At 48.0% G+C, this 144,179-nt stretch overlaps 2 protein-coding genes and 1 long non-coding RNA gene across 4 annotated transcripts in view; 1 reads left to right on the top strand and 2 right to left on the bottom strand.

Moving 5' to 3' along the window:
• Nucleotides 1–21,217: 21,217 nt before the first annotated feature.
• Nucleotides 21,218–25,856, bottom strand: LOC140389664 (uncharacterized). The gene is made up of 2 exons (XR_011934443.1): nucleotides 25,755–25,856; nucleotides 21,218–22,096 (listed from the first exon to the last, which is right to left on the bottom strand). It is a non-coding gene; the product is annotated as an uncharacterized lncRNA (long non-coding RNA).
• A 51,432-nt stretch (nucleotides 25,857–77,288) lies between these two features.
• LOC140389287 (EEF1A lysine methyltransferase 3-like) lies at nucleotides 77,289–119,136 on the top strand. 2 transcript variants are annotated; one of them, XM_072473465.1, is made up of 5 exons: nucleotides 77,289–77,353; nucleotides 78,038–78,293; nucleotides 82,623–82,734; nucleotides 101,373–101,800; nucleotides 118,263–119,136. In XM_072473465.1, exons 2-4 carry the CDS (start codon nucleotides 78,153–78,155, stop codon nucleotides 101,777–101,779), a joined length of 660 nt encoding a protein of 219 aa, XP_072329566.1. In that variant the 5' UTR covers nucleotides 77,289–77,353; nucleotides 78,038–78,152; the 3' UTR covers nucleotides 101,780–101,800; nucleotides 118,263–119,136. The 2 variants fall into 2 exon arrangements, with proteins under 2 accessions (XP_072329566.1, XP_072329565.1); XM_072473464.1 differs by lacking the exon at nucleotides 118,263–119,136 and adding an exon at nucleotides 109,065–109,335.
• Nucleotides 119,137–144,048: 24,912 nt separating this feature from the next.
• The window catches only part of LOC140389663 (actin-like), a 1,395-nt gene continuing 1,264 nt past the window's right edge, over nucleotides 144,049–144,179 (bottom strand). Inside the window, exon 1 of the mRNA XM_072474002.1 lies at nucleotides 144,049–144,179. This exon is cut by the window's right edge and continues 1,264 nt beyond it. Coding sequence (XP_072330103.1) covers nucleotides 144,174–144,179 — 6 coding nt within the window. The 3' untranslated portion in view covers nucleotides 144,049–144,173.

Below are 144,179 nucleotides of genomic sequence, written 5' to 3'. Positions count from 1 at the left end.
GGGGGGCATTGTTAATTAGAGATAGTATAACAGCTGCAGAAAGGCAGTTCGAGGAGTATCAGCCTACTGAGGTAGTATGGGTTGAAGTCAGAAATAGGAAAGGAGCAGTCACCTTGTTGGGAGTTTTCTGTAGGCCCCCCTATAGTAGCAGAGATGTGGAGGAACAGATTGGGAAACAGATTTTGGAAAGGTGCAGAAGTCACAGGGTAGTAGTCATGGGTGACTTTAACTTCCCAAATATTGAGTGGAAACTCTTTAGATCAAATAGTTTGGATGGGGTGGTGTTTGTGCAGTGTGTCCAGGAAGCTTTTCCAACACAGTATGTAGATTGTCCGACCAGAGGAGGGGCAATATTGGATTTAGTGCTTGGTAATGAACCAGGGCAAGTGATAGATTTGTTAGTGGGGGAGCATTTTGGAGATAGTGACCACAGTTCTGTGACTTGCACTTTAGTAATGGAGAGGGATAGGTGTGTGCAACACAGCAAGGTTTACAATTGGGGGAAGGGTAAATACGATGTTGTCAGACAAGTGCATAAGTTGGGAACATAGGCTGTCAGGGAAGGACACAAGTGAAATGTGGAACTTGTTCAAGGAACAGGTATTACGTGTTCTTGATATGTATGTCCCTGTCAGGCAGGGAAGAGATGGTCGAGTGAGGGAACCATGGTTGACAAGAGAGGTTGAATGGCTTGTTAAGAGGAAAAAGGAGACTTATGTAAGGCTGAGGAAAGAAGGTTCAGACAGGGCGTTGGAGGGATACAAGATAGCCAGGAGGGAACTGAAGAAAGGGATTAGGAGATCTAAGAGAGGGCATGAACAATCTTTGGCGGGTAGGATCAAGGAAAACCCCAAGGCCTTTTACACATATGTGAGAAATATGAGAATGACTAGAGCGAGGGTAGGTCCGATCAAGGACAGTAGCGGGAGATTGTGTATTGAGTCTGAAGAGATAGGAGAGGTCTTGAACGAGTACTTTTCTTCTGTATTTACAAATGGGAGGGGCCATATTGTTGGAGAGGACAGTGTGAAACAGACTGGTGAGCTCGAGGAAATGCTTGTTAGGAAGGAAGATGTGTTGAGCATTTTGAAAAACTTGAGGATAGACAAGTCCCCTGGGCCTGACGGGATATATCCAAGGATTCTATGGGAAGCAAGAGATGAAATTGCAGAGCCGTTGGCAATGATCTTTTCGTCCTCACTGTCAACAGGGGTGGTACCAGGGGATTGGAGAGTGGCGAATGTCGTGCCCCTGTTCAAAAAAGGGACTAGGGATAACCCTGGGAATTACAGGCCAGTTAGTCTTACTTCGGTGGTAGGCAAAGTAATGGAAAGGGTGCTGAAGGATAGGATTTCTGAGCATCTGGAAAGACACTGCTTGATTAAGGATAGTCAGCACGGATTTGTGAGGGGTAGGTCTTGCCTTACAAGTCTTATTGAATTCTTTGAGGAGGTGACCAAGCATGTGGATGAAGGTAAAGCAGTGGATGTAGTGTACATGGATTTTAGTAAGGCATTTGATAAGGTTCCCCATGGTAGGCTTCTGCAGAAAGTAAGGAGGCATGGGATAGTGGGAAATTTGGCCAGTTGGATAACGAACTGGCTAACCGATAGAAGTCAGAGAGTGGTGGTGGATGGCAAATATTCAGCCTGGATCCCAGTTACCAGTGGCGTACCGCAGGGATCAGTTCTGGGTCCTCTGCTGTTTGTGATTTTCATTAATGACTTGGATGAGGGATTGAAGGGTGGGTCAGTAAATTTGCAGACGATCCGAAGATTGGTGGAGTTGTGGATAGTGAGGAGGGCTGTTATTGGCTGCAAAGAGACATAGATAGGATGCAGAGCTGGGCTGAGAAGTGGCAGATGGAGTTTAACCCTGAAAAGTGTGAGGTTGTCCATTTTGGAAGGACAAATATGAATGCGGAATACAGGGTTAATGGTAGAGTTCTTGGCAATGTAGAGGAGCAGAGAGATCTTGGGGTCTATGTTCATACATCTTTGAAAGTTGCCACTCAAGTGGATAGAGCTGTGAAGAAGGCCTGTGGTGTGCTTGCGTTCATTAACAGAGGGATTGAATTTAAGAGCCGTGAGGTGATGATGCAGTGGTACAAAACTTTGGTAAGGCCACATTTAGAGTACTGTGTGCAGTTCTGGTCGCCTCATTTTAGGAAGGATGTGGAAGCTTTGGAAAAGGTGCAAAGGAGATTTACCAGGATGTTGCCTGGAATGGAGAGTAGGTCTTACGAGGAAAGGTTGAGGGTGCTAGGCCTTTTCTCATTAGAACGGAGAAGGATGAGGGGCGACTTGATAGAGGTTTATAAGATGATCAGGGGAATAGATAGAGTCAGAGACTTTTTCCCCGGGTGGAACAAACCATTACAAGGGGACATAAATTTAAGGTGAATGGTGGAAGATACAGGGGGGATGTCAGAGGTAGGTTCTTTACCCAGAGAGTCGTGGGGGCATGGAATGCACTGCCTGTGGAAGTAGTTGAGTCAGAAACATTAGGGACCTTCAAGCAGCTATTGGATAGGTACATGGATTACGGTAAAATGATATAGTGTAGATTTATTTGTTCTTAAGGGCAGCACGGTAGCACTGTGGATAGCACAATTGCTTCACAGCTCCAGGGTCGCAGGTTCGATTCCGGCTTGGGTCACTGTCTGTGCGGAGTCTGCACATCCTCCCCGTGTCTGCGTGGGTTTCCTCCGGGTGCTCCGGTTTCCTCCCACAGTCCAAAGATGTGCAGGTTAGGTGGATTGGTCATGATAAATTGCCCTTCGTGTCCAAAATTGCCCTTAGTGTTGGGTGGAGGTGTTGACTTTGGGTAGGGTGCTCTTTCCAAGAGCCGGTGCAGACTCAATGGGCCGAATGGCCTCCTTCTGCACTGTACATTCAATGATAATCTATGATTAATCTAGGACAAAGGTTCGGCACAACATTGTGGGCCGAAGGGCCTGTTCTGTGCTGTATTTTTCTATGTTCTATGTTCCATGGATCAACTGATGCATTGTGTCTGGTTACAGCAGAGTCTGCACTGTAAACCTGCTGAACTAGCTCAATTGCTTCACATGCTTCCACTCCCAGTAGAGATTCATGTTCAGCCTCTAAATGGAAAATGTTACTGTGTGAACTTTTGTCCTTCACATTTCCATCGAGCTCACTTGCTCCTAGCATCGTAATTTGGTTTCCGTTGTAGTCTTTCAGTAGTCCTGCTTTATTTCACACTTGCAGTTTAATTGTCAGCTCATTTAAATCTGACAAACTGATAAGGTTGGCTCTCACTCCCTTGTCGAATTTGAAGTTAATTAATGTGTCATTAATCATTAAATGGAACTGTCCATTTGTCTTTTGGAGTTTTTGTATTTACATCACTGTTGCTGCAAATAGTCATTGAAACATTGTCATTTTGCATATCTTGACTATCCTTGTCCTCACTAGAAATCATGTCAATGAAGAACATGCCTCAGAGGCATAGATTGATTTTGTTTGTCCCGCTTTTTTTAACTGGTAAAGCATTGCTTAGCAAAATGTTTTTACATTCGGAGCATATCTTTCCAAATGCTGGACATTGCCATGGCAAATGTCGATTGCCGCATCATTTGCATGAAAATGGAGGTTTCGGTCGGTTGCTCAAAATGGCCACCAGTGCTGGGACCTTTGAACCCGAGTGCATCGCTACACTAATGATGTCGGCTGCCTTGCCTATCTTTGCTGCAAAATGTTTTGAGATTCAACGTGCTAACCTGCTGTGCAGCTAGCTCGCTGGCATGACAAATTTTGAGAAGCATCATCAAGCTGAAATTCATTTTCACTCACGTACCTTGTTGTACAAATCCAGAACACGATCTGATCATATCATCATTGCTTGTAAGGTAGCAAAATCACACAACTGCGCCTTCAATCGCAAATAGGTCAGAAAACTATCAAATGAATCATCTGCCTTCTCGGTGAGTGTGCAAAATATGTAGCCCTCAAATGTCTCTTTTTTTGGAGTGCAATGCCGATCAAATTGCTCTATAACTTCTTTGAAGTTCTTGCTATCCGTTATCAAAAATGTATTAAATATTTCTATCGCTTGTGGACCTGCTAGTGAGCAGCAACGCAATGTGTCTCTCACCAAGCTGTGCCTGCAGACCAAGAGCTGCAACATAGAGAGTGAATTGCTGTTTAAAAACGTGCCAATTCTCATCTACATTACCAGTGACTCAAAGCTGGTGTGGTGCCTTCAAACCTTCTATCCTGGACTTCAAAGTCTTTCAGTGCGTTTGAGTACAGGTTGGCAGTAGATCACAACGTTAGGAAAAGATTTTTTATTTTTTCTTCTTTCCGAGTTATCATTAGATGTTCGGATCTTCAAAGAATCTTGTTTTCTTAGTATATCTTCAGTCCTGGTACCATGATACATTCAGGTCTTGGCCGGTAGGAATGATGCACGGAAGAAAGTCTAGTTCTTAACTAGTTGATGTGTTTGATTATAAAATAATTGCGTGGTAAAGATAACTAAGAAATATATTACAAACTACTAATCCTGAAATTACCCTAGAACTACTGCAAGTATGACTATTCACTAACACACGACTAATTCCCAACTCCCCTAGGTATGGAGTCACGTGGTATATTTACTGTCACATTCTGGTCAGAGGTCGTTTACATAATTATATACATTATATGATTGCTTATGCATATTATCACACATGCGAGTCAGGGTATATTCCCTCTGGCACAATAACTAGGCCAATAGCGCAAATTGGACAATTGAGGCACTTCAGGCGATCAGCACAGCAGAATTGTACGCAACCAATAGCTCAAATTGGACATTTGAGGCACTTCAGGCAATCAGCACAGCAGAATCGTATGCAACCAGAGTGTCACCTCACAGCTATCTTCCATTCATTGCCATCAATGAAGGTGCAGGGGGGCATGCAAGGAGCAGAATTCCTAAAAATGAGACAACCTGGGGAAGCTACAACACAGGACTACTTGCAAGACAAATAGCATAAGCATCAAGTGATAGCTAAGCAATCCCACAATCAACGGATTAGATTTAGATTTATTGTCACATGTACCGAGGTACAGTGAAAAGTATTATTTTGCGTACAGTCCGGACAGAATGTTCCATACATGAGAAACATTGGACATACGATAAATATACAATGTAAATACACAGACATCGGGTGAAGCATAAAGAGTGTAGTGCTACACAGTAGCAGTGGCGTAGTGGTAATCACTGGACCAGCAAACCAGAAACCCAGGGTAATGCTCTGGGGACCTGGGTTTGAATCCCGCCACTGCAGATGGTTAAATTTGAATTCAATAAAATAATCTGGAACCATGAAATCATTGCTGATTTGTCATAAAAATCAATCTGGTTCACTAATGCCCTTTATGGAAGGAAATCTGTCAGTGGAGATTCACTAGGTTAATCCAAGAGTAGAGGGGGTTGGATTACAAGGAGAGGTTGAGTAGATTGTGACTGTACTCGTTGGAATTTAGAAGGATGAGGGGGATCTTATAGAAACATATAAAATTATGAAGGGAATAGATAGGATAGATGTGGGCAGGTTGTTTCCACTGGCAGGTGAAAGCATAACTAGGGGGCATAGCCTCAAAATAAGGGGAAGTAGATTTAGGACTGAGCTTCAGGGGAATGTCTTCACCCCACGGTTTGTGAATCTATGGAACTCCCTGCCCAGTGAAGCAGTTGAGGCTCCTTCATTGAATGCTTTCAAGATTAAAAAAGAGATAGTTTTTTGAAACATAAAAGGTTATGGTGTTCGGGCGGGAAAGTGGAGCGGAGTCCACAAAAGATCAGCCATGATCTCATTGAATGGCGGAACAGGCTCGAAGGGCCAGATGGCCTACTCCTGCTCCTAGTCCTTATGTTCTTATGTTCTCATCCTTATCTGGTCTGGCCTGCATGTGACTCCAGACCCAAAGCAATGTGGCTGACTCTTAACTGCCCCCTCAAGGGCAATTATGGATGGGCAATAAATGCTGGCACAGCCAGCGACGTCCACATACAATGAACAAATAGAAAAAAAAAGAGAAGTGTGAAGAGATCAGTTCTGTCCATAAGAGGGTAATTCAAGAGTCTGGTAACAGCAGGGAAGGAGCTGTTTTTGAATGTATTAGTGCGTATTCTCAGATTTTTGTATCTTCTGCCCGATGGAAGAGGTTGGAAGAGAGAATAACACAGGTGGGAGGAGTCTTCGATTATGCTGCCCAATGGCGGGAGGTGTAAACAGCGTCAATAAAGGGCAAGCGGGATAGACTGGGTTGTGTTCAAAACTCTCTTTCTTAGTCTTGGGCCGAGCAGTTGCCAGACCAGGCTGTGATGCAGCCAGATAGGATGCTTTCTATGGTGCATCTGTAAAAATTGGTAAGAGTCAATGTGGACATGCTGAATTTCCTTCATTTCCTGAGGAAGTATAGGCGCTGTTGTGCTTTCTTGGTGGTAGCGTCAACGTGGGTGGACCAGGACAGATTGTTGGTGATGTGCACACCTAGAAATTTGAAGCTGTCAACCATCTCCACCTCGGCCCCGTTGATGCAGGCAGAGCTGTGCACAATACTTTGCTTCCTGAAATCAGTGACCAGCTCCTTAGTTTTGCTGACATTGAGGGAGAAAATTGTTGTGATTACGCCATGCCACCAGGTTCTCTATCTCCCTCCTATACTCTGACTCATCGTCGTTGGAGATCGACCCATTGCGGTCGTATCAGCAAACTTCACAATCATGTGTGTACAGGAAGCATAGTTGGGGGCTAAGTAAGTAGCTTTGTGGGGCTCCTGTATTGAGGATTATACTGGAGGTGTTGTTGTTTATCTTTAGTGATTGTGGTCTATAGGTCAGGAAGTCGAGGATCCAGTTGCAGAGGAAGGAGCGAAGTCCTAGGTTTTGGAGCTTTGATGTGAGCTTGGCTGGGATTATGGTGTTGAAGGCGGTGCAGCAGTCATTGAATAGGAGTCTGACGTAGCAGTCCTTGTCAAAATGCTCTAGGGATGAATATAAGGCCAGGGAGATAGCGTCTGCTGTGGACCAGTTCTGGCAATATGCAAATTGCAGTGGCTCAAGGCATTCTGGGAGTATGGAGTTGACGTCTCTCATGACCAACCACTCGAAGCATTTAATAAATGATCGATGTCAAGACCACCGGACAGTAGTCATAGAGGCACATTGCCTGGTTCCTCTTTGGCACCGGTATGATGGTGGTCTTCTTGAAACAGGTGGGAACCTCAGGCCGGAGTAGGGAGAGGTTGAAGATGTCCCACCAGTTGGTTCACGTAGGATCCAAGTGCACGACCAGGGACTCCATCAGGTCAGTTGCTTTCCGAGGGTTCACTTTCAAGAAGATTACATCCAAACTCTGCAGCCCTGCCATACTCCGATGTGATGCACAATTAAACAACGAACAGGAGGAGCAGGTTTCACAAGTATCCCCAACCTGAATGAGAAGGGAGCTCAGCACATCTGTGCAAAAGATAAGGTAGATGCATTTGTCACCTTCTTCAGCCAGAAATGGCAGTTCGGTCTCCTCCAGAGGACCCCAGCATCACTTTTCAAAAAAATGTATTTACAGGATGTGGGTGTCGCTGGCTAGGCCAGTGTTTATTGCCCATCCCTAGTTATCCTTTAGGTCGTGGTGAGTTGCCTTCTTGAACCGCTTGAACCCACTGCACTGTTAGGGAGCGAGTTCCAAGATGATGCCTGAGCGAGGGAGTTCCAGGATGCTGCCTGAGCGACAGTGAAGGAACGGCAATATAGTTCCAAGTCAGGGTGGTGAGTGACTTGGAGGGGAACCTTCAGGTGGTAGGGTTCCCAGGTATCTGCTGCTCTTGTCCTCCTAGATGGTAATGGTCGTGGGAAGGCTGATGTGTCAGCTAATTCAATTCACCATACATATCAAACTGAAATGAAAATGAAATGAAAATCACTTATTGTCACAAGTAGGCTTCAAATGAAGTTACTGTGAAAAGCCCCTAGACGCCACATTCCGGCGCCTGTTCGGGGAGGCTGGTACGTGAACTGTTCCAGTACAGCTACAACACTGGCATCCCTGATTCCAGCGGTGGAACTTGGGAGCAGTTCAGGCAGCATTTCAAGCTCTGCTGCTTGTATTCACTAGGCCCCATCTGCAACAACCACCTTTTCCTGCCAGCGGATTTGGACTCAACATTTAAGTCATGCGAGGAGAAGGGTTTGGAGATCTGCCTGTGGTGGGGAGGTGGCAAGATCCAACTGCCTGGTTCCAGTCTTTTAAGGTATTTTCAGATTTGCAATTTTTTGCACAAAGCTTTCCCCTCCTTTCCCTTGGCACCTCCCTCTTCCGTGTTGAAGACGGGTCTGATGGCTGGTCCATTTCGGGCATACATGGCCATATTCCTCTCAGCAGAGTCAGCTCCAATGAGTGAAGGGAGGACAAAATGAGAGGGTGAATTGGGTTCCATTCTGGATGGTGAAGTGTGGACTGAGGCCCTTTACAGGGTCAATCGCTCGTCTTTGTGTTCGGCCAAGTTTGACTCAATTCAAGGTGGTACATAGGGGGCATCTAACTAAAAAGTGAGGACGAGTGGATATTTCTCTGGGGTGTAGGAAAAGCTGAGCACTCTCTCGGGGGCCGGCTAACCACATGCCTATGTTCTGGTCTTGTCCCAAGTCGGTAAGTTTCTAGGCCTCTTTCTACACCATGTCGGAGATACTCAATGTTGCTTTGGATCCATGTCCATTGGTGATCTTATTTGGGGTGTCGGACTCGCCACTGCTTCAGCTGGGGCGGAGGGTGGATGTCGATAGCCCAGAGAAGAGTTCTGCTTGGAGGTCTTCTAATCAGCCTAGTTCCTTGGCCTGGCTGGCTAACCTCATGTCTTTTCTACATTTGTAGAAGGTGTATACCATCAGAAGATTGGGTACAAGGGTTTACCCAAGATGACAGCCATTCATTTCCTTTTGAAGGAGCTAGTCACCATTAGCTATTAGGGGATTTAGTTTAGTTTTTTGGGTTAATGTGTTTTTGCTTGTTTGTTTGTCTCTTTCTTCTATTGTGTAATTTTGATTAATTGTTTTGGTTGGTTTTGTTTAATGTGGAAAACTAATTTGTAAAAAAAAATGATTACCGCTTTACCCAAGTGTGCTTTTGTGTTTTAAACTCTTAATCAGCAGAAACAATTTCTTAGCATTCACTCCATCAAGCCCCGTCAGACTTTTGTACACCTTTTATTCGTCTTAACCCCAGAAAACTAAAACATAAGCCCAATTTAATCAGCCTCTCATCAAAGGGCACCACCTTCATCCTGGGGCCCCCATTGTTATTCAGCTCTACTGACTCCTCCAGCCCTGCAAATTGAGTTTATGAACCCAATACTTGCTTCAAACCCCTGCCAAAGACTTGCTCAACACAACTTGGCATTCTCCTCCAATCGATCATCCCCAGATGTATCTCCACTCCTAGGTTCTACTCAATCCTTGCATTAACAGGAGTCGTCATTTCAACAATTATTCTTCTGTCTTCTGGTGCGTATTCTGGGAACCTCAGCTTGCCATTTCACTCATTTCCAAAATTTTACTGAAAACCAACCTTAGCTAAAAAACAAATGGTGCTTTGAATCTCACTGCACAGCATTCGTCCTTCTCACCCTGTAAAACTAAGTTCTTGCAGTAACCTTGCAAGTGCTCAAATATTTCAACAGTTTTGCTCATGACTGGTTTGCATCCCTCCCCGAATGTGCTTTCTGACTAAGTGTTCATACAGAAGCCTCTGGATTCGCTGACAAATAGGTCAGCGGCATGATTGTGGGCTGCCCTGTACCTCCGCCAATAAACGGTAACCATTTCAGATCATCCGCCTACAACCACGAGCTGCACCTCTGGCTTACACAAGAATGGTGGAAGGCAGGCAGCCACCTTTCTCAAATGTTCACTTTGAGTCTGTGATTATATGTTCGGTGACAGCAAAAGTCACAAACGACATCCAATGTGACTGTGAAAAAGACAAACCAGATCTGGCAGCAGCCTTTGACACTTGATGATATCAGCTTCCATTAAAAGGCCCTTGGGTGAGATTGCACTCACCCAAAGCTTTATATATTTTCAATCAGCTTCTATTTCAATCTATCACCGGCTCCCTCGTATTTGCCATCTCCATTCTGCCCCTCTTTATAAGTATCTGTTTTCAGTGTATGTCAACTACCAGGCTGTCTCAAAATTCTCAGACTACTTGTCTGGGTGAGCAGGAACTGTCCTCCAATTAAATCCAGGGAAGCTGTCTTCTGTCTCCACTTAAAGTAAAGTGTATGCGCACTCCATTATGTCCTTGAGGTGTGCGTTTGTGCAATAGCTGGGGTCGTGGTCCCTCGGCCACTGTGGCCGCCTCGAGAATGTATGGAAAGGTCATATTTTTCCTGAAGGCCGAATGGATGGTCCAGCTCACCCTGGAGAAGGGGCTCATGGTGGATGGGACCTACATGGTGGTGGAACCTCTTGAAGCCACTGACGAAGAGGATGATCTTCCCCAATGTCCTGCCCGATCTTTCCACTAATGCTCCTCCCCATCTCCATGGTCTGGGGTATTGTCACTCCCGCTCGGCCTGGAGTATGCCACCTTCTGACATATCTATTTCTTCCGGTGCCAGGTGCCCTGAGGAGGTGGTAATGGAAGGAGATTTTGACATCCCATTTGAAGGGGAAAAGTATGGTATCTTTTGGTCCACGGACAGTGCCATGCCTGCAAGGAGGTGGGGCATGTCCAGAAAGAATTGTCCCCACCTCCAAGGCTGCCACGACCAGAGCAGACCCGGCTGGCACAGCCGGTCCCCCCCCCCCCCCCCCACCCCTCCGAGAGGGCAGGCCACGCCGTCACCTTCCAACAACTCGACAGCCAGCATAGAGGGGGAGGAGCAGTCATGTGACTGAAAGGCGTGGAAGGTGACTGGCCGTCAGTCCCAGGCTCCCTTGCACCTGATGGCCTCATTGACCCCGTGCCCCTGCACACCGCGTCCGGTCGGGGTCTCCAGCATCACCTAAGCCTACTGACACCCCGCAATGTCCTGGGCCCATTGGTGCCAGGTTTTGGGCCCGCCGCCCTGCATCACCTCCGCGTGGGCTAACAAGAGGGCAGGAATGTGCCATCAGCCATACCCCTGTGGCTGAGGACTTGGGCCCAGACAGCAACTTCCCGGGAGGATGGAAATGCACTGAACAGAGAGGTTTCCTGTATGGGTAGCTGCTGCACTCCTTCCACCTCCTCGCCCTGCCCGGACAAGCCTTGTTTTGTTTTGGTAGGGCAAGCCTGGTTTTTTTTTGGTTGTTGAATGTTTAAGAGTTTTTCCATATTATACAGAGCAAAGATAGGTGTGAATATACATCAAAACACACATTTTCATTATTTAGATTGGTTGTCTTTCGTTATTTATTTTGATTTGATTTAATATTGTCACATGTATTAGTATACAGTGAAAAATATTCTTTCTTGCATGCTATACAGGCAACGCATGCCGTACATAGGGAAGGAAGGAGAGACTGCAGAATGTAATGTTACAGTCATAGCTAGGGTGTAGTGAAAAGATAAGCGAGGTAGGTCCATTCAAAAGTCTGATGGCAGCAGGGAAGAAGCTGTTCTTGAGTCGGTTGGTACGTGACCTCAAACTTTTGTATCTTTCTCTTGACGGAAGAAGGTGGAAGAGAGCATGTCCGGGATCAATGGGGTCCTTAATTATGCTGGTTGCCTTTCTGAGGCAGTGGGAATTATCGGCAGAGTCGATGGATGGGAGGCTGGTTTGCAGTGATGGATTGGGCTACATTCACAACCTTTTGTAGTTTCCTGCGGTCTTGGGCAGAGCAGGATCCATACCAAGCTGTGACACCAGAAAGAATGCTTAAAAGTTGGTGAGAGTCGTAGCTGACATGTCAAATTTCCTTAGTTTCTGAGAAAACGAGGCAATGCAATCCCGAGCAGACCTTCAAGTTGGTAAAATGAGTGAATGAAGTCTCTTTGGGTGCTCTTTTCACCACTGTCCCTGCTGCCGTTCTCCGGGATGCCGGCGCTTGGCCAGGTCAGCCCCAATGAACTGGTAGATCCTGATCTGATGACCTTCCCAGTTGTACTTTCCCTACTGTCTTGCCCAGTGCAGGATTCTTTCCCGGTCCTAATACCAGTGCGTTTTAGCGATTTATCGCCCTCGGCTGCTCTCCAGCCTCTGGTCTTGGACAGAGCGACTGGTGGGCTCTATTTCTGGCAGGTTGGGGAAGCTACCCCTTGCCACATTTGGCAGGCCTACTATCTTTAGGTTTTGGCGCTATCACCTGTTCACCTACTGTCTTTCCCCACAGACTCCCTTGTGTCACGACCAACCTTGTTTTTTCCTGGTCAGCGATCCAGTCTGTTGAGGCCTTTTCAAGTTCCTTTATGGTGTTCTCCTGGGCCTCCAACTGCTTCTCTGCTTTGTCTATGGCCACCTGCATGGTCACCAGAGTCGCCGCGACCATCACCCTGACTGCAGCCTGCATATCATTCTTCATCTCCTCATTCTGTTCTCTCAGTGTGAGGGACATCCTCCATGCACCCTCTGGTGAGGGCGGTGGGGCTTTGCATGCAATGGGCCGTTCCTTCTCGTTCTGGCCTGGCCGGAGCTTTGTGTGATCGCCGGCTCTGCTACTTGATTCTCCAGCGTTGTCTCTGTGGCCTCTGGAGTTGCTGTTGCTCGGCCTCTCTGTTCATGTTGTTGTTGGTTAGGTTGCTATGTTGTTATATTAGCGGGCTATTTCGGGTTCGTACGAGGAGAGCCACCTGATGTGCGACTACTCAGCACATCCAAAAGGCCCCCGGGCATGCTTGATTGCCATAGGTCCCCACACAGTGGAGTCCTCTGCCCCCCTCAATCTTGAGGACCTGAGGTGAAGGGTGTTGCATGCAGCAGTACCATGTAATTCCCGAGTGTACCATTCACGGACTCCCCAATGCCTGCCTCTTTTGCGGCCTTGTGGAGTCAGGGACTATGTTTTTGTTGAGTGTTGGAGGCTTTTGGTATTGTTTGCACCTACAGTCCATGCTCCTGATCTACAGGCACCCGGTGTGGAGTGGGGCAGGGAAGGACAAGGACCGTCTCATGAATCTGCCCCTGGCGAAATGTGCCATCAGCAGGTCCAGGCAGCGGGTGATGAGGGTGTCATGCAGCCCGGCTGTCTGCCCCTCTTCAGTGGCTGGATGGCGAGGCAGTGACATAGTGGTATTGGCACTGGACCCAGATTTCAAAACCCACCACTGCAGATGATGAAATTTGAATTCAATAAAAAAAATCTGGAATTAAAATGTAATAATGACCGTGAAACCATTGTCGATTGTTGTTAAAAATGTAATTTAGGAAAGGAAATATGCTGTCTTTGCCTGATCTGGCCTACATGTGACTCCAGACCCAGGGTTCTGTCCTACATGTGACCACAGCAATGTGGTTAACTCTTAACTGTTCCCTCAAGGGAATTTAGGGATGGGCAATAATTGCTGGCCCAGCCCTCAACACCCACATCCCTTGGGATGAATGTTTTTAAAAAAAGTCCCTGGAGGGAGTATGCGGTGTCCACTGGCACCATTGCAGCCTTCCATTCCCAGTGGGCACTGCAGAGTCTGGGGTGCTTTATCGACCCTTGGAACCATGTATTGATTTGAGGTTTTTTAAGCTTTTGATGGTCTTTGTAGTAGTTTGGGCACTGCCCTCATCAGGGGCGGCACATTTTTGTTTTATCCCCACTTGGTTTCTTCATTTTTGTCACTTGGCTGTGCTGGCTGTTCTTTTGCAGGTGGTTGTGGTCTTCTCACCTACCCGTTCCTGCTGGAGGCTGTGTGCCAGGGCGCTGTCGCCTCTCCTGCTTGTGGGGGAAGGGGGGAGGGGAAGGATCCAGTGGATGGGAGCCAACCTGCTGCCAGCACTGAAGGCGGACCAGCTCGACTATGCAGTTTGGCGGTGGAATTGGCAGAATTGTTACCTGGAGGTCGTGGGCTTTTTCTGTGGCCTGGAATGAGGGTGCAGTGGATGGGGTGCCTTCTTGCTCCTATGGCGTATTTTGCATCGGTGTGACTTCCCACTGATGGGACTTTGTTGCTGGAAACTGCTGGAGGGGAAAAAAAACTGAGGCAGTTTCACCCAAAGCAGGTATTATAGGCATGCTCGTGCAGACTGCTGCTGACCTGTGTGCAGTTACATGGTTGATGTTTGACTTGTACTTCAGAGTTTTCATGGTGTTGGATACAGTTGTCGTTTGTCTGTTGTCTTGCAAGTCTTCTGTAGCGCACTGGTGCTGGACTGTCATGTTCAAATGAGGTGTGAATGGCTACATAAAAACCTATTTGAATACAACATGAAGGGACAAAGAAACAAGACCAACCCAGCCACACACAAAAAAAAGCATATAAGATAAAGGCAGAATGTTGTTGAACCCGATGTGGAGTCCACAAGGCTCATTAATTCTGAGGATGTGGGCAATGCTACCAAGCTCACATTTATTTTTGACCCTTTCATTCGGAGGTCCCGGAAGTGTATTTCATCCTGAACCATTTTAGTTCTTGTGGCAATGATGCTTCCACAATCTGGGAATTTAATCCAGCAACAAGAAAACAAACCAAAATTCATTGAAGTCAGGATGGTAGATGACTTGGGTGGCAAAGTTATGGAGGCCAAGACGACTTTATTAATTTCATCCTTAAACATCAACAGGATTGAACGTGCTGTCAAGGTAAGCATGGTGAGCTGCTGCAGCAAGTCTTGTAGCTAGTACATATTGTAGTCGGTGCAGAACTTAAAGTCAAAAGTAGCAAAAAAGGACGTTTTGCAAGGCAAGGAAACAGACAAGTTACAAAGCATAGTGAACAATTCTCCAATCTTAATCATGAACCACCCTTAAATGTGATGGGGGTATGTCCTGATGTTCTAGTGCCGACTTGCATTCATGTAGGAATTGTTATGGGTCCAAGAACGAGAAGCCCTATGGGATTCTGGATGAGAACTCAACTTTTTACTTGTAAAATTGAGGAAATGTTACTGCACCACAAGATTGATGACATTGACCAGCAGACAGTTTTTAAAACTTTAATTTAAAAATAGCAAAAGGACTAGCTTACATATAACCGTTACAACTTTTCTAACCCTCTTATATAGATATTCCAATTAATCAAACCCCATATATTAAAATATCACTCGTGAATATTAACATGGGTTTCCACTTGCTTATATTTGTACAAAGCCTTTTGAGAGATTCCATTAAGGAGTCACCGGACAAACCTGGGCCCTCCAATTAATTATGCCACATGCAATGCAAAAGCCTACCATAGTGTCAGAAAATGTTACATCGCGGCAGTGGTTAGCACTGTTGCCTCAATGCCAGGTATCAGGGCTCAATTCCAGCCTTGGGTGCCTGTGTGGAATTTGTACGTTCTTCCCGTATCTGCGTGGGTTTCCTCCCAGTCCAAAGATGTGCAGGTTAGGTGGATTGGCTATGCTAAATTGCCCTTTGGGGGTCCAGGGAGGTACAGGTTATGTTATGGGGTATAGGGCGGCGTGGATCAGTGTAAACTCATGGGCCCCACCACCTTTTCTGTATTGTTGTGCATCAAGCTGTTCATGACTAGGACAGACCAGTGTACCATCATTTGTAAAACTGACGCCAGGAATATTGTCTTCAGTCCTCCAATGTCCATTCTGAGTAGTGAAACAGCAATATCTTCTGGACATCAAGTATCATCAGCTAGTTTGAACCCAGTTCTGACAAGTTTTTAAGTGTGTGGTGTAATACCAGTTGTAAACCGGCTATGTATGGGGCACTTCACACAATTTTCCAATATTCAATGGCAGTGGGCAAGGTACCTTGACTCCATTCAAATTTAGCTTTTGAGCTTCAGATTACTCTTGTATCTCAAATTTGTAGAATGCAGTCGAAAAGAATACTTCTGCAGCTATTGGTGGCAGAGTGTGATTTTCCTTTGCTTCTGAAGCTAGATGATAGACCTTGTTCCAAGCTTCAGGTGCAAAATAAAAGCAAACAGCATATTTCTGATCAGTTGAGTTACAAAAATGGTGGGCGGGATTGTCCGCCCTCGGGATTTTCCGTTCTGCGGGGGTTGCCCCACAATGGGAAACCCCATTGACCAGCCGGCGTAATGGAGAATCCCACCGGCCGGTCGAAGCAGAAATGTGGCGCGGCAGAGAATCCCGCCCAGAGTCAGTGGCAGCACAGGGACATTGGTTAGCACTGCTGTCTCAGCACCAGGGATCCAGATTCAATTCTGGCTTTGGGTGACTGCGTGGAATTTGCACATTGTGTTTGCGTGTGTTCCCTCCCATTGTCCAAAGATGTGGTTAGGTGGATTGACTATGCTAAATTGCCGCTTAGTGTCCAAAGGTTAGGTGGGGTTACAGGGATCGGGTCTATGCAACATGCTCTTTCAGACTTTCTGCACTGTAGGGATCCTATGTATGAAACACTGACAATAGTGAATGTTCATATAGTTTCGTCATCATTATAGTCCATTTTCATTTCATTTGTGTGCAGTTGCCTGGATTAATAAATGTCAACTACATAATTACTTCTCCAGGAGTGGCGAGGTGGTGCAGTGGCTAGCACTGCTGCCTACAGCACCAAGGACCTGGGTTAGATGCCAGCCTAGCGTGGAGTTTGCACATTCCCCTCGTGTCTATGGGTTTCACCCCAACAACCCAAATGTATTTTTTTTTAAAAATTAAATATTTCTTTATTCTTTTTCCATTTCTCCCAAATTTACACCCGCCAAAGATAAACAATGATCAGTAACAAATATGTCAATCCCAATTTCAATAACGATCCCATCCTCCCACCAAACCCCAAATAGTAGCCCACATAAACAAATAACAAAAAGGAATCACCCATGGTCACCATCAACGCACCCCACCCCCCCCACCAACTAATGTTCGATGTTATCCAGTTCTTGAAGTGCATGATGAATCATGCCCATGAATTGTAGAACCCCTCCACCCTTCCCCTCAGTTCAAACTTAACCTTCTCAGAGTCAAGAATTCCAACAAGTCCCCCCCGCCACGCCAGAACACAGGGTGGAGAGGCTGCTCTCCATCCCATCAGGATCTGCCTTCGGGCGATCAACGAGGCAAAGGCTACATCTGCCTCCGCACCAGTTTCCAACCCTGGCTGGTCCGACACCCCGAATATGGCCACCCGGGGGCCCGGGTCCAGTTTCACGTGCACCACTTTAGAAATTACCCTAAAAACCTCCTTCCAGTAATCCTCTCGCTTTGGACAGGACCAAAACATATGAACGTGATTAGCAGCAACGTAACCTCCCCCTCGTTCACACACATCTTGTACTCCTTCAAAGAATCGGCTCATCCTCGCTCTCGTGAGGTGTGCTTTGCATACCACCTTCAGCTGTATCAGCCCCAACCTTGCACACGAGGTGGAGGCATTCACTCTTCAGTGCATCTCACACCAAAACCCCTCCTCCATATCCTCTCCCAATTTTTCCTCTCGCTTTGATCCCTTCCAGTGGTGCCTTCGCCTCTTCCAAAATAGCTCCGTAAACAGCTGACACTACCCAGTTCTCCAGTCCCCGTCGTTAGCACCTCCTCCAGCAATGTGGAGGCCGGCTCCACCGGAAAGTTCTGTATCTCCTTTCTGGCAAAATCTCAAACCTGCATGTATCTAAACATTTCCTCCTGCTCCAGCCCATAATTCGCTTCCAGCTCCTTCAATCCTGCAAACCGACCCCCAAGAAACAAATGTTTCAGTGTCTTAATCCCCTTCTCCTCCCATTTCTGAAAATTTCCATCCCACCTCCCTGGCTCAAATCTGTGGTTCCCCCGAATCGGCTTTTCCCTCGACTCTGCCCTGTATAAGCCAGGTGTTTCTAATACAGCTAACATATGCTTAAAACAGCTATGTTTTACCTAAATATTAAGCCCCAGTTTTAAATTCACTTATAAGCTCAGGTCATCTCTGAACATAGAGACACAAAAACAGCATAATTTCATCATAGATTAAAACAGCACAGTTGCAAGACAGATTGACACTCTACTTGTGCTGTTTGATCAAGGCAACGCCACAGTAATATGAAGGCACCATTGTTCTCAATGCAGATAACAGCTAAGTCAGCAGAAGACCAGTTTTTGCTGGTAAAGATAAAGCAGAATATCACATTCCATAACATGCACAAATATTCAGACATGAAACAAATAATGTTGCACATTGAAGATGGACGGCTTGCTGTCAAATCAAATGTGTTTGAGTCTAACCCAAACTAATTAGGATTATATTGGGGTGTATTAAATGACTTAAGACAGATATGAAAGGGTATAACTGAAGAAGTTTCGGGCCACCATTTTCTGTGTTTGTGTTTTTGATTTTAGTTTGTTAGTTTTTGTTTTGTAGGTTTGAAGCTGAAGATTAGCTCTCTCTCTCATGTTTCATTTTCAGACTTTGACTTTTAAAAGTTGTTGTTGAGCTGTTTGCCTAAGCAAGAAGATAATGTCTGTGATTCTCTGAAAGCTTCAAATTGTCTACGAATTGCCTTTTAAATGGCTTTCAAATTGTAATCAATAGAAGGCAAATAAAACAATTCTTATTGGCACCCGAGAAGTTCTGCTGAGTTCCAGTAATCGCAAAGTGCTGCTGGTAACCAAATGGTAGGAACACTATAAATTCCTCCAACTTGGCGTAGTCGAATACTATAAATCTTTCAACTTGGCGTAGTCGGCAGGATAGGGGGAGTACTGATACGACCTTCGGAGGAGGCCCAGGCGATGACGGAAAGCTTAGAAGATAATCAGAGGAGGCCCGGAACCTTCGGAGATAACCGGAGGAGGCCCGGAAGACAGCAGGAACCCACGGCTAGACTAGGGCAAGAAATATCTTTTTCACCCATTAAAAGTCTTAAAGCCGCATCCACCAGTGCTTCGACCCATGAAAAGAACATTTTTATAGACTGTGTTAAAACTTCTCAGGTGCCAATAAGAATTGTTTTGTCTTCTATTGATTACAATTTGAAAGTCATTTAAAAGGCAATTCGTAGACAATTTGAAGCTTAGAGAATCACAGACATTATCTTCTTGCTTAGGCAAAAAGCTCAACAACTTTTAAAAGTCAAAGTCTGAAAATGAAACATGATTGAGCTAATCTTCAGCTTCAAATCAACAAAACAAAAACTAACAAACTAAATCCCAAAACACAAAAAATGGCAGGCCAAAACTTCTTCAGTTATACCCTTTCATATCTGTCTTAAGTCATCTAATCACACCAATATAATCCTAATTGGTTTGGGTTAGACTCAAACACATTTGATTTGACGGCAAGCCGTCCAACTTCAATGTGCAACATTAGTTTTAATTGATTCATGTCTGAATACTTGTGCATGTTATGGAATGCGATATTCTGCTTTATCTTTACCAGCAAAAACTGGTCTTCTGCTGACTTAGCGGTTATCTGCATTGAGAACAATGGTGCCTTCATATCACTGTGGCGTTGCCTTCATCAAACAGCACAAGTAGTGTCAATCTGTCTTGCAACTGTGCTGTTTTAATCTATGATGGAATTATGCTGTTTGTGTCTCTATGTTCAGAAATGACCTGAGTTTTATGCGTGAACTTAAAATGGGTATTTAAAACTGGGGCTTAATATTTATGCTTGAAACAGCTATCTTTTACCTATATTAGTTGTATTAGAAATACCTGGCTTCTACATGCCCCCAACCCTAAGTGTTGGCGAAACTGCCTCAAAATTCTCAATGAAGTTCTTATTACCGGACTCCCTGAGTACTTCCCCGGAGTTAGAGAGCGGCGCTGTTGCTCGTGCTTTCAATCCAGACACCCTGCACAAACTCTTCTCCATTTTGACCCACTGTGAATAAACCTCTCTGACCCAGCTCTGCACCTTTTCCACACATTCGTCGCCCTGTAGTAATACATCAGCTTCCAAAGACCCAAACCTTTCCCTCTGTAGTAGCACCTTTCTAACTATGGCCATCTTCCCTCCCCATATGAACGACATAATCCTTCCCTCAATATCTCTGAAAAAAGCCTTTGGCAGGAAAATCGGCAGGCATTGAAAAATAAACAGAAATCGTGGCAACACGTTCATTTTAACCGCCTATACCCAACCTGTCAGTGACAGAGAGAGACTGTCCCACCTAGCCAGGTCAGCTTTCACTCTCCCCACCAAACGAGAAATGTTGTACCTGCACCCCCCAGGTACCTAAAGTGAGTCCATGCCCTATGGAATGGCAGCCCACCCCCCCCAAAATACTCACTCGGCGAGATTTAGTTTGTATCCCGAGAAAGACCCTAACACTCGAAGCCGCTCCAATATTCCCCCTATTGACACATTCGGTTCCGACACGTATAACAGCAAGTCATCGGCCTACAAGGACACACTATGCTCTATTGCCCCCACACTATTCCTTTCCATACCCCCGAACTTCTTAATGCGATGGCCACGGCTTAATCGTGAGTGCAAACAGCAGGGGAGGGGACATCGGACATCCCTGCCTAGTCCCACGGTGGAGAGAAAAGTATCTCGAGCTGATGTTGTTTGTGCGGACACTCGTCCTCGGCTCCTTATATAATAGCTTTACCCAGCTCACAAATCTTGGTCCAATCCCAAACTGCTCCAGAACAGCCATGAAGTACCCCCATTCTACCCGGTCGAACGCCTTCTCAGCGTCCAATGCCACAACCACCAGTGTTTCCTTCCCCTCTGCCAGTGCCCTTCTATGTTTGAAAAGAGCTGCCTCCCTTTCACGAACCCTGTCTGATTTTCACCCATCACCTTCGGGAGGCACAACAGGGAAATCGATGCCTGCCCCAAAGTTTGTGGCAACACCCCCTTCCCTATCGCCTCTTCAAGCATCCCCACCAGCAGGGGTGCCAGCTTATCCTTGAATTTTTAAAAATATTCCACCGGAAACCCATCCGGCCCTGCCACCTTCTCCGACTGCTTCCTTTATCTCCTGCTCCATTATCGCTAACCAAATGTGGTTAGGTGGATTAGCTGCACTAAATTGTCCTTTAATTAAGTAGTCTAAAAATGTATTAAAAACCAGTTACTTTTCCCATTCATGCCAAATAAGATCACACGAATCATACCAGATTAAGAGGAAACTTGACAGAGTAAATGCTGAGGCAGTTTCCCCTAACTGGAGAGCCCAGAGCTAAGGGGCATGGTCTCAAGTAAAGGGATCATTAATTTAAGGTTGAATTGAGGAATTTGTTTACTCAGAATGTTGTAAATCTTTGGGATGTTCTATCCCAGAGGGTTATGGATGTCATTGACTACATTCAAGGCTGACCGATTATTTCTGATCTCCACATGAAATCAAGGGCTATGGAGATTGTAGGAGGTCCAAAATCAGCTATAGCTTTACTGAATGGCAGAGCAGGCTCATAGGGCTGAATGGTCTACTCCAGCTCCTATTGCCTATGTCTTCAAGAGATTCCAGATGGATTACAGGAGATGTAATAGAATGGGGGAGCCACGTGAACTCATGTTGAGTTAAGTTGGGAAGCGGTGAAGGAATACTGGCAAGATGGTACTAGGTTATTTCACTGTAAGACCACCTGCTCAGCATCTAATGTATTCTGAAATATTCCTGTACTTTGTCCAAAAAATGAGCATCACGGTTCATGCTGTTCGATGTCATCATGCCATAATGTGATCAGCTGTTAAGTAGATATGGAGTCCACCAAAGAATGCTGGATTACTTTAACCACTGCAATGGAACTGTAGCACTGTCGCTTCACAGCTCCAGGGTCCCAGGTTTGATTCCCAGCATGAGTCACTTGTCTGTGCAGTCTGTACGTTCTCCTAGTGTCTGCGTGGATTTTCTCTGGGTGCTCTGGTTTCCTCCTACATCCAAAGATGTCCAGGTTAGGTGGATTAGCCATGCTAACTTGCTTTAGTGTCCAAAGGGGTTGGGTGGGGTAGCTGGGTTGCAGGTATGTGCTTAAGTGGGGTGCTCTTTGCGAGGGCTGGTGTAGACTCGAGTAGGCCAAATGGCCTCCTTCTGCACTGTAGCATCTGATACTTCAGTAGCTGAAATGTCTGATGTTCAAAATAAAGGTCACCTTAAAATCTTTGGAAAGAAAGCACAGAAGTTCAGAATGTTACAATGGGGTGGAGTGCTTTAAACATAGTAAGCGGTGGCACAGTTGGTCACTCACGTCAGGAGTCAGACAGTGGGTTCAAAACCTACTCAAGACAAAAGAAAATCTAGGTTTACAATCCAGGTGTAGTAATGAGGGACAGAGTCTTTCAGATGAGACATTAAATGGAGGCACAAGAGCAGCAGGGCAGCTTTCCAGTGTCCTGGCCCTTATCTATCCCTCAAATCAATATCACAAAAAAAAAGGTTCTGGCAGTGATCACTTCTTTGTGGGAGCTTAGGTGCAAATTAGTTGCTATGCTTCCAGCACAACAAGCAAACTACATTCCTACTAAAGCACTTCATTGGTTTAGGCACACCCTGTAGTCATGAATGGCATCAAGGCTTGCAAATAAACTGATTGGAGACCCTTTGTCTCACTAAAATGTCAGACAGTTTGCTTTAAGGTTCAGCTAAATACATTAAATTGCAATGAGAAATTCTATATGATGTAATCTCCTGCTTCATCCTCCATTTAAGCACCAAATAATTTACATTTTTCCTCTAGCATCTCTTTGGAAAAGTTCTAACTTTCCATAAATCAACCATTGTCAGTACAGCTGCATTTAACCAAATCGGTCCATTATATACATGCTCAGTCTCCAATTCAAAATTGTGCTCACGGGTCTGGGGAGAAGGCCTTTTAAGCAAAAACCTGGAAATGAAAGTGTGAGAATAACTTAGAAGATTTAAAACAAATAAAATCCTTGTGCACAATGGTTAAATTATGTAGTTGTTTCAGCTTATGTGAAACAATTTGATTCATGGTAAGCTAATCTTTTATTATTAAGCAATGATTTCTGACGGTCTGGGGGGGTTTACAATTGCCCCATGATATTTAGCATACCAGCTCTGCAAGTTCCCGTCCCCACACCAACCGGACTTCACTGTTCCTTCAGGGTCACTGGGTCAAAATCCTGGAACTCCCCCCAGAACAGCATGGGTGTACCTAAACAAACTGCACATGCTCAAGGCAGCAACTCAGCACCAGTCTCAAAGACAATTGGGAGTGGGCAATAAATGAGCCCACAGTGACACCCAAATCCCATGAACAAATAACCTGAAACACAAAACAAATTTGCACATGCAACATTTCACACAAGTGAATAGAAATTGATGTCTCAAAACTAATATTTTTGGTAGAACCAGATCCAATGAAAATGCTGCACTGTTGGCTTCACAATGCCTGGGTCCCAGGTTTGATTCCTGGCTTGGGTCACTGCCTGCACATTCTCCCAGTGTCTGCGTGGGTTTCCTCCAGCTGCTCTGGTTTCCTCCCACGAGTCCTGAAAGACGAGCTTGTCAGGTGAATTGGACATTCTGAATTCTTCAATGTACCTGAACAGGCACTGGATGTGGTGACTAGGGGGATTTTCACAGCAACTTCATTGCAGTGTTAATGTAAGCCTACTTGCGACAATAGTAACAATCATTATTTTTATTATTCATTTTCTCTCAACAAGGTACTCAAATATACTTACTCTGGGATCACAAAATGACATCCTATGCGACAGTCAGAAATAAAAGGCCTTTGACAAACACCATCTTCCTCCAACACCGCTCCACTTCCTCCAGCTGGGGAGGCTGCATCTTCCTCCAACACCACTCCACTTCCTCCAGCTGGAGACTGCTCTAACATGGTTCCATTATTTTTTCAACCATAGAATTGTTTGCAGTGGCTTATTTTCCTTCCCCACACTATTAGTTCTGGTATCTCTCATGAACCTTCCTTGGCCCCCTATTTCTCATCTACATGTTGCCCCCTGGGTCTCATTCACCAAGGCACAGCACCAGCTTTCACATGTATCCTGTCACTCAGCTCTACCTCACCACCACCTCCAGATTGATAGTAAATGATCAGACTGCTTATCCAACATGGTCAGATATTGCTGCCAATTAAATACTGGGACTGAAGCCATCGTTTCCGTCTCATTCCAAGCACTTCCCTAGCTATCGACTATCCCTCTCCCTGGCAACAGCAACATGGAACCAGTCTCTTCACAATAATAGTGTCAAATTTCATCCCAAGGTATCACAAAGGCTGCATATCTATGTGGATACCTTCATCCATGCTTTAGTTACCCTCTAGGTTTGACTATTCGGACACTCCTAGCTGGTCTCCCACATTTTATGCTCTAAACGTGGGATCATCCAAAACTCCACTACCAGTGTCTAATTTTAGGTTGTAAACCTAGTCGAGGATCACAAAGGGAGGAAGACATTAGTAGTTTCCACAATCAGAAGTCACTTTCCTGCCAGTTAAGTACTTTGGAATAGTCACTGCTGAAATGTAGGAAACAGCCAATTGGCACACAGCAAACCTCCCCAAAAGCAATATGATAATCACCAAATTTCACATTGTGACATTGACTGGGGATAATACTGGCCAGGGCATCAACTCCCACTCTTAAAATTGTGCCATTGGATCTTTCACATCACCCAAGTAGGTGGGGCCTTATCCAAAAGGCCACAACCCTTGGCAGGAAACCCTCAATGAGAATGGGGTCCTCAGTGTTGATTATGCTCAAACCCTGTAGTAAACTTTAACCCAAGACCTTGTGATGGGCAACCAATTGAGTCAGAGCTGACACCTAGCCATTATGGACAAACAAAAACAGGGTGAGCACTCTCTACACCAGGAGCAAATAATTAGATTAATAGGGAAAGCAAGATCCTAAAACAACCTGATTAGGTCACTCATCACTTTACAACCTAAGCTATTCAATTTAACAGCTGAAGGTCCTAATCAACAGGTTGATAGAGAGATCAACTTCTACCAAAAGTGCAAACTTGCAAAAAAGTCAGGGCCAGTCTCTCAGCTTTCCCTCCACACCACCCAAAATTCTCAACTTAAGCAAAAGGAAAATTCCATTATAATCCAGACTTTTGTGCAAATGGGTCTACGCTTGAAGCGAAGTGGACTTCAAGCAGTAAAATGTTAGGTAAACGCAAATTACTGCAGATGCTGGAATCTGAAACCAAGGAGAAAATGATGGAAAATCTTAGCATCTCCCGACAGATGCGGCCAGACATGGAGGTTTTCCATCATTTTTCTCAAATGTTAGGTAAATGCGGGTTAAAGAAAGCTGCTGCTTTCGGCAGTGCGTTGCTCAGTGGGGTACAGCTGCAGCCCGTTCCCACCCCTGCTATGTATGTATGACCAGGGCAGCCTTGCAGCTCCCATTGCTTCGGGAGATGCAGCCACATGGAAGCCACTGGTCACTGATATTTAATGTCCCCTGCGGGAAGTTACTATCCCCGGCGCCCCGGTCCTGTGTCCCTCTGTGCCGGCCCCCACCCTGGCCCGGCCGGGCTGACAGAGCCGAACTCTTCGCGGCAGCATTAGGCCCCCCCCCGAGGGGGAAGCCGGGGCTGACCGCGGCCCGGAGTGGCTGGGCCTGGAAAGCGATGAGGGCCAGCCTCCTCTACCGTTAGCCGGACCGGGGCCCCCATTGCTTGTGCGCCTCTCCCGCAGGGCCTTGTTACCCTCAGACCAGGCCGCGGGGGGGGAAAAAACGGCGCCTCGGCTCTAACTTTTTTTGTTCGCTCGCCGTTGCTGCCCAACCTTTTTGCCGCCAACCCTCCTCACCTTCTCGCTGAAAGTTAGCCAAGAAAACAGCGAGGTTTCCCGCAGCGTGAGGGAGGCCCAACCACTTACACCAAATTAGGGTTAGTAAAAAACGACACCGCCCCCACAGCGAACGGACGTGAAGCCAGCCGGCAAACGCTTATATACCCCGTCTGACGTCGTTGGTTTTGTAGCCCCGCCCACTCTTCTCCATTGGTGTTCACTATCGTTATGACGTTCCACTCCCCTCCTCTCCCAGTCAGTCTGACGCCAAAGCCACCTCTCTGTAGCGCATGCGGCGTTGCAGTGAGCCGCAGTGCCAGTAACAAGTATGGCGCTGCTCATATTATCACGGTGAAGCACTTCTTCTCCTCCCCTCGCCACCGCGGCTAGAGAGGAGTCCGTCCCTTGCTACCCGTCCCTCCCCGTGTTAGGAAAGAGGGCAGTTTCCCCCCTTCCCATTGATGCATGCTGCCAGTCGTTCTACAGCTGCCTTTGATGGCAACATGTGCAGTCCACTGCATCCTGGCCAAATGGTGCAGTCCACTGCATCCTGGCCACATGGTGCAGTCCCCTGCATCCTGGCCGCATGGTGCAGTCCCCTGCATCCTGGCCACATGGTGCAGTCCCCTGCATCCTGGTCACATGGTGCAGTCCCCTGCATCCTGGCCACATGTAGACCTCGCCTTTTGCCCGCTCCGCCACATGGCTGCCTTGCCTGTCAGGTGGTCACGTGCTGTCCAGCCCTCTCGCAGTGGGCGGCTAGCTGGCCGGCAGCTTGGGAAGTGCTGCGAAGGCGGCCTGTGATTATGGCCCAGGAGACCTGCTGAGAACTTTCATTTATATAGCAACTTTTAGGACCCACATCACGTCTCAAAAGCCAATGGAGTACTTTTTGGATCCTACTCACGAGAGAGGAAAGCAGCAGCTAATTTGTGCGCATCACTATCTCACCAACAACACTGACACGATGGCCCAGTAAACTGCTTTTAGGTTAATTGAAGGGTGAATACAAACACAATATCAGGGATGTTGTGTTGGGCGCTCTGGATCCGTAGAACACATACAGGTCGCCAACACTTGAAATAGTGCAACACTATTTTATTGAGTCATTAACTGTTTAACATAACACGATATTAGCTTTAACTAAAGACATTTGCCTTGTCCTAACCAGTCGATGCACTCAGCACATGGTGAATGTCTGTGCTGCAGCCTGTGAGCTCTGTCCTACTCGGAAGCTGCAGCTCGAATGAGCGGGAACTCTGATGCCCCCTGTCTTTATATCTTTATAGTGCTTAGGTGGCGCATGACACGCTGTAGCAAGGGGTCCGACTGAACACCGAAAACGATCTGGTCGCGTATCATGGAGTCGGAGGTGGGGCCGTAGCTGCAAGACTGCGCAAGGATGTGGAGGTGAGTGAGAAAGGATTGGAAAGGTTCCTCCTTATCCTGCAAACGCTGTTGGAACACGTAGCGTACAAAACTTTCATTCACCTCTACGCTGCAGTGAGTGTCAAACTTCAGGAGCACCGTTTTGAACTTTGTTTTATCATCATCATCCGCACAGTTGAGAGAATTGAAAATGTGGATGGCATGGTCCCCGGCCGTGGATAGGAGGAGAGCAATCTTCCTGGTATCTGAGGCGTCCTCCCTGTCTGTGGCCTCAAGGAAGAGCCAACTGGGGCCAACTGGAAGATATTCAAACAGCAGAAGCGCTGTTTGAATATCTTCCAGTTGGCCCCTAGGTTGCCGGCGATGCAGACCGGCGGCGGCGGCGGGCAGGTGTTGTCCATGTTGCAGGATGACGGAATGCTGGAGGAAGGCAGATCACTTGCAGGTAGGTCTAAGAAGTGGTAATATCCCTCAACTCCTGGTATCATGTTGTGTTGGGCGCTCTGGATCCGTGGAACACATACAGGTCACCAACACTTGAAATAGTGCAACACTATTTTATTGAGTCATTAACTGTTTAACATACTCTCACTGTGGGTTAACACAATATTAGCTTTAACTAAAGACCTTTGCCTTGTCCTAACCACATGGTGAATGTCTGTGCTGCAGGCTGTGAGCTCTGTCCTACTAGGAAGCTGCAGCTCGAATGAGCGGGCACACTGATGCCCCCTGTCTTTATAGTGAGTGTGCTCTAACTGGTGATTGGCTGCGGTGTTGTGTGTGTTGATTGGTCCCACTGTGTGTCCATCAGTGTGTGTGTCTGCACCATGATATACTGGTTATATTATGAAATCCCCCCCCCCCCCCCCCCCCCCCCCAGTTGCTGATTATGGTAATCAGGCACCATGAAAATTCCGTGGTTCCTGTTCGTTGAGTGTGGCCAGGATGCTTGTCAGACGCTGACTGAATAGAATCCACAGAACCCCTGCAGTGCAGAAGGAAGCCATTCAGTCCATTGAGTCTGCACCGACACTCAGCCTAACCCTGTAACCCCGTGTTTCGATCATGGCCAATCTTTGGATTGTGGGAAGGAACTGGAGCACCTGGAGGAAACCCACCGAGACATGTCTTTCTTTGCAGAGTATTTGAGTCAATCGTTATTGATTTTATTTTGGACCAGGTTGGTGGAGACTAGGATAAGGCATTGGTTGGTCAAGCAGTCCTCAGCTTCTGTCATGAACAGAAGGGAGTCTATGAACCATAGAACCCTTATAGTGCAGAAGGAGGCCATTCAGCCCATTGAGTCTGAACTGACCCTCCGAAAGAGCACTCAAGTACCTAGGCCCACTCCTGCGCCCTATCCCTGTAATCCCCAACTAACCTGCACATCTTTGAACACTAATGGGCAATTTTAGACCGTGGGAGAATCCAGAGCACCAAGAGGAAACCCACGTAGACACGGGGGAACATACAAACTCCACACAGTCAGTTACCCAAGGCTGGAATTGAAACCGGGTTCCTGGCGTTTTGAGGCAGCAGTTCTAACTGTGCCACAATGCTGCCACAAGCACAAGTAATGTCAGATCCATGTGGTCCCTCCCTCAGACTATCAATTAGTCAAGCAAGGCCAATGTCTGGAGTGAAGGTGTTGCCATGTATTTGTCTCCCTGATGAAACAGTGTGTTTGTTATGATCAGACCATGCTCTCGGCATTTCGGCAAAAGCAGGACACTGCTGATATTTTCTTTCCCAACATTTTCCTTCCTTGTCAGCCAAGCCTTTCCAGAGGTTTGTGTCCCTTCAACTCTGGCATTGAAATCACAGAGGAGGATTAACTTGTCTCCCTTGGGACACAAGACAACAAGGGATCAAGGCTGGAGTTGAATGTTTTCTACTCTAGGCCAAATCTATTGTGTAAAAAAATAGTCTTTATTATTGTCACAAGTATGCTTACATTAACACTGCAATTACTGTGAAAATCCCCCCAGGCGCCTGTTTGGGTACACAGAGGGAAAATTCAGTATGTCCTATTCACGCCTTTCAGGACTTGTGGGAGGAAACCGGAACATACACCTAATTGACCTTGAGAACATGGTGCTGAGCTGCCTTCTTGAACCGCTGCACTCCATGTGGTGCAAGTACACCCACAGTACTGTTAAGGAGGGAGTTCCAGGATTTTGACCCAGCGACAATAAAGGAACGCCAATATATTTCCAAGTCAGGATGGTAAGTGGCTTGGACGGGAACCTTCAGGTGGTGGTGTTGCCATGTGTCTGCTCGCCTTGATCTTCTAGATGGTAAAGTTTGGAAGGTGCTGTCTAAGAAGCCTTGTCGAGTTGCTGCTGTGCATCTTGTAGATGGTGCACAGAACTGCTACTGTGCGTCAGTGGTGGAGGGAATGAATGTTTGCGGAAATTGTTCCAATCAAGCGGGCTGCTTTGACCTGGATGGTGCCGAGCTTTCTTGAGTATTGTTGGAGCTACACCCATTCGCTCAAGTGGGAATATTCTATCATATTCCTGACTTGTAGATTGTCGACAGGCTTTGGGGAGTCAGGAGGCGAGTTCTCACTAAAGGATTCCTAGCCTCTGACCTGCTCTTGTAACTGCAGTATTTACATGGCTAGTCCTGTTCAGTTTCTGGTCAGTGATAACCCCAAGGATGTTGATAGTGAGGATTCAGCATGGTAATGCCATTAAATATCAAGGAGCGATGGTTAGATTCTAGCTTGTTGGAGATGGACATTGCCTGGCACTTGTGTGGCCTGAATGTTACTTGCCACATGTCAGCCCAGGCCTGGATGTTGTACAATTCTTGCTGCCTTTGGATATGGACTCTTTCAGTATCTGAGGAGTTGTGAATGGCACTGAACATTGTGCAATCAACAGTGAACATCTTCACTTCCAACCTTATGATGGAAGCAAGGCCACTGGTGAAGTACTGAAGATGGTTGGGTCTAGGACACTCCCATGAGGAACTCCTGCAGTGATGTTCTGGAGCTGAGATGATTGATCTCCAACCGTCACAACCATCTCCTTTGTGCCAGGGGGGACTGAAACCAATGGTGTGTTTCTCCCGATTCCCATTGACTCCATTTGTGCTAGGAATGCTTGGTGTCATTCTCACCTCATAGAGTTCATCTATTTTGTCTGGTTTGAATCAAAGCTCTAATGAAGTCAGGGTGTGAGTTACCTTGGTGTAACTTAAACAGAGTCTCAGTGAATAGGTTATTGCTGCTCTTTGGTGGAATCTGTTGTGCCTAGGGTTGGGGCAAAAGTGCTGATGACTGTGATGTATGTTTCTGGGATAGGGTGAGCTGAGAGGCTATGAAATGTTCATTTATTCCATAAGTGGGCTCGCTGAAACAGTCAACGAGTATTTTTTTATGGCAGAGCCAAACCCAAGGAGTTGGTGAGCCTCTTCTGATTTACCATCTCAAAAGGTGTATCCACCGACTTGTTATATGAGCTGTTCCTTCTCCTTCTCACCCTGTCTCACTTTGGGCAGTGATATCAGTTTTGCGCTTATGATAGCAGTGCAACATTCCGATCATCACTGTTGGGGTTGTCCATGAGAGTCCTGTTCTACGTCTCAATATTTATTTTGAGAGGGGTCGAAGATGTCTTTGCATGGGTTCATTTAATATGGGATGGCCATAGCACACCAGCCATCAGATGGTGCAATGTCTTTGTCCAATGGCAGGGATAATAATAATAATCAAGCCTATTGTCACAAGTAGGCTTCAATGAAGTTATTGTGAAAAGCCCGAGGCAATTGGAGACCAAGGACTGAAGTTGCTTTAAGAAGGAGGCACACCACTACCTTCTCAAGGGCAATTAGGGGTGGGCAATGATAAGTGCAAGATGGTCATAACGAGGTCCAAGCAGTGGGTGATCCAGCTGGGGGGGGGGCATCCGATCTGACTGTCTGCCCCTCTTCATGACTATGTTCATGGATGGGTGTTCCTGGGCAGGGAGCAGGTCCAGATATGCTTGTAGGCTTTATAATTCCTTCCTAAACAGCTCTGTGGCTGTACCCACAGGACATGGACTGTATGACCTTCTCAAAAGCAAGTAGCAATGTGCGATCAGCACTGGCCTTACCAGCGACACCCACATCCCATGAACAAAAATAAAACAAACGTCTTTGCAGATCCTATGATTGGCCGACAACTTGAATTCACCCAACTCTGCGTGTCTCCTGCAATCTCCCCCAGGCCTCCATGAGAAAGATAAGGAGTTGCAACTCCTCGCCAACAAGCATGACACCCAGGGCTTCTTCAATGCTGCCACGGAAATATACCTTAGGCCTCAAACCATAAGAATATAAGAACTAGGAGTAAGCCATCCGGCCCCTCGAGCCTGCTCCGCCATGCAATAGGATCTTTTTGTCAACTCAGCGCTTACGCACCCGCTCACCATAACCCTTAATTCCTTTACTGATCAAAAATCTATCTAGCTTTGCCTTAAAAACATTCAACGAGGTAGCATCAACTGCTTCACTAGGCAGGGAATTCCACAGATTCACAAACCTTTGGGTGACAAAGTTCCTCCTCAACTCAGTCCTAAACCTCCCCCGCCTTATATTGAGGCTTTGCCCCCCCTAGTTCTAGTTTCACCTGCCAGTGGAAACAACCTCCCTGCTTCTATCTTATCTATTTCCTTCTTAATTTTATAAGTTTCTATAAGATCCCCCCTCATTCTTCTAAATCCCAATGAGTATAGTCCCAGTCAACTCAGTCTCTCCTCGTAAACTATTCCTCTCAACTCTGGAATTAACCTAGTGAATCTCCTCTGCACCCCCTCCAGTGCCAGTACTTCCTCAAGTAAGGAGACCAAAACGGTACACAGTACTCCAGGTGTAAAGGCCAAAATTCCATTTGTCCTTCTTAATTACCTGCTGCACCTGCAAACAAACATTTTGCGATTCATGCACAAGGACACCCAGGTGTGGAGTAAGAGGTGAGAGAGAGAGAAAGATCGGCCTACAAAGGAGAGAACACTTCAAAGAACTCCTGAACTGTGATACAACCAGAGATGACGATGTGTTTGAGGAAAGCCCCTTGGAACAATGGACATTATTTTCACTGCTCGGCAACTTCAAGAGAAATTCTAGGGGCCAAATCAACCACTCTACATGGCCTTCAGTGATTTGACCAAGACTTTTGACTCAGTCAACCGGGAAGTGCTGTGGAAGACCCTGTCAAAGGCTGGCTGTCCAGAGAAATTCATCAACATCTCCCAACTCCTCTACGACAGGATGTAGGCGAGAGTCCTCACCGACGGAAGTAAGACAGAAACTTTTCCGGTCAAGCCTGGAGCCCAGCAAGGATGTGTCATCACCCCCTCCCCTTTCTCCATATTCATTGCCACCATCCTTCCATCCTTCACCTTGTCAAGAACAAGCTTCCCAGTGTAGTGGACCTCATTACAGGATGGATGGGAAACTTTTCATCCTCAAAGTCTGAAATCCAAGAAGAAAGCAGCCCTGACATTGCTCGTGGAACTTCAGTATGCAGGTGACATCACCATCTCCGCTCTCTCAGAAGAGAACCTCCAAGTCAATCTTGACATCTTTGTGGAAGCCGTCCAAAGAATCAGCCGCAGCCTCAAGTCCTTTACCAACCCACAGGAGGGCAAGATCCAGTCTCCCCACTCCATCAAGATCAATGGAGAAACCCTGCAAAACGTAAAACATCTAAGACTGATATCGATGTGGAGATCCAATATCATATCCAATCCGCGAGCATTTCCTTCAAACGCCTGAGAATGAGAACCGTTGACGACCACATGCTGACACCAAGATCCTTGTGTTCAAGGCAGTTGTCCTCGCAACCTTTCTATACAGCTCAGACACTTGAGCTATGTATAGACGCCACCTCAAAGCCCTTGTAAGATTCAAAAAGTAGTCAAAGATCAGCCATATGTAGTTCTGTTCAAAAGTTTTATTGAAGATCTCTTGCGGCCGGGAGAGGAATCTGCCTCTCTGTCACTCAAGGAGTTGGCCTGCCTCGTCCCAGCTTACAAGCGAGAAAGCAAAAGTTATAAACCTTTGAGCCCTTATTGGTCCTCCACTATCCTTCACCGTAGTCTTTCCTGAACACGCGATTTTACTCTGCAGTTGAGGTTCAGAGAGCCGGTGACATCCTTGTCACGAGTGAGCATCTGTTAGTCCTTCAAAAACTGTTGATGATGCTATTCTGGCTGTTGACCACCCTGATGGTGAGTGAGATCAACAGGATATATCTGTGCCTTTGTTCACTTACCGATTATCTTGCTCTGAGGCTCCGATAAGTCCACTGGTTCCTCCTTTGTTCAGACCGTGTATATACATTTCAACCTTTGTAGGCTGTTGATTGTTTTTGCACCTCCAGATACGGTGACCTGATCTCAGGTCACTGGTTGTCAAGTACTGTGTTTGGTTTGCAGGAGGCATAATTTAGTTAGGCTTTGTAGCTGGTTTGATTCTTTTTAGACCTTGCGGTTTCCTGTTATTGCAAAGCATACGTCAGATGGCCATGAGTTATGTCTGCTTTTCCGAGTATTTCTTCGAGGAAAGTGTCGTGCCGGGTAGGCAGAATTCAAGTAGGGTGCTCTTTCCAAGGGCCGGTGCAGACTCGATGGGCCGAATGGCCTCCTTCTGCACTGGAAATTCTATGAAGATGGTCCTGTGTAGAGTGGGGAAACTTGGCTTTGGATCCTTCACCCTGGAGAGGTATCATCAATGCTCTCTGACATGGATTTTCCGCATCAGCTGGGTGGACAGGCATACTAACATCAGTGACCTTGAAGGAGCCAAAAGCATCAGCATCGAGGCAATGATAATTCAAAGCCAACACTGCTGGGCCAGCCATATGCTTTGGATGTCAGAGTCCCAACTGCCAAAGCAATCATCTTCACCCAGTTTAAACAGGGCTCCCAAACGAGGATGACAAAGGAAGCACTTCAAAGACACACTGAGGCTTACCTCAAGAAATGCAATATAGACGTCAACGACTGGGAGACCCTTCCTCAGAAGAGACCTACTTAGAGGAACCTCCCGATTGAAAGGACACAATTCGCCGAGGACACCCGACGGCAAGAGGAGGCCCGGAAAAGGATCCTGAGAAAGGAATACCAGCGAGTTACTGATTCCTCTCGGAACATGTGTGGTCGAAGATGTGGCTCTAGGATCGAGCTCATCAGCCATGCAAGGAACCAGAACCCATGACCAGTAACATGGAGATTCTTAGCTAGACAATCATACCCATTAGTGAGTGATTGTTGAAGAAGGAGAATTGGCTGACAACCTGAATTTGTCCGGCCCTGCTTGTCTCCTGCTATCTCTCCCAGGCCTTCCTGATTTTTCCATTGCCTTCACAATAATTAATGTCCACAATCTGTACTCAACCTTCATAATTTCTCTTATCACGATTTCCAACTTTCACGATCGACCCCCATAATCTCCCCTCCTCCCTGTGAAATCCTCCCCCACAGCCCTATGCCGCCACGAGTAATCTTTCCCTTCATCTTTCAGTCCTGCTCCGTGGCACTGTGAAGTGAAGCCAGCAGCGATAATTAAAAGACTGAATTTCGGCAGGACATCCAAAACATCCTCAACTCTTGGTTTTCTGTCCAAAAATCCTGCCCCTTCTCCATGGCCCTATGTAAATATTGGGTCAACTGTCTCTGTCTCGATTGCTTTTCTTAGTATAGTTACATCTACCAACAGTGGCCCAGTGATAATGTCACTGAGTCAGTAATCCAAAGACTCAAAAATGGAATTGAAAGTTAGATTCAATAATGGTGCCACAGTGCAATCAATGACTCTTTTAAAAACATATCTTTAATGTTCTTTAAGGAAATGTATCTGCCATCCTTACCTGGCCTGGGCTATATGTGACTCCAGACCAACAGAATTGTAGTTGACCCATAACTTCCCTCTGAAACGGCCTAACAAACACTCAGTTGTATCAAACCACCACAGAAATATTATTAAGGAATAAAATCAGACAAACCACCTACATTGATCTAGGCACTGTGAGAGTACCCATAACAGATTGATTGCAGTGATTCAATAAGGCAGCGCTCACCACCTTCTCATGTGCAACTAGGGATGGGCAATAAATGCTGGCCTTGCCAGTGATGCCCATATTGCATTAAAAAAAAAAATTAAAACGAGGGAAGGTGGTGGAGAAGTGGTATTGTCATTGGACTAATAATCCAGTGGCCCAGAGTAATACTCTCAGGATCTGGGTTCAAATCTTGGCATGGCAGATGGTGAAATTTGAATTCAACTTATATTCGTTGGGTTGATTGATGAGCAGACAAACTATCATTTATGGGCGGCAAGGTGGCACAGCACCAGCGACCCAAGTTCAATTTAGGCCTTGGGTGATGGTGTGAAGTTTGCACATTCTCCAATTGTCTGCGTAGGTTTCCTCCAGGTGCTCTGGTTTCCTCCCACAGTCCAAAGATGTGTTGGTTAGGTGGATTGGCCATGCTAAATTGTCCCTTGGTATCCAGGGATGTGCAGGTTATGTGGGGTTACGGGATAGGGTGGGGGAGTGGGGTACTCTTTCAGAGGGTCGGTGCAGAATCGATGGGCTGAATGGCCTCCTTCTGCATTGTAGGGATTCTATGAATCTATATTCACTTGGTAGGACAGCTCTTGAGTATTACTGGAAAATACATACTGTCAAAGCTTTTCACCTTGCACTCATCAGGGCAGACACAAGGGAACCCAATTTCAGAGGGAGCAGCAATTTAAACTGTGAGTAAAGGGTGCTGGTTAGTTGGCAAGTTGACTCTGATTGGTCGAGGTGCCACGGAGAATGCACCAGGGAACTATTAGAACATAGAATATAGAACGATACAGCACAGTACAGGCCCTTCGGCCCACGATGTTGCACCAACATGGGAAGTCAAAAAACAAAAGCCATCTAACCTACACTATGCCATTATCATCCATATGCTTATCCAATAAACTTTTAAATGCCCTCAATGTTGGCGAGGTCACTACTGTTGCAGGTAGGGCATTCCGCAGCCTCACCACTCTTTGCGTAAAGAACCTACCTCTGACCTCTGTCCTATATCTATTACCCCTCAGTTTAAGGCTATGTCCCCTCGTGCTAGCCATTTCCATCCGCGGGAGAAGGCTCTCACTGTCCACCCTATCTAACCCCCTGATCATTTTGTATGCCTCTATTAAGTCTCCTCTTAACTTTCTTCTCTCTAACGAAAACAACCTCAAGTCCATCAGCCTTTCCTCATAAGATTTCCCCTCCATACCAGGCAACATCCTGGTAAATCTCCTCTGCACCCGCTCCAAAGCTTCCACGTCCTTCTTATAATGCGGTGACCAGAACTGTACGCAATACTCCAGATGCGGCCGTACCAGAGTTTTGTACAGCTGCAACATGACCTCGTGACTCCGGAACTCAATCCCTCTACCAATAAAGGCCAATACTCCATAGGCCTGCTTCACAACCCTATCAACCTGGGTGGCAATTTTCAGGGATCTATGTACATGGACACCTAGATCCCTCTGCTCATCCACACTTCCAAGAACTTTACCATTAGCCAAATATTCCACATTCCTGTTATTCCTTCCAAAGTGAATCACCTCACACTTCTCTACATTAAACTCCATTTGCCACCTCTCAGTCCAGCTCTGCAGCTTAGCTATGTCCCTCTGTAACCTGCTACATCCTTCCGCACTGTCGACAACACCACCGACTTTAGTGTCGTCTGCAAATTTACTCACCCACCCTTCTGCGCCCTCCTCTAGGTCATTGATAAAAATGACAAACAGCAACGACCCAAAAACTGATCCTTGTGGTACGCCACTTGTAACTGAACTCCATTCTGAACATTTCCCATCAAACCACCACCCTCTGTCTTCTTTCAGCTCGCCAATTTTTGATCCACATCTCTAAATCACCCTCAATCCACAGCCTCCCTATTTTCTGCAACAGCCTACCGTGGGGAACCTTATCAAACACTTTACTGAAATCCATATACACCACATCAACTGCTCTACCCTCGTCTACCTGTTCAGTCACCTTCTCAAAGAACTCGATGAGGTTTGTGAGGCATGACCTACCCTTCACAAAGCCATGCTGACTATCCCTAATCATATTATTCCTATCTAGATGATTATAAATCTTGTCCCCAAAGTGCTCACCTACCTCCAAATCTAACACCTGGCCTGGTTCATTACCCAAAACCAAATCCAATGTGGCCTCTTGTTGGCCTGTCAACATATTGTGTCAGGAAACCCTCCTGCACACATTGTACAAAAAACGACCCATCTAATTACTCGAACTATATATTTTCCAGTCAATATTTGGAAAGTTAAAGTCTCCCACAATAACTACCCTGTTACTTTCGCTCTTATCCAGAATCATCTTCGCCATCCTTTCCTCTACATCCCTAGAACTATTTGGAGGCCTATAGAAAACTCAATGTATTGTCATCCATTAATTCAGAAAGGGCACATTGCTTGGACATGTCATTTCTGTTTGCAGAGGACAGGGCTCTGCTTATGAACATCTCTTCTTTTTCGGCAGTCCCTCAGAGTGGAGGTGACGAATGTGATATAAAATAGTTAGTTTAAATATATTAGTTACAGTAATGTAGATGTAGGCCAGTCTAATTCTAGTGAGTTCACAGACAAAGGATTTCAGAAAGCATGGCAAGGAAGGGGGGAGGGGTGTCGGGTGGAGGAGGAGAAAAGGATGCTGGGTAACAAGAGGCCCAGGGTTAAGGAATGAGAAGTGAGCCAAATAGGATGTATGGCCAGGTCAGGAGGGGTATAGGATGACCTATGGGAATCGTGTATGTGAAACTTGATGCCATTTGAATGTATTTGTATAGATTCCTTTGTCTCCAATAGCACTCGATTCGGAAGACCCAGGAGGCAGCTTGTGTTCTGGGGTTTTGTGAAGCGAGTCAGACTTGCAAGTTGGTTAAAAATAAATAATACTATGCCTACAAATCCATCTCGAGTTTTATTGAGGCCAGACTGACGGGTAAAGAATTTAACATTTGTCATTTGGTGCCGAAACCGGGCATTTCTCCCGATGGCTACCGACCAACTGCGAAATCAGAATTAGACTGATTTTGGACAAGGAAAGTGGAAAAGGGCCCACAATGTGTAACTGGAAAATGACCGCGCATTGATTTTCCCCTCTTCTTATGATCTGATTGGTCTGGCCACTCACGGTTGGTACAGAAAGATCGTCTCGACGGAATCAAAGGTCAGTCTGGGGATTAGAAAATTTAACTGATAGGATATCATAATTGATAATTCGGTTTGGGGTTAATTTGGGAATTGATGGGACATCGAAATTGATGGTTTAATTCCATATGTGTGTAGTTTTGGGATTGATGAGACATTGAATTGATGGTTTAATTCCACATGTGTGTAGTTTTGGAATTGATGGGACATCGGATGATGGTTTAATTCCAGGTGTGTGTGTTTTGGAATTGATTTAATTCCACGTGTGAGTGTTTTGGAAACTATAGTTGATTAAGCTAAAATTGTATCCTTGGACTGTAGTGGTGAAAAAACGCAGTCTTGAGGACTAGTTTGAGATTATGGGGAATTGCTTGGATAACACGAATGATCCAGGCATGCCATTGAAAATATTATGTGATATTTATCCAGATAAAGCGAGAGATTTTAGGAAAATGTCAGCAACTTTAAGGAATAAATTGGGTGATGAATGGCCACTAGGGGGCACTAAAGACCTGGACATCATTAAGAAAATTCAGGGAATAATTTGGAAAAAAAGCCAAAGTATGAAAGCAAAAGAATTAATTGGATTATGGAGACAATATTGTCAAGAGGAAAGGGATAAGATCATGCTATCAAGTTGGCAAGAAAATGTCCTTAAAATGGGAATTCCAATTAGTGAAGGGGGGAACCAGAAAACTCTGGAGATCTTGAAAAAGGAGTGTGCATTCAAAAAACGCGCAAGTAAAGAGAGGGTGGACTCGAGTAAAAAAAAAGGGCTACATAGTTCAATGGCTGGCCTTGCATTGACAGAAGCAGATGAGGACCTAGAAAATTGGACCATGGCGGGCAGAGTCCCGACTGCACCAGTAGCATTGTCTGCACTAATTCCGGAACCACCAGGGTATCATAATTTATATCCAGTCACTGCTCCCCAGATTCAAATCATGCCAGCCTCTCCAGCCCCTTCGGTTCATAGCTTGGGTCCTATTTCAGCATCTTCACCATCTGTAGAGAAGGGGAGCTCTGTTCAACAAGCCCAGTTAGCTATAGGACCTGATCTCGAACAATGAGAGAGGGGCCTGATCTTATCCAGAAACAATCACGCATACCACCTAGATCGCTTCAGACCGATATGGTAGGACAGAAAAGTATGAGAACAAAGAAAGAGGATGGGAATGGTTCTGAGGAGCTGGAGCTCCCACTAGTGGCAGGGAAGGACGTCGAAGTCTTTGAAGAGCCAGAGGAATCCGCTAAAGTGCCCCCTAGTGAGACTCTGAGACAGTTGCCGATTAGGAAAATACCAAATCCTGATGCTGTAACGGCGGCCGCCCAGCCCACGATAGACATTTATTTCCCATGGAGACCCAGTGAGATGATGGCTATTCTGGCTGCAATCCCAGACAGGAAGAAATCTCCTGCTGCTTTTGTGGATTATCTGAGAACTACCATCTCAGTTTATCAAGCTGATTCTAGGGACCTCTGGGCCCTAGTCTAGCAGGTTTTGACCCCAGCAGAGTACCGCAATCATCTCAATCACTTGAATTATGCTAGCCACGCCGCACTTCAGCAAGCCCATGTTATGGACGATGATGGACGGGCACAAATCCTGAATGCGTTGAATGTCACATTTCAAAAGCCCATAAACATTTCTGCTATCTTAGACCTCAAACCTAAAAAGACTGAAGAGCCAGAGGAATTTCTGGAACGTTTTAATGAAATCTACCGTGGGCAGTCAGGTGACTTGCCATACCAAAATGGTCAGAATTCCCCTCAATATTGTGCTATGTTAATGCATGCCTACCACCTTCCGTGGCTACTGCTGTGAAATGTAATAACATGAATTGGACAGAGAACGACCCTTCTCAGATGGCCAGGGCAGTCAGATTTTATTGGAAGGAGGGTGTAGGCCAGGAAGGAGGCTCAGTTACAAAGATTAAGACTGAGTATGTAATGAAAAAGGATGATCTAGGACCCCAACCAGCGGCAGATACGGTGGCTTACCAGCTGGAACCCCAATATTGTGACCTTGGGTGGGTGGATCAACATGGGGTAGGATATCAAACCCACCCAAATGGACCCTCAGCTCCTCTTTATGGCCCACCGTATGCACCAACAGCTTCACAACTGCCGCCCCCTCTGAGGGGCCATTGGTCTACTGGGAGAAGAGGACGGGGCAGATATAGAGGGAACAATGCATGTTTTAATTGCGGCCGTGCAGATCACTGGCAACAGGAATGCCCCTTTAAAAGATGGGCAGCAGAAGGAGACAACCCAAGCCAAAGGAGGGGGTACCCACCAAGGGGAGGACAGATGACGTACACTGACTTCTCCCAGGCAAACCCTTTCCCAACACAAGTTTGACTAGCTAATTTAGTCATAAGGACTCTCCAATCGGACAGGGAACCTATAATTTCTCTACAGATAGGAGATCAACACTGCCCATTTGTAATCGACACTGGAGCAGCCATGTCTTCGGTACAATCAGAACTTCGACTACCACTATCCGACCACACCCAGCATATGTCGGGGTTCCAAGGACAGGTGTGTGAGTATCCTATTTCTGAACCTGTGACAGTCACTTACGAGAATAAGTCTGCTGATCATCAGTTTGTGGTGACTACTGGATTGGACTGTAACTTGTTGGCCCGAGATTTACTGTGTATCTTCCAGCTACAGCTAGAGTGCGGAGACGAAGGGGTAACGGTTCAATCATGGAGGATGAGACAACAGTGCTATATTTCTATCACTCCCCAATGGTGGACGTTAGACATTGAACATTCACTGCATCACGTTACCCTGGCCTATGACAGAACCGGACAAAACAGGGAGTTGGAGGACAAATACCGGCCGTTAATTGGGACCGAATGGCCAGTCAAGGTTACAGCCACAGTCACGGGAAAAGAAGGTACAGCCGATTTTATTATAATACCACCACATTTATGGCCACAGTCAGCTTCTGTAGGCCCTCATATTACACATCAGGTCCACGACCAGTACCATGCCAAGGATCTGGGGCCTATGGTAAGGAGGGCAGTGGATCATTCAGATCCAACAGAGTACGCACTTCAAGTCACGCCAGACGGCACTTCCATAAAATATTTTGAGGTCCCTGAAACGATTAACACTCGACTTCAGCATCACCGGGGACGTGACGTTTTGGAATATGTCAATCCACAGGTCTGGGCGGAATACCCATCACAAGTGGGAAAGACAAATGTTACACCCATTAAGGTAATGATTAAGGACCATGTAAAGCTGCCTTCCATTCAGCAATACCCCCTGAAACCCCAAGCTGCCCCGTCTATAGACAAATTAATCCGAGAGCTGTTGCAACAGGGTATTTTGGTCCCTTGCCAATCAGAATGTAACACCCCCATACTTGCTGTGCCTAAACCAGCCAAACCAGACCAGTACCGATTAGTACAGTATTTATGTTCAGTCAATGCCATCGCACAGCCGTTACATGCTCTCGTCCCTAATCCTGCCCACATACTGGCTCAAATTCCAGCTTGAGCCCGGGTCTTCGCCATAATTGACCTTCAGCATGCTTTCTTTGTCCTTCCACTCGCATCTGAAAGCCAATATTTGTTTGCCTTCACTTACAATGGACAGCAGTATACCTGGACCCGACTGCCTCAGGGGTTCGTCAACTCACCTACGCTCTTCTCCAGATGTCTGCAGACCCAACTCCAAGCCTTGACATTGGAGCATGGTTCCACTCTAGTGCAGTATGTAGATGACATATTGGTAGCGAGTCCTGACGAGCCCAGTAACAGGGATGATGTGATCCAGTTATTAAACCACCTATCCTCGTTGGGTTATGTTGTTTCACAATCAAAGGTCCTGGTGTCTCAGACAAAGGTCAAGTTCTTAGGAGTTTTACTTAGTAGGATTGAACCAATATGCCAATTCCCCGCTCCTACCACAGCCAAGGAGGTCCGTCATTGGCTGGGTATGGTGAATTATTGTAGGCAGTGGATACCAAACATCACTGTCTATACAAAGCTGCTGACGTCTTACACTAGTGAAGGGGGGAATTTTACTCTCACCACCGAGGCACTCGAAGCCTTCCGTTGCCTGAAGCAGACCTTTTTACAAGCACCGGCCCTCGGTAGGCCCCTGTACGACCGACCATTCCAGATATACTGTACTGTTCTGGAAGGATGTTCAACAGCGGTACTCACCCAGCAACATGGGACAAGCACCGGCCCGTACATATTACTCTTCCAAACTTGATCCAGTGGCGTTGGGCCACCCTGTCTGCACCCAGATCTTGGCAGCGATATACAATAGTTTGCAGGCTGCTGCCAATATAACTCTCCAACAGGATATTACGGTGTATGGTTCCCACTCGGTAATCGCACTATTGGGGCAACTGCAAACTCAGCATCTTACTGCAGCTTGTCAGAATAGGTATGATTTATATCTTTTGAACAATCCACGTCTGACATTTAAATACTGTACCACTATCAATCCAGCCTGTTTTCTTAGCGGTCCCCCTGTCCATGAAGACGCACCTGGCCACGACTGTTTAGCCTTGATTCAGGAAACTACCACAATAAGGGACGATCTGAGCGATATTCCATTGGAACAACCTGACATGATTATGTATGTTGATGGCAGTGCATTAATGAGCCCCACTGGCCAGAGACTGTCCAGTTACGCAATCGTAGATCAGGATGGTCTGATTCTAGAAGCGGCCGCTTTTCAGACCCCTTATTCAGCCCAACAAGCTGAACTTTTTGCCCTTACCCGTGCATGTATACTTGGGGTAGATCGTCGGGTAAATATTTATACTGACTCCCGATACGCTTTTGGGGTAGTTCATGACTTCAGACAGCTCTGGAAGAATAAGGGATTCCTTACCTCGGCCGGCACGGAAATATCCCACCGGGGTTTAGTTAATGACCTACTGCAGGCCCTCCTTATGCCCTCGCAGATTTCCGTCATTAAATGCGCTGCCCATACAAACGGTAAGACCTCAGTTGACGTTGGTAATGAACAAGCAGATTGTGCAGTGCGGACAGCAGCGCAAATTCAGCAAGTGATGGTGCCTAAAATGTTAAGTCAGACTAAACGATCTGCTATAAATAGGTCTGCTTCTGACAAGCCAATGCCAACCATCCAAGATGTCATAAGGTTACAGGAGGACGCTCCTGAGAGTGATAAACAAATGTGGAAATGGTTAGGTTGTACATATGATTCTGTTTCCTCTTTATGGACCACGCCAGCACATCAGACTTGTATGTCTGATGTACTGACTTTATGGGTCATCGAATGTGTACACTTTGCAACTCATTGTGGGGCTCGGGGGACTAGTGATTTGTTGCTGGACACTTGGTGGCACCCTAAAATGCAGGGGTTGGCCCAGAGTATCAGTCATCTGTGTTTGATTTGTCAGCAATATAACACCGGCAAAGGTATCCCTTGTGGTATGGGGCAAACCCCGTTGCCCAATGGTCCTTTTGAGACGCTCCAAATGTATTACATTGAGTTAGAAAGGTGTCAATGTTATAAATATGTTTTGGTCATTGTGGATGTGTTCAGCAGATGGGTTGAGGCATATCCGACTACCGATAATAAAGCTGCTACTGTAGTTAAAGTTCTGATGCAGGAAATCATTCCCCGGTACGGTATACCAGCTCAGTTAAGTTCTGATAACGGGCCTTATTTTATTGGACAGATTAACAAGGAGTTCTGCTCCCAGTTGGGCATACGCCAGCAGTTACACTGTGCGTACAGACCGCAGGCGGCCGGGTTGGTTGAGAGACACAGTCAGACCCTCAAAACTAAATTGGCTAAATTAAGAGCAGACACGGGACTGACATGGCTTAAGTTGCTCCCCGTTGCCCTCTTCCAGCTGCGGGTTACACATGCGGGTCATGACCGGCTCTCTCCTGCCGAGATCCTTTATGGCAGGCCCCTTAGAACTCCCTGGAACCTGCATGTCCCAGATTGGTTCAGTTTCACCATATGACTGAAGAAATGACCACCTATGTTCTAGCCCTCACTAAGGTCCTCAAGGCGCTCCATGGCCAGGTCCGCGCGGCTCACCTGCCACTGCCCCCATTACCTAGCTCACTTTCAGTGCAACCCGGTAGTTATGTCATGTTCAAAAATTGGACTCGGAAAGGGTCGGAGCCGCGATGGGAAGAGCCCTTCCAAGTTCTCCTTACCACCCCCACTGCAGTTAAAGTGGAGGGGCGGAGTGCTTGGGTCCACCTCCACCACTGTAAATTGGGTCCACCGCCACCACTGTAAAAAGGTCGGTTACTAACCTGCCTCCCTTCCCCAGTGCTATTTTACAGGTGTGAAGCATGATGGGGTGGCTGCGCACCGCCTGTGTAATCTCCGGCCTCGCCTCGCTTGGAGTGACATCGGCGACGGACATGGAAAAGGGAAATATCATCTACATCTGTAACCCCAACCAAACTACAAGGGCATGTTTTTTATGCAGAGGTGATGTTCTTCGCTGCCCCCATATACGAGGACATGGTATTGACTCATGGAAGGTCATCAGGTTAACGGACAATGCAGGACTCATGAAGCAATTGCACCGGTCCCGGCGATGGGAAGGGAACATTACATGGATATTGCCTTGTTTTTGGAGTACATGTAAATTTGATTTTGGATGTGTTAAGATTGGTGCCATAAAGGTAAAATCAGTCCGTCAGGAGAGGGTAGGAAGAGGTTGTGAGAGAGAGAGGGGGACTAGAGAGAGGACGGGGCATGTAAGGAGGGGGGTACAACTAGGACGTAGGTTATCAGGAGATACACTTAATTCATTTAGGGCCCAGGCTGAGGAAAACCCGGGTAGTATGAATCTCTTCTACCAGATTTACCACCGCTTGTATGGCCAGGGACGGGTTGTCTGCTACCCGAACCCCGCAGCGGTGTCTAGGTTATTTTCTGTTTCACCGCTTTGGGGCACTCCCCAAACGGTGGTTCATTGTCAGCGTTCCGAGCCACCGCCCGAGCAAGTCACTCTTCCTTACGATCCGGGTTCAGCACCACCGGCTATTTGCCTTCCCCTTCCTCGGGATAATTCCCACTCACAGTATGATCGGCTGCAACGGTGGAGGGCGTACATACCTAGCCACTTCACTCCCAATAGAGACTCCCGGTCGTACGAGAATTGTTTCAGCAGTGACGGGTGCGGCTGTTTGCTGGTCGAGGTGGAAACGAATATAACATGTCTGTTCCCCACCTGTACAGACAGGAGGTGTCATATCACCCGGGCGTCTGGCCAATGCGTTTGTTACAACACCACCTGCGTTCCATTGAACGCCGGCCTCCAGCTCCTTTATGGCTGGGCGAATGTCTCTCATATCACTGTTGGGACTAGGGCTTTCCGCATTGCTAGGCGGCCCGAATGGGCGTTCCAAAGCTGGATAAACTGGGCTACTGGGGGATCCCTACGCAACCGATATACTGATTGTGATGCTCACCTGTACACGGAGCAAGGATACTACTTTTTTTTAAATGGCTCAGCGACCAATGTTTTGTCACCCCCATTTCCCCGCCAAATTGCTATCGGGACTCTAGTCCCTACCACAGTCCCCTGCCCCTATGCGTGGATACTGCATAATCAGTTAGCACGCCGGGCAGTCTCAGCTGACTTCTGCGAGAACTAGAAAAAACCTCAGGTTCTCGCACGCAACCGGGGCCACTCAGCCGGGTGGGGAGTTCTGAGCGTCTTGACACTGGGAGGTGTGGGGGGTTCCTTGGCTGTCAGCGATAGGAATTATTTTATTTGTGGCCTTACCATCCTGGGAAACGACACCTTGGGAGCCCTCGGAGCAATAACCAAGGAATTGTCTCAACTGCGGTTGTTTGCAATGCAGAACCTGTATGCTTTGACTATCTTCTGGCCCGTGAGGGTGGGGTATGCGCCATAGTGCAGGGCAAGTGTATCATGGGAGTTCAAGACCTAACCGCTAACATCACTAAATTTATGGATCGCATAGTGGATCACCTGGATGGAATGCAGGACCCTGGCTCTTGGGGTAACTGGCGATTTGGAGGTTGGAAGGACTGGTTGATAAATATGGCCATGTATTTAGCAGTGGCACTCGGCTGCATCTTCGTGGGCCTGGCCATCCTTAAATGTGTGATGGGTAGAATGCGGGGTGCACTGGAACAGATAGACGCCCCTAGAATCTTGGCTGTTAGGATCCACGAGGGTGCAGCGGATGAAGGGGGGCTACAACAGGAATTGGAAATGCAGCAACAAATCTTTTTAGATGATGGGCCGTAGCTACGGATTGAATAGATAGGTTATCATGAAATAATAAAAGGAGGGAATGACGAATGTGTTATAAAATAGTTAGTTTAAATATATTAGTTACAGTAATGTAGATGTAGGCCAGTCTAATTCTATTGAGTTCACAGACAAAGGATTTCAGAAAGCATGGCAAGGAAGGGGGGAGGGGTGTCTGCTGGAGGAGGAGAAAAGGATGCTGGGTAACAAGAGGCCCAGAGTTAAGGAATGAGAAATGAGCCAATTAGGATGTATGGCCAGGTCAGGAGGGGTATAGGATGACCTATGGGAATCGCGTATGTGAAACTTGATGCCATTTGAATGTATTTGTATAGATTCCTTTGTCTCCAATAGCACTCGATTCGGAAGACCCAGGAGACAGCTTGTGTTCTGGGTTTTTGTGAAGCGAGTCAGACTTGCAAGTTGGTTAAAAATAAATAATATTATGCCTACAAGAATTCAACATTTGTCAGAGGATCACTTGCTTCCACATTAAAAATGAGTTTTCAGGTGACTGAGGAGTACAATGCATGATCTACAGTCTCTGTCACAGGTGAGGCAGACGGAGGGTGAAGGACCCGAGTTGCCCCGCACTCCTTTTGCTGTCGCAATTTGGCTTCAATTTTCTTTTGGTGAAACATGAGGTGTTAAACTCCTTCCCAGATGCTTCTTCTCCACTTTGGGCAGTCTTGGGCCAGGCATTCCCAGGTGGCAATGGGATTTTGCAGTTTTTCAAGGATATCCTTGAATTTTTTTCCTCTGTCCTCCTAAGCCTTGCTTGCCGTGTCAAAGAGCAGAGTAGAGCGCTTACCATAGTAGTCTAGTGTCAAGCATGCAGATGATGTGACCCGCCCAGCAGAGTTGATCGAGGGTGAACAATGCTTCAATGATGGGGATGTTGACCTGAGTGAGAACACTGATGTTGCTGCTCATATTCTCCAATGGATTTGCAGGATCCTGCGGAGGCCGTGCTGATGGTACCTCTCCAGGGTTCTGAGGTGCGTGCTGTACATGGTCTATGATTCTAAGCCATATAGAAAGACAGGTATTGCTACTGCTGTACAGATCATGGGCGGCGGGGGGTCGGAGAATCGCCGGGGGCTGCCGTGAATCCCGCCCCCGCCGGTTGCTGAAGTCTCCGGTACCGGATATTCGGTGGGGGCGGGAATCGGGCCGCGCCGGTTGGCGGGCCGCCCCGCTCGATTCTCCGGCCCGGATGGGCCGAAGTCCCGCCGATAAATTGCCTGTCCCGCTGGCGTGGATTAAACCACCTTTTGAACGGCGGGACAAGGCGGCGTGGGTGGGCTCCGGGGTCCTGGGGGGGGGGGGGGGCGGGGCGATCTGACCCCGGGGGGTGCCCCCACGGTGGCCTGGCCAGCGATCGGGGCCCACCGATCCGCAGGCGGGCCTGTGCCGTGGGGGCACTCTTTCCCTTCCGCCTCCGCCACGGTCTCCACCATGGCGGAGGCGGAAGAGACTCCCTCCACTGCGCATGCGTGGGAAACTGTCAGCGGCCGCTGATGCTCCCGCGCATGCGCCGCCCGGGGATGTCATTTCCGCGCCAGCTGGCGGGGCAACAAATGCCGTTTCCGCCAGCTGGCGGGGCGGAAATTCCTCCGGCGTCAGCCTAGCCACTCAATGTTGTGGCTCGGCCCCCAAAGATGCGGAGCATTCCGCACCTTTGGGACGGCGCGATGCCCGTCTGATTGGCGCCGTTTTGGGCGCCAGTCGGCGGACATCGCGCCGTTTCGGGAGAATTTCGCCCCATGAGCCTGGTGCCTAGTCTGAGATCCTGGTTTTCACTTTCTTCCTCAGGTAACCGAAGGCTACTCTGGCACACTGAAAACAGTGTTCAATCTCATCATGTATATCTGCCCTTGTTAACTGTAGGCTCCCAAGGTATGGAAAGTGGTGCACGTCCAAGGTCTCGTCATGGATTTTGATTTCCAGAGGGACAGTGCTGTGTGGTGGGGCAGGTATTACAGATGTTTAGTGTAAGGCCCATGCTCTAGTATGCCTCAGTGAAGGTGTTGACGATGGCTTGGAGCTTGGCCTCCGAGCACACCCGGAAGCAATCACCTTCGACATACTGTAGATAAGTGAAGCAAGAGGATAGGATGACCTTGGATCTGGCCTGGAGGAAGTGGAGGTTGAATAGATTCCTGTTTGTTCTGTAGTTCAGCTCCACTCCAGCGTGCAGCTTGCTGAGGGTTGAGATGGAGCATTGCAGCAAGGAAGATTGAGAAGAGTGTTGATGCAATGACACAGCCTTGCTTGACCCCAGTCCAAACGTGAATTGAGTCTGTGGTGAATCCATTGGTTAGGATCACAGCTTGCATGTCATTGAGCAGGTGGAGTATGCAGCAGCCGAATCAGAGGAGGATCCCTCATGCTTGACAGTGTCAAAGGTCTTTCTGAGAATAAAGAAGACCATGTACAAAGGTTGGTGCTGTTCCCTGCATTTCATTTGTATTTGCTGTGCAGTGAAGACCATGCCCGTTGTGCCCCTTAGTGGGCAGAATCCACATTGCGGCTCTGGGAGGAGCTCTTCAGCCACAGGAAGAAGGTAATTGAGAAGGACTCTTGCAATGACCTCCTCTGTGGCCGACAGCAAGGAAATTCCTCTGGACTTACTGCATTTGAACTTGTCACCTTTCTTAAAGATGGTTGCAATGCATCTCTGAGGTCTCCTAGCAAGTTCTCCTCCTTCCAGATAAGGGAAATTAAGTCATGTATTTGCTCCAAAAGTACTTCTCAGCCATATTTTAGAGTTTTGGAAGGGATTGCAGGGACGGAGCCAAGGACAATCACGTTGAAGACAGAGTTTATGTAAAGGAGACCTTCAAAGTGCTCCTTCCAGCGAGCACTGATTGCCTCTCTGTTCTTGGCCAGAAGTGGGGTTGTGATTTGGGTCAATGGTGATCTTGACACTTAGAATTCTTTTCAGCACTGGCGAGCTGAACTCTGAGATTGGGCCGCCATTTTGAAAAGGTGCCCTTGTCGCTGACAGCTGGATTTCCTGTGCTTTATCCACCCACCTTTAGATTGTGAGTTTTTTTGCTGGACTAAAGCCTTCAACCATCTGTAGAGCTACTTTTGATTTGCTGCTTCAGATTCAGAAAAGCTTTGCGCTTGCGGTTTATCAACTCCCTGATCTCCTAGTCGTTCTCATTGAACAAGTCTTGGTGTTTCCTGGTCGAGTGACTAAGCGTCTCTTTGCAGGTGCTGTTTATGGAGGATTTGAGAGAACAGACCAGGTGCTGGGGACACTCTGGGTCACTGGGAGTCATCAGGTTAGCTGTGAGGTACTGGTTGAATAGGGCTCTCTTATCAGGGTCTTTGAGTGCCTCAGCCTGGATTTTCCTGCAGCAGTTTCTGTTGTCGTCGTTGCTGTGGGGATACATTGATATTGATCACAGAGTGGTCTGTCCAGCAGTTATCGACTCCTGTCATGGCCTGGGTGATAGGTGTTGTCCCTTGCTCGGACGATAACGTCGTCAAGCAGGTGCCAATGCTCAGAGCGAGGGTGCTGCCATGAGGCCTTGCACTTGTCTGTCTGGTGAAAAAAGGTATTGGTAATGACAAGGCCATGTTCTAGATATTTTGTCAGGAGCAGGGTACTGTTGGTGGTGGATTTCCCTACCCCCTCTCTGCCGATTACACCTCCCCAGAAGTCTGTGCCCTTTCCAAATCTAACAGTGAAGACACCAAGGAGAATCCGCGTGTTGTCTATTGGGACTCAGGCCAAGGATTGTTCGAAGCTGGAGTAAAGTTCTTCTTTAGACTCGTATGTAACGTCCAATGTTGGGCGTACGCACTGAGGACTGTAGTGCACTGGCTCTGGGGTAGGGTGAGCCAAAAGGTCATGCAGTATTTGTTTATCCTACAATTGAAGTCTCTGAAGTGTCCAACTAGCTTATTTATAATGGTGAAGCCAACCCCTTGGAGGCAGCGATCTTCTTCTGATTTACCTTTCCACTTAGGGTGGCAATGTCAATGTCAAAATACCTGGCAGCAGTAGCAGTACGCCGTTCCAGGCTGTTGCTGTTTGGGTTGTCCATGACTGTCCTGACATCCTAGGTCCAAACTTCATTATAAGGGGTGGAAGATGCCTGTGCACGAGTTCTTTTCACATGGACTGGCCGTTGCACACAAGCTAGCACAGCGGCTTGATGGAGCAAGGCCTTGGTCCAGTGGCAAGGAGGTCCAAGATGACTGAAGACCAGGCCCACTATATGGGCCAACAAAAGAATATATTTAGTTTCTAGCAAAGCGTAAGTGAATCAAATTGTGAGCCTGACTGATAATATTAAATTGGTTGTTGGCATAACTCTTAGCACACCTGGGACACATTTTGAATATTCTTGAAGAATTGATGACCCAGAAGACATCACACCCCAATTAAAAAGCAAACTAATAGTCTCCTTTTCTGTTTTCACATTGGGTTGCAAATGCATGCTCTAACTGCTCTGGCCACAGTTCTGATCTCAAGATATACCAGGCTAAGGAACTGACCCTCCTGTCTCTATCTGTATCAATGAGGCTACCATTAACTTTGTTCAGGTTGTCATTGGTTCCATTGATAATACTCAAAACAGTACATTTCCCTCAAGCCACATAAAAAGTGATTAGAAAATGTCACCTCTGATGAAACGTTACCGTAACTTGCAAGGGGGTAAGGAGTCTGGAAGATATGCCAGTCAGCGCTGAGCATCGGAGACCAATCCAGCCAGTTTAAAATGGAGCAGCAGTGAGGGAGAATCCTGGGAAATCCCTACATTGAGTGGTCTTGCTAATTAATGAAATCTTAATCGTCACAAGGTACACTTGGTGCTACAGCTCATCACTTTTTTGCGTGTGTCAGTGTTAGCTATGAGGAAGGAACCTGATGCACTGAATGTATTGACTATTCAAAGAGTACTACTGCCCAATTCCAAAACTACTTTACAATTGTTTCTCAGTTTATAAAAAATTCTTTTTATTTTTAAAATAAATTTAGAGGACCCAATTCATTTTTTACAATTAAGGGGAAATTTAGCATGGCCAATTCACCTACAAAGAACAAAGAACAATACAACACGGCAACAGGTCCTTTGGCCCTCCAAGCCCGTACCAGTCACGATACCAACCTTGGCCAAAACCCTCAGCACTTCCTTGTGCCATATCCCTCTACACCCATCCTGTCCATGTATTTGTCAAGATGCCTTTTGAACGTTGTTAATGTATCTAATGTATCTGCTTCCACAACCTCCCCTGGCATCGCGTTCCAGGCACTCATTGCCCTCTGCGTAAAAAACCTGTCTCGCACATCTCCAAACGTTGCCCCACGGACCTTAAACCTACACCCCCTAGTGACTGACCCCTCCATCCTGGGAAAGAGTGCCTGCCCATCCACTCTATCCAAGCCCCTCAGAATTTGTAGACCTCTATCAGACCCCCTCAATCTTCATCTTTCTCATGAAAATAGTCCGACTCTATTCAGCCTCTCCACATAGCTAACATCCTAATTAACATAGCATAATTAAGGACCCCACGCACCCGGTCATACTCTCTTCCACCTTCTTCTGTCAGAAAAAAGATACAGAAATTTGAGGTCACGTACCAACCGACTCAAGAGCAGCTTCTTCCCTGCTGCCATCAGACTTTTGAATGGACCTACCTGATATTAACTTGATCTTTTCACTACACCCTAGCTATGACTGTAACATTACATTCTGCAGTCTCTCCTTCTTTCCCTATGTACGGGATGCCTTGTCTGTATAGCATGCAGGAAACAATACTTTTCACTGTATACTAATACATGTGACATAATAAATCAAATCAAATCAGACCAGGCAACATCCTGATAAACCTCTGCACCCTGTCCAAAGCCTCCCCAACCTCCTGGTAGTGTGGCGACCAAAATTGCGCGCAATATTCAAATTGCGACCTCACCTAGGTTCTATACAACTGTAGCATGACTTACCAGTATTTATACTCCAATAATTTACTGACTACTGATCTGAGGCTCATCGGCCTATAGTTTCCTGGTGGTTGAGGTTTCAGGAGGTGAACATTTTGGGAGTAGTGACCACAATTCCATAAATTTTAGTGTACTTTTGGATCGGGATGAAGGTAACCCTCGGGTTAAGGTGCTTTCCCTGCTACCTTTCTTAAACAGCGGTACCACATTAGCTATTTTCCAGTCCTCAGTAGCCAATGAGGATACAAAGATGTCAGCAATTTCCTACCTTGCGTTCCTCAGTATTCTGGGGTAAATCCCATTCGGCCCAGGAGACGTATCTACCTTAAAATCTTTTAAAAGACCCAATACCTCCTCCTTTTTGATGTCAACATGACCCAGACTGTCCACACACCCTACCCAAGAACCATCTTCCACAAAGTCCCTTTGGTGAACACAGATGCAAAGTACTCATTTAGTACCTCGCCCATTTCCTCTGGCTCAACACATAGATTCCCCCCACTGTCCTAAAGTGTTCCAATCCTTTCCCTGGCCACCCTCTTGCTTTTTACATATGAATAAAAAGCTTTGTGATTCACCGTAATCCTATTTGCCAAGGATTTTTCATGACCCCTCCTAGCCCTCCTAATTTACCGCTTAAGTACTTTCCTACTTTCTTTATACTCCTCAAGGGTTTTGACTGTCCCCAGCCTTCTAGACCGTACAAAAGTCTCCTTTTTCTTTTTGACGAGGTCCACAATATCCCTCGTTATCCAAGACCCCCTAAACTTCCCATACTTATCCTTCGTTCTCTCAGGAATTTGACTTTCCTGAATCCTAATCAACTGTCGCTTGAAAGACTCCCACATGTCCGATGTTGATTTGTTGATTTATCCTCCAACAACCGCACCCAATCCAAATCCTTCAATTCCTGTCGAATGTACATCGTAATTTGCCTTTCCCCAGTTTAGCACCATTACCCGAGGGTTACCTTCATTCCGATCCAAAAGTACACTAAAACTTACGGAATTGTGGTCGCTACTCCCAAAATGTTCCCCTTCTGAAACCTCAACCACCCGTCCAGGCTCATTCCCCAATACCAGATCCAGTACTGCCCCTAACCTGCACATCTTTCTGGATTGTGGGGTGACACCCATGCAGACACAGGGAGAATGTGCAATGTCCACACGGACAGTGACCCGGGGCCAGGATCGAACCCGGGTCCTTAGCGCTGTGAGGCAGCAGTGCTAACCACTATGCCACCGTGCTGCCCCAATCTTTTCTCAGTTATTAGAGAATGTTTAGCTTGGGGCAGCACGGTAGCCTTGTGGATAGCACAATTGCTTCACAGCTCCAGGGTCCCAGGTTCAATTCCGGCTTGGGTCACTGTCTGTGCGGAGTCTGCACATCCTCCCCGTGTGTGCGTGGGTTTCCTCCGGGTGCTCCGGTTTCCTCCCACAGTCCAAAGATGTGCAGGTTAGGTGGATTGGCCATGATAAATTGCCCTTAGTGTCCAAAATTGCCCTTAGTGTTGGGTGGGGTTACTGGGTTATGGGGATAGGGTGGCGGTGTTGACCTTGGGTAGGGTGCTCTTTCCAAGAGCCGGTGCAGACTCGATGGGCCGAATGGCCTCCTTCTGCCACTGTAAATTCTAATTCTATGAGGTGTGCCGAGTTGGCAAAATCTCTAGATGACCGATGATGAAATCCCTAAGGTGGCCATGTAGTCACAAATTAAACTTGGACTCTACCTGCAAAGTAGGCCGGGATTAAGGTTCAGGGACTCCTTGAAGGTGAACCTTAGGAAATATGTCATGTCCACCATAGATTGGAAGAAAAATGCACAACTACATGCATTCTCATGCGGTGGTGTTATTTACTTTGAACGGCAACGAATACAGTCAGTGAAAGACAAATAGCATGCTAGAAAGGCTGGGCAGTCCCAACAAAATGAGACATGATTTATCCTTTGCCTCACTGTGCAAAGACATGCAGGTCTGCAGTCAGGTTCCATAGCCACTTTGGACGCACAACAGAAAACTCTATGCACCCAAGATTTCTTCGGAAACAAAGTTTGAATCATTAACTCTGCTTTTTTTCTCTACAAATGCTGCCAGACCGGCTAAGTTTTTCTGGCAGTGTTTCTATGCATTTCTATTAAAGCTGGGTTTGCCTAATAATTAGAGGCATGGAATGGCCCATCAGTTCTAAGAAATGTGCATTCTGCTCCATGTTGGATCTCCAGGACACACTCCTGTCCTAGACAATTTATGTGCAGATATGTAATTTGCTGGAGGAGCAGCAGCTGGCATCACTGTAGAGACCCACAAAGTGGAGAGCTACATGGAGAGCATGTTTCTGAATCTGGTCACCTTGTGGTTTAAGAGATTGCAGACAGAAAGAAGAGGTGATTTCCAGAAAGCCAAGGAGGAACAGGAAGATACAGCAGGAGTCATCTGAGCGGATCTCTCGCTCCAACTGGTATTTGATTCTGAACACTGGTGGAAATGATGATTGCTCTGGGAAGTGCAGCCAGGGCTAAGTCCATGCCACAAGAGTCACTGAGATGATTCTATAATTATGGAGATAGATGTTTCTGTTCCCCAGATAGCAATCCGGGGTGATATGTTACCTCCCTGGTACCAGGTTGAAGGATGCCATTGAGCAACTGCTGAGCACTCCCAGCGGAGAGTGTGAACAGCATTTGGTCGTGATCCATATTGGTACCAATGACATAGGTATAAAGAGGAATGAGTAGATTTTAGGGAGCTAGGAAGAAGACTAGTGTTACATCTATAGAGTGAAAAAGCAAGGAAGTTATGATGAAACGTCATAAAACGCTGGGTCGTCTTCAACTCAAATATATTGTCCAATTCTGGGAACCACAGACTGAAGTTCGGTAGAAACCTATTCAATTATTATTTTCAAAAGGAAGTGTGAGGTGAAGACTTTAGAGAGAGTATAGAAAGGTTTACGAGAATGATTCTGAAGTTTGGAGATTACAGTAATGAGGATAGATTGGAAAAGCTGGGCTGTTTCCTTGAAGAAGAGAAGGTTGTGAAGAGATTTGATAGAAGTGTTCACAATCATGAGAAGATTGGACGGAGAAAATCGAGGAAAACCATTCCCAGATGGGTTGAGAATCAGAGGGCACTGATTTAAGGAGATTGACAAAAGAAGCAATGGCAACATGAGGAAAAGCATTCTTACACAGTGAGTGGTTAGGATCTGGAATGTTCAGCCTGGAGGTTGGGTGGAGGCCGTTTCAAATATGACTCTTTAATGGGAGTTGGATAAGAGAAAAAAAAATCTATTGTACCCAATTATTTTTTTCCAATTAAGGGGCAATTTAGCATGGCCAGTCCACCTACCCGGCACACAGACACGGGGAGAATGTGCAAACTCCACACAGACAATGACCTGGGCCCGGGATCGAACCCGGGTCCTCAGCGCCATGAGGCAGCTAACCACTGCATCACCGTGCGCCCTTCTTAAGAGAAATGATTACAGGGCTAATAGGGGAGGGGAGTGGGACTATGATTTGCTCTTGCAGGGAGGCAGGATACACATGGTGGGTTGAATGGCCACCTTCTGTGCTGTAACCATTCTATGATTATATACTGATTCTAATATGTCCATATTTTGATGTGTGAAGCCTTTTTCCTGATTAATAACAGTTATTGGATAATACAGCATTATGTGGTAAGATGCATAAATAACATAATCTGGACTTACAGCATTCATTTATCTACGTGAAGTATTGAGACCGTCTTGTGTGCTTTAAGCCTTATCTGTACTTGGCAGTATTTCCACTTTCAATTTATTCAGTCTTATTCAGAAATAATCCTAAAATCTCTTCCAGCAAAGAGGAAAGTTTCTTCTGGTAATTATTTTGCGGAATCACCAACTATTCAGATTGAAATTGACCGCAGTACAGTGAAGCTTCATATTACGATTGAGATAGTGAAGGTATTTCTACGCCTTTTAACCTGAACAATTAAATATATGAAGCAGATCATGGAGGGATTTTGTTATGCCTATGAATTTATGACTTTTTAAAAATCGGAAATGAAAGTGGCCAATTTACTTTGAGACAAGATGGAGTCCAGGGGTCAGGTGACCTTCCCCCTTGTCTGCTAACATACATAAAACTACCCAAGGCTGGAAGTAGACGACTGGCCTAGACGGGTTATTAAAATGTAAATGAACAGTTTTTGTCTTTCCATTGAAAAGACATCAGGATGCAGAGGATTTCTCTTGTGGAGCTAACAGTTACTATGAAGGACCCTGCCTAACTTCCACTTACAAACAGAGAAAGCAGGGATGTCCTTTTTTCTACTTGCACAACCAAGCCAGAAACCTACTGTTGCCAGGGGCAAGCCACTGTGAATTAATCGCCAGAAACATCTGATGCACTATCAGTTACGACGAGACGAGAGTAGAGAGTAATCGAGGCTTTATTAAGCAGAGATGTGTGGCCTCCTGCAGCTGCTGCGAAAATGAAATGAAAATGAAATGAAATGAAATGAAAATGGCTGCAGCTCAGTGAGCACACACATTTATACTCCACCTACTGGGCAGAGCCAGCACGCAGGGATCTACCCCCGTACTTGTAGTACAGGAGACTTACCGTATTACTTCTCAGAGACGTAATATATACAAACAGTGGGGACTACCACATTCACCCGCTGTTAAAATGGAGTCCAGCGGGGGTGGTGGAAAAACTATTTACATGTATGTGAGCATTTTTAAGGTGTACAGTTTGGGGAAAGTTTAGAAATTTAGCCGGTCGGGTGCCTTGATCCTCCGTTGTGAGCGCTGCAGTCTCGGTGGCGATGCAGGCACCGGCTTGGTCGCCGGTGATCCGGGAGCATGTAGTCCTCATCTTCATCCCCGTGTCGGACCAAGGGGAGGACGGATCGTCCTGGAGCGGGGGCTGTGGTGAGGTGCGCTGGGTGGAGGATGGGTGGCACTGGGGAAATTTTGGGGGGGCGAGTGGGGAACCAGCTGGTGCCAGGTCCCTGAGGGAGACTGTGTCTTGGCGGCCGTCGGCGTACTGCGGGTTTGCATGGAGTAGCTGTACCCTCTCGACCAACGGGTCCGCCTTGTGGAGCCGCACGTGCTTGCGGAGGAGAATGTGTCCTGGAGCTACCAGTCACGTTGGGAGCGAAACCCCGGAGGTGGACTTCCTAGGGAAAGCAAGGAGACATTCATGGGGGGTTTCATTAGTCACAGTACAAAGTAGCGATCGGATGGAGTGGAGGGCATCGGGGAGGACTTCCTGCCAGCGGGAGACCGGGAGATTTTTAGACCAGAGGGCCAGCAGGTCAGCCTTCCAGACCGTCCCGTTCTCCCTCTCCAACTGCCCGTTACCCCGAGGGTTGTAGCTGGTCGTCCTGCTCGAGGCAATGCCCTTGCTGAGCAGGAATTGACGCAGCTCATCACTCATAAAGGAGGATCCCCGGTCGCTGTGGACGTAAGCGGGGAAACCGAACAGAGTGAAGATGCTATTGAGTGCTTTTATAACTGTGGCAGACGTCATATCGGGACATGGGATGGCGAAGGGGAATCTGGAGTATTCATCGACCACGTTAAGGAAGTATGTGTTTCGGTTGGAGGAGGGGAGGGGCCCTTTGAACTCCATGCTGAGGCGTTCAAAGGGACGGGAGGCCTTCACCAGGTGCGCTCGGTCTGGCCGGTAGAAGTGCGGTTTGCACTCCACGCAGACCTGGCAGTCTTTGGTGACCGCCCTGACTTCCACAATGGAGTAGGGTAGGTTGCGGGCCTTTATGAAGTGAAAGAACCGGGTGATCCCTGGGTGACAGAGACCATCGTGTAGGGCCCGGAGTCGGTCAACTTGTGCGCTGGCACATGTACCTCGGGATAGGGCATCGGGGGGCTTGTTGAGTTTAACGGGGCTTTACTAAATCTCGTAATTGTAGGTGGAGAGCTCGATCCTCCACCTCAAGATTTTATCATTTTTGATCTTGCCCCGCTGTGTGTTATTGAACGTGAAGGCAACCGACCGTTGGTCAGTGAGGAGAGTGAATCTCCTGCCAGCCAGGTAATGCCTCCAATGCTGCACAGGTTCTACGATGGCTTGGGCCTCCTTTTCGATGGAGGAGTGCCAAATTTCGGAGGCGTGGAGGGTGCGGGAAAAGAATGCCATGGGTCTGCCTGCCTGGTTGAGGATGGCGGCCAGAGCGACGTCTGATGCATCGCTTTCGACTTGAAAGGGGAGGGTCTCATCGACCGCGTGATCGCGGCCTTGGCGATGTCGGCCTTGATACGGTTGAAGGCCTGGTGAGCCTCGGCCGTCAGGGGGAAAACTGTGGAGTGAATGAGTGGGTGGGCCTTGTCCGCATAGTTAGGGATCCACTGGGCATAGTATGAGAAGAACCCCAGGCATCGTTTGAGGGCCTTGGGGCAGTGGGGGAGGGGGAGTTCCATGAGGGGGCGCATGCGGTCGGGCTCGTGCCCTAGAACTCCATTTTGCACCACAAAGCCAAGGATGGCTAAGCGGTTGGTGCTGAACACGCACATCTCCTTGTTATATGTAAGGTTCAGGAGTTTGCAGTGTGGAGAAATTTGAAAAGGTTAGTGTCGTGGTCCTGCTGGTCGTGGCCACAAATGGTGACGTTATCCAGGTACGGGAAGGTGGCCTGCAGTCCGTACCGGTCAACCATTCAGTCCATCTCCCATTGGAAGACTGAGACCCCATTAGTGACGCCGAAGGGAACCCTAAGGAAGTGGTAATGGCGGCCGTCTGCTTCAAACGCAGTGTATTGGCGGTCCGCCTTGCAGATGGGGAGCATGTGGTAGGCAGATTTCAGGTCCACTGTAGAGAAGATCCGATACTGTGCAATCTGATTGACCATATCAGATATGCGTGGGAGGGGATACGCGTCGAGCTGCGTGTACCGATTGATGGTCTGACTGTAGTCAATGACCATCCTGTGCTTCTCCCCAGTCTTTACAACTACCACTTGGGCTCTCCAGGGGCTGTTGCTGGCCTCGATGATGCCTTCCCGCAGTAGCCGCTGGACCTCCGACATGATGAAGGTCCTGTCCTGGGCACTGTACCGTCTGCTCCTGGTGGCGACGGGTTTGCAATCCGGGGTGAGGTTTGAAAACAGGGAAGGTGGGTCGACCTTAAGGATCGTGAGGCCGCATACAGTAAGGAGTGGTAGGGGCCCGCCGAATTTCAGAGTTAGACTTTGGAGGTTGCACTGGAAGACCAGACCGAGTAGCAAGGCAGCGTAGAGGTTGGGGAGGACGTAGAGCCGGAAGTTGCTGAACTCTATGCCCTGGACGGTGGAGATTCGTTGGGTAATGGGGTGTACCGCGAGGGAGCAGCGCCTTACCGTATCGGGGTGAATGAAGCTGTCCGTGCTCCCGGAGTCGAGAAGGCAAGGTGTCTTGTGGCCATCGACTTTCACCGTCGTTGTCGTGGTTGCGAGGTTGTGTGGCCGGGACTGGTCGAGCGTGATTCAGGCGAGCTGCGGCTGGTGTTGGTGGGCCCCGGGCTGGTCGGCAGCAGTTGCGGGCGATGAGTGGCCCAATGAGGTGCCCGGCGAGCAGGGGTCCTGGTGCGCCGTCCAAAATGGCGCCGAAGATGGCGGCGCCCATGGGGCGCATGTGGCGGGCGGTGTTAAAGATGGCGGCGCCCGCGGGCTGCACAAGTTCTGATGCGATGAAGATGGCGGCGCCCATGGGCCGCACGTGGGTTGCGGGGACAAAAATGGCGGCGCCCACGGGTCGCACGTAGGGGGTGCAGGAACAATGGGCCTGGTTACAGCGGCGGTCGACCGGACCTGGCACACCGCAGCGAAGTGTCCCTTCTTCCCGCAGGCTTTGCAGATTGCGCTCCGCGCCGGGCAGCGCTGCCAGGGGGGCATTGTCTGCCCGCAGAAATAGCACTTGGGCCCCCCGGGGTTGGCTGGCTGCCGCGTGGTGCAGGCCTGGGGTTGGCTGGCGGCGTTCGCTGGTGGGGTTCACGATGTCCAGGAGGGGGCGCCATGCGGTCGGGGATGTACACTTGTACATTACGGGAGGCTACCGTTAGTGAGGTCGTGAGTTTCTTGGTCGCCGCGAGGTCGAGCGTACCATCTTCTAAGAGGTGCTGGCGGATGTACGCCAACGCTATACCTGTAACGAAAGCGTCCCTGATTAGGAGTTCTGTATGTTCAATGGCAGAAACTGCCTGGCAATCACAGTTCCTTGCCAGGGCGTGCAGGGTATGCCAGAAATCCTCCAATGACTTACCGGGGAGTTGGTGCCGCGTGGACAGGAGGTGCCTGGCGTAGAGTTTGTTGATTGGCCGGGTGTAGTTCTCTTTCAGAAGCGCCATGGCCTCAGTGTAGTTGGGCGCATCCCGGATAAGGGGAAACATATCGGAGCTCAACCGTGTGTACAGGATCTGGAGTTTCTGTGCTTCTGAGGGTTGTTCTGTTGCTGATCCGATGTAGGCTTCAAAGCAAGCTACCCAGTGGTCGAAGGCCGACGTGGCATTGTCTGTTTGAGGGTGCAGCTGTAGGCGATCTGGCTTGATGCGTAGGTCCATCGCTGTAAAATCGCTGCTTAATAAATTGATGCACTATCAATTACGACGAGACGAGAGTCGAGAGTAATCGAGGCTTTATTAAGCAGAGATGTGTTGCCTCCCGCAGCTGCTGCCGAAATGGCTGCAGCTCGGTGAGCACACACATCATATACTCCGCCTACTGGGCGGAGCCAGCAGGCAGGGTTCTACCCCCGTACCTGTAGTACAGGAGCCTTGCCATATTACTTCTCGCATACATAATATATACAAACAGTACATAGAACATAGAAAATACAGCACAGAACAGGCCCTTCGGCCCACGATGTTGTGCCGAACCTTTGTCCTAGATTAATCATAGATTATCATTGAATTTACAGTGCAGAAGGAGGCCATTCGGCCCTTTGAGTCTGCACCGGCTCTTGGAAAGAGCACCCTACCCAAACTCAACACCTTCACCCAACACCAAGGGCAATTTGGACATTAAGGGCAATTTATCATTGGCCAATTCACCTAACCCGCACATCTTTGGATTGTGGGAGGAAACCGGAGCACGCGGAGGAAACCCACGCATACACGGGGAGGACGTGCAGACTCCGCACAGTCAGTGACCCAAGCCGGAATCGAACCTGGGACCCTGGAGCTGTGAAGCAATTGTGCTATCCACAATGCTACCGTGCTGCCCTTGAGAACAAATAAATCTACACTATATCATTTAACCGTAATCCATGTACCTATCCAATAGCTGCTTGAAGGTCCCTAATGTTTCCGACTCAACTACTTCCACAGGCAGTGCATTCCATGCCCCCACTACTCTCTGGGTAAAGAACCTACCTCTGATATCCCTCCTATATCTTCCACCTTTCACCTTAAATTTATGTCCCCTTGTAATGGTTTGTTCCACCCGGGGAAAAAGTCTCTGACTGTCTACTCTATCTATTCCCCTGATCATCTTATAAACCTCTATCAAGTCGCCCCTCATCCTTCTCCGTTCTAATGAGAAAAGGCCTAGCACCCTCAACCTTTCCTCGTAAGACCTACTCTCCATTCCAGGCAACATCCTGGTAAATCTTCTTTGCACCTTTTCCAAAGCTTCCACATCCTTCCTAAAATGAGGCGACCAGAACTGTACACAGTACTCCAAATGTGGCCTTACCAAAGTTTTGTACAGCTGCATCATCACCTCACAGCTCTTAAATTCAATCCCTCTGTTAATGAACGCAAGCACACCATAGGCCTTCTTCACAGCTCTATCCACTTGAGTGGCAACTTTCAAAGATGTATGAACATAGACCCCAAGATCTCTCTGCTCCTCCACATTGCCAAGAACTCTACCGTTAACCCTGTATTCCGCATTCATATTTGTCCTTCCAAAATGGACAACCTCACACTTTTCAGGGTTAAACTCCATCTGCCACTTCTCAGCCCAGCTCTGCATCCTATCTATGTCTCTTTGCAGCCGACAACAGCCCTCCTTACAATCCACAACTCCACCAATCTTCGTATCGTCTGCAAATTTACTGACCCACCCTTCAACTCCCTCATCCAAGTCATTAATGAAAATCACAAACAGCAGAGGACCCAGAACTGATCCCTGCGGTACGCCACTGGTAACTGGGATCCAGGCTGAATATTTGCCATCCACCACCACTCTCTGACTTCTATCGGTTAGCCAGTTCGTTATCCAACTGGCCAAATTTCCCACTATCCCATGCCTCCTTACTTTCTGCAGAAGCCTACCATGGGGAACTTTATCAAATGCCTTCCTAAAATCCATGTACACTACATCCACTGCTTTACCTTCATCCACATGCTTGGTCACCTCCTCAAAGAATTCAATAAGATTTGTAAGGCAAGACCTACCCCTCACAAATCCATGCTGACTATCCCTAATCAAGCAGTGTCTTTCCAGATGCTCAGAAATCCTATCCTTCAGTACCCTTTCCATTACTTTGCCTACCACCGAAGTAAGACTAACTGGCCTGTAATTCCCAGGGTTATCCCTAGTCCCTTTTTTGAACAGGGGCACGACATTCGCCACTCTCCAATCCCCTGGTACCACCCCTGTTGACAGTGAGGACGAAAAGATCATTGCCAACGGCTCTGCAATTTCATCTCTTGCTTCCCATAGAATCCTTGGATATATCCCGTCAGGCCCGGGGGACTTGTCTATCCTCAAGTTTTTCAAAATGCCCAACACATCTTCCTTCCGAACAAGTATTTCCTCAAGCTTACCAATCTGTTTCACACTGTCCTCTCCAACAATATCGCCCCTCTCATTTGTAAATACAGAAGAAAAGTACTCGTTCAAGACCTCTCCTATCTCTTCAGACTCAATACACAATCTCCCGCTACTGTCCTTGATCGGACCTACCCTCGCTCTAGTCATTCTCATATTTCTCACATATGTGTAAAAGGCCTTGGGGTTTTCCTTGATCCTACCCGCCAAAGATTGTTCATGCCCTCTCTTAGCTCTCCTAATCCCTTTCTTCAGTTCCCTCCTGGCTATCTTGTATCCCTCCAATGCCCTGTCTGAACCTTGTTTCCTCAGCCTTACATAAGTCACCTTTTTCCTCTTAACAAGACATTCAACCTCTCTTGTCAACCATGGTTCCCTCACTCGACCATCTCTTCCCTGCCTGACAGGGACATACATATCAAGGACACGTAGCACCTGTTCCTTGAACAAGTTCCACATTTCACTTGTGTCCTTCCCTGCCAGCCTATGTTCCCAACTTATGCACTTCAATTCTTGTCTGACAACATCGTATTTACCCTTCCCCCAATTGTAAACCTTGCCCTGTTGCACGTACCTATCCCTCTCCATTACTAAAGTGAAAGTTACAGAATTGTGGTCACTATCTCCAAAATGCTCCCCCACTAACAAATCTATCACTTGCCCTGGCTCATTACCCAGTACTAAATCCAATATTGCCCCTCCTCTGGTCGGACAATCTACATACTGCGTTAGAAAAGCTTCCTGGACACACTGCACAAACACCACCCCATCCAAACTATTTGATCTAAAGAGTTTCCACTCAATATTTGGGAAGTTAAAGTCACCCATGACTACTACCCTATGACTTCTGCACCTTTCCAAAATCTGTTTCCCAATCTGTTCCTCCACATCTCTGCTACTATTGGGGGGCCTATAGAAAACTCCTAACAAGGTGACTGCTCCTTTCCTATTTCTGACTTCAACCCATACTACCTCAGTAGGCTGATACTCCTCGAGCTGCCTTTCTGCAGCTGTTATACTATCTCTAATTAATAATGCCACCCTCCCACCTCTTTTACCACCCTCCCTAATCTTATTGAAACATCTATAACCAGGGACCTCCAACAACCATTTCTGCCCCTCTTCTATCCAAGTTTCCGTGATGGCCACCACATCGTAGTCCCAAGTACCGATCCATGCCTTAAGTTCACCCACCTTATTCCTGATGCTTCTTGCGTTGAAGTATACACACTTCAACCCCTCTCCGTGCCTGCAAGTACTCTCCTTTGTCAGTGTTCCCTTCCCCACTGCCTCATTACACGCTTTGGCGTCCTGAATATCGGCTACCTTAGTTGCTGGACTACAAATCCGGTTCCCATTCCCCTGCCAAATTAGTTTAAACCCTCCCGAAGAGTACTAGAAAACCTCCCATCCAGGATATTGGTGCCCCTCTGGTTCAGATGCAACCCGTCCTGCTTGTACAGGTCCCACCTTCCCCAGAATGCGCTCCAATTATCCAAATACCTGAAGCCCTCCCTCCTACACCATTCCTGCAGCCACGTGTTCAACTGCACTCTCTCCCTATTCCTAGCCTCGCTATCACGTGGCACCGGCAACAAACCAGAGATGACAACTCTGTCTGTCCTGGCTTTTAACTTCCAGCCTAACTCCCTAAACTTGTTTATTACCTCCACACCCCTTTTCCTACCTATGTCGTTGGTACCAATGTGCACCACGACTTCTGGCTGCTCACCCTCCCCCTTAAGGATCCTGAAGACACGATCCGAGACATCCCTGGCCCTGGCACCCGGGAGGCAACATACCTTCCGGGAGTCTCGCTCGCGACCACAGAATCTCCTATCTATTCCCCTAACCATTGAATCTCCTACAACTATTGCTTTTCTATTCTCCCCCCTTCCCTTCTGAGCCCCAGAGCCAGACTCAGTGCCAGAGACCTGGCCGCTAGGGCCTTCCCCCGGTAGGTCATCCCCCCCAACAGCATCCAAAACGGTATACTTGTTTTGATGGGGAACAGCCACGAGGGATCCCTACACTTTCTGCCTGTTTGTTTTTTTCCCCCTGACTGTAACCCAGCTATTCTTGTCCGGTACCTTGGGTGTGGTTACCTCCTTGTAACTCTTCTCAATCACCCCCTCTGCCTCCCGGATGATCCGAAGTTCATCCAGCTTCAGCTCCAGTTCCCTAACACGGTCTTTGAGGAGCTGAAGTTGGGTGCACTTCCCGCAGGTATAGTCAGTGGGGACACCGGTGGTATCCCTCACCACCCACATCCTACAGGAGGAGCATGTAACTGGCCTAGCCGCCATCCCCTCTTACCTGACAGAATATAGCTGCTGTGTGGACTAACTAGATCTCCGCCCTCCGACCCTGCTCCCAGTCAGCTACACTTTCTGTAAACTCCTGGCTCTCTTCGCACTCTTTGCGGAAATGTCGGAAACAAAATGAAAGGAGCGCCTTACTCCCTCCTCACCTAACTCCCTCGGTCACCAAACTCTCACTATCGCACTCAAATGCACCAAATTCAGCACTCAGTGCAAACAAAGTAGTGACTACCACAACGTCCAAACTCCATTGCCTTCAGTGAAGCAAAAGAGAACTACCAGGCTTGAAACGTATCCAGTTATCAACTCGAAACGGAGAGTAAAAGTGGCTTTTTGGACTTAAGTGTATGCTAACTCATCTGTAACCACCTTTTCTTGTATGTGTGTGCCTTGCATGAGTGAGTGGGTGCTGTTGTGGGTCTTTTCAGGTCTTGAGGAAATAAACATTTATTTATTTAAACTTACGAGAAAACCTGCCTTTGTCTTCTTGAAAATTACAGCACTCAGGGGGTTAAAAGATATCAGACGGAATTTAATGGAAAAATTTAATTTGTGGCGGGTTTTTCAGGGACTTTCCTGCCAGCTCTGCTGGCGGGTTCCAAACTACTATCAAACTACACTTACGGTGCGATCTTCCCAAAAGAGTACAAAGTCCCCAGGAGAGCAGATTTAGCCGTTTGTTTCCTGGCTCTCGCAGTGCCGAGACAGGCATGGAAATTCAACGCGACTCGCTTTGATTAAGGGGCCCGAACGGGGAATGCACGGCCAAGGCCTCACATAGCCCCATTTTTTACAATGGGGAGCTCCACGCACCGGAACTCCCCATTGTAGCGAGAGATGAGAACAACATTTAAAAATGGCATCCTGATATCCAAGGCCCCAAAAAGAATCCCGACAACCCCCCTAGCCCGAATGCAACACAGGAGGGTCCTCCGCACTCCCCAACATCCACATCGGGTGACCCCATCCCAATCGCATGCGTGCAGAAAATGCCAGCTTGTCACCATGACAGTGCCAACCTGGCACCTTGGCAGTGCCCCTGTCAGCTGGCAGTGCCACCCAGACACCTTGGTAGTGTCAGGCTGGCACCCAGGTGGCACTGCCAGGGTGCCAGGCTGGTACTGCCAGAGTATCCAGGTGGCACCAGCTATGCCAGGGCACCAACTTGCCCAAAGGGCATGCAGCTGGGGGCCTCCGATTCCCTTGGAGACTGCCACAAGTGCCGTCCCGCTGTGGGGACCAGTACCAAACGGCGCTCGCCCGAAGTCTCCGAGGTGAAGGTGTTGAACACACACATGGGCACTACCCTACACCCCCTAAGTGAAGATAGTCCGCGAAGGGGTCCCGGGGGATTCCCCCACTTACAGGCCCCTCGTCGAGGGCCCCCACCTGTCAATCCCCCGCCAATCTCCCAGATGCCCTTATTTATCTGCTATGCACCCACCTCCCACCCTTCAAACCCCCTTCCACACTCCTTCATGGACATGGCCCCCCTTGGACCCTGACGCTTGGCAGTGCCACCCTGGCACCTTGGCATTTTCATCCCGGCACTGCTCCTTGCAACTTAGCAATGCCAAGGTGCAAATCAGGCAGTGCCTGGCGGGGAGGGCCAGGGAGCCACCCTGCAAGATCACCGACCACCCATGAGTCTGCGAAGATCCGGGAGACCCCCCGGGTGCCATTCCGCCTGTTCCAGTATTAAATGCCCACCCGGCTTCAGCCGGCTGGTGGATCCGGGAGGCCGGTAGCTATCGCTGAACATAGGTTTAAACCCTACTTAGGCGTCCACCGTTTGGTCACACCCTTTGTGGGTGTGTCTCAGATTCCGATGCCTCACGGGACATGGGTAGATCCCGCGAGCTGTGAAGGTTGCCGGGAAGGCCGCTCCCAGGATCTATCAGCCGCGTTACTCTCTCGCTCGAGCGCAACACGACCACAAAATCTCGCCTGATCTTTTTCAAAATAAATTTTGTTACACGTAGCCGAAAAAGGGAAAACCATTTCCCATCGCTCTCCTGTCTGGAAGAATTTGAAGATGAAGATGAGATCACTTGGAGCCAGTGTGCTGGGGGATGGGGAGCCAATGGAGATAAAAGGTTCTGTTGCTGGACAGGATATGGACCATGAATTCAGGATAACTTGGAGGTTGTTCAGCATAATATTGGAGAAGTTCATGAGGACATTTCTTCAACTCTCCAAAGCTCCAAGTATGTGCCTAGCCTTGCTCTGAATCTTTTACAGGGTCACTTTGCAGTGTCAGCTTATCCTTCAACTTTATCAATAGCATGTCAACAATATTTGAAAGTACAGAATGTACTAACCTTGGATTTACTTGTCAAAAAGTATTGTTACAGATGGTGTTTTCTGCTAATCCTCATACTTCTTTCTTGTTGGGGAGTAGGAAAATAACAAATTACACTGTAACTTGAAAGTTCATGGAAGAGTTTAATATTTAGAGATTGTGCAAATACTTTGTGTGAACTGCAGCTGAAGGTCAAATGTTATCTGTCTTTATCAGAGTCATTTTCCAACATTGCGTTCTGGCTGGGAGATGTATCTCAGAAATCTGGGTACTGCACATGATTTAAATGATGTGGCCAGGTAGACCACAAAGGACCATAGGCATCACTCTCCATTAAAGAGGGGCTATTGTTCAGACTTAGTTTGAGGGCACCACAGCACACGCGCCACAGCACACGCGTGGGGCAGGGCGAGGAGGCAGGTGTCCATGTACAGGGATTGAACCCCTCTCTATTGGCATCATTCGGCATCACTCTAGCCATCTAGTCCACTGTGACCAGGACCCAACAACAACCTCCAGTATGTACTTCTTTAAACATTTTTTTTTTAAGGAGTACCCAATTAATTTTTTCCAATTGAGGGGCAATTTAGCGTGTTCAATCCACTTACCTTGCACATCTTTATGTTGTGGGGGCGAAACCCACGCAAACACGGGGAGAATGTGCAAACTCCACACGGACAGTGACCCAGAGCCGGGATCGAACCTGGGACCTCGGCACCGTGAGACTGCAGTGCTACCACTGTGCCACCGTGCTGCCCCCAGTAAGTACTTCTGACAAAAGACACTGGCAATGTGATGTCTGGAAAATTGGGTGGGGCTCTCCCAGCCCCACGACGGGCCGGTGAATCCCCGTAACCGCGCCACGCCACCCCGACGCCGGCACGCGATTCTCCTCGGAGCAGAGAATCGGTGCCATTGGCGCTGGCGCGTTTGGCGTGGCGCCGGTCGCGGGCCGCTCTATGTGGCCGGGCCGCCGATTCTCCGGCCCGGATGGGCCGAGCAGCCGCTCTAAAAAGGCAGAGTCCCGCCGGCGCCGGCCACACCTGGTCGCAGCCGGCAGGAACTCTGTGCGCAGGGTCGGGGGCCGGCCTGTGGAGGGCAGAGGGGCCTCCGACCCCGGGGGGTGCCTCCAATGGGGCCTGGCCCGCGATAAAGACCAACCCACCGATCGGAGGGCTGGGCTCTCGCTCACTGGGCCTATTTTCTTATGAGCCGGCCCCTGAACTCCCGCTCCATGTTGCATCGGGGTCGGCACGTTGACGGAGGCCACTGCGCATGCGCGGGTTGGTGCGGCACACAGTTCCCACCGGAATGGGAGGCTGGAGCGGCGTGAACCGCTCCAGCACCGTGCTGGCCCCGTGTAGGGACCAGAATCGGTAGTCCCAGCGGCCCGTTCACGCCGTCGTGAAACGCGATGGCGTTTCCATCCAGCGTGGACACTCTGCAGCCGAATGGGGGAATCCTGCCCATTATCTCTTATGGCAAAGCTCACTTTTACAGAAAAAAAGCTTTCCATTCTCCTAATATCTCAAAAGGTTTCGGGTCCAATTAATTATTTTTGAAATATGGTCAATGTCTGTAATGATTACTGTAGCAAGTGAGATAAATCACCAGTTACTCTGATTTTGATGCTGTTATTTGAAGGAAAAATGTTGGCCATAGGATCTTTTCTGTCCACCTAAATGAACAGGACTGCAGTTGAATGCCTGATCCTCCCCCACCCCCCCACGTTCCTGTTCCAGTCGGCTGAAACCCACACTGGATTTGGGCACCAAATTCTACATTGACACTTAGATAGCCAGGCTGCTGAATGGAGCTAGGCAAGGTAAAGCTCTGTGTCTGTTCGAAACATTTTCTGAATTGAGTGCCTCTTCACTGCATTCTCAAAATAAATCTATTTGCCCATTGCTGCATTTGGCTTTTGAAAGTGTGAGGCACACCAAAATCAAAATATTTCAGCAGTTCTGAATGCATCATTGACCTGTGATAGTAACTGAATGCAATATGATAAAAATTAACACTCTCCAAATGACAATAGTGGAATGTCATCGCAACATCACATCACTTAACCTTGAAACTGTAATTGATGGTAACATTCGGGATAAGCTGAGTTGGCATAATTGGTTGCCATTGGCTCAGATTGCTTTGCCAAAAGAGCACCAGGTTTAATGGCATTCGCCAGTATTAATGTGTAAATCGTCCGACAACTTGTGGTGTGGAAGAGGTATCCTATGAAGTACAAATGTTCACAAGCTGCTGGGCAGTTTACTCCTCTCTGCTCTGCTCTCAAAAACAATAGCTCAACCCAATCTCCTGAATTTCATGAATTTGCACTTAAATCACGTATTAAATATGCTGCAGAAAATTAGAGCTGCTAATTAATAGCACAAGGATCTTTTAAATTAGGAGACTTATGTTTTGGTTATGTCACTCAATCTCTCCAGCTCAGAAAATAAACTAACCTAATTCCGACATGCAGCGAATTTATATTAGGCATTTTAAATTTAATTTTTTTCTTAATTCTCCTTTCTGCCTCCTTTCGGCTTGATTAATCCAATCTATATTTTCCTCTTTTTATTTTCCTTCCTGTAACTGGATTTGGATTTGTTTGTTGTCACATATACTGGGGTACAGTGAAAAGTATTTTTCTGTACGCAGCTCAAACGGATCATTTATTACATGAAAAGGAAAGAAAATACATAATTAGGCACCACAAGGTATACAATGTAAATACCTAGACGCCGGCATTGGGTGGAGAATACAGGAGTATAGTATTAATCAGGTCAGTTTAGGTGCCTAGTAACAGCGGGGAAGAAGCTGTTTTTGAAACTGTTCGTGCGTGTTCTCAGACTTCTGTATCTCCTGCCCAATGGAGGAAGTTGGAAGAGTGAGTAATACGGTGGGAGGGGTCTTTGATTATGCTGCTCATTTTCCCAAGGCAGTGGGAGGTGTAGAGTCAATGAATGGCAGGCGGGTTTATGTGATGGACTGCACGGCGTTCACGACTCTCTGAAGTTTCTTGCAGTCTTGGGCCGAGCAGTTGCCATACCAGGCTGTGATGCAGCCAGATAGGATGCTTTCTATGGTGCATCTGTAAAAGTTGGTAAGAGTCAGTGTGGACATGCCAAATTTCCTTAGTTTCCTGAGGAAATATAGGCGCTGTTGTGCTTTCTTGGTGGTAGCGTCTACGTGGGTGGACCAGGACAGATTGTTGGTGACGTGCACACCGAGGAATTTGAAGCTGTCAACCATCTCCACCTCGGCCCCGTTGATGCTGACAGGGGTGTGTACAGTACTTTGCTTCCTGAAGTCAATGACCAGCTCTTTAGTTTTGCTGGCATTGAGGGAGAGATTGTTGCCGTTACACCATTCCACTAGGTTCTCTATCTCCCGCCTGTATTCTGACTCGTCATTGTTCGAGATCCAACCCACTATGGTTGTGTCGTCAGCAAACTTGATTGTCTTGTTTGTCTTTAATCCATCCACTTTAAATTGATCTAAATCTTGCGATCAGCATCAGAATCCCCTGTCCGAACATGACCAGACAGAAAACTATCCATTTATCTGCTCACTGCTGTAAGATAGGCTTAAATGTCCAGGGTGAATGTTAGTGAATGGGCGATGGATACATTTTAATGAATGGGCGAGTAGATGAATGAGTAAATGGGTAGGTGGGCGAGTTGATTAGATTTATTGTCACATGTAGCAAGGTACAGTGAAAGGTATTGTTCTGCATACAGTCCAAATCAGTCCATGCATGAAAAAAATTAAAGAGCATACGGTAAATACACAATGTAAATACATAGACATAGGCATCGGGTGAAGCATACGGAGTAAGGTGCTATAAAAGTAGAGAAGATCCATGGAGAGATCAGTTCAGTCCATAAGAGGGTCATTAAGGAGTGTGGTAACAGCGGGAAAGAAGCCGTTTTTGAATCTGCTAGTGCATGTTCTCAGCATTTTGTATCTTCTGCCCGATGGAAGAGGTTGGAAGAGAGAATTACCCGAGTGGGAGAGGTCTTTGATAATGCTGCCCGCTTTCCCAAAGTGGCTAAGGTGGGTAAGGTGGTAGGTGGGTAAGATAGGTGAGTCGGCAATAGTCAGGTTGGGTCAGGAAGAGAATCTGGAGGGTATTAGTGGGGGGTTGGGGTGGTTAGTCGTGTCTGATCGGGTTGAGAGCAGTCAGGATCAAGGAGGGGGTCAGGGAGGGTGGTCAGGCGGTGGGGGCTAGTCGGGTCAAGGGTTGTTGGGAGCTAGCCAGGTTGGGTTAAGGGGTGTTGGGGGCTAATCAGGTCGAGTCAAGCGGTGTTGGGGGCTAGTCAGGTCCGGTTAAGGGGTGCTGAGGGCTAGTCAGGTCGGGTCAAGGGGTTTTTGGGTCTGACACGGTCAGGTCAAGGGGTGTTGGGGCTAGTCAGGCCGTGTCAAGTGGTGTTGGGGGCTAGTCAGGCCGGGTCAAGGGGTGTTGGGTGGTGGGGGCTAGTCAGGTCAGGGGAGAGTGTCAGTGATAATGTTCGCCAGGAGTTACACTATAATTTGTCTGCAAAACCCTCTCTCTCTTGATTTGTTTCCACTCCGGGGAGGTAGGTTCTGCTGTGGCTGAATAGTCCAATCCTCAATCCACTGACTGTGCCACAGATTTGGCAGGAGGTACCTGATGAGGTGGGTGGGTGGGACGCTCTGGATTCTGCGCTCTCCGCTGTTTATGTTTGGTCTCCGTGTGCTCCATCCTACCTTCGTGGATACATTTCCTCCAGTTTGTGCATGCTGAGGAAAGTGATTCTCATATGTCAGTGGGGAAGCTGCATTTATTTAGGGAGGCTTTCAGAGTGTCCTTGTATTTCCTGGGTAACTGCCCAATTAAGTACATCGGAACCGTCTAAAGTCTCTGACTCCAACTCAGTGTCGGACACTTTTTTGGAAGGTACCAGGAACAGGGGAAATGCCCAGCAGAAGTTTAAACATCTCGGGCAATTTCCCTGGGGTCAACGCTTTGGGACTTCTGTGGTCGGATGCCCAGTCTCTGACACCCCTATTTCCTTCCCTGTCATCTCATTGTTTCTTTCATAATTCTTATATCTCATTGGTTAAGGAAATACCCACTGGTCCCATCATTCATCAAAGTGACGGATGCCCTGTTGCCTTTGCCAACTTTTTAAAGCTGAAGGGGAAGTGAAAAAAATGGGACAAGCTGCAAGTTTCCCCACTCCAGCTAAGTCCGGGCCAGCACATGGCCCACATTTTACTCGAGCAGGGCATTTAACAGCATCTGCTGTAATGAGACTGTTCTTTGCACGTTTAAATGCTTACATTTTTTGCACAGCAAGCTGCTGAAAGTGTCAGCGGAGAACAGCAACGGTGAAGGCAACAGAGTTCAAGGAACCTGGGCAAACAGCAATATATCTCTTCAACTAATCAGATTGAACAATGGTAAGATCAACAGCATCAGGACTGGGAAGCAAGTATATATTAGAGTGCATGATTCCAGCAGCAGATCAAGCGCAGAAAGAGAAATAAAGAGAGGGAAAGAAAAAGTGGGTCGAGAGGAATTGAAAATGGAGACTGAAAGGAAAAAGAAAATAAATTTGCATTTTAAAAATATCCAATAACAATTAAGACTCAAAAGGAATGAATCACCATACCTGAAATAGTTAATGTTCGGCATCAGAGAGGTTAATTGGCAGTAATTAACACTTATCATCTCATTAAAAGGGATCTTAGACTTTGAAATAACAAGATTTAAATTCCTGTGACACATTGAATTTGTAACTGCTGCATAAATAGAGAAAATTTGAATTCTTCAATGCATTTGAATGGTGAGACAGCGAAATGCCATTTACTGAAGTGAATGGGGGAGTAGCAGAACCCAGGATAGCAACTTTAGGATATTTAACCACAAATCTGCTCTTCACCTGAAATTGTTGTACCATTAGGGTATAAATAATGGTGAGTGCCATTACCCTTACCTGGGTGAAACAGACTTCACGTGACCTTGGCATCCTATTTGATCCTGAGCTGAGCGTCTAACCCTATATCTTCTCCATCAACCAGGTTCTCTACTTCCATCTCTGTAATATCGCGTGTCTGTGCCGCAGCCTCACCTACCAGCTGATGAAACCTTGTTCGTATCTTTGTTACCTTCACATTCGTCTATTCCAAAGCACTCCCTTCATCCACCCTTGGTAAACATGAACTCTTCCAAAACTCTGCTGCCCGAGTGTGAACTCAGCACAGGATCCTAGTCTACCACCACAAAATCCCCAGGGCTCGCTGACCTACGTTTCTTTCCTGTCCTGCCATGCTTCAATTTAAACCACTCACCCTTGTGATCAAATCCCTCTATGGCCTTATCGTTCCAAGCTCTGAACCTTCGCCAGCCTTAGAACCTTCCCTGAAAGCGTTCCTGGCCTCTTGTGAATGCCCAGTTCTTTTCAGCCCATGTTGACAACCGTGTTTTCAACTTTTTAGGCCCCCCCCCCCCCAAAAACCTTTCTCCCTCTGTTTCTCCCTATCCTCCTTTAAAATGCTCCTTTATTTGACAATTCCTTTGCTCACCTGCCCTAATATCTCCTTAAGCAGCTTGCTATCAAATTTCATCTTGAGATAAGGGTTGCAAATCCTCCCGGATTGGTCTGGAGTCTCCGGGATTTGACGATCAATCTCCAGGCCACTGTCTTCTACAATCTTGGTGAAATATCATCGGGACATTAAAAACATTTTTGTTTTCATTTCTTTGGACACTTCTCTTTACTAAATATTTAAAAACTTTGAAATGGGAAATAAGTTTGTTTGACTGGCAGTCAACATCATCCAATTGGGTAATGAGTCTCTTTGCTTTCCAATTGGCATCGGAAGGCAGTGTGCCACAAGGAAGGATTTGCTGACTGGCTAATGGCTGGAATGGGTCGGTGGGGGTGGGGTGGGGTGTCGGGGGGAAGGTCATGTGACAATGCCTCCAGAAATACATTTAATCACAATTGGAAGCCATATCTGAGAATGCTCCTGGAAAAGGGCCCTGGGGAATTTTACCATCTGAAAGGCACAAAATAACGTTATTTATCAAATATGCTAAACACTAGAAATGTAATAATGTGGCCCCTTTCCTGGAGCTTTTGGAGATTGCGTGCAGGCCCCAGCAACAACCACCAAACGTTTACAAGGGAATTTCTTGTCCATGTAATTCAGTGGTTGCCTTTTCCGTCTTGGTGTTCAGGCCTTGCAGCCTGCTGCGTCAAATGTCTAGCCCCCAAGCTTGACATGACGTTATGAGGTAGGCTGGGGAGCTATAACTTTTATTTGTTGCAAATTACTTTTTAAAAATGTACAAAACAATACAAAAATTGGAGAATAGTCAACAGTCCCTTGGTAAATTTAAAAAGCTTTTCAGACGCACCCTTTAATGTTCTTTGCCTTAAGGATACTGCGTTATTTCTGGAGCCTTCTCGAAGGTCGGCAAAGAGATGCAATTGATCAAAATTCACAATAGTGATTGATTCACCCTGACCACCCAACATGCCAATCTATGCTCTCACTCATCCCCATAGCCCCTATGACAACACAACTCTTGATAGCACATAACTCCCCATTCAAACCCATGACCACAAAAAGCCTCTATGATCACTTAGTGCTAATTCAGGCCAATCAATGTCCCCCACCAAACACTATTTGTCCTTATACCCTCCATGACAACACACCCAGTATCCACCTTGGGCAGATCTCAAGACCCCTGCTGCGTGGAAATAAAGTAAAGTTCTAAGAATTTAGTAGACTTTATTATATTCAATAAACGCATTGATACAAACCCCATCCAATACATTTAAATCACCTAAAATACTTAATCCCTTATAAAAGAAAGTTTGTATTCATAGCCTTACATCAAACAGATATAATCCCTTAATCACCTTTTGGAGCTGTCAATCAAACTGTGCACTTAAAACCCACTATGACAACGATAGGTGTTGCAGTCAAGCGGTAATAATACACGGGTGGCACGGTGGTGCAGTGGTTAACACTATGGTGCTGAGGACCCTGGATCGATCCTGGCCCCGGGACACTGTCTGTGTGGAGTTTGCACATTCTCCCTGTGTCTGCATGGGTTTCACCCCCACAACCCAAAGATGTGCAGGTTAGGTCGATTGGCCACGCTAAATTGCCCCTTAATTAGAAAAAGATAATTTAGTAATCTAAATTTATTTTTCATAAAGCAGTAACTGCCTCATGGCGCCGAGGTCCCAGGTTCGATCCCAGCTCTGGGTCACTGTCCATGTGGAGTTTGCACATTCTCCCAGTGTCTGCGTGAGTTTCACCCCACAACCCAAAGATGTGCAGGGTAGGTGGATTGGCCAAGCTAAATTGCCCCTTAATTGGAAAAAGAGAATTGGGTACTCTAAATTTATTTTAAAAAAAGCAGTAACAACACTATATTGATAGCCCTCAGGCTCATGTCAACAAATAGTTATTGAAGTTGTGAGCACCAATTCTTTTCAACTCATAGGCTGTTCTTATTCAAAGTTTGAGGAGGGATTTTAATAACTTAACAGTTTGAGAGTTCCACCAAACCTATCCAAACTGATCTACCTTTTATGAACATTCATGTCTACTCTTAAAAATTGTAAGTCACACACAGCGAGAAATGGACCTCACTCCAGGGAAAATAGAGTCTGTTTGGAACTCTAGGGGCTGGATTCTCTGCCATTGGGATGCTCCGTTTTACCGGCAGCCTGGTGGATTCCCGACAGCGTGGGGCTGCCCCACAAGGGGAAACCCCATTGACTAGTCGGCGAAATCGAGCATCCCGCCGGCGTGCTGAACCACAAATCTGGAGCGGCAGGAATGAGAATCCAGCCCTAGGTTTGGGTTTCCCCTATGAATGATGTTCTGCCCCTTTACCCTATGGTGAAAATAGGGGAAATCACAGTGGGGCTTCTGGATCTAGGAACCCAGAGCCATTGTGGCTAAGGTGTGAAGTCACCACGACTCTGCGAAAATCCAAGCCGTTAACTTTGTCTCCTTGTCCATAAATGCAGCCAGACCTGCTGAATATTTCCAGCACTTTCTTTTTTATTTCAGAAATCCCCAGTATTTTTCTTTCATTACAATTTGAGGGTGGGCAGGGGGAATGGATTTATTGGTGGAAGTTGCTGACTAAATAAAATGTGAATGACTAAATTGTCCCACTGGACAGTGCTGAAGTAAGGAAATAATTTATTTTCAATTTTGCAACTGGGATTATTGAAAGTAATTTGTAACATTCTTTCCCCCCCCAAGGCTGCACAAATACTTTAAATAGGGAAACATCCTGATATTGGTGTTGAAAGGAAGTGGGAAGGCTTGCGGTCTACTCATAGGTTTTGAAGAGTGGGCTTTGAATAATTAATTGTTTGGAATGGTGACACACCCGCTGTAAATGAGTGAGTTGTTATATTTCATTCTGTAACAATGGTATCGGGATTACTGAATAATGTCGGTAAATCAAGAGGAAGTAATACGCATTTGGTAGATCAAGAAGTTGAGTGATACCTGAAATCAAGTAATACTTAGCACTTAATGAACTTGGAAACTAGTAGAATAGACAGTCTCTTCTGAGCCTTTTCATATTCCAATGTTTCTATGTGTACTAAGGGCTCCTGTGGTGAGAGTAAATGTAATGTGGATAGGGTGAACTGTTCCTTGAGTAATGTCGGAGTGGCTGGTAGGTGTTGGGACAGGAAAATTGATCCCCAAATGGTTTACATTTAGGAGGAAATTATAACATAATTTAAAAGTGTGAATATTTGAATAGAAAGGATGTAAAAGGTTACAGGTAAATAAGATTATAGTGGATACATCAGCATAAAGGGTCAGTCGACCTTCCTCTGCATTGTAGTTTCTCTGTGTCTCTAAGAGGATTGTTTTCAGACAAAATGTATTGCTGCTGCCAGATGTTACACCCTGCCCATGTTTCTTAAGGTCAGAGATTCAGGGCAATTTTAAATGATTGTGTGATTTGTTAATCTATTTCATTAGTCTAAAAGTTAGGTAGTTGTGATGTATGTTGAAGGCCTATGCTGAAATATTCCACAGGCTTACCAAAAATAACCCATATTTTATCAAAGGAAAAAGCTTTAGACACGGGAAGCTGAAAGGAATTTTCAGATTCAAAGGAATCTGTTTAGAGATCAACAGGAATCTACGAGATCAAGAAAATCGAGCGGAATATCAACCAGGAAAATGGAAACGGAGCTCCAGAAGAGTTACGATTGCGAGAATACCTACATTTTGGAGAGACACTACAAGTTTTGTGGACATAATTTATGCATCAGCCAGAGCTCAGATTCCCAGCTTGCTACTTCAGCTTTCATATGGGAAGCTGTAAGTACAGTTACCTTCTGCAGATGCAATAATTGTGACGCTTGCATGACTCATGTAATATTGGTTCTTCCACCTGTGTGTGTGTGTGTGTGTATATAAACAACCAAGATCAGTGTGTGCTTCAAGACACTTTCTGTATTACATTGGGCTTGCAATCTATATTATGTGTTTTTGCAAACAACATTGCACTTTGAAAAATATCATTGTAGACCAGATATTCAAAAGCATTGGTACAATGTGGGTTAGTGACAGTTCTTTTTATTTTGGTCTTGCCTGTGCTTTAGTATGAGATTTGGCAAGTGAAGCTCAGTGCATTACGTGACCTTAGCTTTGATCACATTGTTCACATTGTTTGGGGACCTTTCCTCGGGAACATGCAGGCAGCCCACACACTGGTGACATTTCTGTATTTCAGAGGAATTTGGGTATACGCCGTTAAGTCAACTTACTGGTCTGAAACAAGTTTTCTAACTTGGAAGGAGTGTGGTACCATTTGGTTTGGAATGGAAGGAGTTATTTTGTTCTACGCCGTGCTGGTTCTAGTATGGAACTATCCTGGAAAATGGCCTTGCTGGAATTAGAGCAGCTGATGCAGTGTTTTGTTTCCTCTCGACTGTTATTCTTGTGCCAGATTTCTACCATCGGCAACAGAAAAGTATTGCAGAAGTCCTAATCTTCTCTTGGATTCAGGCTTACATTTTATGTAAAGGTAATTGGTCCCAGTTGGAGTGGTAATTGGAATAGTACAATTGTTATCAACGCCTAATAATAATAATCTTTATTAGCGTCACAAGTAGGCTTACATTAACACTGCAGTGAGGTTACTGTGAAAATCTTCTCTTGGATTCAGCCTTACTGTCCATTTTATGTAAAGATAATTGATCTATTGTTATTGACACCTCTGACTCGGAAAGGTAAAATCAGATGAGTGTCTCTGATCTTTATCCAATGAACCCTGTTGCAAAGTTTGTAGAATTACATAGTAGTTAGAACACAAAGTAAGTCATTCGGTTCAATTAATCTGGGACACCAATTAACTTCCTTACAAGCACAAGCTCTAATCTATTTACCCACCCTGTTCCTATATCTCTTCAGTCACTTTCCCTTCATCTTCAAATACAATACAATTGAATCTTGAATGTTGACACTTTCTGTCTCAGCGGTAACTCCAAGTGAATTCCCCTGCCTCACTGTGTGAGGATGTTTCTCCCACTCCCTGTTCTAAAGCACTTACATTTAAACTTGGATCTATAGCCATTCATTCTGAAACTCTCAACTACTGGAGACAGTCTGCTCCTATCTACCTTATTCCAGCCTTTCAGAATTCTGAACACTTTTATCACATTGCCCCATCATTCACATTGTATGTGACGTTATTTAAAGACAGATTAAGGCTTGTAATGTAATTCCGCATTAACTCAAATAGCTTGCCAGTATATACCATCTAGACTCACATAAATAAGATGCCTATCTGAGTGCAGTCCTGGAGGGTTGCTGGTCTGGGGAGGTGGGAGGAGGGGAAACTCGGAGAGAAATGCTAAGACCTGGGCATAAAGCAGCCACGAGGCAGTTCCCCCAAACAGTTGCTGGTTTAAAATATTCTAGGTCAGCTGGACAATACAGAAAAGATTAAAGACTGTTCAACTTGAAAACTTGCCAAAACTAACCCAAGGTTTATTTTTTTACAGGATAACTCAAGGTTTATTTTTTATTTTATTCTGCTCCTTAGTGCCATGAGCAATTTCACTAAGTATTGCAGCATGTTGTAGTTTGAAAGGACGTCAGTAACTTTCAGTACAATTATTATGAGAGTTTTGATTTCACAGGGCGGCACAGGATTAGCACTACTGCCTCACGCCGGTTCGGTCCCGGACCCGGGACATTGTCTGTGTGGAGTTTGCACATCCTCCCCGTGTCTGCATGGGTCTCACCTCCCCAACACAAAGATCTGTAGCGTAGGTGGATTGGCCACGCTAAATGTCTCCTTAATTGGAAATAAACAATTTTCATTTCACTTTCATCAGTGAACCTAATGTACTCCTGCCTTTTGAACAAAGATTTAGGCTCATAGATTTGATAGCAGGGGACACAGGTGGTGTAGCGGCAATGTCACTGTAACCCATGATCTGAAGTTCCAGACTAAGGCTGTGGGTTCAAATCTCACCATTGCAACTAATGGACTTTACGTTTAGGGGCTGGTTTAGCACAGGGTTAAATCGCTGGCTTTGAATGCAGCTCAAGGCAGGCCAGCAGCACGGTTCAATTCCCGTACCAGCCTCCCTGAACAGGCGCCGGAATGTGGCGACTAGTGGCTTTTCACAGTAACTTCATTTGAAGCCTACTTGTGACAATAAGCGATTTTCATTTCATAAAGGTTTTGATGTGATTTTCTCTCATGACTGAATGAAGTCCTGTAGTCAGATTTATGTCTGGAAAGCACCATTTGGAGAGCTGATCCTGTCTCCTTTGGGGAATTATAAGGAAGATGCACTATAGAGACACCAAACTGATTTACCCCAAAATAGGATAGGGTGCAATCAACTCCAGTCTTTCTGTCATTCTCCAAGTAAAGGATGTAATGATGACACTGTCAATTCTGAGTGGGGATGCAAGAATCAGTAGAGCAGTGTTTTTCAAACATTTTTTCCCCGGACTCACTTTTACCAACTGGCTAATCTTCGCTACACACCATTTCCGCTCACTTTTAATGATCCTCACAATCTCACTTGCTTTTTTAAACTTAATTTAGAGTATCCAATTCTTTTATCCAATTAAGAGACAATTTAGCATGGTCAATCCACCCACGCAGACACGGAGAGAATGTGCAAACACCACACGGACAGTGACCCTGGGCCGGGATCGAACCCGGGTCCTCAGCGGCATGAGGCAGCAGTGCTAATCACTGTGCCACCCCCTCAATCTCACTTGCTTTGCAATTCAATTTACCATTTCTGCTAAGGACTTCAGCTGATAATTTAAGTTCTCGCTGCATCTTTTGAAACAATCACGAGGTTTGTCCTCGAACTCGCCATGCTTAGTCTTCAAATGCTGTTTAAGTTTTGAGGATTCTAAACTTGCATTTGGTAGTACATCCCTCCATGTAACAGACATGGGCTTGGCATACTAATTTGCATTGGCACAATTAACAAAACCATACCTCAAGAAATCATCTTTATACTGCTCTGTTCCTGAGTTCAGTTTTTTCTTTGTGTTGGCTGTTCGCCAGATGCCTAGGAGCTCTGTACAGAGCTAAAGTTACATTGTTTTATCCTGCCGTGGACTCGGCTGAGAAGCTCTCTCCAGCAGATTCAGTTGTGAGATCCTGGCCTATTTGTGTCTCTGGCCCTCTCTTCCTTATAACAAAATGATCTATCATCAGTTCTTCAGTCCTGTTGCTTTGCCTGCTTGCAGCTACAAAATGCAGTCATCTCTGCTCCGTGATTTTGCGCCGAAAACACGGACTTACAGGACACATGATGTCAGTGTACATGCTGGGCACATGACCTGCTCTCTGCCGCCGCTTCCGGCTGGAAGACCGCATCGTTCCATTTAAAAGCAGGTTACGGTCATTGGGCGCTTCTCTCGTGATAGGGAACACCGTGACCAATCACTCCGCGACCCTCCCGTCACTTGCCCGTAACGCACCCGTGGTTCGAGACCCGCAGTTTAAAAAACCCTGCAAAAGAGGGAGAAAAAACAAGAATTTGAGATTGCATATAATTTTCACGTCAAGATGCACTGTGAATGTTGAGTATAGCAATATGTATCCTTTTGCAATAGAGAATTGCTGTGAATGGAAATGCCTCTGTAACATGCTGGCGCAGCTACTGCAGCTTAGTCTGCTCATTTTCATTTAAGAGCTGATTCTATTGCATTCTTGATGCACAAGTGTGGTGAAACTGTTTGCAATCTGCCCACAGCCAGGGTTTTCTGCTGCTATTGCTGCCAGCTCCAGACAAGTAGTAAATGTAACAGGACCAATGAGCAAGACAATATATTCCAGATTCCAACACTAACAAATAATGTAATTAGTTGCAAATGATTAACAATGGGGTTGTGGGGGGTTGGGGTGGTTACTTATTCCATTTATCTTTTCTCCATGGATGATGGACCGGCAGAGGTTGAGATAAAGGGCAGACAATCTACTTGGAACTATCTAATAACAGGTATGATAGAGTCCTAATAACCGCTACTCCAACCAATTCTTCCTGTCTGTTGTGAGGTGCTGCACCCATGTCTTACCTCGTCCCTTTCTGCCGCACGTGTCGGTCTGCAGTGTTTCACCGCAGGTTTGAAATGAATGAATTTTAACATGGACTTATTTTTCAGGGTCTTGAACTATGTCGGTATATTGAAAAACAGAATTTAAACTTTCATGGCATGAAGGTGATTGAACTGGGCGCAGGCACTGGAATACTAGGAATTTTAGCAGCTCTCCTAGGTAAGTTGAAAAGCTCACATGAAATTAAGAGACGTCACAAGCAGAACTTTGCAAATGAGAATGAGAAAAGCCGATGATGAGCACTGAGTATGAAAAATGATGGTTAAAAAAATACAGCCAAACTTTGGGGATCACTCAATCATTTGATCTATAAAATATTATCATTCTTGTAAATTTCTTAGAGTTTATATTAGTTAGCGGGACTGTATTGTTAATATTATCATTTACTTTTTTCACACAGTGAATTAAAGAAAAAGGTGGGGGTGAATACTTTCAATTCAAAATATTTTCTTCTTCCCTAGTCTGCAGCAAGTCTTTTTTGAGAAACAACTCACTCTCCATACCACTACTGCAATTTTGGTTTGTCCAGTCCATATGAAAATTCAAGTCTCCCAATAATTTTTGGACTCCTTTGTTACATGGGCCTCTTATCTTAAATACTGCCAATCATTACTACAAGACTAATCCCATATCTCGTAGGCAGTCTATCAGCAGCAGGGTAGACGTTAGATGTATGTTACTTAGCTCCCACTGAATGTTATCTACATGCAGTCTTTTCTTCATATAAAGAACCCACATTATTGTTTCACCAATCTTTTTGTATGATTGGTACATTTATGCCAAAAAAAGTAAAATGTAACATGGTGGCCGTATGGCAGCACGGATTTTGATGGTCAAATGCAAAAAGACTTAACCCCTCACTCGCAGCAGAAGAAAAGACCTGGCGTGAATCTCACGTGCAACCACTATCAAAACTCACATTGTGTACATGATTCTCCAGCTCTGTACCTCTATCCTCTAACTGCACCTTACTTAGCCAGCAGACGGGTCCTGATAAATCTTTTTGAAGTCTATCTGCTACAAAGTTTAAACAGGAACAAGGATGAAACAGCAGACTACAAGTGGTCTTGCTTTAAGTAGAAGTCCACAGAAGAGCAATTCATTCCAACAGAGGCTAAAAACCGCAGGAGGAGAAATCTGACCAGTGGCAGTTCCTAGTGGCTGAAAGTAGCTTTTGGGACAGTTTTTATTTTGCTGTTGTTTTCATTTTTGAGTCTGCACCTATTTTCTACTGAAATCACTGATTTGTAGGTGGAGCTTAGAGTTAAACCTGGCAATAGTCAGAGAGAGCTCAACAATGCTTCCATCGCAGTTAAGAGTAACCTATGACCAAAGAAGTCAGTGGCCCCTAAAGGTATTGCAACTCAAAGCTAAATTAACTCTAAAAGCATTGGAGGAAACTTGCATAGCTATCAAACGCTCCAGGTAGCTTTAAAAATCCTGCAAAAAGTTTAAAAAAAGATGACCATAACATTTCCACCACTCAATTCCTAGGTACTGGATCTCCTATCTGAATTTGTTTTGTTTTAACAATGTGTCAAGCTGTGTTTCCTGGATCCCAATGTTCCCAAACCAGAGTGATGTACCATCAATGACCACAAGATGAGAATGGTGAAACAATTGAGGCTTTATTGCACAAGAGGTTGAGCCTCCTGCAGCTGGAACCAGCATGGGAGCAGCACAGGAGAGCATACACTTTCATACGGCGTCTGCTGGGAGGAGCCAGCAGGCTGGGATTACTGTGGTACCTGTAATACAGTGGCAGTACCGTAATACGCGTAATGTGTTACCAGTGGTGTTTATCACATTCACCCCCTGTTTAAAAAGAGTCTGGCGGGGGTGAAGAACAACATTACATATTTAGTCTGTCGGGGGCTTTGGCCCTCCGCTGCGATCGCCTCAGTCCTGGTGGTGGTGTGGCCGCCGATGTGGTCACCTGAGACTCCGAGAGCATGTTGTCCTCTCCATCGTCACCCCGCAGTGGATCCAGTGGGGGGACGGATACTGCTGGGGGGGGGGCTGCAGTGAGGTTCGCTGGCGGGAGGGTGTGCGGCGCAGGGGTGAGGGAGGCAACCGGAGGGGGGAGAAGCGGTACCAGGTCAGGGGTTGTGGCTGGGGACCCAGCAGGGTGGCAGGTCCCGAAGGGAGACTGTGTCCTGTCGCCCGTTGGGATGTGCCACGTAGGCGTACTGTGGATTCGCATGGAGGAGGTGGACTTTCTCAACCAAGGGATCCGATTTATGGCTCCTCGCATGCTTCCGGAGGAGGGCGGGCCCAGGAACTGCCAGCCATGTTGGGAGCGAAACCCCAGAGGTGGACTTACTCGGGAAGGCAAACACATGTTTGTGAGGGGTCTCATTAGTAGCGGTGCACAGGAGCGACAGGATGGAGTGGAGCACGTCAGGGAGGACCTCCTGCCAGCGGGAGACTGGGAGATTTTTAGACCGAAGGGCCAGCAGGACGGCCTTCCAGATCGTCCCGTTCTCCCTCTCCACCTGCCCATTTCCCCGGGGGTTGTAGCTGGTCGTCCTGCTCGAGGCGATGCCCTTGCTGAGCAGGAACTGACGCAGCTCATGACTCATAAAGGAGGATCCCGGATCGCTGTGGATGTAGGTGGGGAAACCGAACAGGGTGAAGATGCTGTGCAGGGCCTTGATGACCGTGGCAGAAATCATGTCGGGACATGGGATGATGAATGGGAAACGGGAGTACTCATCAATAACATTTAGAAAGTACACGTTGCAGCCGGTGGAGGGGAGGGGCCCTTTGAAGTCCATGCTGAGGCGCTCAAAGGGGAGGGAGGCCTTCACCAGGTGCGCCCTGTCCGGCCGGTAGAAGTGCGGTTTGCACTCCGCGCAGACTGGGCAGTCCCTGGTCACGGTCCTGACCTCCTCGATGGAGTAGGGCAGGTTGCGGGCCTTGATAAAATGGAAGAACCGGGTGACCCCCGGGTGGCAGAGGTCATTATGGAGAGCCCGGAGTTGGTCCACTTGTGCACTGGCACATGTACCGCGGGATAGGGCATCTGGGGGCTCATTGAGCTTCCCCGGGCGATACAAGATCTCATAGTTGTAGGTGGAGAGCTCGATCCTCCACCTCAAGATCTTGTCATTCTTGATCTTGCCCTGCTGTGTATTGCTAAACATGAAGGCAACTGACCGTTGGTCTATGAGGAGAGTGAATCTCCTGCCGGCCAGGTAATGCCGCCAATGTCGCACAGCTTCCACAATGGCTTGGGCCTCCTTTTCAACAGAGGAGTGCCACATTTTGGAGGCATGAAGGGTGCGGGAAAAGAAAGCCATGGGCCTGCCCGCCTGGTTGAGGGTGGCGGCCAGAGCCACGTCCGATGCATCGCTCTCCACCTGGAAGGGGAGGGACTCGTCGACCGCGTGCATCGTGGCTTTGGCGATGTCCGCCTTGATGTGGTTGAAGGCCCCGCGAGCCTCAGCCGTTAGGGGAAAAACTGTGGACTTGATGAGTGGGCGGGCCTTGTCCGCATAATTAGGGACCCACTGGGCATAATATGAGAAAAACCCCAGGCATCATTTCAGGGCCTTGGGGCAGCGGGGGAGGGGGAGTTCCAGGAGGGGGCGCATACGGTCGGGGTCAGGCCCTAGGACTCCACTTTCCACAACGTAGCCAAGGATGGCTAAGCGGTTGGTGCGGAAAACGTATTTCTCCTTATTGTAGGTTAAGGAGTTTGGCGGTATGGAGGACGTTTTGGAGGTTTGCGTCGTGGTCCTGCTGGTCATGGCCGCAGATGGTGACATTATCTATGTACGGGAACATGGCTCGCAGCCCGTACTGGTTAACCATTTGGTCCATCTCTCGCTGGAAGACCGAGACCCCATTCGTGACGCCGAAGGGAACTCTAAGGAAGTGATAGAGGCGGCCATCTGCTTCGAATGCAGTGTATTGGCGGTCCACCGGGTGGATTGGGAGCTGGTGGTAGGCGGACTTCAAGTCAACTGTGGCGAAGACTCGATACTGCGCAATCTGATTGACCATGTCAGATATGCGTGTGAGCGGGTACGCATCGAGCTGTGTGTACCGATTGATAGTCTGACTGTAGTAGATGACCATCCTGTGTTTCTCCCCAGTCTTGACTACCACCACTTGAGCTCTCCAGGGGCTGTTACTGGCCTCAATGATTCCCTCCCGCAGAAGCCGTTGGACTTCTGACTTGATGAAGGTCCTGTCCTGCGCACTGTACTGTCTGCTCCTCGTGGCGACGGTCTTACAGTCCAGGGTGAGCTTTGCGAACAGTGAAGGCGGCTCGACCTTAAGGGCCGTGAGGCCACAAACGGTGAGGGGGGGCAGGGGTCCGCCGAATTTCAGAGTAAGGCTTTGGAGGTGGCATTGAAAATCGAGACCTAGTAACAGGGTAGCACAGAGGTGGGGGAGGACGTAGAGCCTGAAGTCGCTATACTCTACGCCCTGAACGGTGAGGGTCGCGACGCAGTACCCCCGGATTTGCACGGGATCCGGAGGCCAGGGATATTTTCTGGGTGACGGGGATTACCGGGAGGGAGCAGCGCCTTACCGTAGCAGGGTGGATGAAACTCTCTGTGCTCCCGGAGTCAAAGAGGCAGGTCGTCTCGTGCCCGTTGATCATTACCGTCGTCGTAGCGGTCGCGAGGTTGCGGGACCGAGACTGATCAAGGGTGATGGAAGCGAGCTGTGGAAGATGTTGGGAGGTTCCGGGCTGATCAGCGGTGGCGGAGATATCGGCGAGTCACGAACGGCCAGGTGAGCAGGGGTCCTGAGGCGCGGTCCAAGATGGCGGCACCCACGGGGTGCACATGGCGGGTGACATCAAAGATGGTGGCGTCCACGGGCCGCACGTGGCTTGTGGTGGAGAAGATGGCGGCGCCCCTGGATCACACGTGAGGGGGTGTTGCGAGGCTGGGCTTGGAAACAGCGGCGACCGACCGGGCCTGGCAAACGGAAACTAAGTGGCCCTCCTTCCCACACCCATTGCAGGTCGCGCTCAGCGCCGGGCAGCACTGCCTGGGATGTTTGCTCTGGCCACAAAAGTAACATTTGGGCCCTCCGGAATTGGTCGAATGCCGTGCGGCGCAGGCATGTGTGGTGCAATCGAGTTGGCCCGGTGGTGGGGCCCACGATGCCCACGAGGGTGCTGCGCAGTCGGAGGTGTAGGCCTCCAGATTATGGGAGACCACTTCTAGAGGGTTAGCAAGCTGAACAGTCTCTGCAAGGTCGAGCGTAACCCCTTCCAATAGCCGCTGGCGAACGTAAATAGACTTAATGCCCGTGACATAAGCGTCTCTGATTAATAGTTTGGTGTGTTGGACTGCCGAAACTGCCTGGCAGTTACAGTTCCTACCGAGTATCCGTAGAGCCCGCAAAAAATCGCCCTGAGACTCCCCCGGGAGTTGCTGTCTCGTGGCCAGGAGGTGCCTGGCGTACACTTGATTCACCGACTTGATGTACTATCCCTTTAGTAGAGCCATTGTATCTGTGTAGGTGGGCGCATCCCGGATGAGGGGAAAAACTTGTGGACTCACCCATGAGTAGAGGATCTGGAGCTTCTGCGGGACTGAGAGTTCTTCAGTGGCTACTCCGAGGTAGCCTTCAAAGCAGGCTAGCCAGTGCTCGAAGGTGGCAGTGGCTTCGGCTGCGTGAGGGTTCAGCTCCAGGCGATTAGGCTTGATTAAGACGTTCATCTCATAAAATCTTGTGCAATAAATTGATGTGCCATCAATGACCACGAGACGAGAATGGTGAAACAATTGAGGCTTTATTGCACAAGGTGTTGAGCCTCCTGCAGCTGGAACCAGAATGGGAGCTGCGCAGGAGAGCATACACTTTTATACGGTGCCTGCTGGGAGGAGCCAGCAGGCTGGGATTACTGTGGTACCTGTAATACAGTGGCAGTACCGTAATACGCGTAGTGTGTGACCAGTGGTGTTTACCACACAGAGAAACAAGCCCTTAAAATTTAAATTGCTTTAGGCAATTGTGGTAGCCTGCCAGCGACGAGGCAAAGGCTGTTCATGTTAACAAACAGAGTTTATTGGTAACAAGAAACAATGGTACAGAGGCCCATGGCCTTGCTACCGTGGAGCAGCCTGAAGCTGCTGCTCCAGCTTTTACATCTTCACCACGTGGTTCCCCGGTGTATTCTGCCCGGGAAGAGACTCCACCCTCTGGGGTGATTACCCGCTCTCAGTCTCCATTGGTCCCCAGAGCCAGGTGACCTTCCTCAGCTGTGGTCTTAAAGAGACAGGCACCTCAATCTGCCACAGCAACACATCAGATAACCATCCTAAAAATCCAGGTAAAATACAGTCAATACTCGAAGATAAATTACAATTGAAGCTCAACTTCAGAATACACCGTCTGTAATTTATGTCTGTTAGGTAACAACCGACAGAAACCATTGACCGATTTGTAAGTAGATGCGCATGATTACTACTTCACGGCAGCCGAGCTAGCTGACAGAATAATACAGCTTGTGATAGGACCTACCACAACGTAAGTGTTCCAAAAAGGCCTTTTGGACCAAGCCAAAGGTTACACCTTGGAAGTACTATGACAAAGCGGACGCAGTTACAAATCCATTCAAATACGTGGACAAATCCTACAGGCTATGTGCGATTTGTCCATCATAGGCACAATAGCCAACGCAGGCAAGGCAGTAGGCAATTAAGGTGGTGGGGCCTCATACATGCATCCAGAAAATGCCCAGCTTTCAAAGATATGTGCAAGACATGTGGCACCAGAGGACACTGGAAGTGCCAATTCTGAAAACAAAGACCAAAACATGTGTTTCAATGTCATGAGCAGCCACATCCAAAGTGTTATAGAAATCTAACCTACCAAGAGCATGTACCAAACAGTATAAAGATAAGATACACAAATTGTCTAACCAAGCTCCAGGGTCAAACAAAGTGAACAGGCACTCTGCACAATGGATATCAAAGAATGCATGACAAAGTAACAGCAACATTACATGCCCACAGATTTAGGGTGTCTAATCTATATGCAGATGCTGGTGCAGATACAAACATCATTGCACCTTGTACATTGAAATGTATGTGTTCACAATAGATGCAAGCGATGATCTGACCAGCCACTGCCAAACTAACTGGATACAAATCGCTGGGAGATTTCATCCCTGTGATATATTACACTCAAGTGTCATGAACAAACTCGCTCTCTTCAACAGAAAAATATAATATTGTGAGCACCATAGCTCCATTGATTGCCAGTACCAGTGTGTAAGGACCTGTCCTTGGTCACCATTCATGGTATGTTGAGACAATGAAGAGGACCAGACGTCACAGGAAGCACTATTGGAAACCCTGAGCTTGCACTGGGAGAAGATGACCAAACACTGCAATGCAGATCATCTGCTATTTGGCTAATTATGCAAAGATGGAACGTGAAATTTTGGCACTGGTATTTGGCATCCAGCAATTCTACACTTATTTCTTTGCAAAGAACTTCATCATGGAAACTGACCATAAACCACTTGAAATAACCTGGTGAAAATTCCTAACTTGTGCACCACCAAGATTACAGTTCCTGCTGGTTAAAATTCAAAGCTACGATTGTAAAATACGCTACAAGCCAGGTAATTCCATGGTCACACCCAATACCCTAAGCCTAACCCATCAATAACCACAGACTTCCCAAGATCTGCAAGCAGTTCTTTGGACATTGAAATAGAAGACATTCTGCACATAGACATTTTAAAAAATAAATTTAGGGTATCCAATTATTTTTTTCCCTATTAAGAGGCAATTTAGCGTGGCCAATCCACCTAACCTGCACATCTGTGGTTTGTGGGTGTGAAACCCACGCAGACAGGGGGAGAATGTGCAAACTCCACACGGACAGTGACCCAGGGCCGGGATTCAAACCTGGGTCCTCAGCGCCGTAGGCAGCAATGCTAACCACTGTGCCACATGTCGCCCATTCTACACATAGACATAAGGTCAACAGTTCCAGCAAGAAATGCCCAATATTCCTGTAATACAGCAACTATGGAAGACAGTGAGATGCACATGGAATATCTCAAGAAGAAATATTTAAGGGACCAGAAGAGTGGCCAAAGAGATGGGGCGGAGCTTCCCCGCCGGCAGCGGGATTCTCCGTCCCGCCAGCTGGCCATTGGGATTTCACCATTGGGAAAGCCCCGGGCGTAGGTGTGCTGCCGGCACAACGGAGAATCCTGACAGCGGAGAATCCAGTCCCTGGTATATTTGGCTAGGAATCCACCAAGACATCAGAAAAGCAATGAAGGAATGCAAGGCATGTCAAACCTTCATACCCAGAAATCACAGAACTGTCACGGTGCAGAAAGAAGTCATTTGGCCCTTCCTGTCTCAAATAGCTCTCCATAGGAGCTTCATGGTTCATTGCCATTCCCCTGCCTTTTCCCCGTACCTCTGCACATTGTTTCTATTCAAGTAATCACCTCATGCCCTCTTGAATGCCTTGATTGAATCTGCCTACACCATACTTCCAGGAAGTGCATTCCAGACCTGAACCACTCATTATGTGAAAACGTTTTTTCTCACATCACATTTCCTTCTTTTGCAAATCACTTTAAATCTGTGCCCTCCCTTTCTTGATCATTTTGCGAGCATGTACAGTTTCTCTCTATCTACTCTGTCCAGCCCTCACATAATGTTTCAGGAAAATACAAGCTAGTTCTCAGTAAGTTCACAGTCCCTGTAAACCACTAGGTGAAATGTGGTCAGATACACCACACTCTGAAACCAAGTGACAGATGCCACTCAGTACAACCTCTGTGGGCTTTTCATCAAATCTCCTCAACTGTTTGTCACACTGTGAGCCAACTTGTCTCACTGGAACTCACTGGACTTCCCCACGGGGATTTCCAAACTCCACCCTCGAAGAACACACTTTGAAATCTTCTTCTACACAGCTGCCTTCATCAAGGATGCATATCTGTGATTTCAAACTCTCCTTTCAGTATTTCTCTGCCCCGGATCAACACACGCATTCAAGCTTCCACACAATATCTCAGGTACCTAGCCACGCCAGCAGAACACCACTGCTTCACAGACTGTATTAAGGTGTTATCAACCTTAGGCTCGCCACAGATGCCTGACTTCTCACCAGTCAACATCGCCAGATCTGTACCTTGCAACCTTTTCACTCTGTTCCTTTCTTTAACTTCAGTGAACAGTTTCTTGTTCAGCTTCCCGATTTTTGTCCCTTGGAGTTCAATCCTCCTGGGACTTCTCTTTTCATCCCCTGGTATCTGGAACTTTCTGTTCGTTAGCTTCTGGGACTTGCTTTCTGCATCCCTGTATTGTCCTGCCTGTACTGGCAGCTTCTGCAGAAAACCTCTTGCTTCTCAGTTACCTAGTTCCAGAATGAACTCAAATGCTTCTGTTATTCAGTGTGGGCCTCTAGTTTCTAAGCAACAACTTAGTTTCTATAAGAGCCTGTAATCGCTTTTATATTGCAAAACATCAATTATGATGCAGGCAAGGTTTAAAGTGTAACTGAAATTTATGGACATACAGGCAACCTTTGTTTAACATTGGGGCAGCACGGTAGCCTTGTGGATAGCACAATTGCTTCACAGCTCCAGGGTCCCAGGTTCGATTCCGGCTTGGGTCACTGTCTGTGCGGAGTCTGCACGTCCTCCCCGTGTGTGCGTGGGTTTCCTCCGGGTGCTCCGGTTTCCTCCCACAGTCCAAAGATGTGCAGGTTAGGTGGATTGGCCATGATAAATTGCCCTTAGTGTCCAAAATTGCCCTTAGTGTTGGGTGGGGTTACTGGGTTATGGGGATAGGGTGGAGGTGTTGACTTTGGGTAGGGTGCTCTTTCCAAGAGCCGGTGCAGACTCGATGGGCCGAATGGCCTCCTTCTGCACTGTAAATTCTATGATCTATGATCTATGAAGTTAACTGAAGTTTTTCCCTTTCTTTGCACACAAATACAGAAACACAAATTAAACTTAAATTTATATCTTATTCGTAAAACTCAGTAGAAATATAAATTGTTACGGGCAGCATAGTGGCGCAGTGGTCAGCACTGCTGCCTCATGGCGCCGGGGTCCTCGGTTTGATCCCGGCTCTGGGTCACTGTCACTGTGGAGTTTGCACATTCTCCCTGTAATTATGTGGGTTTCGCCCCCACAACCCAAAGATGTGCAGGGTAGGTGTATTGGCCACACTAAATTGCCCCTTAATTGGAAAAAATTAATTGGGTACTCTAAATTTATTTAAAGAAAAGAAATATACATTGTTTAAACTATGTCCATTTCCAAATACTTGTCTATGATTGGTATGTTTACACTGAAGAAGAAGAATGTAACAGCTTTAACTTCCTTATTTATACTCTTCCCCATACTACAGTTGCACTTAATTTTCACCAATATGTTTTGCCCCATGATATTTCTTAGTGTACCATTGAATGGTTCAATTGTACTGTATTTGATGATGTAAGCCTGTTAACTGACCAATGCTCACTGTGCGCAATTGGGTAAGCCTGAGCATGGGCTCAGAAAATTAAACAGACACCACAGAAAGGTCTGGAAACTAGAGTGAGGGTAAACAAGGTACAGACATTTTGTGATGACAGGGACATTATAAAACTATTGTAAATAAACCTTTTGCACATTTAGGAACAAGTGTCATCTTTGCATTCCTCTGAAGCAGTTCAAACATACAATAATATAAAACACATAACCCTATCCAAATTGATTCTACAAAATTTTCCAAGCTAAGAGGCTGGATACTCTGCAGCCCCGCGCTGAAATCGTATTCGGAGCAGGGCAGAGAATCCAATTTCATACCGAAATTGCGCCCGGCGCCAGTCCGGCGATTCTCCGAGACCCGAGATTCGGCATGATCGCGGAGTACTCCGCACGGCTGGGGCCCATTGGATCGCCAGTCCAGCGATCCTCCGCTCCCGACTGGCCGAGTTCCCGACGGCGTGGAACTAACCTGCTATCGCCGGTCGGGATGCTCGCGTAGCGGCTGCGGACTCAGTCCACGGCCGCCCTGGTGGGGGGCGGGGTGATCAGACACCGGGGTGGGGGGCCTTATAGGTGGCTGGGGGACAGATCGGCGTGGTTAGATCTTTGGGCGTGTGGCCTATCGGGGGGGGGGCTCTAATTTCTCTGTCTGCCTCTGTCTGAGTCCGCTGTGGCACTCAGCGTGGCCGCTGGAGGCCGCCGCCGTGCGCATGCGCGGACTCAAAACAGGAAGTGCGGGGGCCCGTATCTGCAGCTGAAGCCGCGTGAACTACTCTGGATTCCTACTAGCCCCCTGCAGGTCATTGAATCAGCTCCACGTTTTCCCAGGAACCTTCAGAGTAAAACGGCAGCGTTTCTATGCTGGCGTGGGGACAGAGTCCCATTTTGGGAGAATCCAGCCCAAGATCTTTCATCTATTCTGCCTTTATTAGAGGGCCAGCTCCCTCCTTTTCTCTTTTGCCTATCTCTCCTAACAACAATGACTGTGTTTCATGAGTTATGAAGTGCTTTGGGATGTCCTGGGGATATAATAAAATGTTACATGTGCTCGTTCTCTTCCTTCTTATTTCTCTTTGCTTCACTGGTAGACATTACTCGCAGTGTGACCAACTCTCAGGGGTAAAAAAAATAAGGGAAGAACATGAGGACTCACACAAATGGACAGAGGTGATGCTGAATGTTATAACCTGACTGCTTACCATTGGCTGGGGACTAATGACAATCCCACAATCCTGTGGGAGTATGAGATTCCCCAATGAGGGGGGCGGAGAAACCATTAGTAAACTCCAGGTATAAATAAAGCTGGCCAGTTTGGAACCAAGAGGAAGGAGTGTGCAGCAAGGGAAGTTGCTGCTGCTGTTATATATATATGTTATTGTAAATAAATGTTATTACTTTGTATCCTTAAAACTCGTGCTGGATTTTTCGTGGCCCTCACAAAACTGGCGACGAGGGTTAAAGTGAATAGCTGCCTACACTGCTGAAACCATCTCCCTGGATTTTTTTGGACACAGGTTGGAAGTTGTTTTCTATTATACCATGCCTCTGTACGGACGTTTGGATGTTTTTGATGCTGCGCTGGAAAGCTGGAACCAGTACACACAACGGATGCGTTACTATTTCCGGGCAAACAATATCACCGAAAACGAGCGCCAGGTGGTCATATTGCTCACCGCCTGCGACCCGCATAGGTTTGGGGTGATTAGGAGCCTTACATACCCAGCTGCGCCGGACACCAAAACGTTTGATGAACTTGTGAATATAGTGGGGCAACATTTTAACACAACCCCGTCTACGATAGTCCAGCGTTACCGGTTTATTACCGCTGAGAGGACCCCTGGAGAATCCCTTGCCGATTTTCTATCCAGGCTACGCAGGATTGCGGAGTACTGTGACTATGGTGAGACCTTGTCAGAAATGTTACACGACCGTTTGGTTTGCGGTATTAACAATGCGGCCACCCAGAGAAAGTTGTTAGCAGAGCCAACATTGACTTTTCAACAGGCCATTCAAATAGTATTGTCCCGAGAGAGCGCAGAACGAGGAGTGCAGAAGCTACAGGGAATGGAAGTGCATGCCTTGGGGCGCAACCCCTTCCGTCCAAAAACGTCCCCCCGCACTCCTGCAGTACCTTGGGCTAGGCGACGTCAGGACCGACGCTAGTGGCCGTCGGACATTCCTCCCCGAAGCGAGCCTTCTCTAGAACCAATGGATGAGGAGCCATGTCCATGTCAGACTTGTAGGCGCCGACCCCGTCACGGACGGCGGTCCTGGGGGTGCCAGAGGCACCGTCGTTCCGACCGAAACTGGGACCAGCCCAGGGGTCGTAACTGGGACCAGCCCAGAGGCCGTACCTTCCATGTGGATGAACCTGCGGCGACTGCTCCTGAGGACGTGGAGACGGAGGACAACTGCCTGCAGCTGCATTGTGTGGCAGCTCCCCATGTGGCCCCCATTAAGGTGACAGTACGGGTCAATGGTCACCCGCTTGAGATGGAGTTGGACACTGGCGCAGCGGCCTCCGTGAATGCCCAGAGGACATTCGACCGCATCAAGCAGGGTATACAGACCCTTACATTAACCGACTCACAGGCCAGGTTGGCCACCTACACGGGGGGAACCACTGGACATTGCAGGAACTACAATGACCCCTGTTGTTTATGGACGCCAGGAGAGGCGTTTCCCACTAATCGTGGTGCGCGGCCATGGGCCCTGCCTGTTGGGTCGGGACTGGTTGCGCCATTTGCAGTTGCAATGGCAGCACATCCTCCAAACAGTTTCTGAAGGGATGACTGAGGTGCTAGGACGATATCCAGATGTATTCCAGCCTGGTTTGGGGAAAATAAAAGGGGCCGTAGCCCGTATCCAAGTCGAACCAGAAGCCACGCCGCGCTATTTTCAGGCGCGCCCGGTGCCTTACGTCTTGCTCGAGAAGGTAGAAGGGGAGCTCACTCGTTTGGGTATTATCAGGCCCGTCCGTTTTGCTGACTGGGCAGCACCAATTGTACCTGTAATGAAGCCAGATACCACAGTTCGCTTGTGTGGTGACTATAAACGTACAGTGAATACGGCTACCTGACTCGACCGATATCCAATGCCTCGCATAGAGGATCTCTACGCGAAGCTTGCAGGTGGACTCTCGTTCACAAAATTAGATATGAGTCACGCCTACCTGCAGTTGGAGCTGGACCCTGCCTCCCGACCATATGTAACGATTAATACACACCGGGGCCTGTATGAATATACATGGTTGCCCTTTGGAGTATCCTCTGCCTGCGCAATTTTTCAACGTGTTATGGAGGGCATTTTGAGAGGTTTACCACGTATTGCTGTATACTTAGATGACGTTTTGATTACAGGGACATCGGAGCAGTAACATTTGGAAAATCTGGAGGCTGTCCTTAGACGCTTTTCAGAGGCTGGAGTCTGTTTACGTCGCACAAAGTGCGTATTTCAGGCTAAGGAAGTAGTCTACCGAGGTTATCGGGTGGACCGCGAAGGTTTGCACCCCGTCGCAGAGAAGGTGCGTGCGATTCAACAGGCCCCCGCCCCCGACTGACACTTCGCATCTTCGTTCTTTTCTTGGTCTCGTAAACTATTACGGGAAGTTTCTCCCCAATCTGGCAACTACGCTGGCCCTGTTGCATCTTCTGCTAAAGAAAAATCACACCTGGGTTTGGGCTCAGCCGCAAGAAACCGCTTTCCGGCGGGTAAAGCAACAATTGTCGTTGTCTGGGTTACTAACCCACTATGATCCTGGAAAGCCTTTGCTCGTCACATGTGATGCATCCCCGTATGGTATTGGGGCTGTCCTGTCCCACAAGATGGAGAACGGGGCCGAGCGACCGATAGCTTTCTCCTCCCGCACATTGATTGCAGCGGAGAAAAAGTACGCGCAGATCGAGAAGGAGGGCCTGGCAGTGGTTTTTGCGGTGAAATGCTTCCACCAGTACATGTATGGCCACCATTTCACTATCGTGACTGATCATAAGCCTCTGCTGGGACTTTTCAGAGAGGATAAGCCAATACCGCCCATTGCTTCCACACAGATCCAGCGCTGGGCTTTGTTGCTTGCTGCATACGAGTATTCTCTGGAGCACAAACCAGGAACTCAGCTAGCAAATGCCGACGCACTGAGCCGATTGCCTTTATCGACTGGCCCCATGTCGACCCCCATGACCAGTGAGGTGGTTGCAACCCTAAATTTTATGGACACCTTGCCTGTCACGTCATCACAGATCCGTGAGTGGACCCAGACGGAGCCAGTCCTGTCAAAGGTTCGGCACATAGTCCTGTATGGTGGGCAACATAGACAGCTCCCAGGCGAGTTCCGCGCATTTTCCTCCAAGCTGTCAGAATTCAGCGTGGAAGACGGCATCCTCTTGTGGGGGACGCGTGTGATTGTCCCGGAACAAGGCCAGGAGTTGATACTAACAGACTTGCACAATGGGCATCCAGGTGTGACCAAAATGAAAATGTTGGCCCGGAGTTATGTCTGGTGGCCAGGCCTCGACACCGACATTGGGAAGGTGGGCCAAAACTGCTCCATTTGCCAGGAGCATCAGAAGCTTCCGCCGGCTGCGCCCCTACATCACTGGGAATGGCCAGGGCGGCCTTGGGCACGCTTGCATGCAGATTTTGCAGGCCTTTTTCAAGGATCCATGTTCCTTCTTTTAATTGACGCCCAGTCTAAATGGCTAGAGGTGCATAAGATGCAGGGGACAACGTCCTGCGCAACAATTGAAAAGATGCGTTTGTCTTTTAGTACGCATGGCCTCCCCGAGGTGCTGGTCACGGATAACGGCACTCCATTCACGAGTGAGAAGTTTGCGAGGTTCACGAAGATGAACGGCATACGCCATATCCGTACTGCCCCTTACCACCCGGCTTCAAATGTGTTGGCAGAGCGCGCAGTGCAGACATTCAAAAGAGGCCTAAAGAAGCAGTCTTCTGGATCAATGGACACGAGACTGGCTCGCTTTTTGTTTACGTATCGGACCACCCCCCATGCGGTGACTGGGGTACCTCCCGCAGAACTCCTAATGGGCCGGAGACTTCGCACCCGCCTTAGTATGGTTTTCCCGGACATTGGTGCAAAAGTACGCCGCACACAAGAACGGCAGGGACAGGGATTTTCTCGGCATCGGCCAATTCAGCAGTTTGCGCCCGGTGACCCAGTGTTCGTTCGGAATTTTGCTTGTGGTGCCCAGTGGGTTCCTGGCGTAATCTTTCACCAAACGGGCCCTATATCTTACCAGGTGCAAGCCCAGGGTCGTCTCCAGCGCAAACATGTAGACCACGTTCGGTCCAGAAGACTATCCCCTCAAAAGATTCCCCGCCCCCGGAGTTCATTTCTACAGCCGCAGAGACCAGAGACAAGGGAAGGTAGTCCTCACAATCTTCCACTCCTCACTCGAAGCCTGCGCAGGTCGTTACAGAACCGAATGGAGATAGAGACGCTGACATGACGGAGGCAGCAGACTCTGACTCCGAGATGGAGACACAGGATGCATCAGAGGGGGAATCCTCGGGTCCACGGGCCGTGGATGTACAACCGCTGCGCCGTTCATCACGGAAGCGCCGGTCTCCGTCTCGTTACACGCCGCCTGATCCAGCGCCGCATGCAAATGGTGTCCGGCCTGCGGCAAAACGATTCCGACGCCCTCCTTCGCCAGGGTCTTCGGTGGATTCCTTGGACTTTGGGGGGGGAGGGAAGTTATAACCTGCCTTCTTACCATTGGCTGGGGACTAATGACAATCCCACAATCCTGTGGGAGTATGAACTTCCCCAATGAGGGGGGCGGAGAAACCATTAGTAAACTCCAAGTATAAATAAAGTAATAAAGAGGAAGGAGTGTGCAGCAAGGGAAGTTGCTGCTGCTGTTATATATATATATGTTATTGTAAATAAATGTTATTACTTTGTATCCTTAAAACTCGTGCTGGATTTTTCGTGGCCCTCACAAAACTGAACCTGTGAGACAACTAGGTGGGGGCTAGTTGTAGTGGTTGGGTGTGCTGCTGAACCGGTGAGACTGGACGGGCAGGTTTGGGGGTGCTGCTGAACCGGTGGCAGAGGTGGTGGGGTGGGGGACGAGCCTGTCCGATTGGACAGACAGGAGCATTATGAATGCATACTTGCCATGTGTGAAATTTAAAGGGCTGTATTATGCAAGAAACAGCATTCCAGCAAGCTACAACCCAGGACATGGGATGGTGTCCTCCAATATGGAATGATCCCATCAAGTATGTGACAGTTGGTCACCCTGATTATCAACACCATTGTGAACACTACAATGTATCCCGATTACAAAATATGCTGCAGATTCTTCGCATCCATCGCTAGGGTCTGAAAATTTGACAAAAAGTTCTTCAATTGTCCATTATGTGTTTTCGAATGTGAAGTCTTGGGAATACTATGTGAGCTGTTTCACCTTTATCCTGCCATCTTCTCAAGGGCAATTAGGGATGGTTAACAAATGTTGGCTTAGTCAACAACATGCACATCCTGTGAAATTATGAAAACAGTCATGAAAATACTATGCATAGAAAATGTTGCATTATACATAACCACTTTATTGAGACTCAGATAAGGGGCGAAATTCTCCGGAAACGGCGCGATGTCCGCCGACTGGCGCCCAAGACGGCGCAAATCAGTCGGGCATCGCGCCGCCCCAAAGGTGCGGAATGCTCCGCATCTTGGGGGGCCCAGCCCCAACCTTAAGGGGCTAGGTCGGCGCCAGACGAATTTCCGCCCCACCAGCTGGCGGAAAAGGCCTTTGGTGCCCCGCCAGCTGGCGCGGAAATGACATCTCCGGGCGGCGCATGCGCGGGAGCGTTAGCGGCCGCTGACGGCATTCCCGCACATGCGCATCGGCGGGAGTCTCTTCTGCCTCCGCCATGGTGGAGACCGTGGTGGAGGCAGAAGGGAAAGAGTGCCCCCACGGCACAGGCCCGCCCGCGGATGGGTGGGCCCCGATCGCGGGCCAGGCCACAGTGGGGGCACCCCCCCCGGGGCCAGATCGCCCTGCGACCCCCCCAGGACCCCGGAGCCTGCCCGCGCCGCCTTGTCCCGCCGGTAAGGTAGGTGGTTTAATCTATGCCGGCGGGACAGGCATTTTAGCGGTGGGATCGGCCCATCCGGGCCGGAGAATCGCGGGGGGGGGGGCCCGCCAACCGGCGTGGCGCGATTCCCGCCTCCGCCGAATATCCGGTGCCGGAGAATTCGGCGGGGGCGGGATTCACGCCAGCCCCCGGCGATTCTCTGACCCGGCCGGGGCGGGGGGTGGGGGGGGGGGGTGGGTGGGGGTGGTCGGAGAATCTCGCCCATGGTCATTGATTATACATATTGGATTGCTGATTATTCTGTGTGTTTGAAAAGAGCGATTGCATAAAACAATGCCTGAAGTGCCCCACGGGCCTAAGATCTTAGCATCTGCTCTTTTGGTAGCTACAACCAAAAGGAAAGATATTCAGAAAAAGCTGAAATCTGTGGAATAAAATAAAATGGTTCTTCACGGTCAATATAGGAATTCCTATTTTTCTATTAAAGGCCTTGTGAGGTAGAACTCAATCCCATAATATTATCACCCAATAACCTCTGAAGGGTTCCCAGACCAGAACCTTTCTACGTAGTTAGATTCTAAACTTGTGTTGACCCATTTTATTCTCAAGCAAAAGAATTTGCCCCTTGATATTAAAGTAATCTCCTTGGATGCGATGGGAAATATATAAATAAGTGGTATTACATACTGAGACTTCACCTGTGGTTTCCTCCCATTAAATATTAATATATTTACATTTTTGTTTTAGAAGATTAACCTCTCTATTAAAGCTCACCTGGGCTAGCATTTATGCAGTGGACATTCTGCCAGTGCATTCCCCTTCAGTGCATCTGAGAAGGCGTTTAGGTGGATGACAACCAGCAATAGGATCCGTTGACCAGTACATGCCTGTGACAAGATGTGTGAGTTAGGAACTAGATGCAACAGGCTTTAGATGTGAAGTTCATAGGTCAGTGTATTCTTTTGGTGGTAATCTTTGGGATTCTCTGTTCCCGCCAGTAGGGCACTTCCATCCGCGGGTTTCCCGACACCCTGGTGTGGCTTAAATGGGAAATCCCATTGACAAGTGGGGGGAGTAGAGAATCCTACTGCCAGTTTATGGCGCATCACTGAGAAACACACGGCTGGGGGACAGGAGAATCCAGCCGCTGTGACTTGAGACTTTTTGTTTTGCTTTAGTGACCATGATTCAAGCGTGGATTATTGTCTGCATCACGTCCTAAACTGAGATATATAATTTTTTTCAGGAGGAAATGTGACAATTACAGACCAACCATGTGCTTTGAAGCAAATACAACATAATGTTACAGCCAACATCCCCATGTCTTGTAGAGATCATGAAGACGTCCGTGCCCTATGCTGGGGTCGTGATCATACTCAGTTTCCGAGCGACCATGACTTCATCCTTGGCGGAGAAATTGTCTATTGTTCAAAGACCTATCACTTACTGGTCAGAACTCTGCTACATCTCAGTAGTGAAAGAACTACCATTTACCTTGCTTCCACAATGTGGTCGGATTTTCAGATCTACCAGTTCTATGAAGCCATTCTACCTGAGCATTTTAATTGCGAACTAGTTCAGAGAAATGAAGATGATAATATCAACGTGTACAAAGTGACCAAAAAATATTCAAGTTCTGTGAATCAACTGTAAACAGAGAGACAGGTTTATGTGGTACGTAATGTATCTCTTGGTATTCCTGATAATGCTTTTCCATTGCTATCTGCTAAAAGTATTTTGAAGAAATACTACGTTGATCTCTTTCAAAAAATGTGATTGCTTTTTTTGTTTGTATTTAGATTGTTCCCCCATCTCTTCAGATAGCTTCTTAAGCCTATTGGGGCCTTCCTCAAGGCCCTTTCTTGATATGTGAAACTGGGATGTGAGAGTCAATGGGCCATTTGACCATTAACCAGGCGAAGTAGTACTCTGATCTAACATCCTCATTCCACATCACCATTTACTAGCAGACGTCAGGAGGTATGATTGCCTTTGGGACTCCTCGCAGATTAATTTTTCATCCAGGAGCACTAAATATCACTATTACAGCCTAATTATTGCCCTGGTTGAGATTAGCTACAGACTGTGGTCTGAAACTTTGGCTTTATATGCACCAGTCAATGTCTGACAATATGGTGTTGTAATTAAATAAAGCAAACAGAATGAAATGTCTATAAAAGTCATGCAATCAAAAAGGATAACGAGGCAATGGTAAAGATACAAATGTGATTTGCAAGGGTGATCCCAGAACTGAGAGGTTGTACCTAAGAAGAAAGATTTGAACAGTCTGGTGGAGATGGAAACAGGGTTAATGTTTTGAGTACAGACTCTTCTTCGAGGTGTCTCACGCCATAGATGCTGCCAGAGCTGCAGAGCTTTTCCAATATTTTTTATTTTTCTGTCAGATTTCCAGCATCCCCAGTATTTTGTTTTATTGAACAGTCTGGTGTTTTTTCCGCCAGAAAAGAGAAGAGTTAGGAGGTATCTGATAGAGATGCTTAAGATAATGGATGGAACTTTCCGAAAAAGCAGCAAAGTGTCAGGTTCAATCAGAAAACCGGTGTGTTTCTCCCCAGAGAAGCAGGTTCCCGACGAGTTGCGCGATCTTCCCAAAAGGGAAAAAAGACCCCGAGCGAGCGTGTTTAGCCGCGTATTTCCCAGCACTCGCCGTGGTAAGAAACACATGGCAATTCAACGCAATGCGTGTTGAATAAGGGCCTGAATGTGGAACTAACGGCCGCAAATAGCCCCGTTTTTACAACAGCTCGCCGGAACTTTAAAAATGGCGTCCCGATCTCTGACACCCCCAAAAGAATCCCCGACCTCCCCCCCCCAAGGCCGAACGCAATATGGGAGGGTCCTCCAGCACCTCTTCAGCATCCACACCAGGTAACCCCGACCCGATCTCACGCACGCACAAAATGCCAGCTTGGCACCTTGGCAGTGCCAACCTGGCACCTTGGCAGTGTCCTTGCCAGCTGGCATTGCCACCTGGACACCTTGGTAGATCCAGTGCCATCTGGCTGCCAGCCTGGAATTACCAAGGTGTCCAGGTGGCAATGCCAGCTGGCAAGGGCACTGCCAAGGTGCCAGGTTGGCCAGCCAGGGCACCCAGGTGGCACCAGCAGTGCCAGGGCACCATCTTACCTAAGGCTCCGATCCCCTTGGAGACCCCCACGAATGCCATTCCCCTTTATGGGCACCAGTACCAAACGGTGCACGCCCGAGGTCTCTGAGGCGAAGGGATTGAATCCCAAAGCCTCAGGTACCCCGGGAGCCCCTCCCCCCAAAAAACGCCCTCCCCACCAGATCTCTGCAGCTAGTGCCATAAAAGAACGGGGAACGGCAACTTGGAATCTGAAGCAGCTGGACTGCACTGGGGCCTACGGGGATTCTTTCACAGCCGGCCCTAAGCACCTTTGGTCATTGGATGTTTCAGTGCAATTTTCAAGAGCAGGTAAGTGTGCTCTAAAGCCTGTAATTCCAGCGGGCCAACGCTTTCCGGCGCTGGTTCAAAGCTATGCCCCATTAAGTGGATTTGTTTAGTAACAAAGCAGTACTTCCCGCAACAGCCTCCCCGAACAGGCTCCGGAATGTGGCGACTAGGGACTTTTCACAGTAACTTCATTTGAAGCCTACTTGTGACAATAAGCGATTTTCATTTCACTTCACAACCAGCCAATAGTTTACGAGTCGTGTGTGGCTCCTAATCGCCAGAGCAGCCCAGATACAGGTCAGCGTTAGTTTTGGTCTGGTCTGACTTTCTACAGTATAAAGGTCTGGCACATATTAGCATGGGACTGAGTACATTGCCACTCACACAGTGATGTAGATCATAGATCATAGAATTTACAGTGCAGAAGGAGGCCATTTAGCCAATCGAGTCTGCACCGTCTTTTGGATAGAGCATCCCTACCCAAGGTCCACACCTCCACCCTATCCCCATAACCCAGTAACCCCACCCAACACTAAGGGCAATTTTGGACACTAAGGGCAATTTATCATGGCCAATCCACCTAACCTGCACATCTTTGGACTGTGGGAGGAAACCGGAGCACCCGGAGGAAACCCACGCACACACGGGGAGGATGTGCAGACTCCGCACAGACAGTGACCCAAGCTGGAATCGAACTTAGGACCCTGGAGCTGTGAAGCAATTGTGCTATCCAAAATGCTACCGTGCTGCCCTCAGGTGAGTTTTTAATGACAATGGTTTCCTGACTTTTAATTGCAAGTATTTTATTGAGTTTAAATTCCACCATCTAGCCTTGGTGGGATTCGAACCCAGATCATTACCCTGGATCTCTAGATCACCATTCCAGTGACAATATCACTGTGCCACCACCTCCCTGTAAGACGACACATGTCCTGCACATAGGGGTCAGTCCAGTGTTGGATAGCACCATGTGCACAAGCAAACTTGGAGACAGCTCACAGCTCGAACCCTTTGTACGTATTGCATAGGGGCAGCAAGGTGGCAAAGTGGTTAGCACTGTTGCTTCACAGTGCAAGGGTCCCAGGTTCGATTCCCGGCTTGGGCCACTGTCTGTGCGGAGTTTGTACGTCCTCCCTGTGTCTGTGTGGGTTTCCTCCGGGTGCTCCAGTTTCCTCCCACATGTCCCGAAAGACGTGCTGGTTAGGTGAATTGGACATTCTGAATTCTCCCTCTGTGTACCCGAACAGGCGCCGGAATGTGACGACTCGAGAATTTTCACAGTAACTTTATACTTGTGACAAAAGATTATTATTATTGTCATTAGTTCTTGTAGGTAATAAATTCATAAAGCTAATCTACTTAAAACTATAAAGATTTCATTCATAGAATCCCTGCAGTGCAGAAGGAGGCCATTCGGCCCATCGAGCCTACACTGAATCTCTGAAAGAGCAGCCCACCTAGGCACAATCCCCCACCCTATCCCCATAGCCCCACCGAGGGACAGTTTAACATTGCCAATCCACCTAACCTGCACATCTTTGGGCTATGGGAGGAAACCAGAGCCCCCGCAGAAAAACCCACACAGACACGGTGGTACTGCCAGGCTGCAAGGCTGGCACCAGCAGTGCCAGAGCACCACCCTGCCCAAAGACATGTAGCTGGGGGCCTCCGAGCCCCATGAGAACCCCACGAGTGCCATTCCATCTGGTCCCCATTTGTGGGGACCAGCACCAAACAGCTCTCACCCGATGTCCCCGAAGCAAAGGGATTAAACCCCAAATCTTCATGTACCGCGGGAATCTGCACATGAGAGTGAGGCTTACTGCCTCGCTCTAACATGCAGATTTGCCAAAACTAATCCCTTGCAATGTCGAGCGAGATTGCATTAAATCTGAAAAGGCGCTGTGAGCCGGCTAGATCCCGTGAGCGGGGTCTCCCGGCATTCCACGGCCATACAGCGGCACAGCGAGCTGCTTTTCTGGCGCAGCGCAGCTGGTGCATCGCGCCCATAGTTTCAGACAATGTGTTGGGCACGATTCATCCAACAAATTTCAATTTTGGGCGAGTGTGGCGGGGTGTTTCAAGTCGGTCACATTGGCGCGATCCCGGCCTGTATTCACCTGCACTTAGTCCCAAAGATGAGCCTCCAGGTGAACCTCACCATTCCTGGCTCCCTCGCCATCTGATTCGCCCAACTAACGCCTCACCTGCTCGCCGTTAAAAAGAGGAAGCTGCTTTTAAGCACTCCCTGGCCACTCACTCCCAGTCAAGACATGAGGATGGCAGTGCAGAAACCTACTCCTTGCTTTGGGGATGCTGACCTGGCCAGGCTTCTTGACGCCGTGGATGAGAGGCGGGGCACCCTTTTCCCCCGAGATGGTGGGATAACCAGGGTCAGCAATGCCGCCTTGGAGGCAGTGGTAGTGACAGCTGCAGTGAGTGTGAGCAGCATGACCAGGAGGACCACCGTCCAAAGTTGGAAGAAGACAAACGACCTCCAACGAGCTGCCAGCATAAGTTTCTTAAAATAAATTTTGAGTACCCAATTATTTTTTTCCAATTAAGGGGCAATTTAGCATGGCCAATCCACCTAGCCTGCACATCTTTGCGTTGTGGGGGTGAGGCCCACACAGACACGGGGAGAACGTGCAAACTCCACACGACAGTGACCCGGAGCCTGGAACGAACTCGGGTCCTCGGTGCCGTGAGGCAGCTATGCTAACCACTGCGCCACCGTGCCGCCCTGCTGCAAGCGTAAGTTACCACCTCTCTCATGGCATCCGTCCTGCCTGCCACCCACCAATATCGCAAACCACCCCCCCCCCTTCCTTCCAATCCACTGGCTGACACCTTGCACCCTCCAATCATGATCTTCAAGCTTATACCTCAGAACCCACTGACACCCACCAGCATAACCCCTTCATATCTAGGTGCAGTGCCACACCTGCTGTAGACCCCCTGACCCATCAAGCGTGCGGCTCACAATGTCCTCTCTGTGTCCCTGCAGGAGAAGATAGCCCATAATAAGAGGGAAAGGACAAAGACGGGTGGCAGGATGCCAGAGATCTGAGTCCACACCTCCTAACCAATGGATCCTGGATGATCGCGCTGTTGCCCGAGGAGAGAGCAGTGACCTACAGCGAGGTCGGCCTGTGCCAGAGAGGTGAGAATCCACTGCCCCTTTATCCAGATAACCTGTCTCAAGTAAGTTGATGATGTCCCACAAAATTATCCTTCCATTTCACTAACCACATGTCCATTGTCTTGCAGGATCACGATCTGATGATGCCGGGCCATCTAGAGTCACGCCCCACCCCCACCACCCAAGAGAACACCTTGGAGGAAAGCTCCGAGGATACCACAGGTGAGGAGTCACAGCTACCACTCGCACCTTCCACCAGCGCAGAGACAGGCTTCAGGGACACCATCTGGTGAGCACCACACAGTTGCTGATGCACCAGGTGGAAGCAGAAAAATTCAAGGGAGACAGCAGTCAGAAGTCTGCTGGATCCCGGGACTCAGCTGTGTCCCAACCAGATGTCGAGTTCTGGACAAGGTTCTCACAGAGCTGATGCAGATGATAGGTCAGAGTCATGTTTCAGAAGGGGGTGTCAGCGGCATTCCAGCAATTGCAGGGCCGATTGAAGAAGTCCTAAACACTCGAGGCACACAAGATGGTGCCAGCAATGCGTGGCTCCCAGGCCAACACTAGTAGGATGGCAACCGCAATGGACAACCTGGAGCACGACGTCCACACCTCACACCTTGAGTGGTGGTGTCCAAGGCATGGCTCAGTCAGTGATGAACATGGCTGAGGGCCTTGACATCATGCCCCAGTCAATGAGGGATATGTTCCAGCCACAGTCAGGCATTGCTGAGGCACTGCAGAGCATGGTCCAGTCACTGAGGGCCACCGCTGAGGGCATTGACACCATGGTGCAGAGAATGGGGAACCTCCAGCACGGGCAGCACCAGATGATTCAGAAGCTTCTGGAGCTCAATCCAGCTGCATTCCATCCCATGGAGTCACCCTTAGGGAGGAGGAAGCGCTGGAGCCCAACCTGGGGTTTTCCACCAAGGAGATGACCATCTCCAGTTCTTCTGAATACCCCCTCCTGACACCGGCGTATCTCAAGGGCAATGGGCCCCTCTGTGGGGCCACACCAGAGCGGGCCAGGCATCGTAACCACATCTTGAGCAGCCTGGTGCACCTACAACGTGGGCCTCATTATTTCAGGTCTCTGCCTCAGTCTGGACCTGGGGTATCTGGGCGATGGCAGCAAATCCTGCAGCAAGGGCATCTTGTTGGGCGTGGTCCTGGTCAAAGTTGATATAATCTGATACCCAGGCGTACAGAGCATCTGTAACCTTGTGGATGCACTGTGGGCTGATGACTGCATTATGCCACATAGGTCCCCGCTCAAGGTCTGGAATAACCCAATGCCATAGAGGTTTCGCGCTACAGTGACCCTCACGGCCACCAGGAGCGGGTGCCCACGAAGATGTGACTCAGGTGTTGCACTGTCTCTCTGTTGAGATGCAGTCTTCTGCGGCATATGTTGTCCGTCAACTCATGGAAGAACTAATGGCCCCATGGACACCTTGGCACTTTGCTGGCATCCCCCTTTGGCTCCCTCCTCAGCTTGATGGATCTTCAGGCTGAGCGGCGTCCCCTGCACATGTGGTGCCCCCTTCAGCACTCTGCACACTCACCCCCAGCCAGATCAGGAACCCCTCAACCCCAGACCTCTGCCAGCAACATTAAAGAGGCCGTGCTCAGCTGTCCTCCACTCATCCAGTCACTTAGCGGTTAGCCACGTGAGGGTCCTCAGTGGTGAAGCCCTGCTCTTTAGTGTTTGAGTGTTGGCAGCTGCCTCTATGATGCTAACGCTCCTATAGTTCAAGCACGCTGTTCAGGCATTAAAGGTTGAACCGTCTCACAATTTTTGGGTGAGATCGGGAGCCATCGGGAGCGGGCCGGGTGAGTTGCAAAGTGGTTTACGCCCGGCGCAAATCTTGATTTGGGATTCTCCCGAGATTCGCCCGGATCAGGGTCAAGCGCAACGCAGTTCAGAAATCATGCCATTATCTCTCATCACATGACATCCTTTATTTACGCCTAACCTAAGTAGTGAAAGCAGCAATCTCCCATCAAACAGCAGTTAACTGATGCTCGCCAAAACCTCACACATACATTTATTTTATAAATTTAGAGTCCCCAATTCATTTTTTTTCCGGGGAGAATGTGCAAACTCCACCCGACAGTGACCCGGGGCCGGGATCAAACCTGAGTCCTCAGCACCGTGAGGCAGTAGTGCTAACCATTGCGTCACTGTGCCGCCCCCAAACAAACATTTATAACGTAGAATACCTAAAATTCATTGTGCAACGAAAAATATATCAAAACCATATTTGTTACAGTAAATGAGAACCAGACATCAGAAGTGTAAGATAGTGATCAATAAATCACATGGAAAATTCAGGAAAAATGTTTTTCCCCAGAGAGAACTTACTATGTGCAACCCGCTACCACAAAGAGCTCAGAGCAAATTACTGTGGATGCTGGAATCTGAAACAAAAACAGAAAATACTGGACAATCTCAGGAGCATCTGTGGAGACAGAAGGGAGCTGACGTTTCAAGTTTGGATGAAGTTTTGTCAAATCCACAAGAGCTGTTGAGTTCCCTTGTACAGATACATTTAAGGACAATGTCCAACCTTTGCCCAGAAGGCACCTTCCAACTTATGTATCTCTTTGGTGGGTGTCGGTGATCTTCCAAGACATCACTATAGGAGTTCCTCAGGGTAGTGTCCTAGGTTCAACCATCTTCAGCTGCTTCATCAATGACCTTCCTTCCATCATATTATTAGAAGTGGTCACTGCTGATTGCACAATGTTCAGCACATTCGCAACTCCTCAGATACTGAAGTCATTTATTTCAAAATGCAACAAGACTGGGTCAGCATGGTGGCTCAGTGGGTTAGCCCTGCTGCCTCACGGCACCGAGATCCCAGGTTCGATCCCGGCTCTAGGTCACTGTCCATGTGGAGTTTGCACATTCTCCCCGTGTTTGCGTGGGTTTCGCCCCCACAACCCGAAGATGTGCAGGGTAGGTGGATTGGCCACACTAAAATTGGCCCTTAATTGGAAGAAAAAATGCAACAAGACCAACAATATACAGGCCTGGGCTGACAAGTGGCAAGGAATATTTACGCCACACAAGTGCTCGGCAATGACAATCTCCAACAAGAGACAATCTATCTATCGCCCCTTGACATTCAATGGCATTACCATCACTGAATCCCTCTCTAACAACAACCCTGGGGTTACCTTTGACCACAACTGAACTGCACTAGCCATATAAATACTGCGCTACAAGAGAAGGTCAAAGGCTAGGAATCCTGTGGTGAGTCCTGTAGTGCATCTTGGAGATGGTACACATGTCTACCATTGTTCGCCAGTGGATGTAGGGATTAAATGTTTGTGGAAGGAGTAGCAATCAAATGGGCTGTACAGCCATCAGTGAACATCCCACATCTGACCTTATGATGGAAGGAAGGTCAATGATGAAGCAGCTGAAGATGGTTGGATCTGGGACACTACCGTGAGGAACTCCGACAGTAATATCCTGGAGTTCAGATGATTGAGCTCCACCCATTACAACCATCTTCCTTTGTGCCAGGTAAGACTCCAACCAGTGAACAGTTTTCCTTCCGATTCTCATTGTCTCCAGTTTTACTAGGGTTCCTTGATGCCATACTCGGCCAAATGCTGCCTTGATATCAAGGGCAGTCACTCTCATCTTACCTCTGGCATTCAGCTCTTTTGTGCATGTTTGAACCAAGGCTGTAATAAGGCCAGGAGCTGAGTGACCCTGACAGAACCCAAACTGAGTGAGCAGTTATTGTTGTTTGATAGCACTGTTGATGTCCCCTTCCATCACTTTGTTGATGATCGAGAGTAGACTAATGGGATGCTATTTGCCTGGGTTGGATTTGTACTGTTTCTTGTACACAATGCATACGTGGGCAATTATCCACATTACTGTGTAGATGCCGGTGTTGTAGCTGTACTAGAACAGCTTGGCTCGGGGCGCGGCAAGCTCTAGAGCACAAGTCTTCAGGACTATTGCCGAAACATTGTCAGGGTCCATAGCCATTGCAGTATCCAGTGCCTTTAGCCATTTCTTGATATCACATGGAGTGAATCAAATTGGCTGAAGACTGACATCTGTGATACTGGGGACCTCCGGAGGAGACTGAGATGGATCATCCACTCGGCATTTCTGGCTGAAGGTTGTTGCAAATGCTTTAGCCTTGTCTTTTGTATTGATGCACTGGGGATTGGGAATTTTGTGGAGCCTCCTCCTGCAGTGATTAGTTTAATGGTGCACCACCATTCACGGCTGGATGTGTGCAGATCTTAGATGTGGTCCGTTGGTTGTGGAATTGCTTAGCTCTGTGTATTACTTGCTGCTCATTCTGTTTGGCATGCAAGTAGTTCTGTGTTGCAGCTTCACCAGGTTGGCACCTCATTTTTAGGTATGCCAGGTGTTGCTCCTGGCATTCCCTCCTGCACTCTTCATTGAACCAGGGTTGATCCCCTGACTTGATGGTAATTGGAGAGTGGGGGATTTGTTGGGCCATGCGGTTACAGATAGTGGTTGAGTACAATTCTGCTGCTGCTGATGGCCGACAGAACCTCATGGATGCTCAGTCTTCAGTTTCTAGATCTGTTTGAAGTCTATCCCGTTTTGAACGATGGTAGTGCCACACAACTCTCCTCTTGCTTTGGTGAGTGCAGCTCTGACAACACTCAAGGAGCCTGACACCATCTAGGACAAAGCAGCCACTTAATTAGCACCCCTTCCACAAACATTCACTCCCTCCACCACTGAAGCACAGTATCAGAAGTGTGTACCATCAACAAGGCTCCTCAGACATCACCTTCCAAACCCACAACCACTATCACCTTGAAGGACAAGGCCAGCAGGTGCCGAGAACCCATATGGAAGTTGTCCTCCAAGTCACATCTTCCTGGCTTGGAAATGCATCACCATTCTTTCACTGTCTCTGGGTCAAAATCCAGGAACTCCCTTCCTAACAGCTCAATGGAAGAATCTATATCACATGGACTGCAGCATTTCAAGAATACAGCTCACCACCACCTTCTGAAGGGCAATTAGGGATGGGCAATGAATGCTGGCGTATGCCTTGAATGAATTTTTAAAAACCACCAGCATGGTAAATAAAATACTAACAACTCAAAACTGGGCATCCATGAGGTGGTGGGGTGATCAACAACCACTAAATTGAATCCAGTGAAAATCTGTAACCTTATTGTCAATCAGCGGATCAACTCTGGTTCAATAAGGAGTGTAGAAAAATGTACCAAGAGCAGCATTGGACAGGACCATAAATGAGGTGTTAAATGGGGAGGCGGTGGCATAGTGGTATTGCCACTGGACTCGGACTCCAGAGATCCAGGTTAATGCTCTGGGGTCCCGGGTTCAAATCCCACAATGGCAGGTGGTGAAATTTGAATTCAATAAAAATCTGGAACTAAAATGATGACCATTGAAACCATTGTCAATTGTTGTAAAAACCCATTTGGTTCACTAATGTCCTTCAGGGCAGGGCGGCAAGGTCAATCAGAGGTTGGCATTGCTGCCTCACGACGCCGAAGAACCCAGTTCGATCTCGGCCCCGAGTCACTGTCTCTGTGGAGTTTGCACATTCTTCCCATGTCTGCATAGGTCTCACCCCCACAACCCAATATGCTGGTTAGGTGGATTGGCCAGTTTAAATTGCCCCTGAATTGGGAAAACATAATTGGGTACTCTAAATTAAAAAAAAAAAAATAATGTCCTTCAGGGAAGGAAATCTGCCATCCTTACCCGGTCTGGCCAACAGGTGACTCCAGACACACACAGCAATGTGGTTGACTCTTAACTGCACCACCTGAAATGACTTAGCAAGCCACTCAGTTCAAGGGCAATTAGGAATGGACAACAAATGCTGGCCCAGCCAGCGATGCCCACATCACAAGAATGAATTTCTAAAAAGCCTAGTGAAGCTACAACACAGGACTACATGCATCCAATACAATGAAAACAGCATGTCTGGACAGGGGAAAGTGACCCCACCCCTCATGGATCAGGTCAAAACTCTGCCATCCAGTCATGAATGGTGACAGAAAATGTAACAACAGGAAGAGGAGGCCTCAAGAACATCCCCAGCCTCAGTGCCAAAGATAAGGATAAAGCATTTGCAAACGCCTTCACCAAGAAGTCCCAAATGGATGATCCATCTTGACCTCCGCCTGTAGTTCCCAGCCTCACAGATGCAGTTTTCCTTCAGCCAATTTTAATTCACTGCACATGTCACCAAGAAACAGATAATCCCATTGGATAGAATAAAGGGCAATGGGCCCTGAGAGCATCTTGATTTATCTTTCAAAACAAGTTGCACCTCTAGTTAAGCTATCCCAGTGAGCTACAACACTCACATGTATCTGACAAAATAAAAAATTGTCCAGGCACGTATCCTATCCTATCAATGGATACCTATACTCAATCAAGAAGATGATGGAAGATATTGTCGACAGTGCTATTAAATAGCTCTTACTCTCCAATAACCTGGTCACCGACACTCAGTTTGGATTCGGCAGAAGCTCATAGATGCAAGTGCAGCTTTATCGACACTCAGGAAGCTTAATATCATCTAGGAGAAAGCATCCTGCTTGATTGGCATTCCATGCAGCACCTTAAAGGTTTGCTCCATCCACAAACAGCACACAGTATCTGCAATGTGCACCATCCCCAGAAACTCGCTAAGACTTCTTTGACAATACTTTCCAAACTTAAGACCTCTGCCACCTAAAAGGACAAGGGTATTAAGACACCACCACCTGAAAGTTTTCATCCAAATCACATTACTATCCTGACTTAGAAATATATTACCTCTTCTCCATTCTTATTGGATCACAATCCTGGAACTGCCTATCTGTGGATGTCCATGGATTGCAGCAATTCAAGAAAGCGCAAGGGCAATTAACAATGGACAATAAATGCTGGTCTTGACATCCCACGAATAAATAAATGTAATACAGAAGCCACAGGTGTCAATGGTGGAGTGATTAAAATCCAGGATACTCAAGAGACCAAACCTGGAGCAACACATATTCCAGAAGGTTGTAGGGCTGGAGGAGATGACAGATAGGGAGGGGCAAGGCCATGGAAGAATTTGAAATCAAAGATAACAATTTTAAAATCAAGGCATTGCTTAGCCAAGAGCCAATGTTAATCAATGAGAAAAGGCTGATGGGATTTGGTGAAAGCTAGGACATGGGAGCAGGGTTTTAGATGGTCATACTTTTATAGAGGATAAAATGTGGGAGATCATCCAGGAGTACTTTGGAATAGCAAAGTCTAAAGGTAACAAAGACATGAATGAAGATTCCAGCAACAGGTTAACGGAGGCAGGCTGGAGGAGATTATGGAGGCATTGGTGGTCATCCTCTTTCAGGAATCACTGGAGGCAGGGAGGGTCCCAGAGGATTGGAAAATGGCTAATGTAACACCCCAGTGTAAGAAAGGGGGAAGGCAGAAAATTATAGGTTGGTTAGCCTGACTTCGGTTGTTAGTAAGATATTAGAGCCTATTATTAAGGATGAGATTGAGGTACTACACACTCCTATATGCTTCATCCGATGCCTGTGTCTCTGTATTTACATTGTGTATTTTATGTTTGCCCTATTATGTATTTTCTTTTCATGTACGGAATGATCTGTTTGAGCTGCACGCACAATAATTCTTTTCACAGTACCTCAGTACACGTGACAATAAACCAATCCAATCCAGGAGCACTTAGAAGTGCATGGTAAAAAGGGCAGCACGGTGGCGCAGTGGGTGAGCCCTGCTGCCTCACGGCGCCGAGGTCCCAGGTTCGATCCCGGCCCTGGGTCACTGTCCGTGTGGAGTTGGCACATTCTCCCCGTGTTTGCGTGGGTTTCGCCCCCACAACCCAAAGATGTGCAGGCTAGGTGGATTGGCCATGCTAAATTGCCCCTTAATTGGAAAAAAATAATTGGGTACTCTGTGTTTTAAAAAAAGAAGTGCATGGTAAAATAGGGCTGAGTCAGCAAGAGAGGGTCATGCCTGACAAATCTGTTGGAATGCACTGTGGAGGTAACGAGGAAGCTAGACCAAGGAGAACCAGTGGAAGTGATCTATTCGGATTTCCAGAAGGTCTTTGATAAAGTGCCTTACAGAAGGCTACTAAATAAGACAAGAGCCCAGGACCCTAGGGGCGTGGTACTGGTACAGATAGAGGATTAGCTGAGTGGCAGAAGGTAGAGAGTAGGGATCAAGGGGTCCTTTTCAGATGGCAGCCAGTGACTAGTGGTGTTCCACAGGAGTCAGAGTTGGGACCACAACTTTTCACGATATACATTGATGAATACAAGAGCAGGGATATACTGTTGAGGCTGTATAAGTCGCTGGTCAGACCCCATTTCGAATATTGTGAGCAGTCTTTGGCCCTGTATGTAAGGAAGGATGTGCTGGCCTTGGAGAGGGTCCAGAAGAAGTTCACAAGAATGATCCCTGGAATGAAGGTCTAGTTATATGAGGAGCAGTTGAGGACTCAGAGTCTATACTTGATGGAGTATAGAAGGATGAGGGAGGGGGGGGTGTCTAATTTAAACTTACAGATAGGCCTAAATAGCATGGGTGTGTGGAGAGGATGTTCCCATAAGTAAGAGAAACTAGAACCCAAGGACACAACATCAGTCTGAAGGTACGATCCTTTAAAACAGAGATGAGGAGGAATTTCTTCAGCCAGAGGGGGCTGTGGCGACCAAGTCACTGAGTGTCTTTCAGCCAGAGATGGATAGCTTCTTGATTAATAAGGGGATCAAGGTTTATGGGGAGAAGGCAAGAGAATGGGGATGAGAAACATCGCCCATGGGTGAATGGCAGAGCAGACTCAATGGGTCGAATGGCCTAATTCTGCTCCTATGCCTTATAGGTGGCACAGTGGTTAGCACTGCTGCCTGACAGCTCCAGGGACCCGGGTTCAATTCAGGCCTCGGGTCACTGTCTGTGTGGAGTTTGCACTTCCTCCTTGTGCCTGCGTGGGTTTCCTCCGGGTGCTCCAGTTTCCTCCCACCATCCAAAGATGTGCAGGTTAGGTGGATTGGCCATGCTAAATTGCCCCTTAGTGTCTAAAAAGGTTAGGTGGAGTTACTGAGTTTCGGGATAGGGTGGAGGCGTGGGCTTAAGTAGGGTGCTCTTTCCAAGGGCTGGTGCAGACCCGAAGGGCCAAATGGCCTCCTTCTGCACTGTAAATTCTATGGTTCTATGGTAGAAAGCTCAATTCAGGGTCAAATATGACACTAAGATTGTGAACAGTTTCGTTTAGCTGCAAGCAATTGCCAGGGAGAGGGCTGGAGTTGATAGTTAGAGAGTGGAGTTTGCATTGCCAACTGAAGTCAATTGCTTTGGATCTTTCCAATATTTAGTTGGAGGAAATTTTGATGTTTGCAGTCATAGATATTGGGCAACCAGTCTGACATGTTACTTGATGTGGAGATGCCGGCGTTGGACTGGGGTGGGCACAGTAAGAAATCTTACAATACCAGTTTAAAGTCCAACAGGTTTGTTTCGAATCACTAGCTTTCGGAGCGCAGCTCCTTCCCCTGAGGAAAGCTAGTGATCCGAAACAAACCTGCTGGACTTTAACCTGGTGTTGTAAGACTTTTTATTGTGACATGTTACAGACAGTGGAGGAGCTGAGAGAAGTGGTGATGAGGCGGAGATGGATGTTTGCTCTCAGTGTACATGTCAAAACTGACTGCATATTCTGATGATATTGCTGTGGAGCAGATGAGAAATAGGATGGGACCAAGAATAGATCCTTGGGAGACATCAGGGACAATGGTGCAGGAGTGGAAAGAGGAGCCTGTGCAAATGAATCTCTGGCTATGATTAGGTTGTGAACAATGGAACAAGGCAAGTGCAGTCCCACCCAGCTGGATGACATTGGCGGTGTGTTGAAGACAAATGGGCAACCATATCAAAGGTTGCAGGTTGAGAAGGGTTCAGAGGGATAGTTTACCTTTGTCACAGTCAAGTTGGAAATAATATCTCAATTTGATGTGAGTAATTTTGGTACTATGAAGGGATTCAAAAATGGAGCTCTGGGAAAGAAGAGCGTGATTTGGCAGACAGCAACGTATTCAAGGACTTTTACGAGGAAAGGGAAATTGGAGATGGGGTAGTAATTTTCAAGAGTCGATTATTTGAGGAGATGAGTGGTGATAGTAGAGATAAAAAACAGATATAAGCTTGATAATCGAGAAAAAAGGTGCTCTGTGAGGGATTCAACAAAGTGCATATCATATAATACAGTAAATTATTGAATAAAATAAATCTGGATTATTATTGTGCCAACTCAGCCCAGAGGATTAACATGAAAATGGATGAAAATAGATGTAGAACAGATGTCATAAAATGTATTTTCTCAAAGTGACAAATGTTTGGAATATAATAAAGTCAACCACATTAGAATTATTGAAAATGTAATTAGAAGTTCTAATGGGTCAATTCACATACTCCAGGGATGAGAAATGAATTGCAAATAACCTTTCTTTATCTATTACACCAGAATGTTTATTCATGTGCTGAATTATCAGGGGAGATTTTACGCAGTGTTTGTTAATCAATTTTGTGAGCTGAATTTCTTTGAACTTTGCAACTTTTCTATATTTTATCCCGAAAAATGATGCCTTGAATTTAAGCACCATAGTAAACTAGAACCAGAGGGCACAATCTCAGACCAAAGGGATAATCCTTCAAAACAGATGAGGAGGAATTTCTTCAGCCAGAGGGTGTTGAATCTGTGGAACTCTTTGCCGCTGAAGACTTTAGAGGCCAAATCACTGAGTGTGTTTAAGACTGAGATAGATAGGTTCTTGATTAATAAGGGGATCAGGGGTTATGGGGAGAAGGCAGGAGAATGGGGATGAGAAAAATATCAGCCATGATTGACTGGCGGAGCAGACTCGATCGGCCAAGTGGCCTGATTCTGCTCCTATGTCTTATGGCCTTATGGTCTTAAGTGCTTACAATTTATATATATTGATATGGCCTTATCTTGCATGGTAGTGCACATCAGAACCTTTGTGCACTTGGGATCACCTCATTTTGTGCAGAAAATATCTGATCACTGTCTTCAACCAAGATCCATTCAGACACAAACGATTTTTTAACAGAAGCCACTGGACAGTAATAACGTCCAGGGACTGATGCTAGTTTTATTTCAATTCCATGTTCAGAAATACCAAAGGGATCTATATCACCTATGTTACTAAGATCTGCTAATGTAGTGCAGACCAAACATCAAAGCCAGGGTCTTCCTGAATTATACAAAGCCAGACGGTATGCTTAACCACTTCAGATATCAAATGCTTTTTGCATTGTTTCATTCTGATTGCAAGAAGTCTTTTTCACTTGGTTTGTTTCTGAATTTGAGTGCCTCAACTATCAGCAGCACATCAATGAAGAATTGCTGTAATATAATCATGCCCATGTGCTTTCTCTTGCCTTTGTTCTTTGTAACTTTAATTGTACTATTTATGGATGAGGATCAATGATTAGAATGTTTTGTACATAAACATCAGTTTGTGTATTACTCAAGGTAAAAAGGACACCAACTTCCTGAGAACATACTATGTTATCTAAGCGAAAATGGACAAACAGTTTTGTCAATATTTCGAAGCTTGCTCAATGCATTTAAAAAAAGCATCGTAATAAATCCAAAGCCCAATCGTATTAAAAACTCAAAAAGCTACATTTTTATTCTGTATTTCTGTGCTCGTTAAGATTGGTAATGATCAAATGATTTTCTCACTTCACACTGAGTAATGGAATCTTTTCCCAGCTGTTTGTTAAGCACACCACTTGTCAATGGCATATGTTATGAGGATACATGCATGCTTGTAATAATATATGGTGATATGTATAATTAAAAATGGCTGAGTGTAAGGAAGTATCTGAACACAAATTACAGATTTATCATTCTTTGCCTAGGCCATATAGGCTCACAATACAGATGGAGCCCATCTTATATATGCTGGTTTTACGCTAGAGCCATTTAAAACAAATCCTGCTATCTCTCCCCTTAGTCTTGTATTTTTTTCTGTCTAAAATATTGATCCAATTTCCCGTAAAATATTTAATGGTCTCTGCCTCAACCATTTCCTCTTTCTTCACCCTTTTGGTGGCAATTTTAAATTCATGGCTCTTCATCATTCTTTCCTCAGCCTAATGAAATCTTGTTTGACACTTTTGACAGTTTTAGTCAAGTTAATTTCAGTAGCTCAAGTCTCTCCTCAGGAAACATACCAGGAGTTAGTGGGAGCCAAGTCAGGCAGACGGGGAACCCATACAACAAAACTTGACACCAGCTTTTTCTTAAAGTAGAAAATCCTACTTAACACTTCCAAAATGCAGACAGTGTATTGAAACAATTAAAAATATGTTGGTGATTGTATGTGGAGCTAAATGATATGGGGGAGGTCGTGACCGCCGCACTGTGGGAGGGGGGATGGGGGGGGGGCGTGCAGCGGTTCATGGACGGGCTGGAGTTTCCCATGGTGGACGAGGAGTTGGTGCAGGGATTGGGGGCCCAATCAGGCTGAAGGAGGTTAGGGAGCGTATGGGAGCGATGCAGGCAGGGAAGGCTTAGGGTCCGGATGGGTTTCCGGTGGAGCTTTATAAAACGTTTGGGGGGGAACCTGTGGCCACTGCTAGTTAGCGGTAACAATGGGGTTAGGGAGAGGATGACCCCTCCCCCCCCCCACCTTACACTATCGTGGGCTTCAATCTCCCTGATATTGAAAAAGGACAAGGATCCAGAGCAGTGTGGGTCATATTGCCCGATAACGTTATTGAACGTGGACGGCAAGTTGTTGGCAATTGTGCTGGCGCCGCAAATCGAGAACTGCGTCCCAGGGGTGATAGGCGAGATCAAACAAGAAGGGAGGCAGTTGTCGGCCAATGTGAGGAGGCTACTCAATGTAATTATGGTGTCCTTCGGAGTGTCAGGAGGTAGAGGTGGTGGTAGCGATGGACGCGGGGAAGGTGTTTGACCAGGTGGAATGGGAATATCTGTAGGAGGCGCTGGGGCGATTTGGAATCGGGCAGTGGTTTGTGGAATGGGTCCAGCTGCTGTACAAGGGCACTGTTCGCAAGTGTGCAGACGAACCGAGTGAGTTTGGGATATTTTGGGCTGCATCGTGGGACAAGGCAGGGGACCCTGCTCTCCCCTTTGCTCTTTGTTTTGGCAATAGAGCCCCACAGGCAATGGCGCTTAGGCCGTCGAGGAATTGGAGAGGATTTGTGCGGGGGGGGGGGGGGGGGGGGGGGTTGCCCATCATAGGGTCTCGCTGGACAGGGACGACCTGCTGTTATACATTTAGGACCAATTGAGCAGCTTTGGGGGCATTATGGATGTATTGGAGGATTATGGGAAAGAGTGAGGTGTTCCCAATTGAGTCTAGAGGGCAGGAGAGGAGATTAGTGGAGCTTCCGTTTAAGATAGTGGGGACAAGTTTTAGACACCTGGGCGTGAAGGTGACGCCGGAGTTGGGTGCAGTTGCACAAGTTGAACTTGACGTGGTTGGTGGAGCAGATGAAGGGGGACTTTAAAACGTGGGATGTGCTGATATTGTCACTGGCGGGATGGGTGGAGACAGTAAAAATGACGGTGCTGCCAAGGTTTCTGTTCGTGTTTCAGAACCTCCCAATCTTTGTCCCAAAGGCGTTCTTGAAAAAGGTCAATGCGCTGATTTCTGGGTTTGTGTGGACGGGGAATACCCCACGGGTCAGGAGGGCTTTTTTGGAGTAGACGTGAGGAGGGGTGGGGGCGGGGGGTGGGAGTGTTCTGGCATTGCCGAATATAATGAACTACTATAAGGAAAATGGGTAGTGGGGGAGGGTCGGCATGGGGCGGATGGAGGCGGCTTCTTGTAGGGGAACAAGCTTAAGGGCATTTTAACAGCCCATCTGCCGTTCTCACTGGCCAGATACTGCGTGAGCCCAGTGGTGGTGTTACCCGGGGCAGTGGAGGCAGTATTTGGGACTGGAGGCTGCCTAGGTGTTGGCACCGATTTGTGACAACCATAGGTTTGCATCGAGGAGCTGGATGCGAGGTTTTAGGGGTGGCGGCAGGCAGGGATTGAGCAATTTGGTGATCTATTTGTGGGGGCAGACAGACGAAGTTGGAGTACGTGGAGGAAGAGAATGGTTGGCACAGGGGGAAAGGTTTTAGGTACCTACAGGTCCAGAATTTTGTGAGGAGAGAGGTGCCGTCTTTCCCTGGGCTACCGCCCCTGGGGTTGCAGTATAAGGTACTGTCGAAGGAGGAGATGGGGAAGGGAAGATGCCCTAGATCTACAAGGAGTTGATGGATTGGGAGGGGGGCCTTTGTGGGGGATATAAGGCGTAAGTGGGAAGAGGAGCTGGGAAGAGAGGTGGAGGCTGGGACATGGGCTGAGGCCCAGCGGAGGGTGAATGCGTCCTCATCATTTGCGCTGTTAAGCCTCATTCATTCAGTTTAAGGTAACTCATAGAGCACATATGACGATAGAACAGATAAGTAGGTTTTTTGAGGGTGTAAAGGATAGGTGTGGGCAGTGCGCGGGGAGGCCTGCGAATTACATCCACATGTTTTGGGCATGTCTGAAGCTAAAGGGGTTCTGACAGGGGTTTGCGGACATAATGCCCGAGGTGCTGGGGTGACGATGGCCCTGAGTCCAGAGGTAGCGATATTCGGGGTGTCAGAAGACCCAGGGATCCAGGGGGTGAGAGAGGCTGATGTCTTTGCCTTTGCCTCCCTGATAGCCCGGAGATGGATCTTGCTTGGATGGAGCCGCCGAAAGCAGGGATGTAGGTAAGTGGTGTGGCAGAATTCCTGAGGCTGGAGAAGGTCAAGTTCGTACTGAGAGGGTCGGTTGGTGGGTTCATTCGGAGGTGGAAGCGGTTCATTGACTTCATTAAGGAGGATTGAGGGGTCAGCAACAGGGAGGGTAAAGGGGTTAAAATGGGGCAGGCAGGATGGGAGAAGGGGGCGGTGGTAGGGAGCAGCTGGGGGGGGGGGGGCGGGGGGGTGTTGGTTATTTATCATTGCAGTGTTAATTTAAGCCTACTTGTGACACTAATAAAGATGATTTTTATTATGTTGTATGATTTTTCTTCCACTTCGGTTTGTTTTTATGAAAATGTCTGAGTAAAAATATTCTTTAAAAAAAATACGTTGCTGTATATGTAAGCAGAATAATGGAATATAAATCTAAAGAAGTTATCCATTAAATAATATTTCCACATTCCTGACTTTTTTTGTGTTCTATTTTTGGTTGCTAAATCTGAGGGCAGCACGGTAGCAAGCGGGCAGCACGGTAGCATTGTGGACAGCACAATTGCTTCACAGCTCCAGGGTCCCAGGTTCGATTCCGACTTGGGTCACTGTCTGTGCGGAGTCTGCACATCCTCCCTGTGTGTGCGTGGGTTTTCTCCGGGTGCTCTAGTTTCCTCCCACAGTCCAAAGATGTGCAGGTTAGGTGGATTGGCCATGCTAAATTGCCCTTAGTGTCCAAAATTGCCCTTAGTGTTGGGTGGGGTTACTGGGTTATGGGGATAGGGTGGCGGTGTTGTCCTTGGGTATGGTGCTCTTTCCAAGAGCCGGTGCAGACTCGATGGGCCGAATGGCCTCCTTCTGCACTGTAAATTCTATGATAATCTATCTATGATAATCTCATCCCTTCCCAACACTTCCTACGCTGAATAACTCATCTCCTGACCACCCCCCGAAAGCCTATCCACTATCTACAATGCACAAGTCAGGAATGTAATGGAATACTCACCACTTGCCTGGATGTGTGCAGCTCCAACAACACTCAAGAAGCTCAACATCATCCAGGACAAAGCAGACCGCTTGATTGCACCCCCTTCCACAAACATTCAAAACCTCTACCACCGCCGAACAGTGGCAGCCATGTGTACCATCTACAAGATGCACGGCAGTGACTCAGCAAGGTTCCTTAGACAGCACCTTCCAACCCCATGGCTGCTAACATCTAGAAGGACAAGGGCAGAAGACATATGGGAACACCACCACCTGGAGTTTCCCCTCCAAGTCACTCACCACCCTGACTTGGAAATATATCACCGTTCCTTCACTGTCGCTGGGGCAACATCCTGGAACTCCCCTATCAGCACAGTGGGTGTACCTACACTTCAAGGACTGCAGCGGTTCAGGAAGGTAACTCACCAGCACTTGAAGGGCAACTAGGGATGGGCAATAAATGCTGGTCTAACCAGCGACGCCACATCCCGTAGATGAATTAAAAAAGACACTTGCTGAACCTTTCTTCCAGATAAAAATAACAAAATTGAACCTTGTGAGGAGCTTGTTTATTAATGACTACTAAAGTAGGAGGAAGAGAAACACAAGTGGCTTATTCAAGGAAGAATAGAAGTGAAAAGCAGTCATTTACTTTCAGTGTTTATATGTTTGGGTCACTTTGGAAAGATTCTTCTCACGGAAGATGAACAATGTTGTGACAGTTTGTTGTTGCCCAATATGATAATGCAGAGGGCTTGCAGCTGTGCTAAATGTTTCTCTCTCTCGTTGACTCTGAATATGGCGGTCAATATGGCCGCCTACCTTAATTCTAATTAAGTTTTGCTCTAGAGTCGCCAGGTATCTTTCGATACCGCCACAAGGTTCAAACCGAATACTGATCAAAGACTCGATACACCAGTTAGTTAGTTCAAAGTCAAATGCTTATTTATTTACACACACAGTTAAATATACTCATGCACAAATACTACAGACTAAACTAGCACTACTGCTAAAGCCTATACTTAGCTTCGGGCGCCCACTCAGTCAGAGGAACAATGGCCGTTGTTCGGTTCTGAGGCTGCTGGGGTCGAAGTGGTGAAGGTGAACAGCTAATGTCGTCTGTCTGGTAGCGTGCGTTGACCTTGGACTTACTTATTCTGGTGCAGCTTTTGGGCAGGTCTCTCCTCGGTGAGAGCCGGAGCCAAGAGAACGATTCTCTCTTGGGGGATCCTTCTTATACCCAAAGGGGCATCGTGCGCTTTTGGGCGGGCCTTGAACTTGGCCCCAATCAATTGGGCCATTTCTCGATCGTTCCTATCGATTTCCTCCAAAAAAGGGGTGGGTGCCCTGATGGCTGGGCGTGTCCTAGGTGGCCGTTTGGCCTGCTTTGTTCTGGTCTCCTCTGGCATCGAGGTGTCTGCCTTAGTATCGGTTACTCAAATGTTACTCTTTTGTTCCTGGAGATGGGCCATTAGTATGCTAATGGGCCTACAGTTTTGGTCTTGTCTGGGAGCTGCGGCTCCAATATGCAGACAAACCCTGAACCTGCTTGTTTTCTCACTATTGTCCATTTCCCTGAAATCTTTGCAAAGTGTCCATTTCATAATTGGGAAGTGGCCATCCCAGATGGCTACACCCCTCCTTGTGATCCTCAATGCGGAGCGTGAAGGATCACATTACCGCGTCGTCTTTGTTCTCTGACCAAGCGGGGCACCAGAAGCACTTCACGGGCTCTACACTGCCCTATCCTATGAAACACAATTTTTACCTAAAATCATTTTACATACATACATTATTATAAAACTCTACGGGGCGCTATGACATTACAATATTAAAAAACTGGAACCTCTAACTATCCTCATTTTAAAAAAATAATTTTTATTAAAGGTTTTCAAAAAATATCAATAACAAAATGAGAAAGAAAAAAGAACCCAACAGGGTTAAGTACAAAGCACAATCTAAAAAAGCAACCCCCCAAACCCCTCCCCCCGTGCCTAAATAATAAATTAACATTAACACCCCGACTTAAGACAACAGGTGTATACACCCCCTCAGACCCTTCCAGTGTAAATAACATAAACAAAAATAAAGTAACCCCCCCCCCCGAGCTGCTGCTGCCATTGACCAATGTCTATCGTTCTGCCAGGAAGTCTAAGAACGGTTGCCACCGCCTAAAGAACCCTTGTACCGACCCTCTCAAGGCGAATTTCACCTTCTCCAATTTAATGAACCCTGCCATATCGCTGATCCAGGATTCCACGCTTGGGGGCCTCGTATCTTTCCACTGAAGGAGAATCCTTCGCCGGGCTACCAGGGACGCAAAGGCCAGAATTCCAGCCTCTTTCGCCTCCTGCACTCCCGGCTCCTCTGCCACCCCAAATATTGCGAGCCCCCAGCCCGGTTTGACCCTGGATCCTACCACCCTCAACACCGTCCTCGCTACGCCCTTCCAAAATTCCTCCAGCGCTGGGCATGCCCAGAACATATGGGTGTGATTTGCTGGGCTCCCTGAGCACCTAACACACCTGTCCTCACCCCCAAAGAACCTGCTCATCCTTGTCCAGGTCATGTGTGCCCTGTGCAGCACCTTAAACTGTATGAGGCTGAGCCTCGCGCACGAAGAGGAAGAGTTCACCCTCCCTAGGGCATCTGCCCACGTCCCCTCTTCGATCTCCTCCTCCCACTTACCTTTCAACTTCACCACCGAGGCCTCCTCCTCCTCCTGCATCACCTGGTAAGTTTCCGAGATCTTCCCCACTCCCCCCCCCCCCCCCCCCCCCCCCCCGAGAGCACCCTGTCCTGTACTGTGTGTGGCAGTAGCCGTGGGAATTCCACCACCTGCCGTCTGGCAAACGCCCTTACCTGTAAGTACCTGAAGGTGTTCCCCGGGGGGGAGCCCATACTTCTCCTCCAGCTCACCCAAGCTCGCGAACTTCCCGTCCACAAACAGGTCCCCCAACTTTCGTATACCTGCCCTGTGCCACCCCGAAAACTCTCCACCTGTTCTTCCTGGGGCGAACCAGTGGTTCCCCCGTAATGGGGTCCACGCCGAGGCCCTAACTTCCCCCCTATGCCGCCTCCACTGCCCCCAAATTATGAGGGCCGCCACCACCACCGGGCCCGTGGTATACCTCCTTGGAGGGAGCGGCAGTGGCGCCGTTGCCAGCGCCCCCAACTCATACCCACACAGGACGCCGTCTACAGCCTCTTCCATGCAGCCCCCTCCCCCTCCATCACCCACTTGCGCACCATTGTCGCATTGGCGGCCCAGTAGTACCCACAGAGGTTGGGCAGCGCCAGCCCCCCCCTATCTCTACTCTGCTCCAGGAACACCCTTCTCACCCTCGGAGTCCCTCGCGCCCACACAAACCCCATTATACTCCTGTTAACCCGCCTGAAAAAAAGCCTTCGGGATAAACACGGGGAGGCACTGGAACAGGAACAAAAACCTTGGGAACACCGTCATTTTGATTGACTGCACCCTACCCGCCAGGGACAGCGGCAACGCGTCCCACCTCTTGAACTCCTCCTCCATTTGCTCCACCAGCCTTGTAAAGTTAAGCCTATGCAGGGCCCCCCAGCTCCTGGCTACCTGGACCCCCAAATATCTGAAGCTCCTCTCCGCCCTTTTTAGTGGGAGCTCGCCAATCCCCCTCTCCTGGTCCCCTAGCTGAACTACGAACAGCTCGCTCTTCCCCATATTAAGCTTGTACCCCGAAAAGTCCCCGAATTCCCTAAGGATCCTCATTACCTCTGGCATTCCTCCCACCGGGTCCGCCACATACAGCAGCAGGTCGTCCGCATAAAGCGACACCCTATGCTCCTTCCCACCCCGCACCAACCCCTCCAGTTCCTCAACTCTCTCAGTGCCATAGCCAGGGGTTCAATCGCCAGTGCGAAGAGCAGGGGGAACAGGGGACACCCGTGTCTCGTCCCTTGGTGCAACTGAAAGTACTCGGACCTCCTCCTATTTGTGGCCACACTCGCCATCGGGACCTCATACATCAGCCTAACCCACCTGACAAACCCCTCCCAAACATGAACCTCTTCAGCACCTCCCACAGGTACCCCCACTCTACCCTATCGAAGGCTTTCTCAGCGTCCATCGCCACCACTATCTCCGCCTCCCCCTCCCTCGCCGGCATCATGATAACGTTCAAAAGCCTCCGCACATTCGCGTTCAACTGTCTCCCCTTCACAAACCCGTCTGGTCTTCATGGATGATCTGCGGCACACAATCCTCAATCCTCGTGGCTAAGACCTTCGCCAGAACCTTGGCATCTACATTTAGCAAGGAAATCGGTCTGTAAGACCCACATTGCAGGGGATCCTTGTCCCGCTTCAGGATTAAGGAGATCAGTGCCCGGGACATCGTCGGGGGTAAAGCCGCCCCCTCCCTTGCCTCATTGAAGGTCCTAACTAACAGCGGGCCCAACAGGTCCATATATTTTTTATAGAACTCGACCGGGAAACCGTCTGGCCCCGGTGCCTTCCCCGCCTGCATGTTTCCTATCCCTTTGATCAGCTCCTCCAGCCCAATCGGGGCCCCCAGTCCCGCCACCAGTCCCTCTTCCACCTTTGGAAACCTCAATTGGTCCAGGAAACGGCCCATCCCTCCCTCCTCCCGTGGGGGCTCGGATCGGTACAATTCCTCGTAGAAGTCCCTGAAGACCCCATTGATGCCAACCCCACTCCGCACCACGCTCCCTCCCCTGTCCTTAACTCCCCCGATCTCCCTAGCTGCGTCCCGCTTCCGAAGCTGATGCGCCAGCATCCGGCTTGCCTTTTCCCCATACTCGTAGACCGCCCCCTGGGCCTTCCTCCACTGCACCTCCGCCTTCCTGGTGGTCACCAGGTCGAATTCGGCCTGGAGGCTGCGCCTCTTCCTCAACAATCCTTCCTCAGGTTCTTCCGCATACCTCCTGTCTACCCTCACCATCTCCCCCACCAGCCTCTCCCTCTCCCCCCGCTCCTTGTGGGCCCAGATGGAGATCAGCTCTCCCTTCACCACCGCCTTCAGTGCCTCCCATACCATCCCCACTCGGACCTCCCTGTTGTCGTTGGTCTCCAAGTACCTCTCTTTATTTCCTCGGACCCGCTCGCTCACCTCCTCGTCCGCCAACAGCCCCACCTCCAAGCGCCACAGCGGGCGCTGGTCCCTCTCCTCCCCCATCTCCAAGTCCACCCAATGCGGGGCGTGGTCCGAAATGGCTATTGCCGAATACTCGGTATCCTCTACTCTCGCTATCAGCGCCCTACTCAAAATGAAAAAGTCGATTTGAGAATAAGCCTTATGGACATGTGAGAAGAATGAAAATTCCCTAGCCCCCGGCCTTGCAAATCTCCAAGGGTCCACCCCTCCCATTTGGTCCATAAATCCCCTCAACACTCTAGCCGCCGCCGGCTTCCTACCCGTCCTAGACCTGGAGCGATCCAGTGCAGGATCCAACACCGTGTTAAAGTCTCCCCTCATTATCAGGCCCCCCTCTTCCAAGTCTGGGATCCGACCCCACATACGCCGCATAAAACCCGCATCGTCCCAGTTCGGAGCATACACATTGACCAGTACCACCCTCTCTCCCTGCAACTTACCACTTACCATTATGTACCTACCGCCATTATCTGCCACAATGCTCGACGCCTCGAATGACACCTTCTTTCCCACCAAGATTGCCACCCCTCGATTTTTGGCATCTAGCCCCGAGTGAAACACCTGACCTACCCACCCTTTCCTCAGTCTTACCTGGTCTGCCACCTTCAGGTGTGTCTCCTGGAGCATAACCACATCCGCCTTGAGCCCCTTCAGGTGCGCGAACACGCGGGCCCGCTTAACCGGCCCATTCAGTCCCCTTACATTCCAGGTTATCAGCCGGATCAGGGGGCTACCCGTCCCCCTCCCCCGCCGACTAGCCATGACCCCTCCTCGGCCAGCCACGCGCCCGCACCCCACACCCGGCCTGTTCCCCACAGCGGCATACCCCCGTCTCGACCCACCCCACTCGCTCCAGCTCCTCCTTGATCTTAGCAGCAGCAACTCGATTCCCCCCACCCCCCCCACCCCGGCTAGGACCCATCCTAGCTGGTTTACTCCCCCCATTGCACTTCCGCAAGTCAGCTGACTCCTGCTGACCCCGGCCACTCCCGCCTCCCCTTCGACTCCTCCCATTGTGTGGCACACCCTCCTCTCCCGCTCCCCATTCACAGGCTCCTCCGTTCTAAGCGCGGGAAACAATCCTCGCTTCCCCGCCCCGGTCCCACCCCCCCCCCCCAGTCTTCGGCGCGGGAAAATAATTCCGCGCTCTCCACCTACCAGGCCCCGCCACCAACCAAAACAGTGCCCAACCCGCCCCATCCACCCTCCCCAACCCGAAAGAGAAAAACACAGAGAAAAAGAAACCCAAAACAATGCAGAGGCCCCCCACCCCCCCCCCCCCCCCGAACCAAAAATAGGCATAACATATCCACCACAGTCCCCAATCGCCCATCCCGACCCTCAGTCTGTGTCCAGCTTCTCGGCCTGAACAAAGGCCCACGCCTCCTCCGGAGACTCAAAATAATGGTGCCGGTCCTTGTAGGTAACCCCCAGACTCGCCGGCTGCAACATGCCAAACTTCACCCCCTTCCTGTGCAGCACCGCCTTCGCTCGATTGTACCCGGCCCTCCTCTTCGCCACCTCCGCACTCCAGTCCTGATATATCCGAACCTCCGCGTTCTCCCACCTGCTGCTCCTCTCCTTCTTGGCCCACCTGAGCACACACTCCCGATCGGCGAACCGATGGAACCTCACCAGCACCGCCCGCGGAGACTCGTTAGCCTTGGGCCTCCTCGCCAACACTCTATGGGCCCCTTCCAGCTCCAGGGGCCCCTGGAAGGACCCCGCTCCCATCGGCGAGTTTAACATGGTGACCACATAGGCCCCCACGTCCGGCCCCTCCAGCCCCTCCGAGAGGCCCAGAATCCGCAGATTCTGCCGCCTCGACCGATTCTCCATCTCCTCGAACCGCTCCTGCCATTTCTTGTGGAGCGCCTCGTGCGCCTCCACCTTTACCGCCAGGACTAAGTTCTCGCCCTCATTGTCAGAGATCTTTTGTTGTGCCTCTCGGATCGCCACCCCCTGGGCCATCTGTGTCTCCAGCAGCTTATCAATAGAAGCCTTCATCGGCTCTAGCAGGTCCGTTTTAATCTCTCTGAGGCAGCGCTGGATACCCTCCTGTTGCTCCTCTGCCCACTGCCTCCACGCTGCCTGGTCTCCACCCGCCACCATTTTGTCCTTCTTCCCTCCCTTCTTCTGGTCCACTACCACCTTTTTTGTCACCCCACTCCTAGTTAAAGCCATATACTGACGGGGAGCTATTATTAACTCCTTCCCACACCGGGAAACGTCGAAAAAGTGCCCTTGGGGGCCAGAAAAGTCCGTTTTTGCGGGAGCCGCCGAATGTGCGACTTAGCTCCGCATAGCCGCAACCGGATGTCTCGAGAGGGAATCCTTTTGGCAGTGTTCGCTTCACCAATCTACCCCAAAATGTCTGTGGCAACTCCTGAAATAGGTCTAAGTGTCCGTTCCAGACGGGAGCTGCCGAATGCGCGACCTACTCCTCCATGGCCGCCACCGGAAGCCTCGTCCCCGCTTCTTCAGTGGCCTTGGTGAGATCTTTTCACAGTTGTCCCCTCTGCTGTTAGAATTCAACTTTGATAAAGGCCCTCAGGTCAGTTTGCAGCTTTAAGCTTGCCCTTCCCCCGCCTGCATGCTGGAAGAGGCTCTGTTTATCCTGGAGTTACAGCCAAATCTTTTACTCTTTCTGCCGGGTCTGGTAGCCAAAAGACATAAAATTCCTGGGCGACACTGGGGAATGTTGCAGTCTTCCTGCCACACTGGGAAATGTCAAACAAATGCCGTGGGGGCCCTGTAAAAGAGCCCAAAAGTACGTTCCAAGCGGGAGCTACCGAATATGCGACCTAGCTCTGCATAGTCGCACCCGGAAGTCCTCTAACTATCCTCAATAAACTATCCTCACTCAAACAATCAAAAATAATCTACAACACTTTAAACTGTACAAATAGCAGCAACACAAGTTTCTCTGGCTTGGCAGTCAAGCACAGAGATTTACATTTCTTTATTGAACGAACAAAACACACACAAAGAAAACGGATGCACTTTAATTCACTCAAGGGGTTGGGGGGTTTGGTGAAGTCCGAAAATAGCAGACCTAAAAGTGTATACCGGAGTGCGAGAGCGGGAGTCTCTCGTTTGCCATTTTCTGAGTCTAAGTGTCTGCACGACACTGCAGAGTATCGCCAGTATTAAGAGTGATTCTACTATGTAAGATAGTGAATACCAGGTTATAAACTTGTCACACCAGGTCGGGGTATCGGTAACTGTCTCGGGGGTAACTATCTGGGGGTTAACTATCTCGGGGTTAACTATCTCGGGGTACAGTGTATGGCAGGGGTGGGAATCATTCACGGCCTGTGTGGTAGGGGTCAGGGGGGTAGCGTCCACGCGCAACTGATCCCGCTAAGATCCAGGTGAAATGCATGAAGGTTGTCTTCATCTTTCCTTTTGTTGGTCTACTTCTTTTTCTTCCTCTGGGGTTCCTGAGGTTCCGGAGTTCTATGGACACAAGCATAATATCTGTTATTATCTTGCTTAAGATCTCGTATGTCTATCTGTCTGTCCTTTGTTGCCAATTACCCATTATAATTGGTCACCATCTGTGACTCCCTCATTTTAAAAAAAAACAAATATTTGGGACAAGACATCCGAGAAAGATATTGACACAGTGCGAGCCGCCTCGCAGCCTGTGCAATCTACCATCCTAGTGTTTGAGGTGTAAATAGCATACGGATGCAACCTAAGGGTCGCCAGAAACAAACAAAAGAATTTTGAACTGAAAGTGCCAAAATGAGGTGCGTATGGGCCGCGGCGGGTAAGAAATGGGTGGAATCCCCAGGTCGAATGGTGATCAGTGCCGATTGTGCTCTACCCGAGCGTAGCTGACCAGAGGGGGGTCCTCAGGCAGGGCGGGGACCAGTGCCGTTTCTCCACTGCCTGAGCGACCGACAAGAATGGGTAAGAATGTGGTCGTCATGGGGGGCTGCCTCTCGTGATTGAATCAGGGGAGTAGCTATGAGTGGTGTCTGCCGACAAACTAGTTCCTCTGAACGGTTGTCTGTTGACAAACTTGTTCCATTAACTGCCAGTGGGCGTCAAAGGAGTAATGGAAAAGAGTAGGGCCATGAAAACTTGTAAATTTACAAACAACGTTTAACATGTACGTTAAATAAACAAACATGGTGCAGGTTCCATCAGAAAGGACACCGCATCTCTCCATCGGTTCCTTTTTGCCATCATGTGGACACCTCATTGCTCAGTAGCGAACAGGGTTGCAAAGGGATTTGTTTGGTGGGAGTCAGACTCTATGTCATCATCTTCTCCCGGCTGCCATATTCTTGACTGTAGTCATTTGGCTAAAGCTGCTTGGGGCGAATTGGGGTCCATCTCAACATTCCGGATGAGCCTGAACGAATTGTCTCGGTGCCAGAATCGTGTGTCGAGGTTGGAGCTACTAGGTTTTAATCCGTAATCATCGGGCAGTGGGTCTAGGTCGGGGCTTTGATGTACGTAATTTCGAAGGGGTCACTGGAATCATGCTCGGATTCGCTGGGAGTGGGGCCTGGTGCAGGGGTATAATCGTAACGTGGTGTGCTGTGGCTGTCGTCATTGCTATCGCTCTCACTGTCGCTGGCGCTGCTGATTAAAGGAAGGGAGAGGCGGAGTCGTGCCTCTGGGGGTGGAGTTGAAGATGTGTCTGAGGACAGGCTGGACTGGCTGGGGGAGGGTAGGAATTCATCATCTGTGGGTGGGGCGTGCTCGTCTACAGCTGCGAGCGAGATGTGGTGTGCATGGTTGTTCTGCGAGCCATGAGCCTTAAGCTGGTTTATGTGAAACCACGCAGACTTGCCATTGGGATATGTGATCTTGTACACAGAGGGGCTGACTTTGTCCGAAATGGAGTACGGCCCGGAAAATTTGGGGGAAAGGAATGAACTGGGGTTGTATCGGGAAAGCATCACTTGCTGCCCTACTACAAACTCAGTGGCGTGTACCTTTTTGTCAAAACACGCTTTGCTTTATTTCCTCCTGGTCCCAAGTCTCACAGCTGCTGCGAGCTGGGCTGCCTTTATGTTCTCAATTAGCTGCTGTACAGCATTTTCATGCGTGAGGGCGTGACTGCAGGACTGGCCAAATCCAGTCGTAATAAATACTCTGTCCCTTTCATGGGGCGTCCGGTCATGAGGGTGTGGGGGGTGTATCCTGTGGACGTGGACACCATGTTTCGTAGGAACATTAAAGCAAATGGGAGAACTGAATCCCAGGTGCTGTTGTTCTGTTGCAACATTTTCCTGAGAGTGGCTTTTAGAGTTCTGTTCATCCTCTCTACAATGCCGCTTGACTGGGGGTGGTAGGCTATGTGAATCTTCTGCCTGATTCCGAAAATTGTGAGGACGTTTTTCATTACTTGTCCTGTAAAATGGGAGCCTTGATCGGACTCTATACTGCGTGGGAGGCCCCATCTTGTAAAGATGTGCTGTGTAAGGATTTTAGCTGTCGTTTTGGCCGTATTCGTTCTGGATGGAAAAGTTTCCACCCATTTTGTGAAGGTGTCGATGACCACCAACACATACTTAAAACCATTTCTGCAGGGGGGTAGGGGTCCTATATAATCTATCTGTAAATTCATCCAGTGGCCATTAACGGGGCGGGTGTGACTAAGCTGAGCCTTTCTTGCATATCTGTCCGGATTGTTCTGGGCACAGATCAAGCAATTTTCAATGTAGGGCGTAATATCGGCTTTTAAATCAGGCCACCAGCAGAGAGGTCTGAGGTGGGTTAGGGTGGGTTCAATGCCTTGGTGTCCATGATTGTCATGGAACTGACAAATAATCTGGTTCCTGTCCTGGCTGGGTACTACACAAATGCCTTCTTTCAAAATCACACCGTCATGTGTGGTGATTGTGTTCTTAAACTTATCGTATTGGGCTGGGAAGGTTCCTTTTAAAACTTCCCTGAGTTTTTCATCTTCCTTTTGGGCCTTTGCTAGATCCTGAATGTTGGTCTGTGAGACCTGCACTGCATGTACTGGGGTGCCCTTGGGGGGGGGGGGGTCCAAAAGTAACCATGTCTAGAACCTGCCTTCGCTAGGGTGTCTGCTTTAACGTTACCTGGGGGGGAAGAACGGTGATGACTGGAAACCTTAATTATGCCATATTTCCTATTTTTAGCTGTCTCTAGGATGTGTCGGAGTAATGGGGCTGAGGGTAGGGGCTTTCCATCTGCGGAAACAAATCCTCTAGTTTCCCACAGGGGTAGGAATTCTGTGAAACTATTGCAGACATATAAACTGTCCGAATATATGTCTGCTGGGGTCGGAAACGAGTCAGGGTGGTCTACAATGTAAGCTATGGCTGCCAGTTCTGCTGCCTGCGAGCCTAGATGTCCTGGAACATGAATGAAATCTCTTCAAGGGGGCGTCCCTGCACGTCCTCTACTTAAATGCCGCAACCGGTGATTCTCTTTCCATTCAAAACTGTGGAGGAGCCATCTACATAAAGTTTCAGGGGTGCGCACGTGTCTGTGGGCTGGGGTCTCTGGGGTGTATTACCTGCTTTCCTGGGAGCTGACTTGGGTATAAATGGGCCTGAATTATGGTTTGTGGTGATGATCTGACACTCATGTGGGGTACCTGCATTTGGAAACTGCGGCTCCAATATGCAGACAAACCCTGAACCTGCTTGTTTTCTCAGTATTGCCCATTTCCCTGCAATCTTTGCAAAGTGCCCATTTTGTGATCAGGAAGTGGCCATCCCAGATGGCTACACAGCGCAGATCAATGACAGGAGCATGAAGATAGAATTCGATGGATTAAGATATTGTAGGTCAGTGGCAGGAAAGCAGGCATGGCAGCTTGCTAAAACTTGAAGTACGTAATCTATGTTGAGAAAATGGACATTCTCCTTGCTGGTTAAGATGTTAAATCTAGAAACCCATCTGCTTGTTCAGGTGAACACCCTGGCATCATTTGGGCAACAATAGGGAGTTCTCTTTGTTATACCGAATAGTTCTCACTCAATCAACACCACTAAAAGAGTCCACAAGGATATATTTACTTTTAATATTGGGGTTTTAAAAGCATGTTGTATTCAATAAATTTTAAGAAAAAGCTGGGATACTGATTGGGCTGTAGAGGCTGGGTCATGAAGTATGTCCAAGGCTGAGATAGACAGATTTTTAATCAGTAAGGGAAACAAGGTTATATGGATAAAGTGGGAGAGTGGAGTTGAGGATTATCAGATCAGATCAGTCATTATCTCATTGAATGGCGAAGTAAAAGTGAGTCTGGGAACGGTGTCCTGCCGCAGTCAGCACCGCAGTGACCTGGTGATCACGAACACCCTATTCCACCAGAGGAACAAGCAGAAGACCTCATGGCAACACCCCCACGCCAAACATGGGCAACATCCCCGCGCCAAACATGGGCAACATCCCCGCGCCAAACACGGGCAACATCCCCGAGCCAAACACGGGCACCTAATAGACAATATCATCGTCCAAGCAAGGGACCGCAAAGATGTCTGCATCACCCACGCCACAACCTGAGTCGATGACTGCTGGACTGACCATCGACTAATCCACTCTGCCATCTCCATCACCCTGGCTCCAAACAGGCAGAGACAGAAAAAACTCTGCCGCAGGAGGTTCAATGTCACTGTATTGAAAGACCGTGAGAAGAAAGAGTTACTCAGTCGCCACCTCACAGCTAATCTGGCAACATCCAACTGACCAGAGCCACAGAATGTCCACAGCACCTGCTACACCATAAAAGCCACAATGGTCAACACCTGCAAGGAGACCCTCGGGTTCTTGACCAGGGAACACCACAAACTCAAGGCATTCCTGAACTTGCAGCTCCACCAAAACTCGAGAGGAAACAAGCCTACAGGCAAATAAAGACCGAGGTGCAACAAAGAACTCACAACCGAAAGAACAGGTGGTGGGTGGAAAGAGCACCGGAGACTCAGCAACTCGCCAACAACCACAATGTGCACAACTTCTTCAGCCCATCTATGGTCCGAGTACCCAGCGACTCATCCCTCTGAGAGCCAAAAGCGGAGAGGCAATCATTAAAGACAAAGAGCCAGTCAACGGCCACTGGAGAGAGCACTTCAAAAAGAACAAAGAACAATACAATTCGGCTCTCCAAGCCTGCGCCGACCATGGTACCTGCCTAAACTAAAACCATAAGCACTTACGGAATCCGTATCCTTCTATTCCCACCCTATTCATATATTTGTCTAGATGCCTCTTAAATGCCGCTATCGTACCTGCTCCCACCACCTCCCCAGACAGCGTGCTCCATATATTTACCACCTTCTGTGTAAAAAAACTTGTCTCGCACATCACTTCTAATCTTTTCCCCACGCACTTTAAACCTATGTCCCCTAGTACTTGACTCTCCTACCCTAGGAGAGCATCTGACTATCCACTCTATCCATGCCACTCATAATCTTGTAGACCTCTATCAGGTTGCCTCTCAACCTCCATCATTCCAGTGAGAACAGACCGAGTTTATCTAACCTCTCGTCATAGCTAATGCCCTCCATACCAGGCAACATCGTGGTAAACCGCTTTTGTACCCTCTCCAAAGCATCCACATCCTTCTGGTAGTGTGGCGACAAGAATTGTACACAATATTCCAAATGAGGCCTAACTAAGTTCCTGTACAGCTGCAACATGACATGCCAATTTTTATATTCAATGCCCCGACCGATGAAGGCCAGTATACCCTATGACTTCTTGACCACCTTATCCACATGTGTTGCCACTTTCAGTGATCGGTGGACATGCATGTCCAGATCTCTCTGCCTGTCAGTACTTGGAAGAGTTCTACCATTTATTGTGTAATTCCTACATGCATTGGACCTTCCAAAGTGCATTACCTCACACTTGTCCGGATTAAACTCCATCTGTCATTTCTCTGCCCAAGACTCCAACCAGTTTATATCTTGCTGTATCCTTTAACAATCCTCTTCACTATCACCAATTTTTGTGTCTTCTGTGAACTTACTAATCAGACCAGCTACATTTTCTTCCAAATCATTAATATACACAACGAACAACAAAGGTCCCAGAACTGGGGCGGGTTTCTCCTGTACTCGGCGGGGCGGGGGCCCCGGTGGGACGGAGTGACGTGAACCACTCCGGCGTCGGGCCGCCCCAAAGGGGCGGAATCCTCCACACCTTTAGGGGCTAGGCCCGCCCCGGAGTGGTTGGCGCCCCGCCGGCAGGCGTGGAAGGTCTTTGGCACCGCGCCAGCCTGGGCCGAAGGGACTCCGCCGGCTGGCGCGGGTCCGCGGATGAACGGGAGAGTCAGCGGCCGCTAACGTCATCCCCACGCATGCGCAGGGGGGGTTCACCTACGTATCGGCCATTGCGGAGGCTAACACGACCGGCATGTAGGAATAGAATGCCCCCACTCAGGCCCAAGCCCGCCCGCGGATCGGTGGGCCGATCGCGGGCCAGGCCACCACGGGGGCACCCCCCGGGGCCAGATCGCACCCCCCCCCCGAGCCCGCTCGCACCGCTAGGTCCTGCCGGTAAGGGACCAACTCGAATTTACGTCGGCGAAACCTGCATAGAACGGGCGGGACTTCGGCCCATCGCGACCCGGAGATTCGCCGGGGAGAGCCTGCCGACCGGCGCGATTCCGCCCCCGCCAAATCTCTGGCGCCGGAGAATTCGGCAGCCGGCGGGGGCGGAATTCACGCCGCCCCCTGGCGATTCTCTGACCCGGCAGGGGGCCGGAGAATCCCACCCCTGATCCATGTGGAACGCCGCTAGTCATAGCCTTCCATTCAGAAAAGCACCCTTCTACTGCTACACTCTGTCTTTTGTGCCCAAGCCAGTTCTGTAAACAACTTGCCAGCTCTCCTCTGACCCCACGATCATCCTCAACACCGGTGCCCCACATGGCGGTGTCCTCAGCCCCATACTATACTCCTTATACACCTATGACTGTGTGGCTGAATTCCCCTCCAACTCGATTTTCAAATTTTCTGATGACACTACCGTATTGGGTCGGATTTCAAACAATGAGACAAGAGTACAGGAATGAGATAGAGAATCTGGTGAACTGGTGCGACGACAGTAATCTCTCCCTTAATGTCAACAAAAGGAAGGAGATTGTCATCGACTTCAGGAGGCATAGAGAAAATGCACCTATCTACATCAATGGGAACGAAGTAGAAAGGGTCGAAAGCTTCAAGTTTTTAGGTGGTCCAGATTACCAACAACCTGTTCTGGTCTCCCCATGCTGACACTATAGTTAAGAAAGCCCACCAACGACTCTACTTTCTCAGAAGACTAAGGAAATTTGGCATGTCAGCTATGATTCTCACCAACTTTTACAGATGCAGCATTGAAAGCATTCTTTCTGGTTGTATCACAGCTTGGTATGGATCCTGCTCTGCCCAAGACCGCAGGAAACTACAAAAGGTCGTGAATATAGCCTAGTCCATCACGCAAACCAGTCTCCCGTCCATTGACTCTGTCTACAATTCCTGCTGCCTCGGAAAGGCAACCAGCACAATTAAGGCCCCCACGCACCCCGGACATACTCTCTTCCACCTTCTTCTGTCAGGAAAAAGATACAAAGGTTTGAGGGAGGTTACGTACCAACCGACTCAAGAACAGCTTTTTCCTTGCTGCCATCAGACTTTTGAATGGACCTACCTTTAAGATAAAGATAGATAGTTTTTTGAAGAATAAAGGGATTAAGGGTTATGGTGTTCGTGCCGGAAAGTGGAGCTGAGTCCACAAAAGATCAGCCATGATCTCATTGAATGGTGGAGCAGGCTCGAGGGGCCAGATGGCCTACTCCTGCTTCTAGTTCTTATGTTCTTATGTACCTCGTATTAAGTTGATCTTTTCTCTACATCCTAGTTATGACTGTAACATTACATTCTGTAGTGTCTCCTTCCTTCCCTATGTACGGTATGCCTTGTCTGTATAGCATGCAAGAAACAACACTTTTCACTGTATACTACACATGTGACAATAATAAATCAAATCAAATCAAAAATGTGACTTCACCTTTTGCACCGGTCTACCATGAGGTACCCTGTCAAAGGCTTTGCTAAAGTCCATGTAGACAACATCTACTGCCTTTCCCTTATCTAACATCTTTGTCACTTTCGCGAAAAACTCGATCAAATTACTGAGACACGACCTCCCCTTCACAAAACCATGTTGTCCATCACTCATAAGTCCATTTGTTTCCAACTGTGAATAAATCCTATCTCTAAGAATCTTTTCCAATAATTTCCCTACCACTGACGTAAGGCTCACTGGACTATAATTTATTGGATTATTCCTGCTGCCCCTCTGAAACAATGGAACAACATTGGCTACTCTCCAGTCCTCTGGAACTTCACCAGTTGCCAATAAGGATACAAGCATTACTGTAAAGGCCCCAGCAATTTCCTCCCTTGCCTCCCTCAGTATTCTGGGGTAGATCCCATCTTATCTACTTTAATGCTTTTTAAGATGCCCAACACCTCTTTATTAATATCAACATGACGCAGAATGTCTACACACTCTACCCTATACTCCTCATCCACCGAGTCCTTCTCTTTGGTGAATACTGAGGCAAAGTATTAATTTAGTTTCTCTCCCATTTCCTCTGGTTCCATTCGTAGATTCCCTCCAATATCCTTGAATGGACCAACCCTTTCTCTGTCTACCCTCTTGCTCTTTACTTATGTATAAAACGCCTTAGGATTTTCCTTAATCCTGTTTGCCAATGACATTTCATGACCCCTTTTTAGCCTTCCATCTCCTACCTTAAGTTCCTTCCTACTTGCTTTGTATTCTTTTCGGGCTTCATCTGTCCTAAGCATTTTAAACCTTAAGAATGCTTCCTTTTTCTTTTGGACAAGTTTCATAATATCCTTCGTTATCCACGGTTCCCTATACTTGCCACACTTACCTTTCATCCTCATAGGTACATGCCAGTCCTGAATTCTAATCAACTGACATTTGAAAGCCTCCCACATGCCGGATATTGATTTTCCCTCAAACAGCCTTGCCCAGTCAACACTCTCCAGATCCTGCCTAATGCTGTGGTCCTCAAGGACCACCTTAACCAAGACAAATCCTTTGAGGCAAGTACGCTTGACACCATCGTGCAACACACTACCCGCAAATATCTCAGCGCAACCCTAGCTGAAAAACAACAAGGCCTCTGGTGCAGGTGGAATCCCCGCAGAAGTATTAAAATGCGGAGGAGAGGCACTCTTGACAAGAATCCACAACATCATCACCCTTGCCTGGTGATCTCAGAGATGCCTTAATTGTGACTATCTTCAAGCAAGGAGACAGATTTAACTGCGGAAATTACAGGGGGATTTCCCTACTCTCCACCATGGGAATGGTCGTCGCGAGAATTCTCACTACGTCTGGTCAGTAGCTGAAGAGTTCCTCCCTAAATCTCAGTACAACTTCCGCCCATCAAGGGGCACAAGGGACACGATCTTCAACACGCGCAGGAAAACAGGTAGAAGCATCAACCTCTGCACATGGCCTTCGACTCTTTCAACTGTGAGAGATTGTGGAACATCTACCTCAAATTCGGCTGCCCGCAGAAATTCGTCACCATTCTAAACTTGCTCCAGGATGACATGCAAGCCGTGGTCCTCGCTAATGGAACCACCACAGACCCAGTACGTGTGCAAACTGGGGTCAAACGGCTGCGTCATTGCACCAATGCTCTTCTCTATCTTCCTTGCCGCAATACTCCACCCCATCACCCTGAAGCTCCCTGCTGGAATGGACCGAACCTACCGACAAGCGGGAAACTGTTCAACCTCCGACGCCTGCAGGTCAGAACCAAGACCATCCCAGCTTCTGTCATTGAGCTGTGGTACACAGCCGCCGCCGGTGTGTGCGCATATTCAGAAGCCTAACTAAAACCCATCGTTGATGCATTTGAGGCATATAAGAGAATGGGCCTCAGATGAAACATAAGGAAAACAAAGGTTCTCTACCAGCTTGCTTCTGCCACACAAAACTGTCCCCCGACCATCAAGATCCATGGTGAGCCCTTGGCCAATGTAGATCATTCCCCATACCTTGGAAGTCTCATCTCGGCACAAGCAGATATCGACGATGGAATCCAGCACTGACTCCAATGCAGTCTTAGGATGCCTGAGGAACAGTGTTTGAATAAAGATCTCAAATCCAACACCAGGCTCACAGTCTACAGAGCAGCCTTGGTCCCCACCCTCCTGTCTACATCAGAAACATGGACAATGTATGGCAGACACCTCAAATCCCTGGAGAGATATCGCAAAATCCTGCAAATCAATGAGCAGGATAGGTGCACCAACATGAGCGTCCTCTCCCAGGCCAATATCCCCAGTAGCCAGGCACTGGTCATCCTCGACTACCTGGGGGTGGGGGGGGGGGGGGGGGGTGGGGAGGCCACATTGTCCGCATCCCCAACACAAGACTGTCAAAACAAGTGCTCTACTTCGAGCTCCGCAATGGGAGCGATCACTAGATCAGAGGAAATGCTACAAAGATACTCTGAAAGCCTGCCTAAATAAATGCAACATCCCCATCGACACGTGGGAATCGCTTGCCTTAGAACATACAAAAGGGAGAAATAGCATTCACAAAAGCGCCAATCAACTCGCACATCAGAGGGAGGAGCATCCGGAGGCCAAGCACAAAGAGAGCTCAAAGTCCAGAGTGTCCCACCCACCCACCTCATGAAACACCACCTACCAAACCTGTGGCAGAGTCTGCAGATCCAGGGTTGGACTATTCAGTCATCGCAGAACCCACCTCCCTGGAGTGGAAGCAAGTCATCCTTGATCTGCCCAAGAAGAATGGCGGAGCTGTCTTGATGGGCCGAATGGCCTACTTCTTCTACTACATCTTAAGATCTTAGGATTGAGGTGCTAATTTGTTAGTTTTTAAGTCGTTTCCCTACGCACTTTGTTGGAAACTCTTTGATTCCTATTCTTGTTGTGACCAGTGATATATAAAATAGAGGCTCGGCAACATGTTTTAAAACTAGCAGGAAATGCGAGCAGTAAGAATAAGCTGCTTAGGATTTAGCCAAAATGAAGAGATCAATACTGTTGAAATAGTTAGAAGCCATTGTTAAGTAAAGTGAAGAATTACATAACATGTCCTTTGCATGTGCCAATGTGTACTTCTCCATCTCTGTCATAATGGACCTTACTAAGGCTAGGTATATATCATAGACCACTTTATTTTACACGTGGTAAGTGGACACAATTGGAACAAATCTCACTGACTGCAACTCAAATTTAATTCCACCCTCCTAAACAAGAATAATACTAAACTGCATAAACCCTGTGTCAGTCAGCAGGCCAGATTTCACATAGTCAGCCAACATTGAATTGGACGAAAGTGTACTCTGAAGCAAAATACTGCAGATCTGAAATGAAAACAGAAAGTGATGGAATTACACTCAGAAAGTCAGACAGGGAGAGAAGCAAAGTTAATATTTCAGGTTGATGGTCTCTCATTTTTGTTGGTCTCATCAGCTCTATTCTTGAGGTTTATTCCTAAATTTAGAAGTTTATTGCTAGGTTCAGGTTTATTCATGTGATTTAATGGTTTTCTTTTCAGCAGCAACCAACTAACTGCCTTCCAACCTGTAGGTCTTTAATTTCTGCCCCATGAAAGTTGATTCCTGATTCATTATTCTGTCTGGGGATTGGCTAGAAGAGTTGCCAAGAAACCTATTACTGCAACATGTTCCTTTGAAAACCTTCACGTGGAGCTTAATAGAATGGGTCATTCCTCCACTCTAAGTTGCGAAAGTTTACTAGGAGCATCTATGATAAGGATTCCTTTATACCTCCACTCATTTTAGTTGTAAGTTACGTTAACAGTGGTGAGCATGCACTCTATCTGTCAAAAGGTTGTGGATTCAAGTCTTCCTCCAGAAAATTGAGCACAAAATGTTAGCTGAAACTTTAGAGCAATACTGAGATAGTGTTGCATGGAGAGAAGTATCACCTCACAGATGAGACATTAAACCAAGACTTACAATGAGCCTGGAATTCTGCACAATACACCCACCACACCCCCAATCCAAACACATACCCTGCCCCCTCTGTAATTATCACACCTATGTCACAGATATAGCTGGTTTAAAATACTATCTCCATCACCCCCTCTATATTTTCCTGGGTGACTTAATTCTCTTCATGCTGTTCCTAGCAGCACAGAAATATTTCCAGAATCAGAGTGAGTTCCAGCACAGGAGGCCATTTGGCCCATTGTGTCTGTGCTGGCTTTTCCCCAGCACTCCCGGAATTCTGTACATTCTTCCATTTCAGATAATAATTCAATTTCCTCTTGAATGCCTCCATTGCACAGGGCTCCACCACATTCTCAGTCAGCGGATTCCAGATCTCCAATATTAAATTAAAAATTGGCTTGCTTTTGTTCGGCTAAGTATGGAGCCTGTTTCCAGATTCAGGAGGGTTTAAAATTGACAAAAATGCTCAGGGGACGATAAAGAATTTCTTTACTCAGCAAGTTATTACGATCCAAATGCAATGCAGAGAAGGGTGATGCAATGCAAATTCAATTGTAATATTCAGTGAGTGGATATATACTTACCAAGGAGAGGAAATGTGCGGCTATGCAGCTAAGATGTGCGGAGGGAGGGAGGGTAGGATTAATTAGATAGCACTTTTGAAGGCTAGTACAAGCAAGATGGATCCAATGGCCTTGTTCTGCTGTAGCATCATAGGAAAAAAAGAACTTAAGACAGCAGAACCACAATCCGATTTGCCATAGAAACTGAAAATGTCACACCTTGAGCAGTCAAAGATTGCGAATTGTTTTGCCCCCAAATCCAAGGGCGGAAATAAAAGCCCTGCAAAAACTTGACCATCCCTTCACATCTTCTAACTCCAAGGAGTAACAGTAAAGCTGTAAAAAAAGAATAAAGCTTTGATGATGGGAATGTGATTGAGGTTTTGGGAGCGAAACACTGGACAGACTTAGCAGACTTGCAACATCTTCGGCCCGGAAACAGGTCACTCCTCTTTTCCACATCCATAGAAATCATTCAGTGCAGAAAGAGGCCATTTTGGCCCATCAAGTGTGCATCGACCGTCTGAAGGAGCACCCCACCTAGGCCCAGTTCCCCCACCCTATCTCTGTAACTCCACCTAGCCCAGCACATCTTTGTACGCTAAGGGGCAATTTTAACCGGTTCAATCCACCTAATCTGCACATCTTTGGAGTGTGGGGTTGCAGCTGGAGCACCCGGAAGGAGAAAGTGCAAACTCCACACAGTCACCCAAGGCTGGAATCGAAACCTGATAACCACCCGTGCATTTGTAACAATGTGATTTCTGATGCGCAATGAGAACTGGAGGCGCTTTCACTCGTCTCCACTTCCATCTTGTAAAAGCGAAGGTGGGGGCGTTTGGTGGGAGGGGTTCAATAATAAAACCGTCAGTTCCTCACTTTCATTCCGCACTTTTTTTTTTATTTTGTCAACATTTTATTCCTTTTTAAAATACAGTCGCTTTGGGGGGGGGGGGTTTCTTTCCTGGTGTGGGTGAAAGAGTTTTGTTTTCAAAAGAGGGTTTTCAGAA

This window comes from Scyliorhinus torazame, chromosome 14 (genome assembly GCF_047496885.1).
Source record: "Scyliorhinus torazame isolate Kashiwa2021f chromosome 14, sScyTor2.1, whole genome shotgun sequence".
NCBI lineage: Eukaryota > Metazoa > Chordata > Chondrichthyes > Carcharhiniformes > Scyliorhinidae > Scyliorhinus > Scyliorhinus torazame.
The sequence above is the reverse complement of the archived record's forward strand: the minus strand, read 5'-3'. Positions and strand labels throughout refer to the sequence as shown.

Bases quoted from the DNA above. Each gene is read 5' to 3' on its own strand.
- LOC140389287 (XM_072473465.1), top strand. From the start codon at position 78,153: ATGGAAACGGAGCTCCAGAAGAGTTACGATTGCGAGAATACCTACATT. The intron at 78,294-82,622 runs GTAAGTACAGTT...CTTATTTTTCAG, and splicing joins CAGCTTTCATATGGGAAGCT to GGTCTTGAACTATGTCGGTA. The intron at 82,735-101,372 runs GTAAGTTGAAAA...AATTTTTTTCAG, and splicing joins AATTTTAGCAGCTCTCCTAG to GAGGAAATGTGACAATTACA.